General features: G+C 38.8%; 1 protein-coding gene and 1 long non-coding RNA gene across 4 annotated transcripts; both read left to right on the forward strand.

Moving 5' to 3' along the window:
- The first annotated feature begins 1,532 nt into the window (after positions 1–1,532).
- On the forward strand, positions 1,533–82,641 carry ZNF608 (zinc finger protein 608). 3 transcript variants are annotated; one of them, XM_066569419.1, is made up of 10 exons: positions 1,533–1,936; positions 2,885–3,931; positions 36,468–36,723; positions 73,206–73,293; positions 73,767–76,218; positions 77,982–78,399; positions 78,943–79,115; positions 80,024–80,177; positions 81,426–81,507; positions 82,498–82,641. In XM_066569419.1, exons 2-10 carry the CDS (start codon positions 3,047–3,049, stop codon positions 82,502–82,504), a joined length of 4,515 nt encoding a protein of 1,504 aa, XP_066425516.1. In that variant the 5' UTR covers positions 1,533–1,936; positions 2,885–3,046; the 3' UTR covers positions 82,505–82,641. The 3 variants fall into 3 exon arrangements, with proteins under 3 accessions (XP_066425516.1, XP_066425518.1, XP_066425517.1); XM_066569421.1 differs by lacking the exon at positions 82,498–82,641 and having other exon boundaries at positions 81,426–81,511; XM_066569420.1 differs by lacking the exon at positions 1,533–1,936 and having other exon boundaries at positions 2,799–3,931.
- Positions 82,642–104,325: 21,684 nt separating this feature from the next.
- LOC136569432 (uncharacterized) lies at positions 104,326–104,799 on the forward strand. The gene is made up of 2 exons (XR_010785346.1): positions 104,326–104,500; positions 104,587–104,799. It is a non-coding gene; the product is annotated as an uncharacterized lncRNA (long non-coding RNA).
- Positions 104,800–144,179: the final 39,380 nt, after the last annotated feature.

Consider the following 144,179-nt stretch of genomic DNA (forward strand, 5'->3'; position numbering starts at 1 on the left):
ATACTTGACGGTGCACTTGGGGGGCGTTAAAGCGTAGTGCCTTTTTGGGTTTTAACTAACCCAGGGTGGGGGAGGAGGGGGAATAAAAGTGACACCATTACAGCCAAGTCTGCATTGCTTCCCCGCCCCCCCGGGCCCCGAGAGCACTGCGCTCGTTAGCAGGAGCGATGGGGCACCGACAGACCGGGAGGCACCTCGCATGTCACACTGAGACACCAGAAACGCGAGGCTGGAGCCGGGGGACGGGGGTGGGATCGTCCCTCGGCGGCTGCCCGCTTCCATCGCCGTCTCGGTTCTGCCTGCCGTGAGGCGGAGGGAAGGGAAAGCCCTGAGGTAAACGGGCCCCCCCACCCGGGGAGGTGACGGGGGGCTCGGCGAGGCGTTCCTGGGGGGCACTCCGGGACTCCAGCCGAGGCGGCGGGCCGGCGGCGCGGGGCCGGGGCAGGGCGCGGCCCGCCCCGGCGGGTGTGTGAGGGGCGGCCCCGGCCCCGCTCGGCGGCGGCGGCGGCCAATGGCGCCCGGCGGCGTCACGTGACGCGGGCGGTGAGCCCGCCGCTCCTCCCCCTCCCCCGCCCTCCCGCCAACGGCAATTCATTACGGCTTTTAGCTTCCCATCGCCGGCTAATTAAAAATACTAAGCTAAAGCTCCGAGACCGTCTGACTCGGGGAGGGGGGAGGGAGGCATAGAGAAGGGGGAGGGGGTGATAACGGTAGACTGCGAGGTTTGCTGAGACAATAAGGTGGGAGCGATCTGTCCTGACAAAAAGGTCGTCTGCTTTATCTCCTCGGACTCTAATTACTGAATTACTTACCGCATGACTGACTAGCCCAAGCTCACGGGTTTTTCGTTGTTATTATTTTTTTTCCCCCCCAAGACAGCCATTCGAAACTGATACGTGCCTATGCTGGTGGTTTGCCTTTTTTTTTTTTTTTTCTTTTTCCTAATTCCTATTTTTAAAAAGCGCTGATCTAAGGCTGGTGGGGGAGGGACGGACAGACGAACGGACGGGGACAGGCACCCCCCTCCCCGAAATCTTACCCCTGGGAAAATTTAGTTCGTTTGAGAGTACGCAGTCCTTCCTCCACTCCCACAAAATGTTTTGATAACCGGTTTATCAGATCAGTGATTCCCCCCTCCCGCTCCTCCTCCTCTTCCTCGCCCCCCCTCTTCCCCCTCCCCCCGCCTCCCCCGCCCGTTTCCCCTCAAGTTACTTCAAGAAATCAGATCTGTCAGGACGGGCGAAAAAAATGCCACTTCCCAACTAACAGGCGGAATCCAGCCCAGATTTTCAGTCCTTTCTTCTTTTTTTCCTTCCTCCCTTTCACTAATTTATCCCGATGTTAGCACATTCTGTCTTGTAACACCCGGGCGCCTGTAGGTTTGTTTCGTGGGATCATTACTTACTGATCGGGATGGCTCCCAGGTCCGGGGCTGAAGACGGAGTGTGAAGTTGGGGAAACATTTTTTTTCTTTCTTTTTTTTTTCTTTCTTTTTTTCTTCTTTTTTTTTTTCTTTTTTTTTTTTTTTTTTCTTTTTAATATTACTGTGGTGTTTATTACCTCTCGGTGCTTATTCAGGAAAAGCAAACAAACAAAAATCTGGTCCTTGATGCTTCACTTCTGAATGTAAAATATTACCTCCCAGCTCGTAAAGTTGTGAGGCACAGCATTTTTTTTTTTTTGCTTTTTTTGATTCTTTTTCTTTAAGCAAGAACGAAAAAACCTAGACAAACAAACAAAAAAATGGACTTCTGATCCGTGTGCCAAAGTAGGGGGAGATATGTTATTGACCGATTTATACTGGCTGAGATGATACTTGCTTTCTACTTCTTGATCACTTGCTCTTTAAGTAAAATGAGGCACAGAGTTGTTGCTGAGACGAGTGGGAACAGCATTTTGATTTGCTGGTTTAATTAAAAATGATAAAGGATTAAAGGTAAGCATTATGCGTATATATGTATAAATATTTCGGCAGTCGACTGTAAAAGGGAGAGATCCCTTTAAAAATCGTTTTAACTAAGCTTTGTCAAACACACACTCATTTGCGGTCACTGAGGCCACCTTGGTGCAGATCACTTAAAGTGTATGTCTTAATCAGTTTCCTGTACAGTCAGTAATACTATATTTAACAGACCTAACAATTGTGTGACCTAGGAATACATTAGAGCTGCTTTTAGAACTGTTATCTTAAGGATATTTTTTAAAGGAATGAGAATTTTTATTTATTCTCACTTTTTTTTTTTTTAATTTTAACCTATGGATTTTAGTATTTTCCAGTAAACATTTGAGTTTGTAGGCTGTTGTTTTTAACAGAAGGTGTATTGTGGCCGGGAAAATGAGGTTTCCCACTTCCCTTAGCAGTCTCCTCCCCCATCCCCCCAAGAGATTAAGTGGAAGGGGGGTAAAAGATAATACAGGAGAGTCGCAAAACTTCAATGGTCTGGTTTAAAAAAAGCCACAAAATCCATGGAATGCACTGAAGAGTGAATCCGTATCCTTCCTTTTCGTGCCTAGGTGGTGGTCCAAGGGGTTAGATTACAACATGTGCTCCAACAGCTAGGCACCACTTCTCTGACTGTATTTCCTGAACTTTGTAGATTTAAATAATATAGATATTTTTTTTTCTTCCTTTTTTATTCTTCCTTTTTTCTTCTTCTTTTTTATGGACATGGCTCTTAAAGAGAGGTTGTGGATGTTGGTATACAAGTAGATTAAAAGTGCTCATTATAAAAACACTACAGCCACTGTCTCTGGCTTAACAAACTTAAGAACGTGGCAATGCTGAATGTTTTTGCTCCCCCCTACCTTGCCCCCTCTTTATTGAGTGACGTTATATTGTGGTAACACCCAGACAAGAAATACTTGACTATTTCCCTCCTCACAGGACAACGTGGATGTGGACTGCAGGTTGTGAGCCTAGACACACCTAGGGGAGGGAGACAAGAAGAGTTGAACTTAAGAGAGAGCCCAACGGAGATAAACGAATGTCCCCACATCTCCAAAGAAAAGTTCATCGGATTTTTACTCTAGAGATCTTATCTTCAGGATGTCATTGAACACTTCCACTGCAGGAAAAGGTGTGGATCCAAGCGCAGTTGACACTTATGACAGTGGCGATGATTGGGAAATCGGTGTTGGGAATTTAATAATCGATTTGGACGCCGACTTAGAGAAGGACAGACAGAAATTTGAGATGAATAATTCTAATACCACCAGCAGCAGCAACACCAGCTCCAAGGATTGCGGGGGTCTGGCTTCCAGTGGGGTTAATGCTACCTCAGCCTTAGCTGATGGCCTAAAATTCGCTTCTGTTCAGCCCTCTGCTCCCCAGGGGAATTCCTCTCACAAAGAGACTAGCAAATCAAAAGTGAAAAGGAGTAAAACTTCTAAGGATGCTAATAAATCTCTGCCTTCTGCTGCCTTGTATGGGATTCCTGAGATCAGCAGTGCTGGCAAAAGGCAGGAAGTCCAAGGGCGCCCTGGAGAGGCAACTGGCATGAATTCAGCATTGGGTCAAAGTGTGAGCAGTAACCCAAACGGCAATAATAACAACACCAGCAACACCACCACCGTTGCCTCTTGTGGGAAAAACAAAGAGGAGAAACCAGGTAAAGCCCCAGGCAGCAGGGGCTCCAAGCGGGATAAGGATGCAGGAAAATCCAGGAAGGACAAGCAGCATGACCTGCAGCAGGGCCACCCCAATGGCAGTGCGGGTGGCAATAACCAAATTCCCTCTGGGCACCTCTATGGCTTCGGGGCCAAAGGAGGCAGTGGTGGAAGCAGCAGCCCCTTCCACTGCACCTCCTCTGCTGTGGGGGAGGTGAGCAAAAGTACCCCGGATTCAGGGTTAATGGGGAACTCTGTGTTGGTAAAGAAGGAAGAGGAGGAGGAGGAGAGCCACAGGCGAATCAAGAAATTGAAAACAGAAAAGGTAGGACAAAGCTCCTCTCCACCTCTTCTGTGTTTCCCCATGTCTATAATAAGTGTCCCATGAGTGTATGTCTGGTTCCTCTGTCCTCTCTGCTGTGTATTTGTGACATGCGTATGTCCTTCCTCCTTCCCTTAAAAAAAAAAACAAACCAACAAAACCAACCCAGAGACCTCTTCCCTACATGGAAGATACCATGTTTCCAGTGTGCTGCTCTTCCTTGTGATTTCCTCTCCTGTCATCAGACCTGCAGAACCTTTCTGTTTTGTCTGTTCGTTTTAATTGCACTTGTCCAGAAGGAGAAACGCAGAGATGACCCTGACTGAGCTGCCCCCAATTTTAGCAGAGAGCAGCAGTACCAGTGGGATGGCATGTGTTCACAGGCTGGGGCTGCAGAGCTCAGGCTGCAGGCGCAGCAGGTCTTGTATGTGCTGACTCTTCCACAACTTCAGCAGGCATTCATGGCCATTCCTCTCCCAAAGTCTAAAGGAACCCCTCTCCCTTTCTCTGACCCTCTGCCTAGAGCTGGGATTGTGCTTGGGGAGGAAACAGGAGCTGTGGGCAGAGACTGGGGCTCTGCCGTTGCGCTTCATGGAGACGCGGGATGCTTATTGTGTTGGGGGCTTCCGTGGCACTGTAGCCCAGAGGCCCCAGAAGCTGGTGTAGCGACTGGGAGGAAGGAGCCAGCAGACAGGCAGTGCCTCTTGTCTTCCTGGAAGGAGGATGCTGGGAGGAGGGAAATGCACCTTGTGCTGAGAATTATGTGTGCAAAACAGCTTTTGGAACAGAGTGGAGCAGTTTGTCTCCTGTCTGGAGGAGTTTTCCTCTCTGAGCCATGCTGGCTCTTGGATTTGAAGTGCTTGTTTGTTGAGAGGTTGAAATGGTGTGAAAGAAATCAGATGAGAGTGTGTGGTTTTATTTCTTTCCATTTCGGATGCTTTCTGTATGAATAGATGGCCGCTACTCTATTATTTGGGAAAGGTGGAGTGAGACATCGTTGTCTTTGTCAACTGCTGGTTCAAGGATGTTCTGGTGTTGGTGGGAGTTCTGTCCCGTCCCTAGGGCAGAAGCCATCTTCTGGGGGGCCAGAGGGCGAATATTGGCCCAGGATTACAAGTATGGTAAATTCTACAGGTTGTTAAACAAAGGGAACCTGCTCTGCTTGAAAAATAAAGCAAACCAACACCCTCCAGATGAATAATCTCGGGGTGTTAGTACTGTGACTGTATTGTCAGCTGTTTGTCCTAAATTACCTGCTTCTACAACTTCCTCGAGTGAACATTGCAATGGGGAGATTTTCGGGAAGGTGTTAACTGTATGGTCTGCAAGTGTCTGGGAGGGCTGAAGGTCTCAGGGAGCGGGAAGTTATGTCTTCTTATGACTGGCTACCAGCTTTTTGTATTTCAGTCATGAAGTTTTTGTAATATGAAGTCGACTGGAGGATTAGATTTGGGTGTTTGTGATAGCAGATATTTGTTAGTACTGGAAGATAATTCCAAGGGATTTGTTCAAGGCAAGGAACAAATTACATTTTATATTGTATGCGTATTATTGCTTTTAAGATAGCATATCTATGGATGAATTTGAATGAGCCTTATGACCTTGTCTAAATGCAGATGAGAAAACCAGATTGCTATGTAATTCCTGTGTATATGTTTGCATTTTGATTTATGAAAAGTGCTGTTCATGGCAGAAAGGTGTCCAAAAATCTCATGGTCTCTTTATTATCTTAGTACAGTAGGCATTTACTTCTGTTGCCAATAGTCTTCAAATTGCAGTTCTCTAATCTGTTTTAACTATCTAGATAAATTGCCCTAATCCGGTCTTCACAATGGCTGTGGTTAAAGAGTCAGAGCCATTTGATTGGATTCAGTGGCTGCCTGGAATGTGGGAGGTACTGCCCTTTTGCAACCCCCTTAGCCTTTTAATCTCTCAGCCAAATGTTCACATTCAACAATTTTGTTTAGCTGGCAATCTGAACATTTCAGTATCTCAAAGGCTGCTGCCATGGCAACGGAGATTAGAGGGTGGTGTGGTTTCTCCCGTTTTTGTGTTCTTTCAACTCTCTAGTCACACAGGAAATTGTATGAAGAATCTATATACGTGCGAGTAATCTTATGTGCAATGTAAATGGGATGGCATGCAAATTCAGAGCAAACACGTATGGAGGAGTTCAGCGTCAGTGGCACACTCTGTGTGTTGTAGATGTCGCTCCAGGAGGAGGTCTGGAGCTTGCATTTCCAGCAACAGCCGCTGCTGTTGGCACACACCGACTTTAATACAGGCTCTGCACACCAGAGTCGTGCAGCCTTGGCCATTGTCTGGCACAATGGTGTGCTTGCTTGCTATCTCAAGTAAAGTCCCTTAGCGTTTTGCTTAGCCAAGAATGTTCCTAATAATAATAATAAAAATAATAATGATGTAGCTCGTTGCTGATAATGGTTGATATTCTTTAAGTCCAGCCAGTGGCAACATTAGCAACATTCGAGTGTTTTATGTTTGTTGTTCTGCTTTTTTTTTTGCTTTTTTTCCCCCCAAATGATTAATCTTCATTGGAAAGCATTCTTTAAAGGCTTAAGATGGTTGAAGTGTTATTGCTTTGACTGTTTATATGCTAGAACACATATGCCATACTTGCACGAAGCAACTTGCATCTGTAGATAAATACATAATTTGCAGCCTGCATGTTGAAATCAATGTGCAGTTGTCTTACTGTTGTGCAAGGCATGCCTCATGAATTTGGAGGTTTCCTTTTAGAATCAGATGAGTTCATGACTGCTGATTAAAAATCTACATGTTTTTATATGTGGTGTGGAATATAATACTGCATTTGTTTACTATTTGTGAAAAGCTTGGAGCAGATTCCCAGGAGTTGTAGTCACTGTTTAGCTTTCACAGCATGCTTCATTCTATTTTTAGTCTATTTATTATGTTTCCTTGCTGCAGAAAGTCATGTAAAACATGATAAATTGGATCTTACGAAGCCTAATTAAATCAATGACTGTGTTCTGCTGGCTCTTTTATGCAGAAACCACAAGTATGTTGTAAAAGTCGCCACTCCCCTAATATGTGGATAAAGTCAAAGTGTGCTGTAATTCTAAAATGTTTGAGCTATATTTGTGCAGTCCATTTTGTGGCTAAGCCAACAGTGACATGTCTGAATAAGTAGCTTTGACAGGTAGGCTAACCACTCCCAAGATTTTTGGTGTTAAAACCTGTCTCCATTTTCCATTTCTTATCCATACTGTTTTTAGCACAGTTGCTGACTGTTTGTCAGCATGAGCTCTTCATCTGTTCCAGCTAACATATTTTGGTTTTTAACAGCTGTTACATTGAAAATTGTTCAGAATAGCTACAAAATTTGCTTTGTATGCATTGTGAGGAGATTTTGGAATTAATTCAGTCATAATTTACTCTGAGATACAGGAAAACTTCATTTTGTTTGTGAAAAACAGTATGTTTACATGGAATTAATGCAGAAGATACAAAGCTGTAATCAGAAGGGTTTAGTTACAGTTCTAAATGTATCAGTCTAGTGATACTCCAGGATGGAATTTTTCCCTTTTTTTTAGCTTAGTGCTTCTCATTAAGACTGCATTTCACATTTGAAAGTTATCTTTAGCAAATTAGCCAACAATTAAATGTTGGCTAGTATTATTTATTTTATCTTCACTTTCCTTGTTGTGTTTTAGCGTTAGGATTTGATAGTGTTTTGTATGCCATCAGGAATCTCTGGGTGAATTTTACCTATTGATGTAAATAATTTAAGTACATGCTTTGATTAATGATGTTATGGAGATATGCTCTTCATGTACTTTTCTTGCTGGCCTTGTGTGTAGTTTATTCACTGTGAAATAAAAGGGCAGGGAGGTCACTTGCTGTAATTAAAGAACAAAGTCTATTGTTGTTTGACAGCAAACTGTTTTGAAAGCTACATAAGGGATTTAGCTGTTAAAAACATTGATAAGTATGGGTGTCTAACAATAAGCACAGCTCAAGGTTCTTAAAGTTCTGTAGTGCTGTCTAGTAGTGTGACGGTGCTTTTTGAGCTGGGTGAAGAGGTGTTGCCCTTTGGCCGAGGAAAGCTTTCAGTGTGAACCTGCTGACCTCTGCCAATATGTATGACCAGATCTTCTATTGAATTCCTGTGCAAAGCAAGAGTTAGTGTAGCACAATGGAGGCTGCTCTAGAGCATCTATCAAACAAAGCAAGGAAGCTGATAACCATATTCGGAACTACAGGAAAAATATTTCACTTTGGGCATTAGTAATTTTACAATTTTAATAACTTCATAAATACCCAGTAAAGAGGAAAGGATTGATTGTCCAGATGTCATGAGGTTAACCGTGTTCTCCATGTTAAAGGGCTTTCCTGCAAGACTGTTTTAATTATAGCTATATAAAGACTTGTTTTTCCAAAGTAGCATTTTATAGTCCAATAAATAAAATGTATGTTAAAAGTGCTAAGCAAAATCTCCCGTAACCATAGAGGTGTTCAATAACCAGATTCAAGTAACATGGACAGTACCATCTGTTTCTAGTTTTCAGCATAAGCCCAGGAATTGAAAAGCTGAGATTTGCTCGTATTTTTCTGACTCTCTTTTTTTAATTATTATTATCATTATTTTAAAAAGTTCACCTGGCACTTTATAGAAGCTTTCTGAAATGCAATAATACAGGAGAGACTGTGAAAACACGTGTTCGTACATACAGTTAACCAGTTCCACTTTCATTTAAAGAGGTTTCCAGAAGTTCAGTCATTGAAGAATTTATAATAGTGAATCACCTCCTGCAGGCAAACACAATAAGGGTCAGTTCTTCAAAGGTCTTGCTATTGAGGTAGAACCTGATTTACTCTGTCTTTCCTTACGAAGTAAAATGAAGGGGGGGAAAAAAAACCACAACCTCCCAACAACAACAACCAAAAAAACCCACCCCAGCCTCCCAAAGGATAACTTTAGCAAGCTCTTATCAGGCACCTAATTGCATATGATAAAACCATTGACTAAAATTTTCCATGCAGACTTTGCTGCTCTTCAGAGAAGTGTTCTAGAATGCTTGATAGGGAGAAAATCAGTCTTTAAAAGATAAGTTGTTCTAAACTGTTAGGCAATGAGATTCTTGGCTGCAGCCTATGAGCCCTGGATAAAACGCCATCCGGCCTTTGTTTGAGGTCTTTTACTGAAGCTAATGACTGGTCTTGTGCCGCCCTGAGATAAATGACATTATCTCTGAGTGGTCTGACAGGAAACAGACATGTTAATGGTGAAGCTGCGGGGAGGATCTGCTGTAGTTCTGACAAAAGAGTAAAGCTTGGACCCCTGGTTGTGATCATTAACGCAGAATGCATTCCTTCATAATTGGAAAGCTATTTTATCGACAACAACGTAAATCACAAATCTGAAATCTGAAGGGGTTTCTGCGTGCTCAAACTAGTGCCTTTTTTTCTCCACGGTATAAAAAATGGGTTATCTCCGTAGTACTGACACTAGTGCGAGGGCCTGGGGTCTGCTTTCTGTTAAATGGACACATCCTTTGCACGTTGAATGCAGGTTCCCCTTTATGTGCCCTGTGTTATTCATGCTATTTGCATTTCTAAAAGAATAAAAAAAACCCCTGTTTTTCTTCACGTCTTACACTCTTACTGATGCGTGTGATATTGAGCATGTTTCTCAAGCTTCTTCAGGAGTATCGTTGCAGAAGTACTAACATTTCAGGTATTCTTCACCTTCACTTCCATTTTGGATAAGAGCATACTTATATTTTGGATTTCTGTCACCCACCCTTGAAAAAGGTTGGATTTCTTCTGCCACAGTTCAGGCTGTTTTGTGCTACTACCACATGGTCCGTATTTCTCAAATACAGAATTCATATTGTGAGTGGCATGTTCCAGATTTGTTGCATGGTATACAGTTGGAATTGCTGAATGTAACCAGTCTACTGTGGTCTGAGCTAAGATACTTTGTACAAATGATCCAACAACCAGGTTATTGTTTTTATAGTATTCTTAACATTGTACCTTGTATGATGTTCTAATTCACATGATGATATATTGCTATCTTCCCTGAATGGCTGAGGATTGTCTGACTTCTTAAGTGTCTTTCATTTTTTACAACAGAAGTACATCTTGCCCCAGTCCTCATATAGGCACTGTGGATTTGTGGATTGGGTTCAATTGAAGGGCTGGCCATATTTTTTTGCTAAAAACTAGCATTTGTTTTAGTGTGCTTACATATCAAGGAGTTCTTTTCATTTCTTAACAATCACGGAATATATATGGATATTAAAAAAAAAAAGAAGTGGTCTGTACATAGGATTTCCTGTTGGGTGAAAGACGGCAAAGCCGTCTTTCATGAAAATTTCTGATGATGTCATAATTGCAGAAAGTAAATACCTTTCTAAAAAATCAAAAAAGTTTTATTAGATATATATAAAAATAAAATGTATTTAATTACTATATTGTATGTGTATATATATATATATATACACACATACAATATAGTAATTAAACAGAATATACATATATACATACAATACAATATAGTAATTAAACAGAATATATATATATATATATGTATATATGTATATTCTGTTTCATAAACCTCTTTCTTTTTCTCTTTTTGTAGCACTATTTCTGCCCAGTGCGGCTTTTTTCAGTGCAGCTTTTCATCAGAGTGAACAGTAACACAATCTATCATTTTTTAATTTGCTTAAAAATATGTTTGAAATGTGATAATTTTAATAAATATAATTACCATTTGTTATAACAGGATTTGAGGGATTTTCTTAAATGAGATTTTAAATCATGATTTAAAAAAATTATTATTACATTCTTGATTTAATACGATAATTTACTGAAGGCAATGAGTAGCCATTTGGACAAAGAGGAAGGTCAGAGAATGACTTTTGGTTGTGCGGTAGGATTTCAGAAAGCACCCTCTGTTGCACTTTCTCTTTTAACTCTTACAAAATGGTCTTGGCAATTGGAACAAAGCCTTTACATTTGAATGAAAGGTTGTAAAACTATTCAGAGCGACTTGACTGACAAGCAGGTTCTTTGTAATTTTTTTTTTCTTTTTTGAAAAAGCTGAGAGAAACATCAAGGAGTGGAATAGGTAGCTTGCTCTGACACCCACCCCATGTACATGCATGGTTCCATAATATATTTGCTTATATATGTGTAACACTACTTGATTAAGCAGTTCAATTGAGTGTTCAGGGCAAGTTGCATGCAATGAAATAGGAATCATGTCTGTACAGATAGGGCTACTATGGTGTTTTTCTGAAATCTGAAGCCAACACTGCAAGTGAGAAAGTTGCACTTAGTGACAGAGATTTGTAATATGTCTGCTTGTATGGTCAGTTGACAAATACTGCTAAATCTTAAGGTGAAAGGATCAACTTCTCTAGCTTCTGCCTGTAATACCTATGAGGAATTAAGTGTGAAGCTCTTTGTTTCACTAATTTTGAAGTGAAATTGTGCTACATTCAGTTGTATATCCTTTATGATAAGTCTTCGTCAGCTGATCTTCAGAAAAAAATACCAAAATTTTGGTTCCTTTATCTTCTCACAGCTTCTGATTCTTCCTAGCCTAAATCTCACTTTTGTGCACAAACGCAGTTTGAAGTGTTTGTCTCCAGAGAAACTCCACCAAATAATACTGGAAGGGAAATAACCTCATAAGGATGTTCGAAGCATATGCCAGTAGTGGCATGTGAATGCAGTTTTTGCAGTCCAAAGAGCAAACTAAAATCTATTGATTGTGGTTACTTGATGTTTTCAAAACATTAGCATTCTAGTTGTTGAGTTGTCTTGTCATGTTAACCAAGAAGCAGATGGCATAACACCACAAAAGTGTACTTTTACTTAAATAAACTTTAGAGGTTTTGATGTGTTTTTTTTTTTCCTCTTATTTCCCCAATGGCTTCTTTTTATTGAAGAGTAACATGAGGAAACCTGGTAGCAATTTTATTGCGTTCCTATAACAGTTTGAAATAATAGGTTGGTCTTTGGTTGCCAGTCAAATGTCTACCAGTCAGCTTGATTCCTTTTTTGTCATGTGGCACTGGAATATAAAAAGTATATGTTTGTAGTTTGCCCTCAGAAACTGGCTTTTTTCCATGCTTCAATTAGCAACAGAAGACTAAGCTCCAATTGGTCACACTTTGGTAAACTCTGAGTGCTTGCTTTCTTCATTCTGATAAAAGAAAGCACCAAGTTTAGGTTTTGTTTCCCAGGAAATTTTGAGGCACATCTGGCCTCTTTAACTGTGTTCACTAGACAGTTTGATTTTGCACTCATTTAGTCATTTGCATTATCCATTGAATTAATTCAGGGGTTTTGTTAAGCCCATCCCCCCTGCAACACAAGTTCATGCTATTCAAGTGCCACCTTTATTGATGAATTTCAGTGATGCTGTGCTGAACTCTGGTAGAAATAGGTCTGTGGGTACCATCGTTGCTTGTTAGGTAAGCATAGCCTTCATAGTTTTCACCAGTTCCCTCAACCAGTAAGAAGAGTGAAAAGCAAACTGTAATCTCCTTTCTCATAGTGTGCAGGGCCAAACCAAATTATTTTTGGATTTCCTGTCACCTCCTTGGCTGATTTCTGTGGATGGCTTATGTTAAAAGCAACAATAATGTTTGAATTGGAAGGGTTTGGTCTTTGGGTTTTCATTCTTCATGGAGAACTGTTTATTTGAGTGTGGTTCACCACACTACACGGATAGGACTATCAAATCTGTGCTTTATTATAGGCTTGTAGCAGTGAAATAATGGCAGTATTTGCATGTTTCAGGGTTTCACGTTCTTGCCAATCCTTTCTTTTTGAAGGAGGGAAATGAAACTAGATCTGTATCTCTTCAACAAAAGGTAATAGTTAGAAGCAAGTACAATTAGAAATGGACCTCGTTACTTCATTGAACTTTGTTTTGCTGGTAGGAGTTTTAAATCTGATTTAGTAAACTTTGAGGCATCTGTTTACCTAGCTTGTACTGACTACAAGGATCTAATATTCCAGGAGTATTTATGGATATAAGGAACATATTTGACATAAAGTTTTGATAGTTAATTTTTGCTCTGGGTTTAATGTTAGGCGCTATATGTGCTCCAGAACTCCAGTATTGCACTGGAGTTCTGGAATTTTAAAGAAAAATAGTGCTGCGTTTTGAGAACAATGAAGGTGGTTGTTCCACACCCAGTTTTACTGAAAACATAAATTGATGTTCTTATCCACTTCAGCCAATAGTAAGGTGCAATATTATATTATTAATATTAATATTAATAATATATTGATATTAATATAATACTAAACAATATTAATACTAGTGTTACTAGTTGATGTTTAAGGAGAAGGTTATGCAAACACATGCATGCGTACATATATATCAATATAAATATTCACATATATATATGCTGGAGGTGTGTGTGTATATATACATACATGTAAAGAAAAAAGAGCTGCTACTGTTTTATAAATACAGCAACTGAGTTTTGGCTAATAGTTTTATTTACATTTCATGTCCAGATCTTTTAACAGTTCTTTCCTGTGACGCTGCAACGGATGCCAAGCACTGAAGGAGAAAGCTAGCAGCTGCTTCCATTACAGCATTGGTACATTAGCCTCTGCACTTTATTTTCATTCTATGATCTCCTCCAACCTTTTCCTAATCACCCCCTAAAAAGGCTTTTCCCCTTCTGCCTCTGATTTATTTGTCTGCAGGGTTCTGTGTTTTTCTTAGCTTTAAAAATGTAAAATGCTTTGACTCTTACTCACACTGAGCAAGGGCTTACTGTCCTTTTTCAACTCAAGTAAGTAGTTCCTTGTGTTATGTCTCTGTAATCCCTTACTTGAGATGAGTCCAGGTTGCAGAACAGTACCTACTATGACCAATTATATTATTCTTGTAACAGCTTGAGCTACTGTAGGATTTATAGGTTTTTTGCATGCCACCTGGGTAGTGTTTTGTTCATTCTTGCTCTTTCCTTCACCATCTCTCTGAAAATAATTGTTTCATGGCTGTATGCTCTTATTGCTGAGATATGACTGAAAACTGCATGCAGTACAGTGAAGCACATTCATTTTCATCTAGTACCCGTTTATTGCCTTGAGCACTGTAAATCTGTCAGCTCTTCACGATGCTTTCACCTCTTTCTTCATTTGCTCCAGCTTCTAGTTTGACAATGTTCCCCTGAGGCAGAATTCTAATCTGCTTCCAATTAGTTGCAAAATGTGACTCAAATTTCCACATTATGGCTGCTGTTTTACTTGCACGCACACATCTAGAAACAAATTAATGCTCTTGAATATTTATTTTTGAGCCTTCAGATTTACTCTAGGTGGAAAATTTGCCAACTACATTCAAACTACATCCAAGATTTTTATTTTTTTCTCAAAGTGAAATATTTTTTGAAAGGTTTCAAATGCCTCTTACTGTTTCATTTTCACAAACCCTTTTCAACTGTTTGGTAATTATTGAGGGTACATTGTATTGCGATAAATTAAACAAGTTAACAATACACATAATTAACATTTAAATATGGATGTGACTGCTATGTCAGTTCAGGATAAGAGACATTTCTTTTCTGCAGGGTTAGCACAATTTTTTTTGGAACCTTTAAGTAGTTTTTCAGGATGAGCATGCATACCTGACACCTGTCTGGCTGCCACCTCTTATCTGCAACTTCAGAAGCTGTGAAGTTGTCATTTGGCTGGGGGGAGGGAGGGTGGGGACGGAGACTCATTTGATCTCTGGGGAGTGTTAATAGGTACAGCTCATTAAAATCTTTTTGTGTGTCCTTTTGTATGGACCTGTGCTTGTGTATGCATCCATATTCATGAGTGCATGGGTTTACATTTGAAATAAGATACCTTAAATTAAGAGGGTTTTCCTGTAGTGTTCATTCTCCCATGAGTAGCTACAGTAGGAATATGTTATATTCAGTGGGGAAGAAGTGAGATTTTGAGTGGAAAGTGTGGAAATCAGGACTAAAACCCTGAGGAGAGGACTGGAATCTAAGGGCAGTTGGAACTTCATTCCTTATTCAGGCAATACTAGCATTGGGTGCTCTGTGTCAATTCTGCCCCATTGCCCATCCACCTTTAATGCCATATGTCTGTAGTTGCCTATACAGGGAAACACTGAGTATTTAATTCAAATATACCAGTGGCTAAACTTGTAGGTGAAAATCTTTAGTAGAGATTAGCACTCTAAAGCCTGGCAGATTGATGTCAGCAGCCGTAATAGACTTTAAATAGGCTTGCAGAATTTCATTGGAAGTATATTGCTGAAATTGAAATGGCTTAGTACCTGTCATTTCTAAATGAGATTTACACCTGTAAATTTATATATCCACTTACAATACTTTACTTATTTAATGTATTAAGTATTGAAAACATACAGACATGTTTTTAAAAATATTTAATTGTCTTTACTGTCACGTGTTGAGGCAGTAGCCTGCTAATCCTATGTTGTATATAGAAACATCTCCATGAAGACAAACATATACACGTTGTGTTCTGGTTTTAACCTGAAAATGTATTTTCCAGAAAGAACAAAAACTTAAAAATAGAGGTAAATTAAAGTTATCTCAATGTTATTTTCTCTTGAGTCGTCAGTGACTTTTAACAGCAGCGATGAAAAAGCTAACGTGTTACTTACTTCTCTGAAGCTTTCACTTACTCTGGCAGACTCCTGTGATTCCCAACATCATTCTATAAAGAAACTATACTTGCAAACATTGTGAAATGCCACAGTAGCATGGCATTTTTTTTTTCTCATACAACATCGAAGTATTTGATGTTCAGCTTTGTAGCCATGGTGAATCACAGTTCCTGTGATTGTCAGCTGTTATAAAAAAAGTACCCAGTCAATTAAAATTCGAGTGAAATAGATGTATTTGTAGTTTACAATAACTGACCTTTTAAAGGCATGCCGAGTGAATTACCAGGCCAGTGCATAAAAAACCACCCCCACATATCATCCACATGTATGTGTACACACATATAAACATGCAACCACACATTATTAATTTTTCAGGCAAAAATCACAGTGCTTCAGAGAAGCATTAAATGCTTTTGTTGATAGCTTATAGTTTTATAAACTCTGAATGAGCTTATTGCCTTTTAACCAGCACTAAATAATAGAAGAACCTATGAGCCTCCACATTGGACAGCAGCCAAGCAGCCAAAGAAAGAGAGGGAGGAAAAAAGAAAAAAAAGCAGTGAATGGCTTAATTGTAGAGCAAATCATTTGTTTACAGATTAAGACCTATTTGGTAGCTAAATCCTATGGACAAGGAGGTGAAAGAATGAGGCACTAAGGTACAGGAAATGAGCTTTATATTTTGTGCCTAAGTCTTGCTATTTTTGCCTCCTCCTGAAGCAGAGGAGGCAAGGAAAAAAAATGAATTGTTTAACAGCAAAGACTGCTGAACAAACCACACATATTAAGTAGGAACAAAAGAGTGGGAGAAGGGAAGTGTTGGTGCACTTCCGTGCTGACAGGAACCTGACAACTGGAGCTGCTTCCAGCTAAGGGGCATCAGTCTGTGGCAAGAGAGCTGCCCTATTTTGTTTTCCTTTTGAATGGTGTGGGGGAGAAATGCTTCTGTTAATTTGAGCAAATATAATACATTTTCTTGAACCTCTCTCCCCAATATGCCATTTGGTTTGCTCACTAGAACTGCCTACCCCCCTTTTTTCTGACTTGCTTTTTCTCCTCTCTTCTTTTTAAGAGCAAGTTTTTTTAACAGGCCTTTGTTTCAGTATCATAATTAATTAGTTGACAGTTCAAATGGTTAAGAAGTGCTTGTGCTTCCTGCTTTATTGTTGTACAACATTTTTTTAAAGACCCACTTACTGGTGGCCTGTAAATTTGAAGATATCATTTTCATGAGTCATTGGTTTAAAGATCAAAGCCAAGAAAGCATTATAGCAGAAATGGAGTAACCTCTGCAGTAAATGTTGTTTAAGCTTCTTCAGTTAAAACTCACTCTTTACGTAATTTATAGCCTTTCAAAATTCTTACCTTCTGAGATGAATTTTCTATGACTTCTTCTCTTCGTCACTGCTGTGCAAATGAATTTAGAGAGTTAAAATAAGGAAATAGGTCCATAGGTCATGGAAAAAAAAACATATTATTTTACAGAATATCCCTGCTGTTGGTATCTTGGTTGGCAAAGCCTTCTGAGAAAACAAGTCATGATTATTTGTGTGGAAATAGGCTTTGATTTGATCTGATTATAAACCATCTGAAGATTATGTTTGGCCTCTGTAAAACAACTATTCCATTTTTTGTCTTCAGTGGTTGTAGTAATTTGCATGGGAAAAAGAGTAGATATAGCTAAGTTTGGTAAGTTGTGTCTGGTCATCTGTAGTAGTAAAATGCATTTTTAGTTTGACTTAACTTATAATAAAGAAAACAACTTAGAATAAAATGGACAATTTTTTTTTTCCTTTGGCTAGTGGAAAGTTTGTGTAAAGAAAAATCAAAAGATGCATAAAAAATTTTTTTTCAGTTCTTACTTGAAATCCAGTATAAGAGCAGGAGAGTTTTTAGTGTGTAATTATATTGCGTAATTTTTGTAAGGGGACAAGAAAAAAGTTAATGAGTTTCGGGTGTGACCTTTTTAAGTGCCTGGCAACGCTGTGCCTTGTTTCTTTACATGTTGCTTGATTGAAAGTCACTGATGGATATAAAACGTTGCGCTCTGCTTATGTATAAACAAATGCAGAGTGTGTTGCCAGTAATTGTGCTTATTAAGACTCTATCTCCCTCAAACTAGAATCTACTAAGTAGCAACCTCCAGGAAAGTATTCTTAATAGCGTTACTTGTTTCAGATTTAGTTTCTGTTGCATTTCCTGATCACAATAATGAGAGATAGTGCATGGAAAAGTGCTACTAGCTGCATTCCCTACTAGCAGGCCACTTCACCCATCCCATTTTTAGGCATAGAAGCCGAAGGCTTCAAAATGAGCAGCAACATGAGCATTGACATCTCTGCAAGAAGAATGCTGCTGTGGAGATTATGTAAGAATTGTGTCTTTTATATGCAATATATTAATTATAAACATATTTGTGTATGTTTACGCCCCTTTGGATACTCCCTAGGCTCTGAAATGACTGTGTCTGTGGGAACATTAAACCAGGCTGTTATCTGATATCTGTTTGGTAAAATGAGCATTGACATATTTGAAGTGATTGAAAGCAGTGTTCTTAGTGACTATTAAAGAACTTTACATTGTGTGCATGGTACTGTGATTTTGTTCACACTATACTTTAAAACCTGTATAATGTGACTGGCAGAACTATAAAACCAGTTTGTAATAAGAAATTTTCTATAGGAGAATTTAAGGCAAAATGGTAGTAATTTTTGCATCTACTTACACATATATAATTTCCTTATTATTATTGCTTCTAATAGATACACTGTTGGTAATCAGACTGCAAGTTAAAAATTATAACATTGAGATAACAAATGAAATTTCATAAATTTTCAAAATAAAAGTACTCTTTTTGTGTGTGTATGTATGCAAGGCTGAACTACCAGTAGACAAATTCACTCCAGGGTAATCAATGTAGTGAAGTAGGACCATATTTTTCTTTATCAGTAGTACCTTACCAAGTGCTTGATAGACTTAATAAAGTTGTTTGTATCCTTGGCAGAGTAAAACAAGTTTATTAATGAAGCCAATGATTAAGCAATGTTGCCCTGAATGTGAGTCTTTGTAAATTCAAAAGGAAATTTGCATTCTAAATCAACAATTAGACAAAGAAATAATTTAATCTTAGGACTTGGAGAAATCTGATAGAAATTTGTTTTAATTTTTCCATTGTTGTTCTTTTACTGGAAACCAAGGAGCTGGTAAAAAGGAACTGCTGACACTTTAGCTCATTAGGATAACAATAGCTCTGGATAATATTTATGGTGTCATAAGAGCTCATCTTTCTTATTATTATGCTTATCAACTTTTAATTCTTTCTGGAAGAGCCATGCTAATACAATTTTACTTTCAAAATTGAATCGGCAGTGAGTGGTGTAATTTGCACAATCAGATTTCAGTATTTTGTAAGGAACAAGCCTTTGCTAAGTTTAAGCGTAGAGGTCAGAGCAGAGTTTTCTCTGTCCTGTTTGGCTTGCCATTGTTGCACAATAAGTCACTGTGTTTGCTTTTGTGAATAAAAAATCTGCTCCGCGGATGAGGAGCGTGAGACTTCTGTTGGTCATTCTTGTACTTTCAGTATTTTCAGTGTTTTGACTTAGAGAAGGTCAGTTGATGTGGAAGCTTCAAGTCAGTGTACCAGGTTTGTCATGTACTTAGGCTAATTTATTTTAGTAGTTACTAAATTTATAAAGCTTTTGCTAACAGATCAGGCTATGAGCAGAGAGGAAATATTACTTAGAGGTCAAATTAATCTTTTAAATTGCAGCTTTATTTAAAATCAAGTTTGTAGTCCACTTTAGAGTTGAATTACTGCATTTGTTGGTTTGGAGTGAGAGCAAAGCATCATTACACGTCTTTAGAGTAAGAAAACATATTTCCTTTGGTTTGATCTAAGTTAGGAACCAGGATATCCAAGAGTAACTCCTCTTCAGCACTACAGAAGTTCTTCAGTCTGGCTTTTCCTCTGTGAAAGTGGGTTATAGTAAATCTTGTTTTCTTCAGTTCTGGACAAAAAAATCGTGGTTTTGCTCAGTTCTCCCACAAAAGGTTTTGCATAGTGCTCATGCAAGAGTGTCTTCACTGGTCTTGGCTGTACCTTAGTCTTTGCATCTGGCTAAGCAGAGAACCTGTATCTGTGGCATGGGTAGAAATGGAGCAGCGCCAGGACAAAACTGGAAGCTGATGATCAGAGCATGCCCCAGCCTGCAGGTATCAGTGGAACAGTTTTGTTAGGGTTCTGAAAATGAAACTTGAGCTGTAATCCCATGTGGAGTTATAACAGCATCTTCCCAGAATACTACCAATGCATATTACTTAGGGGTATTTCTACAAGGTGGAACATTCCCTAGATTGCTTCAAGAAAAGGTCCAGGTGATCCACAATAGTGTGCTTTTTCTAACCTAGTGTCCACGTGTACTGTGGTGAAAAGGGAGGGTACATAGACAATGTGAAGGGAAAGGCAGTGATCTCCAGAATAGGTGTGGTGGGGCTGGTGATGATACCTAGCTTTGATACCCTCACTTCTATTTACATCAGCTGTTAAAGGATATGTGACTGCAACTTAAGTCTGTTGAGTTTATTTGGGCATTTAGACTGAGGTTTGGGATCTCCTGGATAAACAGAAATTTACTAAAAAAGTAAGCATTACATTGCATGCTTTCTTCATGAAAGGCATCACTACTTTATGTATAGTTCTTTCTCCTCTTTCCCACAAGATGAATGATTATTTGGACTTTTTATTGAATTTGTGAGATACTTTTGTTCCTTGCACATTGTAGTGCCTTTTAATATTTTTCCTATCTTATTCTACATGCAGTGTTAGTAGAAGGGGTGGAATGTAAGGTGAAAAGTTTCCTCAAGACTCCCCTCTTCATTTGACAGGTTGTGTATGGAGTAAAGTCTCTGGTTCCATGTTGTACTCTGTCTGTCTCCCCTGTTGTTTCTGTGAACTTATCAGCTGGTTACTGAGAAAAGTATTTCCAAATTAATAGGAAAGTGTGTTGTGAAACCACAAAAATGTACCGAAGTCTCAAGGGTAAGCTGTGTATCTGGAACACTTTGTCAGGGCTTTCCTTTTTTAAAAGCTTTCATTAATCTGCAGGGACAGTGCTTGTAGAAACCTAATTGTGAAATCCCTGTCTCTGTTTGCTGTCCTGCTTTGGAACTCTCCATTTCTTTAGCATTATCTCTTTAGCAACATTTGAAATTCTTATCTGGCTGTCTGATGGCTAGGTGCTCTGGATATAACCAGGAAGAATGTCACAGATGGCGAGAAGGACAGATTTTTTGGGCATAGTTGTTGGAGCTGTAACTGAGTCACAGTTGATATAAATGAAGCTCACTTAGATGAAAATTCACACTAAGTTCTTCAGGGGAACCTTTTTTATTTTTTTTTTTGGCAGAGGGGGAGATTGGACATCTGGTCATGAAGAGTTTGGGATTTTTTGTTGTTGTTGTTGTTTGGTTGTTGTTTGTTTTGTTGTTGTTGTTTTGGTTTTTGTTGCTGTGGTTTTGTTCTGTTTTTCTTTTCTGGCCACTGTTTTCATACCACCAGATTCTGGAAAATATTTGCTATTGCTGGCTCGAGATAGGAACAGCCTCATCTTGATGTTTAACAGTCTGTTGCTCCTTCATTGGTCTGTCGATTTGTCTTGTGTAGCCAATGAAATAATTTATGATAACCTATGGAAATAGGTAAGCATACAGTTACTAGCACAAGGAACTGCAGGCTCCAACTGTGACATTCTTTTCCTCTGCATCTAATACATGTTGGGTAGCTTTCCATAAGGTATTCAGTGATGAGGAAATTAAAAATCAGCTCTTTGTAAAGGAATAGGAAGCAAGTGAGTGTAAGCCTTTGGCAAGGGAAAGACAGTCTCTCCACTGACTGTGTTGCTCATCTTGTGCAAGAGCACAAAAGTGACTCTTGCCTTATTTCTCTATGTGGCCTAGGCCAGATACTATTGATGGTGCTGTGTTAAATGCTGAAATGTAGCTTCTCTTTAACCATTATAAATCAACAAACATTTGTGAGTTCCTTCCTGTTAGATGTGTTTTCATAGTGCAGAAAAAGCTATGGCACTAATTGCTGAAGAATTAGTTTTTCCTTCAGTATGCCAGCATAGAGATGCTTATGGGTGTAATTACTTGGGTTTCAAGCTACTTTACTCAAGAGAAGCCTAAGAAACGAAAGAGATGTGTATTGACTGAGGGCTGAAATCAAAATTATCTTTCTTTCCTGGCTACAGTTAACCTCTGGTTGAACTCTTAACTAATCAAACTGGCACCAGCCCCATTTCTTCCAATGTTTCCTTATCCAAATTTGTACATACAGATATGTGGGAATTACTAGGATGATGACAGATGCCATTTACAGGGCAGTGGAGGGGTAGCTTGATTGACCTGATCTGAGAAATGCGCTTTAAAGTAGTTATAGAGACAAAGGTATTTAATGCGTGAGGCAAGCAAGCCTAGCAGACAGCAGCTTCCAGACGGTTCTCCTTTGTCTAATCTAATTTAAGATCCAGAGAGTTGTTTTATACGCCGTCTATTGTGCTGAGAGCCACAGTTACTTCCATAAAATTAAGCTTAAAGAAGTGTGCATAATTGCAGGAAAGATTTTCGTGGGATGGGTGTAGCTGCGAATCTTGAGCGTAGAGAAGGGGAGGCTGTCTCTGGTTTGCCTGCAAAATCTGTGGTTAATCTAGGGGAAAATAATAATATAGCCTTTGATTATCAGTTTCAAAGTACGGTGACGTACTGTTTGTTCCCAAACTGTTAACTTTCTGAAAAGTCACTGCATCTCAGTTAATTAATGATGTTTATAGGATCAGTATGTTGTCCAATAAGCAAATCCTTCACATTAATTAAAATGTGAGTGTTATAATCTTAAAATGCAGTTATCTGACCTTTTGAAAGAACGGCTCGTGTGCTACTCTGTGCCACTGTTATATTGAATTAGAAATCAAAATCTAATAATGAGTATGTTTTCTCTCTAGTGAAACTAAATGTGGAGCTCTTTTCCCTGTGTGTCACTGCTGTTACAGTCAAGGGTGTTGTCAGTATTAAAATTTAAATACCACCTCCTCGTCAGTGTGATGACCCACCCTTAAGGGGAAGGTGGGTCATCACATTCACTCATCACCGCTGAACAAAGCTGTTTTTAATTGTAACTTTACAGATTAGCAGTTCCTTAGTTCCCGTATTGCACTCCAAAGCACAGGGGTAGCCTAAAATGGCTGCAGATTATGATGTATGACTGCTCTTGTGAAGCTGCAGCTGTGAATCTCAAAGAGGATGTAACCATGCAGAATCGCTCTTTTAGATGGTCATTAGCGCTGCATAAGTACAAGCCTCTTTTTCAGACAGCATTTATTCTTCACGGTTCTTCCACTAGTATGTGATGGCAATGTCATTTGCCAAGCATTGAATAACAATGAATGTTTTATTGAAGTACAGTATTCTGAACCAGTGCTTTTTTTAAGCTGTTTAAGTGCTTAATTTTCGTTTGACTGCTCCTTTTCATGCAAATGTGAGTGTAGCAGAAAAATCCAATACATCCTTCTCTCGTATGCTTGTGTGATGTATTGGACTAAGCTGAAGTCTTGTGTGAGGCAAAAGGAAACACAGCATCATTTATCAGTTATCCACTGGCATCCTATCCTATCCCAGTTTTAGTTGTCTTTATTTTGTTTAGAACAAACACGTGCAAAAAACCAAGCGGAACAAAAAACAGGCGAAAATTTTCTGTGTGATACTAAGGAAAAAAACAAGTCAAGAAACAGTCTCTTCCTTGCCCCTAAAATTGCCCTCAAACAGAGGGAAAATTAAGCACAATATTCTTTTTTTTGGAATAAAAAGTGGAATTTGGTCTAAATATTTCGATGCTTGGTGATTTCACTCGTCTTCCAAGGACCAAATTGCATTTGGAAGCATTATGACTTCATTTATGAAGGACAGATTTTTAATGTGGTTAACACCTACAACTTTGGCAAGATTTTTTTGAACAGGCTAGCACCTCCTTTTGTCCTTATGAGGATCTGAGGGAAAGCTCATGTACCCAATGTGCTTTGTCCTTTGGAACATCTGGCGCCTTGTTTCGGTTTGTGAGCTATCTTGAAAATCTGGCATCAGTTCTGGGGTTTAAGTTCTAATTAAATAAAGTACACCGTCTAGCCATAAGCTTTGCAATACATTGAGGAAAGGAAGAAGGGGGGAAAAAAGCTGTCTTCATTTTATTGTCAGTGGAATTGAGATTGTGAGACCATAGAGTTATTGAAAATGGTCAATATATTTTGCTACTGAATATTTCCTTCAAAAGTGGCTTTTAGTGCCTACATACAGACCAAACCAAATGTGTCTGTGATCTCAGAATTCCTAGGTTTTAAGACCATAAAGCAAGTTCTGACATTACCCATTCATGATATGGGCATGAAAATTAGCCATGCCATGCCGTAGAGCAATACACGATTGTATCTATTCCTATATTATCATCAGACTCTTTACCATGATTTGGGAATACAAAATAATTTTCAGCTGTTTGGGGTCAGAACAACAGATACTTTGTTTGTTCTATGGAGCAGTAAACAAATACTCATCAGAATTCAAGTGCTGTGACACTAATTTTAATAAAACACATGATCGTTCTCTTCTAATTATAAGCAATACCGAAAGCAAGTGGTCAGTCTTCGGGAAATATTCAAATTAATCCAGTCTAGGGTAGCTTAAATATATATTTCTTTGCTGTGTAAGAGAGGAGAACCTTCTATATCAAGCCTATTGAAATCAGAGAAGGTTGTGTTTATCCAATTCTTTTTGCTATTTTTTCCTCTATGGAAAAGTTAGGTTGAAATATAAGAATGTGTATGAAGTTCTTTGTATTCAGAGATCCACTAATTCTACCTCTGTATCTTGGGTGTATGATTTTTCCAATGTCTGTATGTGTGTGCCTTCTTTCTCTCTCCTCAAACAAGCAATGCATCTTCAGGTATCTTTGATCCAGTCTTTTGTGGTTGGCCATTAGTCATATTGATTCTCTAGTGATAAAGGAAGCTTTGTTCTCAATGCAGTTTTAACAGTTCAGCATCAAGGTCTGTCACAGAAACACTTTTGACATCAAAGAATTCACAAAAACGTGTAATTTTGCAAAAATATAAACTCAGTTATATGTTGCCTTTTATATTTGAGATAGGGAAAGGAAAACTGAGCAGGTTGGTTTTAATGTCCAAGAGGAAGGAAATTCCAGAAGCAAATAAAATCTAAGCAGTTCCCTCAAAACTGAAAAATAAACGTTCTCAATTACAGTATCTGAAAGTATTATTTTAATTACTTTGTTCACAGGTAGGCTTTGAGCTAAAATACAGTTTACATACATACCAAGAAGTGTTGTCAACTGGTGCACTTTTTATATTCCTGCTTTAATCCATTTAATCCATCCAAGAGTCAGTCCAATGAGAAGGAAAGCAAAAGCAGCAGAGGTGTAATAAACACTGATTTAATTTTTACAGCACAGTACATTATAGAACTATAAAATTGTGTGATTAGCCAACTCATTAACACTATCTTAAAGCAAATAAGTGTTTAGAGCTTGACACAGTTAGTATTGAAAACCTTTCTAATAGTAAATTTGAAAAGTAACCAGTGTTGCTTGGAATAAAGATTGTGCTGCTGTGCATCATCCAATTATTCCATTCTAATGCATTCCCTGTTTTACAGCACTCCTGTCTATACTGTTTTGACGCTTCCTTGAGAGTGGTGCCGGGTAGAACCTGCACAGCACTTTGTACAGGACTGCCACAAAAATAACTTAATTGATTTAAGTACTGCCCTCCACTTTATAAAAGGGTTTCTTTTCACTTACTCTTTTATCCTGTGTTTATTAGTAGTGACTTAGACAGCATAGTTTGAGCCAATATAGGAGTCATTGTGGTCACCTAAAGTCTGCTTTTCTGGTAGAATCCTGTTGATCCAGATGCTATGTTAGTTGTTTATGCTCTTAACATTTTCAGTGGTGATTTAAGAGATCTAATCTGAAAATTCCTACATTTTTGTACAAAGACTGCTCATGGACTTCTTTCTGAAAATGATGTATTTTAGCTGGGAATTTAGAAGGTCTTGGCCCCTTTTGAAAGAGTCTAAAAATAGATAAACATTGTCTTTTTAATTTGCTGGATAGTGGCAGGCCACTCCGGTGAAACTAAACTCATGTCACTTGGTGCATTAACTTCAACATTTGATATTGGTTTGTATTAGTTCATTATTCAAATTTGAAAACAATGTTAGAGGACACCTGGAAAACAAATTTACTGTGTCAGGCAGCTTAACAAAAACATGACCTCTTAATAAATTTTACTTCTTTGAATCAGATTTTTTTTTTCTGGAAATTAGCAGTTATACAGTGGTTGAATTACTTTCTTGTGTTAATGCTGTCCTTACAAAGTTACTGCTTTGGAGGAGGTCTGCCTGATGAGTGTTTCCTCAGGTTAGCTTTTAAGCAATTGAATTGCAAGATCACATCATAGAATGACAGAAAGAGGGAACACACTGAAATTAAAACCTTGAGATATTTTAGGGTGAAGCTCATATCATGGTATTCTTTTTCCCGTATATTTCAGAGATAATTTTTTAAAACAAATCTGTTCCAAAAACACATCTAGGACAAGAAAAAATATTTTTCTAAAATTGTGTCAGCCATTAAGCTACAGGTGATCCATCAGGCCCTTAAAGGGCCTGTTTTGTTTGAGACGTTGCTTTTGCTACGGAAAAATAAGTATAAACCTGAGTGAACAAGGGGACTCTTACACAACATATTAAGCTATGTGATTAAGCTCACTGATGCTTTATCAAGTGAATTTAGGATGTTCTATTTCCTTAGCACAGTTGCCATCTGCATGCGCTGACAGAATGATTGTGGGAGAGAGTTCTGTGCCCTTTGGTGTAAGGCTTACATGGGAGCTGTGGTTCCACCTCTGCAGAAGCTGATTTCAGACTGAGCTGTCACTGCCACACTTTCTCATGGACTTTATGCAATGAACTGATGCGTCAAGATGAATACCACCAGAAGTATGAGATGAGTTGTGGGATTTAGGTCAGATCCTGCAAGATACAAGACTGAACCCTTAGTTAAAATTGTCATTACAGGTGTCCCTGGGGCAGTAAAACTGTGGAAGCCAGTATTGCCATGGCTGCCTGAACAGTCTGGGATTGATACCTCCTTAGTCCAGCTGTTTACTAAAGGAGGAGTTCCACAATATCAATCTGTTTATTGACATACTTGGTGCCTTTACGTGCTTCCTCGAGTAGCTAAGACCCTCTTAGCTGTGTCAATTTTGCTTAAAAATATGCCATCCTGAAGTAGGATATGAAATGTGTGGTACTCCATGTAAGAAACATGAAGGCAATGATTGTCTGGAAGACCACAGCAAAGTGGGAACTTTTAAAACTGGTTCGTGTCAGAACAGAATATATATTCTGGAGCTGTGCCTAAAGCTACTGGCTCTGGGACAGTGAAGAGTCTAAAAAGTTCCTGCTTCTTGCTCCCTCTTTGCTCAGAGGTTAATTACTGGCAGTAACTGAGATAGCTTTTATAAAGGTAGCTCCCCACAAATAAATTCTCTCTTCCCTTAAATACACAGTATTGGCGGATCAGATTCAGGTTGTTTGCAGCCATGCTGTGAAACCTCTCTATATTTAGACCCTTGAGTAGAGTCCAGAGAGGGAGGACAGTGAAGGGACTAAACCATCCACCTAAAAGTGCTATATTTAAAATGTCAGCAGCAAGTTGTTTGAGGTCCATCTTTATAGGTATGTTTACTTTTGTACAGAGGAATAACTGTTCCCTTTGGAGTTACATTCTTGGCTTATTTCCATTCATTTATATGCAAGAAGGGTAAACCTCTAGTCAACCACACTCCATAGAAGTCAATAAGAAAGGCATAATTGTGGATTTGAAGACACATAAACCTGAAAATGACTTGGTAGTATTTCTACTTCAGTTTTTCAAAATCATTAGCAATACAGAGTAATGCAGTCTGGCTAATATGTATATAATGGTAAATAGGTCTGGTTTTGAGGATGAGAAAAGTCATCAAACACTTCTGTGTACGGATGTTCATTTCCAAATATCTGAATAATAGTTGCAGGATCGATATATTCAGGAAAGCAATACACAGAACTTGTCGCCTTTGTCCACCAAATAGAGCTTTTCCAGCCTTTCACAACTTCACATATGTTAATGAAAAACATTTTCTGAGAAATTGGCAGCTTCATGCTTTTTAGCTAATGCCAGCTTTTTTCATGGACCAGTTCAAGACAGAGCAAAGGGAAAAATGCCTTGTTTTAGTGCGTGAATTACTCTGACAAGCTTTCACATTGCCCCTCCTCTTATTAATATTCTTTTTGATGTGAGCTTGTAAAACAGAGGATTGGCTGTTAATCTCTGGGATCTCAAGGGCTTTTGGCAGTGGCCCATAATTGATGTGTTCACATGGCTGTTGTCTGACTACTAATGATTAGACAGCAGTGTTATCTCCCAGCTAAATCAGTGTTGCTTATAAATCACACTTGATAAAGTGCAGTTTCATTTCTTCAAAGGTCTGTACGTGTCTATATAGTTTGATACAACTGCCAGAGCCATTTCATGATTTCATGACAGCTTAGATTAGGTTTATTTTTATGAGCAAGATATTTTAATTTCTACCAAGCATTCAAAAATGTTTCTTTCTGTTTGTCTTTGTTTTGTTATGCAGTGGGTAGAATAGAAAGGATATGCACAGTTAGGGCAGATCATCCTAGAAGGTGCAAATAACTGGAGAAAATATCACATGAAAAGCAGAATACTTGGACTGTCAATTTCTTTTGCTCTATTTGAACAGAAAGGGAGCTTTGTTTGTAGTATGTGTTGATCATGCTGGTACACTATAAAAATAGTCTATGAGAGTATAAGAAAAGACACAGGCAAACACAACGCATTTCAACAATGGTGTCTGGGATTTTCTGGATGAAATGAGGTACTTTGCATGCCTCCCTTCTTTTTCAGCAGCACAAGAATGAAAAATCCTTACTAAAAGTCTTAAAATACAAACTTTTGTCTGTGTTTGCCCTCCTAGAAAGCAAGCTAATGAGGATCTTGAGGTACTAAGGCAAAATCAACAGGTAAAACTGTTGTTGAGATAGGGACATGCAAAGAGAGATCTCAAGGTGACCTGAATTCTGAGCCACTGAAAGGACAAGATTTGTCTGTCTGTTAGGTAACCTCTAATCAGATAACTTGGGTGCTGATAGTGTAGATGCTCTCATGAAAAAGAACTAAGAGAACACTAAATCTGGGTTTCTCTTCTCTACCCAAACTGAATGACCTCAGACTTGAGGCTAGTAGGTAAGCAAATTTTGAAAGTAATAATACTGTCTTCTTTAAATAAAATTAGGACACAATATCCTACACTTGGTAGTGTTTGTAGCTCATACTGTGAATATTTAAGGTCAAATGAATACAGAAAAAAACCTAACTGATATGGCTCCTACACCATGTCAAAAAAAAAAACACAAGAAAGAGACTTCTGAGGCAATAATACAGGAATATGTTTGTCAAAGAACGATATGTCTTGTCTAAAAAGCCTAAGAGCTTTTTAAATTAAAAATTTTAAGGTCTGTGGATAGAAATAAATATGGGTCCATTAAGTCAAATGGTCGATTTTTGGAACATGCTAAAAATGCCATTCATAAGAATGTAGGCAGGCCCATTAAAGCTTTTGGTATACATAGGTCATCAAGGAACTTAAGTTCTGTTTTGTAGGATTACAGAAGGTCCTTCATAACCTTTTGGAAGGGAAATTTAGACAATTTTTCTTAACAAAAAATCATTGAATTCAGGAAGGAACTGCCTCAGTCATAATGTGTGCAGCTCCTCACTGGCAAAGTGAGTGGTCAGCAAATGGGTAAAAGGCAACAGTGGGCTACTGACATGTAGAAAGTAAAAAAAAGTACAACTAAGCCATTTCTCTTCTGAGTTCTGTTGCCACTTTATTATATATTGTACTGGAGTCCTGGAAAAACTCACAATGTTTTATTAAATGTCTTGTATTCCGGAATGGCTGAAATGGCTGCTCTTCCACCAGACTGTGGTTGCATCATCAAGTAACTGAAACCATCAGTGGAGAACTTCTGCTTTGGAGTCATAGGTCATTATTTGTTTGGACATTAGGAATGAAAATTTGCAGTGGAGCAGTTAAATGATAATGCCATCAAGTTAAACATGATCTTCCTATATACAATTGAGAATGAGAAAATTTTCCTTGGTCTCTTGTAGTCTTGATTTATCATGGACCAGCTATGCTTCCTTTCTCAGGTTGAAGTCTCTCATGTATTAGAAATAAACATGGGAAAACTGAGGGTAATATTTATTTATAATGCTATGAGACCTATTAAGCAAATACTGTATCTATTTTCAGGCTCAGAACCCTGAAAGTTTGAGCGTAGCAGAAACCTTGGAATAAAAAGAAGTGGTTGTCATTGTTAAAATGAAAAGCTTCTAAAAGCTCATATAACTTCATAAAGCAGTATGTAACCTTCACCATCAAGTGTACATGCCTTGTTTTTTACCATATTCAGTTGCATGACACTGACAGATACTGGATATCATTAGACAGTTTCTATCTATCCCCAGACAATACAGAGAAATTTCTTCCTTTACTGTTCAGAATAAATTCCTTTCTTGATTGTAGAATAGTGTACCTCTCGACACAGGACAGATATCCTGATGGAATTTTAGTACTTGTTCTTTTTTGTATTAAAGCTTAGTGTATGAAAAGCTTCGTGGCTGATTGAAGAAAAGTTTGGAAGTACAGACTGACTAGGAGAAATCAAGATTCAATGCAGTAAAGTGTTTTAGATACAATTATCTCAACGAATGTGATTTACATAGGCTGAATGAGGAGAAATGTCTCTACAAGAAATGCGCAGGTGGTGATCTGGGCATCCTCCCAGAACTCTGCCAAGCATTAGAGTTGACATACAATTTTTCACAGACTCAGTCTTGGCAAAAGGCTATCACTGGCAGCTGTCAAATGCTAATCTCTCTCACAGTAAAATGGGTGAATGGCTTGGGAAATCCCACTCATCTGAGCTAGACCTGGAGATCCAAGAAAGGATTCAAGAGAGGACAAGGAAGTTTTCTTGCCTGTTGTTCAGCACTGTTGTGCTGCATTAGACCAGACCCTGCTCAGAACTTTGACTTTTCATCATAGTCTCCATTAATACTGTTCTAAAAATAAAATACTAGCATTATCATGGCTGTGGAGGTGCTGCAAATCCATAATGTCATGTAGTCACCTAGAGTCTGAGGAGGTCTGGAGGCCACCATATAAAAAGAACATGCAACTGTCAAAAGATGAGTTTGCAGAGCTTGTGCTGGTTAATGTGGCTGATGCGAGTAACAGAGAATATCTTTGGTACAAGGGGGGCTATTCTTCCTTGTTCCCTGTATTGAAAGCTTAGTAGCAGAATAAGTTTTAAGTAGCTTTTTTTGGTTGGAGTTTTTTTGGGTTTTTTGGTGGTTTTTGGTTGTTTGTTTTTTTTTTTTTTCCTAAATAACAACTGTTCAGAATATGGAAATCATTCCAGATGTGAGTGATTTGCTACTTTACTAGGAAAAAAGTGACAGTTCTACTAATGTCTTTTTGCACTCTCCAACTACTCAGCTGATTGAAGTGGAGAAGTTAATTTTAAGAGTGGGAAATACTTAGAAATGCAAGTAGATGCTACTTGTGTTGCACAGTTCAACACAATTACACATCAGGTTTCTTGCTCACAACAAGATATGTTATATATCTTATATATGTTGTATATGGAACAATATTTGTAAAGCACAAATATTTTTTAAGAAAAATATTATTCTCAAACAAAGGTTTCAAAGTGTGATATTTGGATGAAATTTAGGCAGTTTGAATCACCTTTGTAATTCTTTTATATTTAAGGTCTTGTGATTCTCAACTAAGTTCACCAAAATAAGTAATTTTCTTCGTACCTCTGACCTTCCTGAGTTTTGAATGTAAAGTATGTAAAAGATATGTCTGTCCTATGGCAGAAATTCCTTTCTACATCCATGTCTTAACAGTATTTATTTTTCTCCTGTGCTTTCCTTTATGGGACTGACCTTTCCTCCCCCCAACAGTTTGATGCAGAATATTTGAAGAAAACAAAATATCAGTTCTGTTAAGCATGATGTCACAATGCTTCTGAGTTGGCCTCTGATGTGATTTACAGGCAAGAAATACTGAACTTAGATGCAAATGAGATCTTTGAGAAAAAATGGAGATTCTTCACGTGGTAATTCCTGTTACATAGTAGAATATGAAGGAATAGCTTTCAGTTTTGAATATGTAAATTCTCTGGGGCAAGGTCTGTAGCATGAGGAGAGTTATCTGGAAGTGCAGACATGCTTCTGAGCACACAGACATTTTTCTCATGTCACATTCTCCCATATTTGTTCTCTTCCAAAGCAGTTCGGTTAATTTCATTAAAATTGCTTCTGATTTGTGATGTTGTGCATGAGACTACAATGACGTCTTCTGGAATCATGTTGCTTTAGAAAATTAAGATAGAGGCAAGTATACTTTATGTATAAGTAAGTTTGTCTCCTTTTCACCTTAAAATCTAAAGAAAGCAATTTGTAGGATTCAAAACTTCCAGATAAGGCTGAATTCCTTTATTTCCTGTTTTCTTTTGCAGACATAGTGATTCTGTGATTTATTAATTCATAACTCTAAAGAACTTGTCAATGTAATTTTCGAGGCTGGAAGTTTCTTAGTCCTTTCTGCCTTTATGTTGCTGTCTTCTAGAGGGAGGTATTAGATTTGCAAAGGGCCAAGCTTGGTTTTTTAGTTAGATCCTATAATAGGATTCAGATCTTCCTTCCATACTCTTTCTATTAGGGCAGACATTCCCACTGGGAGTGCTTACAGTAGATTTTTCTTTTTTTCACCATTTAAAAAGTGGTGCTTTCTGGGAAGAGCTTGTACTTAGCCTGAAACCTGCTCCTCTGCCTTTCTCCTGGCTGTGTTGGTGGATGGATTAAATGGCTTTTTTGGCATGTACATTTCAAAATCACCTGGTGCATGACACTGCAATAGTGTTTGACCCACTTTGGTCTTAGATAGGTAAACTATGTTATCATTGAGATATATCTTCAAAGACACACCTTCATTAAATCAAGAAGGTGAGTTTTGATACACAGAACTTGATTCCAGCATGTAAAATGCCTGAGTAACTGAATGGCAACCTTGCTTTTTAGAAAGTCTTGCCTATTTCTTGTTGGTAAGTTATTTCCTTTTTCTTTCATGTGTGCTTCCTCCTACTGATGAATGTTATACAGTCACCAAAACACCAAAACAGACCAGTGACTACATTGCTTGGCAGGCGGCCTTCATTTTCTGTGAGCTTTCTGCTACTAAGCATCATAGCTCCCTGATACGATCTTGGCAGTGGAAAACTGCCATGAATAACACTGCAGCTTTGTAGCCTTTGTCACCAATCAGCTCTCAAAAGCTCTTGGAATTAGGTGAAGAAAATATTGCTTGAATATTTTTATCTTTTTGTACTCCTTTGATTGTGTGTCTAAAGAGAGCATCTATGTAAATAGTCTTCTTCAGATTCAGATTTTCGATCTCATATTGGAATCTCTTGTGTGATAAACAGCAAGGCTGCTGCTCAGTATGCGCCAACACCTGGGAATAATAACGAAAAAATAACAGTGAGAAACTGCAGAGCATCTGTTCTTGACATTAACTTTCCTCAGTTTGACAGACTGCCACCACCAGATGTTAATCTTATGTGCCTTTTTTTCCACTGGAGATGGCGGCCTTCCTGCCTCTCTTTGCCTCTAATAGCTTACATCAGTGCCCTTTGGAAAATTCATGAAAACAATTGTGTCACCACAATGATCTCTAAGAACCACCACTTTGCAGTGCAGTTATGATTATCAAGCAAGATGGGTTAATTTTAAAACATGGAAATCTGGAGCAATGTTTAAACTTATTGTTTTTTTTTCTTGTGGCTAAGGACATACTTGTGCAATGAACCTGTATCTCAGAGACAGTAAGTGTCCACTTATTTCTCAGCCAAAGGTTTAGTGTTTTAATTCACAGAGAAGCAATCCCATTTAGTGCAGACGCCCCTATTTGGCCTTGTCCTGAGTGAATGTTTCTAGTGGAAAACATGAACATTTATTAGCAGGTCTAAATAAACCAGAACTGAGCACAAATATTTGTAACAAAGAACTTAATAGGATACACTGTCAGATCCATGCTTTCATTAGCTCCCCCTCACTGTTTATAGTAGTCAAAAATGGAAAACACATCTGTCAATTTAGCCTACATTCATTAAAACATTGGCTAGTTTAGTATGACCACAGAAAACCCTTAGGAATTTTCTTCCTCTGGTTTTGTGATAAGTCTATTTTACGGAAGAATTATGTTGCATGTGTAGTAGGAGGTTTTGCACAGCTTTACAGAACACCATGTAAACTATCAAACAGGCTATTCATCAGCATTTTTTGGGTGTATAATGGGATGTGGTTTAGCTTTTCCTAAGTGCTAGGCTCCATTTACCTGCCAGCTACTGAGCCCGGTTCTCCTCTGGTTTGAGCTAAGGTATGTTAAGAGCTCCTAAATGATGCAGGGGTATGCGCTGACCCGGTTCCACTGACAGAGCACCAGTACACAGCCAGTGCCAGAGAGCAGGGCTCCGTGCCATCCAAACGTGTGCCTCCACTTGGCACCAGGCAGCAGGAGCTGCAGAGCACAGGATCAGTGTCTGCCCACGCACAGCATCCACAGCTGTGGTTTTGTGTGATGTGTGCTATTAGATACTGCAAGTAACAGCTGCTGCTGGGGGTCAGTTGATATTTGACTTTCCTGTGTGCATTCAAGTCTGCTCTGCAAAGCTTTCTGCCTGTGCTTTAACTCTGCAACTCTCTTGGCATAAAGAGAAGAATAAAGACATCATTGCTTGAGTACATTGTTCTATGTCAAAGGAACTCTGCTTTAATCAGTAGAATTTTGATGGTATTAGTAGGTTTTTACTCCTTAGGGACACTTTCAGTATTTATGTTTTGTTTTGGTTTTGGTGTTGTGGGTTTTTGTGGTTGTTTGTGGTTTTAAAATTTGTTTGGTTTTTTGTTGTTTCATTAATTTGTTCTGGGTTTTGTTTGGTTTATTTGGTTTATTTGTTTGTTTTTTTACTTCCCTCTAACCTGAAGGTTTCATTCTCATTAAAAAGAATCCCCTCTAATGAGGAATACTTTGGAGAAGACTGTGGTTATAGGTCCTTCCCCTCTCCTGCTTAGTTCTAATGTAGTTGAGGTCAGAATCTAGGCTGGTCACACAAAGATCATGCAAAATATTTTCACAAAGTTATTGAGAATTATTTAGCACGCATAAGACTTGCACACATGATTAAAAGCCTTGGTGCTTGGTTTGCTTCTATGAATAATGCTAAAAAACCCAGAATTGTTACAAAGGCCAATGATAACAATTGTTACAATTTTTAAAAAGTTCTTCCTAATTTGTCATTTTATGTTCTCATTACAAAAAGTGTCCATCTGATGAAGTGGGCTGATCTGTGATACATGTGTAATACCTTTTAGTCTGTCCTTTTATTTGTATCCCCGTTTTGCTTTACAAGCAGGAAAATTAACCTTGTCCTGTGTTATTATACATTTGAGCAAAACCTGGATGATGTACAGTGAGTCATTATGTCTTCTCTGTTGAGTCTTCCTATGAGGTCCAAAATTAAAAACAGCATGGTCATGGAAGACATTTGATCCTCTATTTCAATGCAGCTAAAAAGCAGCTATTTTTAAAAAATCATTGGGCTGAAGAGTGATTTCTTTGCATGGTATCTGTGATCCAATGGGCCAAATGAACGTGGCTTCCAGGGGGTTTAGCTAGTTGACTGGGCACTCTAATATCCTCATCTAGCTGTTTTTATGGGACAAGGGACCTTAGAGCCAGAGTGAAACATTGAAAACCCTCAGCCAAATCTTCATACAGAGAGTCTGCTCCTGAGTAGATTGGAAGTCATATGGGAGAGATAACTTCTTCAGTTCATATGTTGATATTGTCTCTGTGAGTTGTCTTGTGTTCCAACTGATTGTCTGGCAAGATGCATTCTTCTAAATATGCATTTTGGAAACCCTGAGAAATTAGATGGTTTGGCTTGATTCTTGTATAAGTCCTCTCTGTTACTCCAAGTAGAAAGATCTAAATGCTATCTATAATATACTAGGTGGGTCATCCTAATGTGTTTTAAATTATTGGGATGACAAGAGATTGTATTTGCTGCCATATGGATATTAGAATTGTTCCAACTACTAATTTCTCTATGATACACATGAAAGAATAGCATTTGTGTCTTTGTACCTGTCTTTATAATTTTTTTTCTGTAAATAGAAAATGAAGTTTCCAGTTCACAAAATTAATTTCCATCCAGAAATCAATCTCTGTCAGTGCCAAGAAAAAAGTAAATGTAATCCTTGTTTTAAAAATTTATTATTATTTCATACTAAAAGTCTATGAAAACAGGGAATAGTCTAGTAGAAACTTAGCAAGTTGCCTTGTTTAGCGTGTATAATAGATATTTTTGTACTTAATTTTTCATGTGCAGCATTTGGGCTAATGCCAAAAAATTTGAGCTCATAAGACTGAAATTATCTGTGATACACCAAATCCCTACATAAAGAACTGCAATCTTGGCAAACTGGACTTTCTATTACTTTTTTTTAGAAAAACATTTATGTATTTTATTTCATATTATTTTATTTTATTTTTATTTTTTTAACTCTCACAGCACCATTATAGTAAGTTTGTTTGTTGTTTTCAGGTTGATCCCCTGTTTACAGTGCCTGCACCTCCACCTCCGATTTCCAGCAGTATCACACCTCAGATTCTGCCTTCCTACTTTTCCCCATCTTCATCCAATATTGCAGCACCAGTCGAGCAGCTTTTGGTACGGACACGTTCAGTGGGTGTAAATACTTGCGAGGTTGGAGTAGTAACAGAACCCGAATGCCTTGGACCCTGTGAGCCTGGGACCAGCGTGAACTTGGAAGGAATTGTGTGGCATGAAACTGAAGAAGGTAAATTGTTTTTTCCATTAGGTTTGTCTCTGAGATGTGTTGGCAAGTGGGGGGTGTATGGTCTATCTGCCTGGGTGCTGGCTAAAGGCTTGCTAATCTGTTGGGACACCAATATATGCTATGGCAGTCACAGCTTTACAGTTCAGTTAGCGAGTTTTTATTTTAAAAACAAATGACAAGTCTTTTTATTATTTAAAGCAGCTGTGTTTTCCAAATGACCTACCATGTAACCCTAGCTAATAATAGAATTGTTTCCTCTTGCTAAATTAAGAAAAGCATATGAAGAAATTGCTAATAGAATGGCATAAATGTCCTATTTAAATGAACATCATGAGGGGGTGTTTATGTGATGGGAGTGGATATATGAATAGTTTAGATGAAAACTTAGCTGAATATTTCAGCTGATAAGAAATGCCATGATTACATAACAATAGAGGCCCCAGAGACCCTGCAAAAATTCAGTTTGATGTGATTATTTTTGCTTTTTGATTATCTAAAATATGTTTTAAGAGGAAAGCTTTCAGCTTTGCAGAAAAGTGTTCATGTGGTGAAGAAGTGCTATCAAAACCAGATTGATTTCTTTAATATCCTTTGAAGACATTTGTCCAAGTAGGAGTGCTGGAGAGCTTTGGGGAGCACTAAACATTGATTTGCTACGATTTGCTATTATTTAGAGCAAAGTAAGCAGGAAGAGGATTATGCTGTGATATGCAGATTTTTCCATTTTGGATTTCAAAAGCTCTTTATTAAAATTCCAGCTTTCTCCTGCTAAAAATACTGCATGTGTACACTAAACTTCTGCAATTTTTCATTTAGTAATAGCAGATGTTTTCATTTATAGCTGTGTGAAAATCTTTCTTTTGAGGATTATTTAATTTTTAGTGATCTACCTCCCTCAACGGTGAAAACAAGATTATTTACAAAATGATATAACGACAGAATACAGCGATGCAGTGCTTCATGATAAATCCTGACATGCTTCCGACCGTATGCACAATGGCATTCCGTCCTTTGCAGTGATATATAAGACCTCACCAAAGTGCTCTACGCTGTCCTCTCAAAAATCAATAGAGAGAGTCAGATTTACTTGCTCTTATATGCTTTCATCCATCCATCTTTCTCTCTGTGTATGTCTACAGCAGATTCATAAGGTAGATTGATCCTTTTAGATTGTTTTTAAAGCACAGTATAAATTCTAGTTTAAAATATCCCTGCAGAGATGACTGCCCTTAGCAACTCCAATCTTTCTTGGCTGGCCTGTATTAACCAGAGTTGGAATGTGTGGGTGTTAACTGTGTTGACATGAAAGAGCAGTAGCTGTTAATAGTGTTATTCTTGCTGAATAAACTAAACTTCTGACCCCCACTGAATTTAAGAGGCCTTCCTTGCGAAAGGTTTGGCACTAGAAATGAAGTATTAAAAAAAGTGCATTCTGGTCAGGGTGACATTCCATTTACCAGTATCTCAGCACTCTAATGGTTTAAAAACTCTTGTTAGTTAATGGAAATGAACTCCCTTAGCCTTTTCCTAGTTTTGTCTAAAACAATTTTCTGAAACAACTCAATTCAGTAATGGTGTGTTTGAGTGTAACTGTTATGAGTGTGCCTGTTTTCATAGCTTTACAAACACTCTGTGTACACTACAGCTATGAGTGACTACAAATATAGATAAAATGGGATTCTAAAATACACTAGAAATATAACTAGAGTGTAGATTAAGAGACTGAAGATAGTTGATATGATATCATATTGTGTGGTTTGTACCATGCTCTTTTTGAGTGTTTCAGACCCTGCTGACTGAAGAAAATAATACAAATTTGACTGTTTTATCCCAGAGTCCGCAATCAACACTGTATTAAGAAAAATGAGTTCCTAATGATGATTTGCATTTTAATTAAGTTTTTGATGTTTGGAGCACACATATAAGTATATATTTATGTGTTTTCAAGCTTTAGGACATGTTCAGGAAAGCAGCTATATAAAAGCTTGCATGGGGCCATTTCTGCCAAATTCTGGGAAACAGCATACAGATGGGTCTTCTTTTTACCTTTAATAGAAAAAAATATTATCAGATACTAATTTTCTCAAGTTCTGATTTTGACTTTAGGGCAAAACACAGCCTTTGCTGAACTGGTGTAAATCCACCTTACTTTAACCAAAGTCTTTGTAACTAGGCACATCTAAAACCATCTGGACATTCATGATGACATAATTTTTTTTTTGTGATTTTTATGTGTTTCTTTAGTTTTCACTCCCTTTACTGCTTTCCAAAAGTAAATAAAAACACCCATGCAAACTGACATTTCTCTGGCTGTCTATAATATCTTATAGCTTCTTAACATAAAACAATTTGAACAAGCTAAGGAAGGTATGAACATTTCTAATCCCGGCTTGTGTTTTGAGATATTTGAATTATTTTGTATCTAGTTTAGCCACTCTGTAAAATGAGTTATGGTGTGATAAGGAAAGGCATGTAGGCTGGTTGCATACTCATATGAACCAAGTGTGCTGCTGAGCAGCAACTAGTTGTGGGAATGCAAATACAGAAAGGATGTGGTGAATCACAGTTATTACAACAAGAATAGTAGCCTGTGTGGAGAAAGATAAAATCAAATAATTTATGCAGAACTCATTATTAGCATAAATGTAAAACATACTTCATAAAAAAGAAGGTATATACTGAGAATTCCTGCTATGAAGCCATCTGAAGTAACCAGTTTTCTTTTATGTATGTTGAGCAAGTTGTCACAATTTGTTGCATTTGTTCTTTGAGGTCAGAAAAAGGATAATGTTCAGGCTTATGAGTCATATTTTTAAGATAATCTCTTCAAGGGTACGGGGGCAAGGGAAGAAAGCAACACTTGATTTCAGACAAAATTCTGAAAGATCAAAAAGGGCATTGTTACAGCTCTTTTCATTACTTCCACACCTCTTTATTTAGTTGACTTGATTTAATAAATCAGACAGACCATTCTTCCCAGCCGTGTTTTAATCTTTAGAGGTGTAGAGGGCAGCTGGCATCTGAAGCCTGTGATATTTAATTACAGGGGGTGGTAACAAACCATAGGTGGTTACTCTTAAATGACTGAGTTATCACATGGTTTTCACATGGGCATTTCTCAGTTGCTCCACTAAGCTGTGTAGTGTTTAATTGCTAGTATGTATGCCATAGGCATTGTCATCTGCATAACAACCTTGTTTGGATATAACTTGGTAGTGTGTCCCAAGTGGTGGTAATGGCTGTGAAACAGAGCGCTGAAGGGACTGTCTGAGGCTATCCTATGGGAGAGGAAAGAGAAATTATTATGTGGGCAAGTCAACCTGAAACTGGCAGCTGATGTGGATATTTGACACCAGAAGCTATCTGCAGTAAAAGTCCTTCACAGAGAGCAGCTTGGTAGTGTTAACTGGAGTGTGCGTTTTGGTTTGTTTGATTATTCTGATGTTCTGGGAAACAGCTGCTAGAAGTCTCTATTGCTATACTGAGAAAAAAGTTTATCTTGAATCAGGTACTTGCTAAATTGTGTGATTATCTTCTGGGAAAACAATTTCTAAGTGAGCAATAATTGCTTCTTACTGCCTGGAGGAAATAAAAATGACCCAGAAAAAAAAGGAAACCACCAACCAACTTTCTAAATTGCTTAGAGCCCTCGTTTTTGTTCGGCTTCTCACACGCAGTTGCCCTGGGTCACGTCCTGGTTTTAGTTCTGCATCTAGTAGTAGAGTCTGCCTTTAGGTGGGAACCAGTTGTTCTGATGATGTCTTTTTTTCCTGAAAACTGCGTAGGAGACAGCCCTTGCTGCCTTTGTGTGCAGAACAAGCTGTCTACATGTGGTGAGATTCTTCCTCTTTGTGCAGAACAGGTGCAACCTGCTGTTGTACAGTAACAAATAATGGGGAAATGACTTTGTGTTTTTTAATCAGTGTTAGCTTGTTGGTCTTTATGACCTGAGACTGCCAAATAGAAGAGACAGGAATCTGCTGGATCTCAGAAGCCTGATGGGATAATTGATAGGGTATTCCAAATTTGCCACAGCATCAGTTCTGCCACTATTTTGCAGAATTTTTAGAGAAATTTAGTAGAAAGGAGAAGGCTTAGAAGACAAAGAGGCATGCTGGTATTTGTTGTGTGTACAGTTTTCCAGCCTGCCACTTTTGCAACTAATATGCATGGTTTGTTTTGAAAATGTTATCTGTTGCACAGAGCTGATGTGGATTCCTCTCTGCCTTACTATGTGGTCTTAGTTTTGCAAAGACTACTTTAAAACAACAGTCTGTTTTAAATATCTTTGTTTAGATACGTGAATGTACATGTGTGTGTAAGTAAGGGTGTGTATTTGTCAACAGAAATAGAATTAGAAGAATGGCTAGAATTAGTAGTCTGGCTGTCTGTTATTCCTGTTAGCAATTTTTGTGGTTTAACAACTTACTTACTTTCACAAATACAGAGGCGTGATCAAACAATGAAACTTGTAATGGTGAAAGCCATATCAAATGTATAAGGAAACAAATTATAAATTAGAGATTTTTATCAAAGAATAGTACAACAATTCGTAGAAATTTAGAGAAACATGTTAAATCACATTTTTGTCTTGAACTCAAGCAAGTTTATTGAGAGAGGCAATAGGCTTTATTAAACCAAGTGATACAGTTGTAAAGAACAGGTTTGCTTTTATACTGGGTGCATTTACATTTCTGTGTGATGTAGACCATTGACTTGCTGGGTACAGGTGTTGGGTATTGTTAACCACTATATTTAATTCAGAATTGTCTATTTTTATGATAGAAGCATAAAGATAACTATTGCTCAAAAATTAGGCTTTGTTATGTCTGTGTTACAGAGAAGTGGTCTGTGGAGACAAGTAGGGTTTTTGGCTACCTACATGAACAGAACACCTAAAATCCAGTTGTTTTCTCCTGCTGCATGGGTCGTCTGCTGACCCACTATGAATATCACCCACTATCAAAATCCCCTCTGTCAAGAAAAAGCCTTTACATGTATTTATATTTTTACACACTGTGTTTAGTTTTTGCTCTTTCTACTGTATGTGATGCCAGACCCAGTAAATCGGTGGATTTAAGGAAGCCTTAAATATGTGATTTTTTTATAGACTTCCAGCTGTCTCATTTTATTATCTCAGGCACTTGGAGTCTGACATGTATTATGTGTTACATAGAAACCTGTAGTAGAAGAGATGTGCTTTGCATCTCATAATGGAAAACCACAGTCTTGCATAAAAATGTTTGTGGTTTGTGGGAGCTCTACCTACTTTTCAGAAGGAATCTGGGATGTACACAGACTGTCTGAAACAAGTTTTAAGAGTTGTAGGATTCAGACCACAGGATGGACTTAGCTGTAGTTAAACCAAGATTTGTCATGTCTGAAGGGGCCATTTTGATCATCTCAGCTGTTTGTGTGACCTTGTCAGAGTATGCACTTGTTTAGGGACATAAATTCAGGCATTGTCATCTAACTGACTTCTACACTGTTTCTTGTGTATTTCTTTGAAACATAGAGTGCTAGCCAGTGTTAGAGCCAAGGAGTGCCTACTACTTGTAACCTGTTTTATGCCATTTTCATCTAAAATAAATGAAGAAAATAGTTATTTTAGAGTATCCACAAAAGCCTCTCAATTGGTTTTAAACCATTGGGACTGACTTTATGAACCAGGTGCACATGTTTGTGATGTGGCTTCGGTGAGTTGCCCTGAATCAGCTGGGTCACAATAACCACACCTTAGCAGTCTCTTTGTTCTCAGCAAACAGTACATAAATCATGTCAGTATAAACATCAGTGAAGCAGAAATTCAAAATAGGTTATGGATGGTCCCTGCTGGCAGAGGAAGGGAGATGGAAGATATTTTTGAGTTTTAATTTTGATTCTGTTGCAAAGAGCTCCTTTTCCCAAAAATTTAAATTAGTCATTCATATAAATTTGAGTTTGAAGCTGTTTGATGTAAAGCATCACAGATTAGTGAAGAGCTGTAAAAAAAAAAAAAAAAAAAAAAAAAAGGTGAAAACAGATCCTTTATTAATTTCCAGGCGTTCTAAGCACAGCAGAGAAGTCAAGCTAGCTCATCACCCTTTCCATTTCTTCCCAATACTATTGCTTCAGATTTTTGAAGACTGCAGAACAACACTGGAAGAAAACCACTTAGGAAATTTGTGCTGTTAAACGTTAAATTTGGTATTTAAATGTCAGCATTCCTCCTTGAACATAAACACCCCACAGGGCCTAGCCAGTGCTAGTCCTACAGATTTGTTTAGGCTGTATGCCTCTGTTGCATGGAGGAATGTGTGATTTCTGTACTGCCTAATGCTTCTCTTTTTGGTCCACTCTTAATATACTGATGTAATGCTAAGCAAAGTGTAGCCACAATGCAGTCCCAATAACCGGCCAAAAACATCAGATGTGTCTTATTTACCCTGGGTACTAACAGAGAGCTTATCTAAAGGGACCTAGCAAGTGCTACATGTTGCAACTGAGTGCAGATCTGGGTGTGATTCTCTTGGTATAACCCAAAGCAGAGAATGAAAAAACTTAACAAATTCCAGACAGTGCTTACATAAAACTCTGCATATTGCCAAACTCCTACAGAGGAAGACTCCCTGCGCTTCTTGTACATACATAGAAAATGATCCCTTTTACAAACAAGCATATGGGGGCAGGGAGGGTGCCTAGAAAAAGGAAGGAGGATAATTGAGATTGGAAACATTTGCTTGGAGCCATATGAATGTGAAACTGAGCCTGCTCAAGCGGTGAGGTTATGAACACTGAAGGAGCTGCTTCAAGAAAAGCAACAGTTTTGAGCATTTATTGCTCAAAAGCAAATTCTCAGTAGCAGCAGATTGCTTAGAAGTGAGACTGTTCCAGTACGAAATACTTGGAGCATGTGATGTTTGGATTTGTAGATAGCAGGGGGAGAGATGACTGCTAATGAAGTGTGTGTGCATCCAAGTGTTTCCTTACTGAATAAATACCATTGGAGTAGGGGATGAAAATACAACTGTAATGGCATCTTTAGCTGGTGTACTTCAGGGATTAACCCACTTATTTAAAGATGTTCTCTCAGTCAGTATTAATTTTATATGTAGTTTAAATAGTTAGAACAAGCTGTTGTATTCCAGTTTTTCTACACTCCTAATCGGCACCAATCTTGTACAGTAGTGAATGTGAGGTTCTCTCAGTTGATAAGACTGTATGTTTGTACTAATACAGATTAATATAAATTTAAAAAATAATCCTTTTTCTCCACTGTTTGAGGCTATGTCATGAAAAGCTGCTTTTGGCATTGGAATTAATTTTCCAGTATCAGATCAATGGCTGGCCTAACAAGCAGATTTTCATTTTTTTAAAAGAAAGAGTGGACAGTTAAATTTTGGTACCCTGAGGCATATTTGTAATTCTTTCTAGTTGCTACTAGTTGCTACTGATGTAGTAGTAACTAGCTACTAATCTGGAATTTTTGGTGGCAAGTAGCAATCCAAAAAGCAGAAGGAAAAACTCAATTAAAAATTTTGAACAGTGAAGAGCCCTTTGACCTTCAGGGTTAATAAAAGATTACTGCTTATGTTTTTGTTCTAGAAGAGGGAGGCAGGAAACACAGAGGTTGTAAATGTAGAGGGTGAAGGAAAAGAAAAAGTATATATATAAAAAAGAAAAGCTTAATGGAAATAGCTTTCTTGATTTAGTCTGAAAAAGTAGGTCTGGATTTACAAAAGCTGGTGTTGCAATGGAAAGCAGAATTGAAGTTCATCAATTTTGTATCCCCAAGTGCTATGAAATTTAGGGTAATAAAATCCCCTAGAAACATCTGGGATGAAAAACAAAAGACCAGTATTAGAGCATTTTGCTTTAATTTCGATTTTCAGGGTTGGGTTTTTTTTTGGTGTTTTTTTTTTTACGGAGTATCAACTAAAGCAAAACACTTACACATCCATCAAAATTAGCACTGGTTTGAGTATACTAGCTGTAAATTTAAATCTTAATAGAACCTAAAGGGGTTATAGCTAGGGAAATAAAAGACTGTACAATTAATTTTTAAGGGCAGATTTTTTTACCATCCTTGTTAAAGATTTAATCAGAATCAAGAAGAATATTTAAGAAAAGCCTTAAGAACCTTCTTTCCCCCTACGATTTTCTTTTCCCTCTGGTTTAAGATGTCAGTTAAGTTTATTTGGGATGTTTACTAGGCCTTCACTTTGGTCAATATTTCGTGTGTTTAAGTGATTTTGTTTTGTTTGAGTTTTGTTGTTTCTGTTTGAGTGTTAGAAGAAGATCAGGCTATTTGCTGTTTCTGCAGTAATTTAGCTAACAGTATGACGATCTCCCGTAATAAAATGGAACTGACATTAGTTGTTAGGCAATGGCAATTCTGTTGCCAGTCCCTAACACTGAGGATAAGTGTTGTGGAAAATCAGTTTCAAGCAGGGGCAGTTCCAAATCAATTTTCAATTAATCTAGAGGTGGTGGGTTTTTTTTTCCCATCACTTAAAACTTCTTCATTTAAGTCGGTTGAAGCAAGTAATTATGTTTTACTGCTTGTTTACTTTCCCCTGCAGTGACCGAACCTGTACTTCTTAACCTTGCATTCATATTGAGCTGGCTTTTGTGGATCTTTGAAAGCCCTGAGGCTATGTGACCCACTCTAGCTGGGATGTAGAAACAGTAAGAAGAGTCTCAGGTTTCACTAAAAGAGCTGTTTTCCTTAGGGAAGAGAGAAACTGATGTCAGCTTTTAGCAGAGTATGACTTATAGTCTGTTACAGATTTTAAAAAGAAGCTTACTTTTTAGGTTATTCTCTACAATTTTCTGAAAGTCCTAAAAGTTAAGACTATAGGTTCTGTGAAGAAAGTTTTGCAATAAATTAATATTGAGGGATTTTGTTCATATGTCACTCTCACCTTTGACAGTGAAGGCAGTACAAATTCGTCTGCATCCAGGCCAATTTCATCCAGAAGAATCACTAGCTGTTAATAGAATTCATAAAGCTTCAGACTAGGAAGAATCACTGGTTACAACACTGAGCAATTAAAAACAAGTTAAGAAAAAAAACCAAAACCAAAAAATAGCTCATGGGTTCCAGCAATTTCCAGCCAGACACCTTTATTTAGAAGTGATATAACCAGACGGAAGGCCAATAGATGCTACTAATGTTCATTCTTTTAATGAAGATCAGATTCTTTTTTGCTGAATGCTGGAGAGAATGACATCCCCACATAGTTTCACACATTTGAAAAGTCAGCATTTTTAAGCACATGTGACAGTATCGAATTTCTGAGATTTTTCAACTTCATCAACTTTTTGCAGCCCCCCTCCCCCCCCCCCCCCCCCCCCCATGGCCCCATTTCTCTCAGAGTGCAGGTTACTTAAGATGGGAGAGAAAGATCTGGGGTCTAAAACATAATATATATAAGTTTATTTTTCATTAAACTGCATAGTCAAGGTTGGTTAAAAGCAGATTTGTCTGGGAAAATGTCCAAACATACTTCAGGGGTGGGAGAAAAGGCGGCAGCAGTGTTGGTGGTGGAAGTGTTGCTGGAGATGCATACATACATACATTTCTGTTGGTGGTGGGGATTTTTTGTTTAGTTTTTGTTTGTTTGTTTGGTTTGGTTTTGTTGTTGTTTTGGGTTTTTTGTTGTTTTTTTTTGGGGGGGCGATGTATGTATCCCAAAAGCTGGACGGACTGGTTTCCTTGAACTTTCTTTGCTCCAGCGCCTGAACTTCTGTGGGCCTCAGCTGCTGTGCTGTTGTGCCAAGGTAGTGCCACTTGCTGAACAGGGAAGCTGTAGGTGCCAGCTGACTTGAGATGGGTTTTGAATGACTGCACCTCCCCTGCAATCACCTTCCTGTTGACAGTGGAGGTGAAGTTGTGTAACATTTTAGTAATTTATTTGATGCTACTCACTGAAGGTTCTTCTGCAAGAACTGACAGCCCCTTTTTCCCTCAGATAAAGATTAAAGGCAGCACAGAGGTCCAGATTTAGTAACTGATGCATTTTCATATGAAATATGAATGGATAGGCTAATGCCATTTCTTTTTACTTTGATTCTGCCCACACAAGTGCCACATGAAATTAGTGTAAATGAGGGGGAAGAGGGGCTCTTGAGGGGCAGGAGTAAATCTGTAGTTGGTTTTGCTTCAAGGTCGTAGGTGGTGATTGCATTACAAATTATTCTGTTGGTCTAGACAAGCAAGTGACAGGAAATAATTTAGAGAAAATGTTTTTGTATCCCCAAAGCATTATCTTTGAGAAGCACAGTTAGTAATGCTGTTGTGAAAAGAAACCTGCATTTGGACAGACAGCTTGATGTGGGCAAAGCTGCTAATTTGTTTTCAGCTTCAAGGAGATTTAGAGTCTTTGCATCTTTGGCAGTAACACACAGTGTAATTGTCTCCTTTCCCCTTAATCTTCAGTCTAGATGCATTGGCTTAATGTGGCTAGGAGAGTACTGGAATGTTGACTGAATTAGCTGCACCAGATAGCTTACCCTCACAGGTGAGGAGAAGTTATTTCAGCACTCTTGACTTTGTAGTCAAAGTCAGAGAGAAGAACACTGGCTGTTCTTTTCATCATTGCATCTAGTGGTAGAAACCCTTTTAAGCAGAATGGAAAATAAATTGTGGGGTATGAAAGGGAGGTGACAGAACTAATGTTCTTGCACTGGCAACATTACTCAGCTATTAGAGGCTCTCTGTAAATAACAGCTTTGCTTTCATCTATTTTCTGCCTCTTTCTTTCACAGAAGTAATTTTGTAACACTACAATTTTTAAGTACTGCAAAAAAAGCTAACTGTGCACCAGGAAATTTGTTTGCATTCCTAGTATTCAGTTTGGTATTGTTGGTGAACAGCAGCTGCTTATGCTATTCCACATAATGGAATATGTGCCATTAATATATCACTGGTTCAAAACTAGCTCAATTCACTAAAACTACAGTCTTCAGTAAAGGGATGTAGCACATCATTGAGCAATTAAATTATTTAGTCAATCCAGTGGTTAAGCTTGGGTCAGCTTTGAAGGGTAAATTTCATTGCTGGGATACATTCTTGGCTATGAATGAATGCATGAATAATCTGTCTTTGAACCTTAAGATGCACAATAGACACAATAACTCTTGAGTTGAACTCTTGAGAGTGGGCTGATTTATGGGCAGCTGTTGAAAGTGCTCCTAGTCAAATTATTTTTTAATCTGTGAAATAGAAACCTGTAGTATATTAATTACTTTATACCATTCCAGTAGTAGACAGAAAAAAACTGTGCAAGTTTTTACAACGGGTTTTTAATTTATAAATTAAAGATTAAAAGGAAAAAGTAATGATTTTGACACGGTACATTGCCATAAAATGAAAATCACTTGTCAGGGCTCCAGCAGACAAATAGCTGAAGGCGTTGTTGACCTCAGCTGCTCAGCCAGTTGATCTGTGTGAATTGCCTCCCATTTAGCAGAGACTGCAGTGGGGACTGCGCCTGCTCCCGGTGCCAGCAAGATCACAGGCCTGCCTAAGCCAGCACGAGTTTCATTTACATTAATGCTGTGATTGCAGGTGACCAAGGAGCTGACACACATTTATTTCTACCTTCCATTTCTTCTACCATTTGACACACATTTATTTCTACCCTCCCCGTTTCAAGGTCCAGAGCCTCAAGCGAGGGCAGGCGCTGATGTACAGGAGGGTGTAGCAGTCCCTATGCCAGGATTTGGTCACGTTGGTCTGCAGGAGGGCACCATTTGCTGAAAGGGTAAAAGGTTCCTTTCCTGACCAGCAGTAGTGTCTTGGCATGGCACCTTTTCAATGCTGGGGAGGATTGAACTCTCCTTGTCTCAGTATCTCTTCCTGAACTATTGTGTTTACATTACACAGTGCTTACAAGGTTTACTGGTTGTTGTAGGGCACTCTGAGTTATTAATATTGTGTCATGGAAGTTGGGTTTTTTGGGGAGTTCTGAGAATTAGTTACAGAAGGAGCAATTTGATTTTATTTTCTTTCAGCTAACAGGCCAAACAGATGGGGAAGCAGACCTGGAGTGGTTTTGCTGGCTGGCTGCCACGATTCTGTAAATTTTGATTTGTATGGATATGTAACAGTTTTATTTTTCCCTTTTTAGAAATGTATGCCTGTAAGTCTTTGGGAAATTAATCACTAGCTTCCTGTGAAACGTGCACTTGTAAAACAAATGTTGTAGCAGTGTGCCATGCAGACCCTGTGTTGTGTCAATTAGGAAATGTGACATCAGCAAACTCCATAGACTGTCAAAGGCTAAAGCACTTTTCAAAGCATCATTCATTCACAGCTCTCCAGAGAAAGAATTAAAAAAATGACAGAAATTTGAACTGCAGTTCAGTACAATTTTATTGTTTTTCTTTGCCATTCAAAAGGTACAGGGCTTGTAATTCTGCCCAAATGAGATTTTTAATACCATTTGACCTTGCGCTGCTTTGTATTTGAAATTAACAAGACATTCATATTTTCAAAATCTGTAGTAATAACCAAGTGTTAGGTGATCAAAACGTGGATATCCTAAATTTAAATTTGCAAGGGAGAAAGAAGAAAAATACAACCCATGATTCACCTTTGGTCTGTCCTTCACCACTTCATGCTGCTCTTGGCACCTCCTCACCAGAACAGCCTGCAAGAAAAAGTTACTAAAGCTTTTATTAACTGTGGTATTGATGATGATGTAGCCACTAATTACACACCAAGAGGGCTACATTTAACAGTAAAAATTGCTAGACATTTAAGCACATGACTGACAGCTTGGGTCATAGTCCTTTTTTTTTTCCTCTTTTTCCCTGGAAATTTTAAGAACTGAGCTTTTTACTGCTCACTCAGCATTTGGATCTTTGAGATCAAAAGGCCTTTCCTTCAAAGAGTTTCATGTTGTTATTTAAATGGTAATTGGATCTATCCTCAGTTCCACTGTGAGTATTTTAACTTAAGCAGACTTGGGATTTTCATTATTTTCAGTTCTGTGCTTCTAATGGAGGAGGTGATGTGGGCAATGACAAAGATTAATTGTAAATTTGGAAGCTAGTTGCTAGTGACTAGAGTTTAGGAAGTCACATAGACTATTTAAGCAATAAGTGCTCCAAAATGAAGGATTTTGCTTCTCTAATAATTTGTCCTTTCTTTACTGGTGACTTTTGCTTCTACAGTACTTCCTTACTGACAGAGTCATGTTTCTGTATAGTGTGGACTGTGAAGTATACATAAATTAGGGGATATTTTAAACTATTTGCCTGCAAACCTTTCATTTAATATAGTACACTCTCAAGAAAATGTCATGACCATCAAGTGCTGATCTTCAGAGAGACAGTGCTTGAAGACTAGAAAGCTCTGGTGTATACTTTCTACAGTAATCTTCAATACTTTCTGGTGAAGAAAAAATTATTTTTACATCATTTCTTTGGAGACAGAGCCAACATTTTGCTTTAATCCCTCTCTTCACTGAACTGGACTTCCTCTCTTGTGAAGCCTTACCACCTTCAGCTGTCAGTGCAATCAAGCAGCATGAAAATTGCTATCATTGTTATCCAGGAAAAACACTTTCCCAAGGGAACATATTGCTATATGATATCACTATCATCGTAGTAAGTAAAGTACTGCTGAAGAACATGATGAGTGAGACACAATTGTTTTTCCTGTGCTCGGTGACTTGGTTTTCATTTCTCTCTGGGGAGACCCCAAAACACCCTCAGGTATAAATACTGTTAAAGTGGCTAAACTGTATTCAGGATTAAAATGTCCTTGTGCTAAACATTACACAAGAACCTGCAGACCTGAGTCAGAGAAACAGATAGAGACAGTTTTCAAAATGCCACAGTACGACTTCCATGTGTAAAGGAAAAAGGCATCTGCAGAGTGAACAGAGGCATCTTTGTATTAACTGCTCTAGCACCACGGACTGCGTTAAAAACCTCTGGTGTTCTCTAATAATATTAGATGTACCTTCCCATTGACAAGCTCATTTTCTTTAGACCACCCAACATCACATCTAACCTGCAGCCTTTTTTCCCCTCAGTCTCCTTCCTACCCTCCCCCAAATGTATGGTGCATGTGTATTCATGTTTTTGCTTTCTGCTCACGGAGATATCCAGCTGGGAAAATATAGTGTGTACAATACTTTCTGCCTTCAACTGACATTTCTCATAAATTGCAACAGAAACACTGCTATCAGCAGCTAAATAGCAGGTATAATACAGCTCTACATAGCAAGTCTCAGCAGGACACAGAAACTATGGTTACCAAATTTCCAAAGAGAAAGGGTTGGGAGGCAGAGTTTTTATATTAGAATAACTGGGAAGGGGAATGAGAAACATTTAAAATGAGTTCATTGAAAGCTGCCTTTAAAAAAAAAAAAAGGCTTATAGGGGCTGACTCAGTGGCTTCACATTCACTTTTTGCTGAATTGTTGTTTTAGAAGACCTCACAAGAGGTTTCTATCAAAAGCAATGCAAAACAGTCTTTGCTAGTTGGTCCTTAAAAACACTCCTACCCTCCACACACATTCCTTGAAATACTTTTTGGAAAATATGTTATTCTTAACTGCTGCTGTAGTATAAAATGTTTACGACAGAATGGCTGGGTCAGCCACAGTGCATTTATGGTTTGGTGGAAATAGACTAGTAAATATCATTATGTTCCTAATCACAGGATTTAATATGTTTGATTTTGCTCTCAGCTCTATTCAAGCTCAAATCTTGACTGGAAAAGGCTAGAATAAAACCTCACAGCATAGGTTAGAAAATATATCACAGTATTTATTGGCATAGGATTTTTTAGTTTTTTTTCATGTCTTGCTTTTTTCTTGTTTTGGGAGTTTTTTTAGTGAGTTTGAAGAGGAGATGAAGCTGGATGATATCTTGTTTATCACAGGTTGGTCTGTTCTTTGTGACCATGGTAGAAAGGACAGGAAACAATGATCTTAAGTATTGACAAGAGAGATTCAAGTGAGATACATCAAGGATTACGAAGCTGTGGAATAGGTAGTCTAGCAGCTTGTGGAGTCTTCCATTAAAGAAAAAACCTACATGAACATTTTTCAGGATAGATGCTGATACTGCTTCAGAAGTAGGAGGAAGGTGGGTGGACTGGGCAACCTCTGAAGTCCTCTTTGCTCTGTAGTCCAATTCTGAGAGCAGGATACTTTTGGCTGTAGTTTTTGTTTTGGGTTTTTGTTTTATTGTTTTGGTTTGGGTATTTTTGCTTCTCACATGGAGATTTCCTAGGAAATTAGGACATAGTGTGTCACCTTCCTCCTTTTTTTTTTTCCTTAGATTAAAAATTAGTTGAACAGCATTAGTGAAATATTTTAAAAAGGCCATAATAAAGAAATTGTACTGTCTAAACAAGGACTATATATAAATTATAGCAAACAGCTATTAATCAAGGGCTCGTGGGAACCAAATATGACACAGAGAAAAACTCTCTTATGGACAGCCTAATGAAGACCAACTGTTGAATCCCCACAGCTAAAGGAAGAATAAGGAGAGAATGCAGGTACTCTTTGCTGGGAAGTTACCCTTGTGCTTGGCTTTAGCTTTAATTTTTCATACCAGTACCTAACTAGTAAATACCTCATCATTTTGAAGGATGCTTCTCCAGTAACCTTTGTGTTTTGCAACATAATCTTTGAAAGCTGTCTTAGGAGTAGTGAGGGAAGGCAGAGTTGTAAACATAGTACAGCATATTGAGATACAAGAATGCCATCAAGTCTGAGGGAGGCATGTAAATAACACTAATCTTCCATTTGTTTCAGTTGGAAGAGTATTGAGGATATACTGCTCTTCTTCAGTTTATCACACTATTTTCAATGGAATGTTTTCCAGCAGTAAAACATTCCATTCTTCATTAGCATTTTTGTTCATTTCTTCGAGTGCTATTGGTTGTATGCTGAGTTTTGCTTGGAGAGAGCTAAAAAACCCAACTCTTCAAGGTCTCAAAGACATGGCTAGGTCTATTTTATTTATGCTATCCATTAGATGGTTCGCAGACAGCCTTCAGAGACAGAGTTTAACTCTTAGTCTTCCCACTTTTCTCATTCTTCCTACCATCCAATGGTAATAGTATTTAACGTTTTCCTATTTTGTGTTGTTTTCCTTGTAGCTGATTTCCCTGTGGCAGAAAAAGAGTAATAGTGAGCTTTACCACTGTCTTCATTTGAAAAGACAGATGTCTGCTAAGGAGGGCAAGAGCCTCTCTTGAAATGGAAAATGTAAACCTCCTCCCTCTAAATTATTATAATTTTGAAATTATGGGGCTCTCAGGCAAAGATATGGGAATAGGAATAACAGTTCTTTATTAGGAAAAAATGCAGTAATGCAAAGCAACACTGACAGAGTCAGAATATGACCTGACATGCTGTGGGTCAGGGTGTTGATAGCAGTCCGATTAGATGGTGGCTGCAGCCCTCCTGCAGGGACAGGTGTGGTTCTGTTGGAGCAGTGATCCTGTAGAAGGGTGGAGATTTCCTCTGAAGGTCCAGTGGTGGTGTAGATGGGCCTGGTCTTCCTCAGGGAATACAGTGGGAAAAGGGTCCCCTGGTGTTCCAAATCTCTGATTATATCCAGGTAGGAATGCTTGGCTCCTCCCCTTGGGCAAAGCATCTCCCAATGGGATGATGTTATTTTATCAGTCATGCAGTGAGACTCAGTGGCCCATTGACAGAAGATATTTCCTGGAGAGAGGATGTGTTTGTGGAAGAGATAAAGAAAACTGCCCAAGTAACAGAAGATAACTGCCCCACCTCTAACAAATGGTAATAGAATACACAGCCCCAGCCACATCTTGCATTACAACCTAAGACAACCACTAATGTTCTCTTTGATTCATCCTTCATTAGGGTTTTTTCCACAGTGTTCCCTTACACTTCTGAAGTTTTAGGAAGTCTAAGTATCTCATTAATTTCTCAGTTGGTCAGCTATATAGTTTTGTCAAAGAGCTTTTGTTATTTTGTTATCTAACCATGAATCTCCTTGGCAGGGAGCAACTAGCTTACAAATGCTTTACCTTTCTCTCTGTCCAGTCTCTCTAAAAGAGGATGTTATCTCACAGACATCAAGAAAAAGCCTCGTACTTCACTAATCATGTAGGCAGATAATTTATTAATCTCCCCTTGCAAAGACCTTTAAGAAAAAAAATCTTTAACCAATAAACAAATAATTTTTGCTTGTGCCTGCTACATTCTCCAGCAGGACAGGTGAAATGTAGAGTCTGAAAAGTAAGTTTAAAGCTGTTTAGGATCTAGACACAATTTCATCCTTTATGTCTCAATGATCCTTATGATCATTGTGAATCTCTGAAATCCAGATAAATTTGGAAGGTTCTTTAGGAAATGCCTTTGCTTTCAAACACAAAGACCTAAATTGGATTAAATCTTACTAGAAGTGTTCTTCCTTGACTGTCATGTGATGGTTAAATGTTGGGGACAATAAATTATCTTTTTACTCTCCAAGTGTCTCTGACAGCCTTCTGTAAAGTACAGTCCCCTATCCTTGGAGGTCTATGGGCTCATTTTCAGCAATTCCCAAAGAAACAGAGAGTGGGTATATTGAACCCCTTAAGAAAGACATATCAGAGAAAAAAAATACGTCTTACTTTTCTAAAACACTGGCTGTTTACTTGGGAAATTTAAAAGTAATTGAAATAAAGTCAGTGGATGTAATTTTACATGGAATCATTTCTGAACTACCTTAGTCTAGCTACTGAAATAATCCCTTTGCAATCTTTTGGTTTAAGGATGTTTTACTTCCAGTTGCCAGTTTTTAAAGTTTACCAGATTTGCCTTTTGTCTTTTTTTGTCTAAAGTAGAGTCAAGTCTTTGGACTAGTCTATAGATGCTTAAAAATAATAAAAAAATTCAGAAAAAGTACACAAAACTTTTTAAAAGGAATAGTTGCTAAATTGATATTTATGAAATACAGATGGTTTCATGAGCATGCTTATATCTTCAGGATTGTATCAGTGTAAACAATGTTCATAAGGACTATACAACAGTATAGTTGTATAGTCCTTATGTCCAATATAGTCCAATATAGTCAAGTTTGCATTTCTAATGGAACAAATGCAGATTCTGGTGTTCCTAGAAATAGTTCTTAGTCACTTGGGAGTTTTATCAAGGGAGAAAAGGGCTTTTTCAGAGGACAGAAGCTCAAAGTAATATAACCTTGCAAATCTTACAGGAAAGTTAGCATGCATCTGTTGGGCAACGGAGAATCTTTGCCCTAGAGGTTTTTCAATGGAATTCTGCTATTTTAAAAACATCCAAATGAAGGGTAAAGGTAACAGCTTTCCACCAGCATACCAATCCTCAACTGGAAAGAGATCACAAAAACTTGATATGGATTTCTTTTGGCATAGCTCTTGTGTGTCCTCCAGCTTTCTTCCTTGGAATCTGATTCCGTTCACCAAGCAGTCTTTTTATCTGTCTATCCGCAAAAGGTTTCCTACTAAAAAGCAAATGTTTCTGATTGTGCATGGGCCTATGCAAAATGAAAAAAGGCTTCTCAAAAATAAGATGTTAACTGGATTTGTGTTAATGTGATTGATGAAGGGAAAAAGACAAACTCTCTACAAATATATTCCATGAACATATTAAAATCCTAGTTTTTTGGGGTTTTTTTAAAGTAGTTTGCTAGCCATTTTATGTAGTTTCAAATCTTTGTTAACAAGAATATATCAGTTCCTGTTATTAAATCTGCAGTCTTCAAATCTTCACTAGTGTCCCTTGTTTTAAAGGCAAGTTCCTTCTTTCCTTATAGTTTTCATAGATAATTGTAATTTTCTTTCATAAAATTACTTTTATGGAAGATTTTCAACCAGAACTGGAGAGGTGTTCCAGGAGAAAACATCCCTTTACCAGTGGACACCAGTCCTAATTTTGTTCAGCTCCCAAAAGAGGCAAAAGATGTCTATATTCTTGTGTCCCTAAAGAGTTGAAACAAATGTATGGCCTTTAGATTGATCTCTAGTTCTCTTTTCTAGGTCACAGGGGGAAGTCTGCTAGAAGAAATGCAGCCTCTAAGCAATTATTTGAATAAAACACTCAAAGTTCATTGAGAGAACCTCTGAACACACTGAAACTGTGAGGAAAAGGTGCCACAGCCTTGGCTGCTTTCTTGGTGAGGAGAGAGGCTTCTGCCAGAGATTTGAAAAAGGCAGCCAACTGTCATTCCTTTCACACCTTCCTGAAGTGTTACAAACTTCTTGTTGTGGCATCTGTTGTTACTGCATTTGGTTGTCTACTGCTCAGAGATGTGGTTCATCAACAGGGAGCTCATGGGTGGAGACATACGGAGGTCTGACTTTTTTTCCCCACTGCCATCCTTCCTTTGTCAGTGCTGTTTTTTTTTTACCTGATGAAATGCCCTGAATCTGAGAGGTTCTACTTTACCCTTTCTTTTAAGTACCCTTAATCTGATCGTGAATATTGCACAGGAAGCATAAGAGAACAAAATGCAAGTACAATATCAGTTTTTGCTGATTACTTTTGTGGTTTCAGATGGTCATCTTCATAAAATCATAGAATATGCTGAGTTGGAACGGACCCACAGGGATCATCAAGTCCAACTCCTGGCCTTATGCAAGAACCCCAAGAGACATACCAACATGCCAGAGAGCATTGTCCAAATATTTCTTGAATTCTGTCAGGGTTGGTGCTGTGACCTCCTCCCTGGACAACCTGTTCCAGTGCCCAATCACCCTCTGGGTATTTTTTCTAATACTGAACTTAAGCCTCCCCTGAAACAACTTCAGGCCATTCCATCATGTTCTGTCACTGTTACCACAGAGCAGAGGTCAGTGCCTGCCCCTCCTCTTCCCCTCACAAGGAAGCTGTAACTGCAGTGGGGTCTCCCCTCAGTCTCCTCTTCTCCAGCCTGAACAGACCAAGGGACCTCAGCCACTCCTCACACAGCTTCACCCCAAGGCCCTTCACCATCCTCATGGCCCTCCTTTGGACACTCTCTAACAGCTCAGTGTCTTTTTTGTGTTGTGACACCCAAAACTGCCCCCAGCACTCAAGGTGAGGCTGCCCCAGTGCGCAGCAGAGCAGGACAATCCCCTCCCTTTCCCAGCTGGCCATGCTGTGCCTGATGCTCCCCAGGAAAATGTTGGCCCTTCTGACTGCCAGGGCACTGTGGCCTCATGTTCAACTTGCCACTGACCAGGACCCCCAGATGCAGGACCGTTCCTGGACTCATTTCTTCTCTCAGCTCTCATTCCTGTCTGTACATCCAGGGCTGTCCTGTCCCAGATGCAGAATCCAGCACTTTTCCTTGTTAAACTTTTTATGGTGGGTGATTACCAATCTCTTCAGGCAACCTTGTCTTCTAAAATAGAAGGCTCCTCTTCATAAGGCAGGTAGGTGTTTTGAAAGGTCCTAACTCTATAAATAGCATGGAGAGCCAAGAGGAGAAGAGCAGTCTTACCATGCAGTTCCCTCCCAGCCAGTAGGAGGGTGAATATCTACCCCATTGAACACCCACAATCTTCAGGGGTATAAGAAAAAATGCATTGGTTAAATGTACTTATGAAACCACATTCAGATAGGACTGAGGGAGGTAGATTTTATAAGGATTTGACACATCACACTGGCATTTCGTGAAAGAGGAGGTCCATTTGAGATATGCAGATAATTCCATGTAGTAAATGATGGCATCATTTCCCTTGCTTCCATCCTGACAGAAACCATTAGCTGTAGTGGATTAGCTGCTGTCTGAGTGGAAGTTGTTCTGACAAGGACGATCATGTAAGAAGTGAGCTGTAGTTTTATATTAGGAGAGAGATCAGAAAACTAATGCATCAGAGGATTTGAAGAGAAAGAACAAAACACTCCCAGAAGCCTTGCTTTTGTGGCCTGTCAGAAGCAGCTTTCTTCGTGTGGCCAGAAAGAACATAAATGACAATAAAACATGGAGTGAGGAGTTGTACTTAATCTGACTAAATGCTGTACATAAAGTCTTTATCAGTCTTTTCTGCTCCTGCTGTTACAGGCATATATTTTCAGGCATTCAGTTCATTTCCCCCTCCCTCTAGCTACTAGGCAGGGGTTGCAAAAATTCAAGTTTGTTGATATTTTCAGTATCAGAAATAGAGAGTGAAGGATAATACTAGTATGACCCTAGTTCAGACATGACATTTCTTTCCTTCCCCCCCTCCCCCATCAATTTTACTGCATTACTAAGCACTCACAGTGTGGTGGTGATCGAGTTTACAAGCACTGTCATCACAAAGATGGGAAATGAAAATGTTTTTTGCCAAAATTCATGAAGAAGTAGCAGGTGAGGCGTGGAAATCAGAATTAGGCCCTTGGTGCTTTTGGTCAGTGTATGGTGTGCTCTCCAGCACAAATCTGCATAACAGAATGAAGGGGAGGATTTTTCTCATTAATTCCTGTGACAAGGAAGTGAAACAAACCATACAGCTTTTACTACAAAGTTTTTATTGCTTTATAAATTTTCCTGAGATAGAAATTAACCAGTTTTCTCTGTGTTTTAAACAGAATCAGTTTGTGTTTTTTGACACAGGGGAAGCTCATCTGTGTTCGAGAATAGATGTGTTTTCTGTTAGAAAAGGCTGCACTTCAGAGAATTCTTTAATGATATAATGTATTAACTTGACACACCATGTTTAAGAATCTGGTTTGGGATTTTTAATTTAGCAATAACAGTTTTTTCTACCTGATTGGTTTTATGATAAGCAATGAAGTATCATGAAAGAAGTACTGAATAATAAGAAAACCACTCTGAGCGGCAACAGATGTGCCAAAGTCAGAAAATATTTATTTGCATTTCCAAAAATTTTTTAGTACTGCATCCACATTAGGTCTGTTGCCATGTTTATTGAAGCATTTGAGCTATGATTTCCTGCTCATTTAGGGAGGACTGTTCAGTCATGGGCATCTTATGTTGTGGCAAACACATTCAGGATTGTCTTTCATTTAAGCTGTATTATTCATTAGCGGTTTTAAGCTGCCCTAATACATGCAGAATTTACACAGCTTTATTTGGGTGCTTCAATACAGATATGTCCATATTTGAAATGGAAGCTTAATGATCTGTGACTATCTGAAGAATGAAACCGTATAGGCAGAGCCCTTGAAACGTCACCCATCTTTTTTCTCTTATTTTTATAATAATGATTGTACAAGATGGGATTTGCATCTCTGAGCAATGAGTTAAATACTTCCAAATCTCCTTGAAATCAATCTTGTGTGTTCATGCATGCAGATTGAAAACCATGACTTTGAGATTTACGTTCTGTGAATAAAATTTACGTTCCCTGAAAAGCAAAGAAGGCTGTCATTTCATGCTTCCTAACCTTCATTGTCTATTTCACTTCAGCAGAAGCCCCATGCGCCTGCGCACAGTCTTGAGGAACAGCTTTCTGCTCTGTCGATTTTTGTTTTATAAAAGCCCTGTTTTCTTTATTGCACTTACCTATTACATCCGGAAAACTTATTAAAGGTGTGACAAATTTCTCTTTTGGGCCCAGAGTATGAACAAAGAACAACCATCAGGCTGTTGGTAAAAGATTTGTTGCCTATAATTGTTCATTAAATGGTAAGGGTCTGTAGATGAGGCTAGCTGTCTAAAGCTGCTCTGAGTAGGTGGGTTATGGGCTGTATTTAGTGAATATACATCATCAGGGAGATAAATGTGCTTCAGCAGCCTTTTGTTTTGTTCAGCTAAAATGGGTGTTGATTTTGGAAAGCTCAGCAAAATCACTGTCATTTTTCCAAATTAGATATGATTCAGAGTACCCATGAAAAACAGCATTTAGCTTAAATATAGCAGCATTACTTGTCGGCTTTGTAAGTTGACAAGAATAGCATTACATTTATTTCCCTTAAAAAAAAATGCTCGAGCCTAACACAGTGCCTGGGAGTGAGAGCTAATTGATAGCATTGTATATAGGAATCCTTGCACACTACAAGTCCTGTACAGTCCCAAGTTCAGTGCTTACCTTTTCACACTGCTTGGTTGGTTTTTTTCATTTATGTTTTACATTCCTGTAGGGACAAGAAATTTAACGTCAGTACTATTTAAAAGATAGGAAATAAAAGAACATTTGTAAAGATAAAAATTTGAGTTACTAATACTATGACTGTTTGATCCACAGTGTCTACATAAATAAATTGAAAGGCCCGCTATATTTTTACTTTTTATTGTGGTATTCCAGCACCACCAGTGCTTACTGCTCTGTTTATTCAGATGTCCACCAAAATAACTGTGAAACTTCATTTTCACCACAATCTGAAAAAACAAGCTATTTGATGGACTGTGAATTATGAGTTCTTCTCATTCTTCAGGGCATAAATATGCTTTCAGCTGAAAGCCAGGGAAGGAGTGGAATCCTTCATTTGAAACAAGCTTTTAGTCTGCACTTGATCTCCTCTGGTTTTGTATGAAAAGCCACATTGGACTGAATGACAGCTGAAAAGGCAAGCTGCTGTGTCAGAGGATTTAGCAGAAGGAAACTGTTGTTCTTTCAGCCAGCACCTTCCCAGAAAGCTCTGGCTCTTATACCAGTTCAGTGCACTTGTGAAGTCAGAGCACTAAAAATATGTGGATGAAACAGTTTAATTGAAAATACATCTCACTGCCTTAGTACTGGTGTTCAGATTTAAGAAAGTAAATAATTCTTCACTTATGGCTTCCAGTTTCTTGTCTGTAATTTAATACAAGATGATCCTTTCCTAAAAGCTGAAGTTACAATGGCAGAATATTCTAAGGCTACAGCTAAGTTAATTAAAAAATCCTACCACCACACCACCCCCCCCCCAAAAAAAAAAAAACAACAACCAAAAAGCCAACCAATAAACAACACAACAAAAAACCCCCCACAAACAGCCCAAAAAGAGAAGGAAGACTTTGCCAACTGCAAAATCTAATCATGTTACACTATTGTTGAAATTATTACAGGAAAAAGGTTTTTGTGTATGTGGCGACAGCACCTGTTGGTGGTATTAAGATTTATGCACGCAGCTGAAATCATACAGAGTTGTTTAAAATGAAGGGAAATGTTTTCAAAGACAAGTCAGTGTACTTCCACATCACACATGTAGGAGTCCTGCTTAAATGGTCTTCAGACCTCGGAACAACACTAGGAAAAATGACATCATGATTAGTTCTGAAAGTGTTTTTCCATTTTGAGCACAATGTGATATTGATCTTGAAATACTATGGGGGGACTAAAGAAGAAAATATCCATTTGTCCACAGTTAGCATGGCACAACTCCACTAGGGGTATTTTTAATCAAATCTGTTATGGTCACTGGTTTTCTAATACATAAGCTATATTATGGTACATGACAACATATGTATGACAGTTCTATGTGGCTGAAAGGTTATTCTTCTTGGTGTGCATAAAATTACCTTCCAAAATCTTTCTTATTAAGTAAAGATGACAATTCTGTGTCTTTCAGTGTTACACCTTTCTTTCACATAAGTCTAAGAACTGATCTTTGTTGCCTATGATTATTAGCAATTAGTAATATATTGCTTTCAAGAAAAAGGCTTTGGGGCCATTGTTGTACATCTCAGAGTCAATAAAATCTGAGCTGCTCATAATAGCCTTTCTTTCTCATTGAAGCCTTGGACTTGCTCTAACTTCATCAGAGCAGAGGAAGAAAAGAATAATGTGAACAATAGGAGCCCTGGAGTTTGACTTAGGCCTAACGTGAGGAGGCTGTGAAAGCTGTCAGGGAGCTTGATTGATTGGCTCTTGGGCTGCAGTCCTCAGTGCAAAGCAATAATGTTCCTGCCTCTTGTGAGAGGGCTGGATATGTCACCTGGGGTCAGAGCTTATCAGCCTCAGGGTCCAGCATTTCAGATGAGGCCAAAGTACAGTCAATAATTTATACAGAAATTTGTGTATAGATTCTGAAGTAAAGCAAGCTTTATCTTGAAACTGTTTGTCTGACCAAAGAAATAATTTAGTTATGTCTGAAAGTCCAATCTTTCCCCCCTCCCCTTAGTGACATGGGAAAAAAATCTCCCAATGTAGAAATATGTGTTTCTGTCATTGTGCTGGTTGTACGTTCAATGAGGGAGAGCATTCCTATGATAATCCTTTATGGGATGTTACTATGCCAAAAGAAACAGAGATTTTTAGCTGATTATATTAGTTTTCCTAGCGTCCTAAGTCTTTGCGTACATTTTGTGCAACACTGGGCTGTTTTCTGTGTCTAAATGGTTTTGTTTCTAAACCTATGAGGGTCAAAGGTTGATCAGCTCCAGTGCATGAAAAAACCAAGAGAAGCTGTAGTAGAGACATACATCACAGCAGGCCTGAGTAAACTATCCAGGCTGCTATTAATAACTGGAGAAACTGGGACAGCACGCACAAAGGATACTTACAGGAAAATTGTTGAACCAGTTGCTGACAAGAGAATGAAAGTCTCACAGAAAGTATACTCATCCCTAGTGGGTACTCATTTTGCTGGTAGCTTGCCTTTGCATTGCATCAGTATTGTCAAGCATCTGGAGAAAGCCAGCTGGTTAACTAGATGCTTTACTAGTATGCCCATTTGGAAGATAATTTAAAACATAGGAAAGAAAATCATGGTGAACTTCTCTGCAGAATTTTGACACCACTGAAATTGGTTAGCTGACAAGTAGTTCACTTTTGTTCTGTCCCAGCAAAATTACTACTTCACTTCAGTAGATGCTAACAAAAGCCCTTTTACCTTACTTCTGCTCAAGGAGAACACTATTAGTCACAGTTCATTAGGCTTGTTTACAAAACTGAACTGGTATCTTAAGTGTGCAACTGAAACACTCCTGACTGCTGGGGGCATCTTTTCCACCACAAAGTTGCAAGGATTTTGTAATGGCAAGGATAGCACTGCCTACTATTTTTCAAAGAAAATAACTAGTTTGTGGTATAAGAAGTGCAAAAAATTACGTAGTTTCGTGTTTTCAAACCTAGAAGGTGAAGTTTCAAGCATAGTTTGGTTTATAATCTGTTAGCTATAGTAACAAAAGACCCTAAAATTAGCTGACACCAAATCCTAAGCCATAGCAAATCCTAAACGTTCTTCTTATGTAGGAAGAAGAGCCCCAGATTTTTAAGGTTCTTTATTTGCTCTTTTTTATACAGAGGAAAAATGGGAGTGCTGGGCCTCGCCATGCCAAACTGATTCCATTTTGGTGCATCAGTGGGAAAGAGTTAGAAGAAAAAGAATTCATCATTCACACTTGCAGTTTTCATGGAACTCCTGTGTAGACCTACTGCTTGCCTATGCAGCACTTTCATCTTTTTGTATTTTGCCATGAGGTTTCTTTGTGGCATATTACTGTATTAAGATCTTAACAGAGTTTATATCTCCCAATACAAGGGATGTGTCCCTGTGAGTCCCACAAACTAAATGAAAGAAGAGTTATTTGTCTCCCATTAGCTGTTGCAAGAAAACCTGAGGGAGTTCTGCAGACGAAATCCCAGATGTTTTTATTTCCCTCCCCTTTGTCTTGGATGTGTCTGTTGTAGGTGTTTACTTACCCTTTTCCCAGGCTGAAGACATGAAGTCCTAATGAAATCAGTGAAGCTTAATACAAAGAGAGAGAGAAAGAGAGAAAGATGTAAAATGCAGTTCAGTAGATTTAAATGTTTTCAGCTACTGCTTTAAATTGCTGTTTTAAATTCTAGTGAGTGGAATAATAGAGAAGTTATCATGTCTACTAACTGCAGTTGGCCTTTGTAAAGAATGGCTTGTTAGGAGGCTTTATGATTTACTGAGGCCCACAGCTGGCTGCCAGCAGAGCTACAGGAGTGTGGTCTCTCTTGGGCCTGGAAGCTAGAGATGAAAAGGATCCAAAGCTGGCACAAAAGCAAATAAATGCTTTGACTTTAAATAAAGCATAATAATTTATAAGGGGCTCTGCTTCTCAGTCCCACTGAGGTACATGGATCAGCAGCAGCTCTTTGAGGTTGAGCAGAATTGTCTGTCTGGCTCGACTGCAATTCTGATATCTGCAGTCTACATATTTGGAAGAATTTTCATGGTTTGGGATTGGAATTGTTTCTTTATTCATGCTGATTCTTTTCCATAAATTGTCTCTCTTCTGTCTTCCATTTCTTTATGTTTCATTAGCTACTCTACTGTTTGATAAATAATTTTACCAGTGTTTGGACCTGGCAGCTCTTTATCATGACTTACAGTGCTGGGAAACAAATCACCAAAGACACCTGAAGGTTTATAGGTGCATTTTGGCATCTGTTGCTTGCTTGGGATTTACTCATCAAGTTCCTACAGTAGCAGAGTTCAGAGCTGGGAGACAAACATCTACTGAGATGCCCTAATACTTGCCTTAGGAAGAAAAAAAAAGGTCTGAGCTCCTTAGGAGGTTTTGGGGGTTTTGTCAGAATTTTTTTTTTAATAGATATACATACACATGCATACACACATAAATTTATACCAGCTTCCCCATTTCTGCAGCTGTTTCTCAACAGTCTGCTGATGAAAACAGTATTTCTGTGGTCTGGTGTCTGAGAAGAAGAATGGAAATGAGGCAGATAATTCTTAAAAGGAACTCCTGAATGCTTGTCTGGGTGAGAAAAAATTGTTTTGGTTTTCCCTTTTTTTGGCCCTACTTCTTGTACTGAAACAATAGCTCTTTCCACCATGCTCCAGACTTGTTTTGCTTTGCTATTTACTTGCTCTTAAGGGAGAAAGAGTTTGGGAGAGAAGTAAGTAGCTGAAGAGTTCCTGTAATTAATATAAAGTGCAGGAAGCAAGTGTGACAGATTAGTTGAAAAGCCCTGTATTCTGTTGCTTATCTCAAGTGACATATGGTCCTGGAGTATGAGCAAAGGCAGTGGATTGTGGGGCTTCTTTTTCTTTTGCTCCACAAGAAATCAGAAGAGTGTCCATGTGTTCAACAGGCCAGCAACATAGGAGCTGAAATAACACTCCTTGAGAAGTGAGTGGGAAGCTCAGGGGATTACAGAACAGCATTTCCTTCTTCTAAAATTGAGACTGTGACACTTTTCAATGTCAGGCTATGTGAATCACAGTTATGATTACTGAAGTAAAAAAGAAAAAAAAATCTGCTAGAAATGGAATACTTTATTTCTGAAACAGATGCAGTTTTCTTCAGAACACACAGATGTTAAATTATTTTCAAATTGCATTTTTAGTATCAGCTGAAATAAAGACTGCAGTTTTATTCTCAAGCTGCAGTGAAACAGTGAAGTTGTTCAGTTACTCTGGCCAAAGAAAAGGTAAGGGCTGCACAAAAACTAGCTCTTTAGTTGTACTCCAGAGGTCAGAAGCCTATGGTTAGTTTATAATAACATTAAGTGCACATTTTCTTGTAAACACTGCAGTCATGAGGTCTGACATTCAAGAGGTTTAACAGCATTTTATCCAAAAGTTTTCCTAATCCTGCCAAATTCTAATCACTTTGATAAAAATCTGGCCGGAGAAAATTATGCCGATTGCTGTGGCTTCATAGTTTTCAAAATCACCACTCTAAGTAGCTCATATTTTAGTAGAACTATTTAGTCATCGATAAATCAACAAGCCATTTGGGATCCAACCTGATGTAATTTCTGGGGTACTACCCAGTTTTCCTTGAGATTTTTATTGGTCTTTTAATGAGTGTGAAATTTAGCCTTATATTTGATTAGGACCATTCATATTTTTTTTGGCTTTCGATTTGTATTTAGATCTTGGTCACTGGTTATTTGTTAGACAGACCAGCTTTAGAAGAAATATATGCACTGAAAAAAAATGTAACAGTTATCATTATCACTAGTAAGGGACATGAGCTCTTAGATTAGATGCTGTCCTATCTTCCAGAACTAACCTGCCCCCAGCATTTCAGTTATGGCTTTGTCCAGAGAAACTGTCATTTCAGCTAACCTCAGCTACATGTCTTCCTAACATGATGGGTTTTTTTTATACTAAAGCCAGAAAAGGGTAATGTTGCTAGGGAGGCAGGAAAAAGAAATGAAACCAGAGCTTCTTTTAGCTGCCCGTTCAACTGAATATTGACCAGCTGTCTTCATGAGAAAGAAATAGATGGTGGTGAATAAGCTAGAGTCTAGTTTTCCAAGAAGTTCAATGATTTTCCCAAATCAATACAGCCCATGAGGCTTCAGAACAAAGGATGTGGGAGACATGACAGTGATGGAAGTAGCTTGTGTTCTTTTGTGTATTAAGCACATGGGCTCATGGGGAAACAGGATTTCTTCAGTTATTGGAGTGTATATTCTTTTATATGCACTGGGATAAACTTCTAGATTAGGAAAATCTATTACAGTAATTATTAGGTGGGATTAAAAAGTTGTCTGCTTGATGGCCCAGCTCCATGTTTCCAAGAGCTACTCCTTACTGTATAATTGCTGCTTCTTTTTTGAATGCAAATGGGAGTATGTAATGCCAGTCCAGGAAACAGGTTCTATAAAACAGCTATTTTTAAACAAAGGTGGTAGTTCCTAGTTTCAATATTACCTTTATTTTACCAATGACTTCATAATGAAAAGAAAGGGGATGACATTCAAATAAAGTGTCCATGAAATGTAGGTTGTCATTACTCAGAACTTACTGGAAATCACACAGATGTGATCTTACTCTGTTAGGCTGTTGCAGAAGATACTGTAGTTTGTAGTCCAGCTTTAGCCACCAGCAAGGCAACATTAACTAAAATAGCAGAGTTTAGCCTCTCAGCCCTCTAACCTTTAAACTTGCTATGCTGTCATAAAGTACAGAATGCAGAATTAACGCCACTGCTAAACGCCTCAGTGGTTTATGACTACACCAGCAGCATTTCATTATGCTTCCTTTCCTTGATGCTATCCAATCTTCTCGTCTTCATTGCTGTACAGTATTTGTTCAGATAAAGTCCAGTGCCCAGGATGACTAATTGCAGATCTGTGCTCCAGATGGTCTGATTACAGGATGTGGTTTAAGTGACTTTTCAAACATTCTGTGCTGCAATAGGGCTCTTGGGGAAAAAAAAAAAAAAAAAAAAGGCCCAAAAATCCCACCAGCAAACCAAAACAAAAAGAAGCAAACCCATCAGTCTTGCATTTCCAGGCCACCTGACAATCATTACATCCTCAAGCTGGCTGATGTTGATGCCAGTTACATGTGCACCTGTTGTAGATATAGTTAAGTTCTTGTGCCATGCTAGACAGACAGTGTGATTAAAGTAGTATATAAACTGTACAACTCCCAGATCAGCATTCAGTCTATAAGACATGGCTTCATACAGAGATCGTTTACTGATCATTTTAGATTACTTTCTGGATGGAAGCAATCAGGGAGGAATAAGCCATTTGCATTGAAAGTCTAATATAAAAATTGCTCTGTGTTTTTTATGCCCGGTTGAATTGCAGGTGTATATTTGGATGTGGGATTGATGATGATGTGACGGATATGATGGTTGTGAGGCAAATGAGTTGTACTGCTTTTACTAAGCCAGTGGCAACAAAAAATCTTGAGATAATACTAAGAATATAGATTTTCATCTTGCAGCTTTTTGCATTTCATATATTTTAGCTATTGTTATGGAGTGATGTCAAATAGTTCTGGGTGGGACCAAAAAAATTGCAATGCCAGATTTAGAATAAAACAAGTTTAATCGGTGGGGGTGGTGTACTCACTGATGACAGATATGCCATGGTTTGGCTATCCCAGGCATGTATGTATTATTTGTACTTGACATGGCAGGGACAAGAAGTAAATCAAATTTGACTTGCAAACATATTTGTGGATTCACTAATCATGAAGATACAAGGAATTGATTATGCTGTAGTGTTACAAGTAATACTTGTAACAGTAATCAAGTAATGATGTGATGCTTCGCTATACCAGGATTGCATCTCAACCTTGAAGAACTACTATGCCACAGAGATTTTTGCTACAAGAATTTATCATATTAACCTTTTAAAGAAGTAATCTTACTAAAATAATTGTGGAAAGTGTAGTCTACTTTAGAGATCTTCCTCTGGCATCAGGAAAAATTGTTTTAAAATGATACTCAGGATAGTAAAGGTAGTAGGCAGAACTTAATTTTGGAATTTTGACAACAGAGGCTTCCACTTATGTTTAAGGGTAAGTGACTTATGTGACTCTTAAAATATATTGACTTTTTAAATATACATGACTTCTGATGACTGAAAAGTAGACAAATCATTCCTAGTTTTGAAAGATCATATAAATATTCTTCAACAAAGAAGTGTTCAGAAAGACTTTGTGCAGATCTGGTTTCTCCAGAATTTTACAGATGCTTTCGGCCAGATTGTGTACTAAGAGCAGAGGGAGCAGCTCCTTTTGCAAAAATGAAGGCTTACCCTCTCAGATAACTGGTTTGCTGAGTTTCCTGGTGAAATAATCAGTTTGCACTAAACCAGGATTTTGTAGCATTTGCTGGGATCTGAACACAAAAGTAGCCTATGCTGTAAAAATTAAGTCAGGCTTTCCAATCTGATTAATTGAGTAGTGCCTACTTGTATTGGAATTTGAACATGTTTTCTAAAGCCAGTATTTTTAAAAGCTGGGGCCTGCATTTAAGGTAGTGATGTGATAATTTGATTCGTCATCACATGAGCTCATTTTCAAAGTTTTGGATACAAACATAAACATTCTTGGCTTATGATCATTGCAGAAAACTGAGTCAAGAAGACAAAGAAATTAGTATTTTTTTTTAGACTAGGTACTTCAGGGGTTTTTTTGTCTTTAAATGAAGGAATGTCTGCAAGAGTGTAGATGTGTCTGCTAAACGTGCAGTGCCAGAGTAATCCATATGAACAATACCCTTACTTGGTACTGAAAATGCCTTTGATTCTGATGTTTTTATGTCAAAATAGCACATCTGCATTTCTTAGCAACAGGGTTATTTACTTCATTTCCAACTTGTGATGACATATTTCATTCTACAAGATATAGTTAATAGTAAATAGCAAGTTTTGGTTCTGGCCTTTGTTAGGCAGTCACTGAAAAGCAGGCAGAAGGGATAAGGGAAGAAAAGATACATCATATCCATAGAACTCATAAAAAGTGAGGTTTTTGCTGTAGATTTCTGAAATTACATTCTTACATACTACTTTAGTGACGTGTGACTTTTCATTCCATAAGAAAATTCAAGTAGAAATTGTCACAGTTGTTTTGTACGTTATCTATCAGAAGTGCTTATATAAAATGGCTTTGTATTCCTATAGGCATGCATTAGTTTTTCCTGCCTGAAAATTTTTGCCATTAATGTTGTGGTTATGATTATGATGAGTAAAGAAAAAGAGCTCATAATGGTACACATACTGTGAAGGAAAACAGCAAAATACAGAATCTTGTCTTGTTCCTAAAAGGCTGACAACATTTGATCTTAAAGGAGGAGCTTCTATTGACGGTGGTGGGCACCAGATGACATCCTGGGTGTGCCATTGTCATACATTAATGCTTTTGTATATGATCCTGCCTTGCCTAATAATGGATTTTGGCAGAAAAACTACAGTAGGTGAACTCTAAAACTTCTGGGTAATCTTACCCCATTTTCTTACATTATAACACCATTTTGTAATTCCCACACATAAAACATTCTGTACTTACTGTGTTTACTCTTTAATGATAAAGAGTAGCATGGGTGGTAACTTTAAAACATTTAATTCTCATATTCTTTTTTTGCTTTAATGTAGGACATATGACACGGAAGGCTGCAGAAAGTATTGTTAATTTCAGATATACTGTAACTGTGAATAGTTACATAGTTTGCAAATGGAATGATCAACCAAATTAAACCAAGAAATTTATATCCGTATTTTGGGGAGATAAGTTTTTCTTTGCTACATTTAATTCTTGTGAACTATGCTCTAGTAATTGGTCAAACTCTTTAAGATGACACCCCTAGTTTCTCAAAGAAGCATTTGTGTGTAGTATATATTCACTGGTTTTTGATCCAACCTCACAGGAACAGAACTAGATATTTGCCTAAGTTTCCTCCTGAATTAGAATCTTAGAGAGTCCAAATGTCCTCAGGTACATTTCATTACAAGCACCTGATTTTTTTTTTCCTATTCTTCAGTAAGGGGTATTTTAAAAAGTTTAGCCTCTTGGGCTTTTTATAAGGTGAAAATGCATCTCTTGTTTCAGATAGTATGAAACCTGTGGGTTCCTCAGACTGTCTTTGCATTTCCTCTCTTGTTCAGTCAATGTTAAATAGGTTATTGCTACATTATATGTAGTCTGATGTAATAGGAAGTCTCATTACAGGAACTTCTTATGATTTGGCACAGCCCCCAAGAGGTTTGGTCCTGTGTGTGGTGTGTTCATTCACAAGATAAAGGGGTTACATGAGCACACAGGTGCACAGAGAGGAGCTGGAATGACCCAGAGAAGGGCTACTGCATCCCTGAGTGCATGGCCAGTGTACTCAGAGGTGATACTGGGAGTGAGCCAGGCACCGCTCTAGCCCCTGGGACAGAGCAGGCTCAGCAGAGGTTCTTGCTTTGAGCTTGAACGCTGTGCCATGACAAACAGCACAACCTGATTTAGAAGAATAATCCCTTCTCTTCAGCACTGCATTGAGTACATTGTGTGGATTACCAGCTCAGTCATCTCCATTTTCATGTTCTGGTGCTTTGGCCTAATAAGCCTCTCCCAGTTGCACATTTCCATAGATCCCTACCTCCCATGTTACTTATATTCTCCTCACCCATTTCTGTGATAATCTTAGAAGAGTAAACGAGTTACCTTCCCTGCCAGTTCTGTGGAGTCTTTTGTGTGGCTGAGCAATGTGCTGTCATTAAGGAAAGGAAATGTATTCCTTTCCACAGCTAACACAACATGGAAATTAATATTCTCTCCTACTTGCACGGGACCTTTGCTAAGCCTAACAAATTTAATGAGATGCTATATGTAGCAGATTTAAGGGAGGAGCTTACTTGTGTTTGCTTTTGAAATACTGACTTTCTTACATGGGAAGGTCATTTAAATGTCTTCGTAGAATTATTGAAATATGTATTGATTTCAGGGGCTTTTATTATTTTCACTATTCTATGCCTTCTACCTTGCCTTCTGTTCTGTCAATAGGCAACAAACTATCCCTAGGTCTGGTACATAAATAAATTAATAAAGTGCACATAGAGATAGGCAAGATTACAAATATCAAGGAAGATAGGTGAGAATAAACCTTTATTAAGACATCCCCCAAAAAAAACCCAAAACAAAACAAACCAACCACCCCCTAAAAAAAAAATCCAAACTCAAAAAATCCCCACAAAGTAACAATTACTTTTTAAAAAAAGGATAAAAATGAACTAGCTGGGGAAGAATAAATGACAAAGTTAGTTCTTCAGTAATATTCCATGGGATGTCAGAGAGCTCTCTTTGCTTGGTACTTTTAGGAGACTGGACAAATGCTGGTAGGTGGGGTTGAGGGATCAACTGTGCTGCTTGCAGATAGATGGGCTGCCTGCCATAATACAGTTTACCAGGGGAAAATACTCAAGATTCTCACTTGGACCCTTACAGAGTCACAGATGACAAGCTGTTATAGTGGAAGAAAGGCATCAAGGCTGCCAGAGAAACACCTATTCAATCTCTTTTCTCTAGGTTGTGAATGGAAGTGGGAACATAGAGCTGCTCATTGTAAGAAACCCCATTTCTACCAACAGATATTTCCTCTTGGATGTACTGGGTTGTTCTCCGCTTCCTCCTCCTCCTCCTCTCTGGACCCCAGCACTTCCTGGCTGCCTCCATGCCTATGCAAGAGGCAACATAAAGCAGCCTTGGTGTCTTTGCAGGCTGCTTAGTTTGCATAGGTCATAAAAATACAGCGTGGCCTTTTAACCCTGATAACAGAATCACAGAATCAGTTAGGCTTGGAAGGATGTCTGAGATCATCGAGTCCAACCTATGACCCAACACTGCCCTGTCAAGTAGACCATGGGACTAAGTGCCACATCAAGTCTCTCCTAAACATCTTCACCATGGTCCCTCTAGGACCTGACAGACACTGGCTGGAAGTGCAGTTTGTCTTTCATGCTTCAGACCAGTTCATTCCAGTGTGCAAAATTCTAGTTGCCTAATTGCAGTGAAAAACCATATGGGGGATAAATTTCAAATCTGTTTCAGAGAATTTTCAAGGAAATCCCTTCTTCCTTGGTACCTCTGCTAACAACATTTAAAATACTTCCCTGCTGCTAAAAGACCCCTGAGGAAATATGCTGCTGCTTGTGTGTTAACTTCGCCTCAGTGCAGCAGAGAGGGATGGTTTTATTGCAAAATTAGAAATTGCACTGGTAAGACAAAGCAAAAAGATGGGCTGGAAACATTCTGGCACAATGCCATAATCATTTCTATTACAGAGACGCTGCAGATAGAATAAGGGAAGTGCAGAGGAAAAACAAGGCTGTCAGCTGCGAGTTGGTGTCTTCACGCCTCTCATAAATTGGGAACATTTTGTACTGTGCCTTTCTTTGTTAGATAAAATGTATTTCTTATTTCACTGTGTGTTCTAATGAGAAGAGATGTCTGGCTCAATAATACTATCTTCTGTTTATCTGTGGCAGTTAATGAATTAAAGGGGTCATTATGCTGGCTAGTCCATAAACATGATGATAAATTATGTGAAGAAGCGTTTGAGGGCAACCTGAAAACATTTGAATGACATCCCCTACATTTATTTTCTTGTTACTTACAATAACCTTATCATTCAAAAATTTTACAGGGATAATTCAAATAAAACAAAATTAGAATTCTGCTTTAGGCAGGCAAATTTGCATTTAATAAAAGTCATAAGTGGAAAATCAATTAAATTACAGTAGGTTTTTTGAAGGATCCCTTTTCCTATATAAATATATATTGCAATTACTCCTACCTTAACTGTGGTATGGTTGAAGTTTCATATCTAGCTCTCACTTTCCACAGAAGCAAAAGCAAGGCAAATAATACATTTTTTGATCTATATCTGCTGAACAAAACTTGCAGTGCATAGGTGTATATGTTTGTGTGTTTGGATATGAGTAATTTCAAGTAAATAGAAGCATCATTATCATATTGTTCAAAGCAAAGCAGATTATTCTTCTCAGTCACCTTCTGATTTAAACACTGTAACTGGTGCTTAGTTTATGCTGGCTGGCTGCCAAGTGAAAGCAATTATGTGCAATAATAGCAAAATTAAGAGGTGAGTGTTGCTGTTTTACAGCAGGACATGGCAAAACCCATTTCCTTCTGTCAGCTGTATCTTGATTACACACACACCGTCACACAGGCAAGCTGTCTTGCACACAGACACATGGGTGCACTAATTCTTGTTCTTTGTCATTTGCAGTCTTTCCTGTGGGTTTTAACTTGAGGTCACTGAAACCAGAAAAGAGGAAGAATATAGACCAGAGTGTTTGAAAGCAAATGAGAATTAATGTCTTACTTTGTGAGGAAAGGACAGGAAAAAGAAAAAAAAAAGTGCAAAACAAAAAGCCTATCTCAGTTATTGTTCTTATGTGTGATAATACTTTATTTTTTGCTCACTGACAGGTGTCCTGGTGGTAAATGTTACATGGAGGAACAAGACTTACGTGGGAACACTGTTGGACTGCACAAAGCATGACTGGGCCCCTCCGAGGTAGGCAAACATTCTGAGACTATTTTTTCTTTGCTGTGTTTTAACCCCCAGTCTCAGGCAAGAGACCATACAGAGATTAATAAAGCACAACTGGTTATAATTGAAAACATGCATAAGTGAATTGACTAGTTCTGTCTTCCAGAGTGAAACGTGGGGTGGAAGCTCTTCTTTATTTTACTTTTGTATTTTTGAGAGGGAAGAGGAAATACATGGGATTCAGTCAGAGAGCAGTTAATTTCAAAATGCATTTCTTTAAGTTAGGAAAATGTTTTGCTCCATTGTTCTCACCAGGTGGATATGTCCTTACCATTTTTGTCGTTTTTTAATGACTTTGCCTTTGACACTGTAACATTCTCACTTGTCAGAAGGACATCTTTCCTTTAACATGTGTGAAGGTTCTCTTACAGGACATGGTAGTGGTTGTTATTTTTTCAGTTCATGGCTCCTGCTGATGGAATCTATTGTTTGTACAGGTTTTGTGAATCGCCAACAAGTGACCTGGAAATGCGTGGAGGACGGGGCAGGGGAAAGCGGGCAAGGTCCGCTGCAGCTGCGGCTGTACCTGGGAACGATGCGAGTTTCGCTGAGTCCCGAGGACTTCAGAATAAAAATCGAGGTGGTGCCAATGGGAAGGGGAGGAGGGGCAGCCTTAACTCAAGTGGGCGCAGAACACCCCCAAACTGTGCCATGGATGAAGTCAAAGCCAGCCCCTCGTCCACAAACAAGAGGAAAACTAAGCCTCCTATGGAGCTGGATTTGAACTCCAGTTCAGAGGACAATAAGTCTGGAAAACGCATTCGTACTAACTCTAGAAGCACTCCCACCACCCCACAGGGGAAACCTGAGACTACTTTTTTGGACCAAGGCTGCTCTTCCCCAGTGCTGATTGACTGTCCTCACCCCAACTGCAACAAGAAGTACAAGCACATTAATGGATTACGTTACCATCAGGCTCATGCACACTTAGACCCAGAAAACAAACTGGAGTTTGAGCCTGACAGTGAAGACAAAATTTCAGACTGTGAGGAAGCACTAAGTAATGTGGCACTTGAATGCAGTGAGCAAAGCACAAACTTGCCAGGCTTTGATCCACTAAAAGCACCGACATCTCCTTCCTCCATTGCTACCCCAGGGACCCCCAAGGGAAAGAGGGAACTGACCAGCAATGGCCCTGGTTCAGTTATCAGTTCCAAAACTGGCAAGAATTCTGGCAAAAAGAAGGGTCTGAACAGTGAATTGAACAGCCTTCCAGTAATTTCTAACATGGCAGCCACAATGGATAATTGCTCAGTAGCAGATGGCAATTTGCAAACCGAAATGCCGAAATTGGAGGCTGAAGGATTAATTGACAAGAAGAGTTTAGGTGATAAAGGCAAGAAATCAAACAATTGCAAAGTGGATAAAAACCTTTCCAAGCTGAAAACGGCCAGGCCCATTGCCCCAGCACCAGCACCAACTCCTCCCCAGTTAATAGCTATACCTACTACAGCCTTTACAACCACCACTACAGGGACAATACCAGGACTGCCCTCTCTAACAACTACTATTGTTCAGGCTACACCAAAGAGCCCTCCACTGAAACCCATTCAACCAAAGCCCACAATTATGGGAGAGCCAAGCACTGTAAACCCAGCTCTCACATCACTCAAAGACAAAAAGAAAAAGGAGAAGCGAAAGCTGAAGGACAAAGAAAGCAAAGAGACGGGCAGCCCTAAGATGGATTCTAAGCTGGGGAAGCTGGAGGACTCAAAAGGGTCTGGAAAAGACTTATCTGGACATTTTTTAAAGGACCATCTCAACAAGAATGAAGTGCTAGCTAATGGACTGTCAGAATCTCAAGAGAGCAGGATGGCAAGTATTAAGGCTGAAGCTGATAAAGTTTACACATTCACAGACAATGCGCCCAGCCCTTCCATAGGGAGTGCCTCCAGGATGGAATGCAGCACTTTGGTGAATGGACAATCTGCCATGGCTCCACTGCACGTGTTGACACAGAATGGCGCAGACAGCACGGCTGCTAAAACCAACAGCCCTGCTTACTCAGATATTTCTGATGCAGCTGATGATGGTGGCTCTGACAGCAGGTCAGAGGGCATGAGGTCAAAGGCCAGCTCTCCATCGGATATTATTTCTAATAAAGATGGTGTTGTAAAAGGACATTCTTCGACCACAGCACAATCAGCTCAAGCGAAAGAGTCTCATTCTCCCTATTACCATGGCTACGATCCTTACTATTCCCCAAGTTACTTGCACTCTGGACAGGTCAGTGCCCCAGCAGCCGGGAACAGCAGTACCCCACAGGGGCTGAAGATTAAAAAAGAGGCTGAGGAAGAGGCTGAAAAGAAAGAGAAGGCAGAATCGTCAGATGCCAAGAAAAGCGAAAGCACTTCCTCTAATTTGCAGCCGCAACATCAGTCAGTAATAACTCAAAGACACCCTGCACTTGCTCAGTCACTTTATTATGGACAGTATGCCTATGGGCTCTATATGGACCAAAAGTCCTTAATGGCCTCCAACCCTGCTTACAGGCAGCAGTATGAAAAATACTATGAGGACCAGAGACTAGCAGAACAGAAAATGGCACAAAGTGGGAGGGACTGTGAAAGGAAGAATGACCCCCCCTTGAAAGAGATTGGGAAGGATGACAACAAGCAGAAGAATATTCCATCTGCCACTATTTCAAAGGCCCCTTCAACTCCAGAGTCCAGCAAAAATAACACTAAAATAGGGTCATCAGTTCCTAACAAAGGTGAGGAGACAAGCAAATCACAGATCCTTTCCAATCACCAGCAGCAGCTTCAGTCTGACACTTTCAAAGCCAAACAAATGGAAAACCACCAGCTTATAAAGGAGGCTGTGGAGATGAAATCTGTTATGGACTCAATGAAGCAAACAGGAGTAGATCCAACCACAAGATTTAAACAGGTGAGATCACAGGAAATGGAACAAGAGTGTTTTGGTTTATCTTTTAAGTCGTGGTATTTACTTTCTGCTACATTCTTCTACCTCTGCAGCCAAACAAGCTCCACCATCATTTTTTCATGCTGGATTGTATTGTAGTCTGTGAACAGACCAATAAACCTTCCAGTTGAGCTGTTTGAAAATTACAAAAAAAAAAAAAAATTAAAACGTCTAGTAAGGTGGTGACAGAGCACAGGCTTACGACCTGAACAGACTATTTTAAATTATATGCATGAATAAAGTAGAATTAGATTTCTCTTTTAGATGTAAATGGTAAGCAGTTTGCTTAGTTCAGAAGTGAGAAATTTCAAGCAAAATAAGCAGCTTTCATTGTGAGAGGACTTAAAGTAGATTTGAAACATGGTTTGAAGTGTTTCTTTTTTTTGTTAAATAACAGTTGGCATTTACTAAAGATGGGTGAGCTGGTTCTTTGAAGAGTTGGCTTAAAGCACAGCTCTTTATCTTAACCCAAGGTGACCTTTCTGAAGCAGTTAAGTTCCCCTTCTTTCCTCAACCAACCTCAAGCCCCTACAGACCTACACAATGGATGAAATCCTCTCTCCATTGAAGTCGGTGATAGTTTTGCCATTGACTTCAGTGGGACCAGAATTTTATCCAGTGGCTTCATGCTGACCCTCGTAGATGTCACATTGCCTTCATTTGAGGCAATGCAACTGTCTCCGTGCTCTGAACTAGAGCCTCAATGCTTGATACTTTCATGTTCTGGCGTATGGTACATCCCAGACTTCACCCTTACAGGCTGTCTTTCAATGTACAGTGGGATCAGGGGAGTGGGAGTAGAGAGCTCTAAAGGAAGTGGGATGGTACAGTCCTAAGTAGGAGAAGATTTCTACTGATTCAAGTGAGTATTTGAACCACACTGTCCAAGCGTTTAGTTGCGTGCTTATATTTCTGTGGCACGTGCCATAAATGTATGTCATTTGGAGAAAATGTTGACAATTAGCTCTTGCATATCCTGTACCAGAAGAAGAAGTCTTCCTGTTACTTCTCCGTAGCAATTTGATGTAGTGTTGTGAAGATCTCCCCTCTCCAGTTCTGTAACATGTTTATAAACTGGTCTGTGTAATACATTATTTTTGGAAGTATTTACGGTGCCCAGTAAATGTTCTTTAAACCATGTGATCCTGATCCAATAAATACTTGCGTACCTGTAATTTTACAAACTTAAAATAAGATTGTCAGCTGAAAAAGTCTGCTTTAATGTTTGACTTCCACTGATTCCTGGATGTTTGTAATACCAGAGGTAGCATTAAAATCTTGCCAGCTAGATCAGCTTTTCATGTGCATTGTTCCAGGTATTCTAAGTATTCTGGCATATCATTAGCCAGGTCTAATTTTGTGCTTCACAGATACTTTTTGCTCTCTAGTGGGAAAAGTCTCTCTGTGGGCTTTAATTAAAATGTTTTATGAATAACATAGTCTCAGAACTTCATTACATTGCACATGTATTTCATGATTAAACTAGTTAAAGGCATGAAGAAGGATATAAGATGAAGCAATTGAATTAAATTTTGATAATAGACTCTTGCTCCTTCATGGGAATATTGGTTTGACTTTGAGCTCAAGGCACTCTGTGGCAAACAAACCTCTCCTCTATGTAATGGGGATATGGTATTAAAAATACATTAACTGAAATGTGGGGAATATCAATAACAAACTTAGTTCTACATCTAAGTTCAGGACAATTTTTTTCTCCTCTTTATTAGGACCCAGATTCACGAACATGGCATCATTATGTCTATCAGCCCAAATACCTTGATCAGCAAAAATCAGAAGAACTTGATCGTGAGAAAAAGTTAAAAGAAGACAGCCCTAGAAAAACACCTAACAAGGAAAGTTCCCTGCCTAACCTTCCTGTCTCATTAGCAAGCATTAAAGAGGAGCCCAAAGAGGTCAAGCGTTCTGATTCTCAATCAGTGGATGAGAGCAAGATAAAAAACGATGATCAAAAGACTCCTGTAAATTGGAAGGACTCTCGGGGTGCTAGAGTAGCAGTTTCCTCACCAATGAGTCAGCATCAGTCATACATCCAGTACTTGCATGCTTACCCGTATCCGCAGATGTACGATCCCAACCATCCAGCCTATCGTGCAGTCTCTCCTGTCCTAATGCACAGCTATCCTGGTATGTATTCCAAAACCTGCCTTGTGTGCTAGTTAAGATTTGCATCCTCAGGTTCAGTAAAGCCTGCATTTTAATATTTCTGTTAGTAGCTAGGCTAAATTAGAAGCTTCATGGATGACGTTGTGTTGCTTGTGCTTCCACTGGGGAATGTTCTGTAGATGAAACTGGTTTAATACAAGATGTTCCTTTTATGAACTCTCAAGTTTCTCAACACTTGACAGTCTGCTGTTGCTGTTAGACTGACAGATAGTTTATTGCCTATAAAAATATTCTAAGCACTTACTGTCAGAACCATTATAGTTACTATTCCTTTTACTTAAATAGGACCCATAAATGTCTGAAATGGTTATCAGCTCAACCCTCTTTATAACCTCCATTCATCAGGGCAAATTAGGTGATGAAATTGAAGAGCAGTCGTGCCGTTTGGTAGTCATGTGATCTACTTTTGACGTAATTGTCAGTTCTGATATTGTCTCCTCCTACCTTGATATAATCAAAATGTAAAAACAGTAACTTGATGTGGTATTTATTGTTTACCCGCAGGGGCCTATCTCTCTCCAGGATTTCATTATCCAGTTTATGGGAAGATGTCAGGGAGAGAAGAGGCAGAAAAGGTCAATACCAGCCCGAGCATCAATGCAAAATCAACCACTGAGTCCAAAGCACTGGATTTGCTCCAGCAGCATGCCAACCAGTATCGCAGCAAGTCACCTGTTGTAAGGCTTTGTCTGTTCTTACTGGAGAGTGTCCCATACAGGAAGGGATAGAGGAGGAGCATAACTGTGGGAAGCACACAAGCTGGCATCAAGCTATGAGTGCATGATTCTTCTTTATAGTACAGCTTATAATAAAAGCAGTTTATAGTCAGAATGCTTCTGTGGCATAAACTGGAAGTAACACATCTAACACAGTTCTGTGCTGAGGTTTCCTGTCTTGAATAGACTAATATAGAAATACAGATTCAGAGATACCTCCTGGTGCACAGTTTTTTGCAGTTAAACAGGAACCTCATGTTCAGAAACATAATGAAATGAGGAGTTGGGCTATAGGATTTGATAATATCCCCTCCTTGTATTTGCCAAGAATTCACATCTTCCAAGTAGCTGATTACCATCCCCAGTTTCTGAAGATTTACAAATGAGATTTACAAAGTTGGAACAAATACTGTTATTTCACTTTCAGATAAGTTGTTGCTGGTTTTAATTGTGAGCAAGTCATTGGCTCTCATTCTATTTTCTAAAAATAGTTTTTCTGTTATTCAGTCAGACTTGATCCCCAGAGAGCTTTAGAACATTGAGCATTTTCAGCAGCTCACCTAGGTTGTTCAGGCATTGGCAAGCCAGCTGAGCTTCAGGGAGCCCTAAACCAGAAGTCACCATGGTGTCTTCAAGATGCAGTGTGTTGCCTCAAAATCTTCTGCCTTGGGAAATCTTCCATTATCCAGAAAGATTAGCCTGAGATTAGAATCAAGTGCAAATACTCCGGTAGAGATACTGCTTCAGAAAAAGTGAGCTTCAGTCATTTGTATTCAAAAAGTTTTTGACAGGTAGTAGCACACGGTTTTATTGTGATTTCATCCCTTTTAAAGTTCTCATGTCAGTTTTCTTTCACTTTCTGTTACCAGCCTGTGGAAAAATCACCAGCTGAGCGTGAGCGGGAAGCAGAGAGGGAGCGAGACCGCCATTCTCCTTTCAGCCAGCGGCATCTCCATACTCACCACCATACACACGTTGGAATGGGCTACCCCCTTATACCTGGACAGTATGACCCATTTCAAGGTGAGCAGAAAATTGTCAATGGGTAGGATTAGCTTGCCTCATGGAATTGTTGCCTTGACACTGGAAATTATGCCTACATGAAGCATTTTGAATAGAGATCGCACTGTTAGAAAAGAACTGTGTTACGTTTAGGGAGGAGGCTTGAAAATTCACAGCATGTACTAGCAATAGATTAATAGCTTCATGTCTGAGAAATACCAAGTTTTGTTTCCAAAACTGGGTGTCAGAGCATTATTAAAGATGTACCAGTTAGGCTGTCATCCACATGAATGTTTTGATTCCTCCTGCAAACTGATATTAACTGGCTGAAAGGCAGTAAAATATCCAAACCAAACAACCTCCTTTTTGTATAATTAGGGTTGTGTAAGCAATGGAGGAAGTGTAGCAAAGACAAAAGCTTTTTATACTGAACATATTTTATGTACAAGGCATTCCAGTCACAAGGGTTTGTGCTTGTTATAATTTGACTGTTTGAAAGAGGACTCTTTGTATTTTGGCAAATGCCGTGCACAAAGTTGCAGTCAGGAAAAAAGCAGCACAGTGAGATACAATTTATTCTCCCTAGGTTTTATACTGGTCTTTGAATGTTTTTTTCTCTAACCATGGACTCTAGCCGAATTAAAAGGAGGTTTCCTCCCAGGCAGCAAAATATGTGCTACCACAACTGGTGGCTAAATGACATTTCTTCTTTCCATTGACTTGGTGCCTCAGCATTTATTTTTCCTGTGTAAAAGTCTTGACATTTCTCAGTGTGATTCAGTGATTCCATATGCTTTTTGGGATGCCTTATGCTTGTTCAGTAGCAAAACTGTAAAAATGGTAAGTTATTATGAAAGTATTGTATCCTGAGCAGCTGGCATGTCGTTTCTATAATTCACTGTGACTTTTGATTCTTGTTGTTTCCTGATACCTATTATTTCTACTGAGCTTCCTATTCATGAACTCTCATACAACCCACTTAGCATCATGCAGTGCAGTGTTTGGAAAGGAATGCAGTGAGTAGAAATGCTGTAATTTCTTGTAGGATATCTATCAAAGACAGTTCCGTTTATTACAGAAAGGTATATTGATCATACTGGGCAGATTGTGTTAACAATGTTGCCTGCAATATTTGTTATTTATGTAGTGATAACCCCCCTACATTTTCTGCTTGTTTGCCTTAGAGATCCTTCCTACCATTACTCTGACCACAAAAATCCATTAAAACCAGAGGTACATCAACATTCCTTTGTTTCTTCTTTCTTGCAGGATTGACCTCTGCTGCCCTTGTTGCCACTCAGCAGGTGGCTGCACAGGCATCTGCATCTGGTATGTTTCCTGCACAAAGAAGGTAAATAGCCAATAAATTATATATTGTAACATATATAATTTTTTACAAAGAGGAGAAAGTAAATCACAGATTTTTTTAGCCTGCTGGTGTGCATTTCCTTGTATGACGCAAGTTTTTAAAGTTGAGGAAAAACTTGGTAGTTTGGATTAATTGCAATTCTGTTCTCCTTAGAATGACATTTTGTCCTTGGTTGTGTTCTTTAATTGTAACATAGGTCATTAAGAAAGAACAAGTAGTCTGTCTTCTGAGATTTTCCACAGAGTGTGTTTTAAGCACTGCTATTGAGATAAAACAAGAGATTGTGAAATATAAGATCCAAATTTTTAATAAAATGAGTTTAAAATTAATGTTCAATTGGTTCCATGCATGACCAGAAGAACTTGGGATTTTATCTATTCTGCAAGGCTGCCTGGCTTGCTGCTCTTGCTTTTAGGGAGTTTTGTCTGGGAGCCCACTAGAGATGGTTTTGTATTTAAATTGTACACCCATGTCATACATTTATATGCCTAAAAGCCTCTCAGTTATTTACTAGGTTGTCAAGAGGAAAGCTACTGTATTATGATGGTTCCATATCAAGTGAAAATTCCAAAGCATCTTTTAACATTAGGGTTTCATTCACTGCCGCCATGTTATGACTAAGAATTTAATGTATCAAATAGAACCATGAAGTTCCATGTTACGGGTGTCTGTCTGAAAGCTGATCCTAAAACAGGCAACCATTAGCTATAATTATTTGAGTAAGAAACGTTTCTAGCCCTGGAAGACCTGATGGATGATAGGGAGCCAGAACACAGAAAAAAAATCCTGACACAGCTTACTTCTCAGGATGTTGTTTCTGGCAGGGGAGGGAAGAGGACAGGGCTTGCTGTCTTTTCTTCTTGGGTTTGAGAATACTTGTACAGATTTCATTTTATGGTGCATTTAATGTGCAAGAAAAAAAGTGTGAGGAAAGGATTCTGCTTACTAAAACCTTCTTTTTTCTCTTTTCAGAGAATGATGAATTTGGGGATGAACATTGTCATGTGACTGGATCACATGAGGAAGCGCTTTATTACAGACATCAGTTCCATGGTGTTAATTTGAAATGCCTTAATGGCAGGCAAAAACCAGTCATTTCATTTTTGTAAATTGCAGATTTTATCACAGAGTAACAAATGTTGCTGTAATTAGACTTCTGTTTTTTTATATATATATATGCGTATATATATATATACATATATATATAAAAATATATATATATTCTTTACTTTTTTTGTATCAGTACCAAGGCTCGCACACAGGGTCTGCTGCTAAGTTGCGAACCACACACTAAATGGAGATATGTACTTGTCATGGTTAGAAGGCGTTAACCGCAAAAGGCTGTTTGTTTCCTTTCTCTCCTTCTTCTTCTTCTTCTTCTTCCTTTCCTTTTTCTTCTCTCTTTTTTCCTTTCCAATTGTAAATAAATAATGTTATGTATCAGTGTGCCTGAACCTTGCATACCCTTCTGGTATTTCCCACAAGCTCTCAGAGAGGCTAACTGTGATGACACTTTGGTACAATGTAGATGTCTATTTGGTGGTTCCTATTAAGATGCATCAGTGTAAAATGTTACTGTACTCACTGTTTCATTGTAATTGTGTATTGTGAAAAATATACCTTTGGAAGGCATGGGGATTCTAGTACCACAAAAACTGTGTTGTATATAATGTATAGATTTTAAATGGAGATAATGAGCATCTGTGAATAATGAAATGTCTTTTTTGATAATCTTGAATGGCAGATAACCTAATAGCCTGCATATGAGAAGACATCTGTGATTGTTCTATTACTTGAATAGTCCTGCAGTCTTTTTTTTAATGTTTACAATTACCCAGATTTAGAGGAGAGACTTTAATGCCATTACCTGTTTACTTGTTTTATGCTGTAACCTAGTTTATTTTATGTAAAACCTATATCAAATGCTTTCATTTTTTTACTTGCCTTAAATAATTTGGCAATCAGAATAATGAAAAAACTTTGATTTTTTAATTTTTTTTTTTTTTTAATTTCTGGGTGTTCTTGAGCCACTTTGAAAGATGTGTCATAGCTGTAGATAGCAGAGGGTGCAGCAATAGCACAGCTCCTAGCTGTGCTCCTGCTGGGCCTGTGCCAGTGTCCTCTCCCAGCAGGCAATGCAGGGTCCAAGCCAGATGGCAGATGGACCTCTTTCTGTTGACCCTGATAGGCTCAAAAAAGGCCCATGGTAACACTTTTGATGGTATTAGTGGAACTGAAGTCTCTAATACCTGTTTTAGAGCAGCTCTGTATGCTATAAATTATAGGTAAATTTTTTCCTATTATATCTGTATTGCCCTTCCCCCAAAAAATGAATAGATTCCTAAAAGCAGAGGATCTGTCAATTAAAAAAAAATTCCTTTGCTGTGTCTAACCTGCATTACCACAAGATAAATATTTTATGTGGCTATACCACCTGTTTTGTTACAATGCAGTTAATACAGTACACAGTAACATGAAATCACTAATCATGATGTGAAAAAAATCAAATTTACTGGTCAGATTTTTGAGGCTTTAATTTTTTTCTTTTTCTGCATATCCCAGTTACATTGATTGTCAAAACTGTTTTTCAAAGTTTTACTGGTTGTTTTTGTTTTGTGTTTGTTGGGATTTTTTTTGACAGGGTGAATTACTGCAAGTTAAAGATTGTTCTTGGAGTTGGTTCCGTTTCTTCTACCTTGTGAATACTTAATACAGAAGGATGAATTAAAGATTCCCAACAGACAAGCACACTTGGACTTTTATATTACTATGATGAATCTGCCATTAATATTGCTATAATTGTTTTATTTTTATAGGCATAAAATCAGTTCCCTTAGTGAATAGTTATAAGGTTTATTGATTTTTACTACACATCATTCATCTGTGGCTTACTATTATTGTCTTGTTCTGAACACATTCAGAAGTCTCACAGTGGTGACATACTACAAGTTAGCCTCATAAAAAATGGGAAGGAAGGGGTGTTTTCTTTGAAAAAGGGGATATTGTGAATGCAGGGCTCTTGAAATAATAAATGCCTTATTACTTCTATAGTAAAGGCTCAGATGGCTTTTGTGTTGAAACATACCATTGACTTTTGTTTTTTTCCGCCTAAACCATTAATGCTACCACAGTAAAGTAGATCTTATAAATTCACACTATGGGTGATTTTTAGTGTGGTTTGAGTGTCATAAGTAACTGGAATGAATTATTCTGATTGATACAGGGTAAGCAACAGTTAAAATTACAGTTAACGTTATAGTTTTACTGTATCCTTGAAATCTGTAAGAGTGGCTAACGTCTCTTGCCATGTATTGTCTTCCTCCACTTAAGATTATTATGTCTTCCATCTACCTTCATAGCCTTCTTTTTTGGTTTAACACTTGCCATGCTGACCTCCCTAAAGGCTGTGCCACAGTGAGTGTCCCTCTCTGGTTCAGCACTCCTCAAAGGGTGCTCACCCACACATCTGAGCACTGATGTGCAGCTACCAGGGTCATTTCACCACTTTGCGAGCATCCAAAGGAAGAGCAAACTGAAGCAGTAATACAAGGAAGACAATTTATACACTGGGAACTAAGAGCTGCAGAGGCTGGTCACTGAACAGGGGCAGCAGAATCATCATGATACAGATACATTTGCACTCTGTTTTCGACAGGATGGGATTACACTTTTTGCTACCTCTAGCTGATCTCTACCACCCTGCCCTTCCAGCAGCAGCTAACAGTGAGACCTTGCTTCAATCTTTCATCCAGATGTTGCTGGATGTCTTGCAAAGGTGAAGCAGGGCTTATGCAGTACACTCATTTGAGTTTCTAAGTCTGTCCATGTAAATGCAGCTAGAGAAATGAAAAGTCCGTCAGTACAAGCCCATCACACAGACTCAAAAACCCAGCCAGGGAGGTACTGCCTGTGATGCTTGCAGGGGGAGAAAAATGGATCTGAACAGTAAAGGAGGGTGGGGTGCTTTCTGAGCGATCACATAGCTCTGGGGCTGGAACAGCTCAGGGGTCTAACCAGCTGAGCTGGCTGGCTACCAGGACTAGCCTAGAGCAGGTGAAAATGAGGGCTAAGAGAAACATAATTTCAGTTTTGTAATTTTAGAATTCCCTGTGGCCTTGGGGAACACCTGAGAAGTCACAAAGCTAATTCTGTGCCACACATCCCCTCCTTGCTTTTGGTAGGTGCACTGGTTGGGCTTAACCATTTGGTGTTGAGTTACACTTGTCACTCTGCTTTCAGGACGAGGACTTCCAAAGGACATGAATTTAGAGAATCCTTGAATTCATCCTAAAACACGCACATTGCTGATATTGGCATAAACAAAGGACACTATAGCGCCCTTCTACGACTCTCCACCCTGGCTCTTCTCAGAGAACCAGTGAGGGTCAGGCAGGGAGTCTAATTCATGTTTCATTCCTGGTATCAGAGTCTTGTCACTGTCACAACTGACAGAAGTACTGTCCTCATGTTGCTGTCTCAAAATCTCACTCTAGTGTTTGCTTACCACTCTCTCTCCTCTTTGCTCCTCTCCCCTGTCTGTGCCACTTGCCAGCTTAACAAGCCCTCTTACATCCATCTGATACCATCAAAACTCTATTTGCACATATAAAAGCTTTCTGCATACATTTGTGAGCTTGACCCTTGATTAGTTCTCTCTCTTTCCTTTTATCACAATTTGTCTGTTGACCTGCACTTTTATCTTAGACTGTGTTAATGTATCCTGCCTCTCTTTAGCCTACAGTGTTTGGGACAGAGAACATATTTCACTTCAGATTCATACCGTGCAGTTCATATTTATAGCTACCTCTTAATAACAGCAACAGCCCCTCACAGGCGATAGCACAAGATGCCATGAGTAGCTAGGACAGACCACTGGTTAACAAGGAGCCTAAGGTAACTGACAAAAAAGTTACAGTTACAGTTTTCAAAGATATTTTGAAACCATCCAATGACTCGAAATTGTGAATGATACGAAGCCCACATAGGAAGTCTGAGCCTTTATCTCCCTGAATCAGAGGGAACTGGAGACATACAGTCATTACTTAATATGCCAGCTTTGTTCTGCTTTAGAAAGAGAGCTCTAGTTTCACTTTTAGCACTTCATGTAGCTTCCCGCACTAAACACCCTATAGCATTACTGTGAACTACTCCCTCGGGAAGTCTTCTTTTTTCTAGGTCAGTATTTCCTAAGTTCTCATAGCTTTAGCCTGTTTGCCAAGGTTGGCCTTTTTTTTTTTTTCCTCTGTTTTTTCCCTCTTTTTTGTCATTCTTTCTGTTTTCTTTTCTTTTGGAGGGGGTCGGATCTTACTGTTACCAAGAAATACAAGAGGATTTTATTAAGGAGAGGAGACATCAGCAGAGGCTGTGTATGTTCCAGTGGTGGGGATACAAACACCATTAAAATTCTTACACTGGCTGTTAGTAATTTCTGTGCAACATACACTAAATACAGCTTTCAACTTCAGTTGCAACTCTGAAATTTCTCATCTGGACTGATAAATTAGCAAACTTAAAGGTTTAGCAAAGGTAATTATTACTTGCAGCCTAGAAATATTTGTCATGAAGAAAACTTAATCTTCACCTTAACATGATAGAAAAATGTTCTAGGGCTATGAAAGTGTAGATTTTGTTCCAAATGAATTCCAGCAGACCCAGCTGATCCCTGTAATTCAGTTCCAGTAGCCTCACAGATGTTTCAGCAGTATTCCATGGCCATTTTGAATGGTATAAAGATGCATGTTAATTAATTATATGATATCTATCATTTGAGTTCCCTGACGATAGGACAGTGCTTGCTTACTGCTTTGGGCGGTAATGCTACAGGATTTCCTCATGAAACAGTGAAGCAATGCCTGATAAAAAGTAGAATTAGATCAGTAGGCAAAGGCTCTCTGAAACCCTCTTTAAACCCTTAATACAGGAGACTAATTTTAAAGCATCCATCTTGACAAGGAAATGACTTCGGTTCTTTTAACTGTTTCCAAGGCCCTGAGGGTATTACCAAGCCTTGCTCTCCCTGCCCAGCCTCCCACGGAGCTCCCCGCCCCTTCTCAGTGGCCCAGGACTCCCATTTCAGTCCAGGCTGTTCATCTCTGGCTCAGGGATACGGATGCCTTGGGCTAGAGCTGTACCCTAGCAGTCTTTCCCCTTTGCTGGGGTCACTGGGGTGGTACCTGCCAGCCTCCAGGAGCCTCCAGTCCTGGCTGCATCTTTAGAATGACTAAGAATGTGCAGTTTCTGCTCTTAAGGGATTTGTGTTTAGGCTGTTTCTTACAGAATGCTATGTAGGGAAAGGTCTTCAGTAAGACCCCTGCTAATATTTTTTAAAATAGACAAATATAAGGTTAAAGAGGAATTTTGTCTTTATATGTTTCAAATGAAACAGTGGAAATGAGGTGTGGAATAAAAAGCCCCAGACTGAAGAGCCCCCTGCATAGTTAACAGCCACCATGAAAAAACAGTCCTTTTTTTTACTTCATTTTTTAATCCTTCTTTCCCCAACAGTATAAACTTTTATTTGAGAGTCTAAGTGACACTAAAAATAACTTGAGGATACAGGAGCATTTTTTCCTCTCTCCTTCCAGCGAGAGTGACTGAAAGGGACAATTAGATGTAAAAGGAGCTGGCTCTTAATACATGTACTCTAACTGGGCACCTTCTGTATACAGAACATGTTTCTCATTAATGAGCTCCCTATTCAACAGTGGTCAGCTCTGCTGCCTGCTTCAGCAAGCTGACTGCCTTCTTCCTTTGGGGCTCTGTTCCCCAGAAGAGAGTGGGAGGAACCACATCAAGGGCTACATGGACTGCAAAAGCAGTGGAAATTTCTGCTCTTCCTTTGCTTATAAAAGCCAGAGCAAGGCTTGCTTTTTATAATTTCCTTTTGTTCATACCTTTCCCCACTCCGTCACTAAGTCAGCTTAAGTATTTGCAGTGATGAGCCTCATCAAGCCACTGATTTTCAAGTAGAGCTCCAGACAGAAAAGGTCATCAAAATGTCAATGACAACATGTTCCATGCCGTGCATTGGAACATAACAATTTAATACCAAGCTTTGCCACAAGTATCTGCAGCACTAATTCATTATCTTCCTGATTGAAAAGAAGCTGATTTCCCTGAACAGAGAAATCACCAAATCCTTAGACTCCAAATGACTTGTGGTTTTCCTGAAACCAATTGACCACCTTCCTTTTGATCTGTCAGGAGTCTGTCCCCATGTTTGGATTTATTTCCCCAAAGAAAGTGTAGAAGAAACTGCTAGAGAAAGAAAACATTAAAAATAGCAAGACAGAGTCCAGTTCTTTATGCTAGAACAATTCTCATTAGGCTTAGGCAGACTCTTCTGCAACTCAGATAAGCATTTGGTCCCTTGAGGCAGAGCAAGTAATTGCTATTTGGTATAGCTCCTTCCTACTTCCTTGAGTACATGCACATGTACTCTCTCAGATGCTCATGTACTCACTCTCCCTTTATTACAGGGTCACATATATATGCCATATGCATGGTTTGATACCAGTTTGCTTAGGGGTTTCTTTTGTAGCCCATTGGCAATAAAATAGCTTTCCAATAGCAATGACTGCTCAGCTTTGGAGTTTTATATCTGCACTTCACACTAGATCACAAGTGTGATTTTAAAACCTGTCCTGCTTCTAAAAGGGTTAGTGAACATACACAAAAATCCAGTTGTATAAAAGGAGAGCAGGATATGTACATCAGTGTTTTGGCCTGGCAAGTTATTCAATGTGCACCCAGAAAGGGGAGGGTACAATTAAATCTGGCCTTGATATGTAGGGAGGACAGGAGGCATTGACATAAAACGGACCTGGGAGAAAACTTCTGAGTCTGCTCTAAAGACTTTGGTGGTGTGCTCTGTAGTGAAATACAGGGCTTTGGAGATTTGTGGGTCCAGCAAGGTCACCCAAGCAGCACAAGGAGCAGTGGTGTCACATAAGTCACTGAGCAGGTGAGTGCCCAGACACTGACACTACAAATTGCAGTGAGTCCTAGCAAAGAAAGCTCTGGCATTGGACAGGCAGACCTTCACTGTGGAGTTAACGTGGAGCAAATGCCCTTGGGGCAGATCTGACTGTTCTGAAGCTGTTGAGTTCTTGCTACATGTCAGCAGCTTATGAGCTGATGAGCTGCCCTCTCTGTGTGCTCTGCCTTCCTCAGTGGCACAGGCCTGCAGCATCAAGGGACAGGGTGTTTACTGTCTGAAGAGAGGCGAGTTACCCTAATACATCTGAGAAACTTACAGACGATAAAATGGGATAAAGCATGGGTCAGTCTTAAAGTTCAAGCATGGTCTTGACAAAAAGTTGTCTTTAGAGAGGACTACACCTGTCTCATTACTGAGGTGCCACTCGCCTGCCCCAAAGGCCATGAATTGTCCTGCTTTGGGCTGCTATACAGCAAGAATACCCCTTTTCTGTCTGCCATCTGAAGGCAGGAGTAAATGATAAAGAGAACTTTATTGCAGAGTAGAAAATTATCAGTCAAGGGACTGTATGTGGCAAGCCAGAAGTGTGTGTCTCCAGTTACACTTCCTCTCATGGCAGTAAGGTGAAACCTTTGGTGCGATTCTCTTTCATTGCTTGTTACCGGTATCAATTCTTACATTCTTTTGGGCCCCGTTAAATGACAGTATTAAATTACTAGTCACCAGTGTAAAGGGCCCATGTCTCCTCATTAATAGGCTGATGTTTGTTTAAGAAGTCAGTTTGAGTATTTTTCACTGTAAGAAGGATATTTCCATCATGGGATATGTTGCTGTCCTTGCTTTTGTACTTCCTTTTGTTTTGGCTGCTCTGGTTTTAAATATTAGCACTTCAGTGTATAGATTAGATGAGCTCAGCTGAATCTTCAGGATGCAGTATTTCATATGTTCCTAAGCTCCAAATTGGTACTATACTTTCATATTAAGTGCCCTATATATTTAATAATGTTTTACAGTCTTGTGGTTTTGTTCCTTGTTGTGGTTTTGTTTGTTTGTTTGTTTGTTTGTTTTAAACCTTGCTCAATTGAAAGAGGAAAAGAGGTTTGCAGGAATTCAGCTTTGACATTTTGGGGCCTTCCGTCCCATTTTTTCAAAAGGACAAAATTAATTCCCAAATCATTCAGGATTCGGTAGGATTTGGTAGCTGATAGGGAAAGTAAATTTCAAAATAAGTCATTGATTTAATGAAGACAACATTTATCAATAATATTATCACCACTCTGACTCATGCTAAGACTCATTTGACTAGTATTCAATGATCAGTAGGTTTTCAATGAGTTGAAAACCTTCTCAATTTTGAATCTGCAAGGCAAACAGAGGACAGATTTCAGGAGGCTTTATCAGGGTGACTAAGAGCAGTTAGGGATGCAGACCAGACCACCATCTCCCTTTCACAATCCCACACCCCTTTTAGACTATGCTTTGCCCCGGGGTTGCTGCTTAAATATGCCATCCATTAGACCCTAGTGATAGCATCAAGGTCGGATGCTCTACTCAAATCAACAGCTGAATTACCCATATCTTCTGACACCATCAAAAGCAAATTGCTAGCTAATCATTAAGGAAAGGAGACAACAAATAGTTCTGTGACCAGTGAGGCTAATAAAGACCACTTTTCAGTGGATCCCTTTTCTCTTCAGACCCTCAGATATTTAATAAATCGTGGTCTTCTTAATTTTTCCCACATGAGGCCAATAACAGGCCATCTCTGCTTTGCCTTTTTTAGCAATACGTGTCAAAGTAGAGACTGTCTTTGGAGTTTATTTGCAACTGGTCAATGGCTCAAATGTTTTGTGCTAGGGAAAGGTTGTAGGCTTGATGTGTTCACAGGAACTGTAAATGAGTGCTTTGCAAGGGTCTTCTCTGCATGGCCCTATTGTGTGTGTCTCCTGAACACTTACAAACTGAAAGGTGGCCATGTGTTTGAGAGCATCTTTTCCCCTCCCAAAGACGGGAGGTGTTCAGGGCCAGGACCCTTTCTGTGGAATAACTCCACCCACTGCCTTGCACCATGCTCTGCACCATGAATAAGGTGCAGAACATCTGCAGCCAAACAGCTGTTGTAAACAAAAGTAACTTGTTCAGAATTTACTTCATCTTAGGGTAAAGTTATGAAAAAGGGAAACTGAAAAAAGCCCAGGTCATGGCATTGAGTCTTAAATCCATCAACAATCATGAGAATATATAACTTGGAAGTAGCCCATTATATTTATCTATTACCTATAGGATTTTTGTGTCATTATAATATACACATAGGCAAAAAAGGAGCCTGGATTTATGAAAAGCTGTAGTCTCTTTTAAATGCTTTTTGGGTGCCAGCAAACAACAATGAATTTTTCTAGGTTAATAATAAGCTAGTTAAGGTACAAAAAAAGAACAAAGTTATTTCTGAAAGCTCTGGGTATTAAGCACATAATGGTTTCATTATCCAAAGTTCAGTCACAACAAGGACAAAGAAATCCCTCTTATGTATGCTGAAGAGCTTTTCAGTTTTGAAAAAAAATCAATACTATATTCACAGTAATGTTAGCTTGCATAAAATATTGACTGTAGTCACACTGGTGGTTTTACATAAAGACTTAAAAGCAATTTTGGATGTCTGAAAGATTCTAATTGTTTTTTCCTTTTCCTGAAAGAGTAATGAAAAGATGACTAAAAAGCAGAACTATATAGTTATTTTATAACTGGCACTAACAAATTTCACCAATTACAGAGTCCATTCTGTAAGCAATGAATGTGTGGCTCCCAATTAATCTAGTGGACCTCCAGGCAAGGTCTAAATCAGCTGGATACAGCTAAAGCAATTTGCACACAGCTAAAAGCAAATTGGAAAATAAGTGTTCCACACTACTGCCTATCTTTTCAAGCCAAATACACAATCAGTATTCTGGCAGCAGCACTCTGTCATGTTATTTGCAACTATCAATTTTAATTATAACAATTATTGATTAGTTGGGAAAGTGAATAATCTAATGTTCAAATGAGGTTGGTGCGGCTGCTGGGGATCATTTTTCGCTTTCATGCACTTGTACATTCAGTGTTAGGAAACACCATGCAAAGAATATACATGCAAAGAATATGTCATATCTCCACCACCGTCATGAGCTCAGACAACTACCATTGAAGGTGCAGCTGTGATTTTTTTTTCCCCCAGTTTGTTTACAAGCATCCAGTTTTAGGATTCACCATTCTGCTGTACAGAAAAGGTAATATGAATTGAATTAGGGTGTGAGAGGACTGAGTGAGGAACATAGGCAAATACTTTCAAACTTGGGCACCTAAAATCAAACTCTTATTTTCTTACTTAACAACTCAGAGTGCTCCTGTTGCCCATTGGCATGGGTTATTTTTCTAACCTATTTACTTTTAGACTCAAGCTGTTCTTTTGTAGAACAATGCTTCTCTTGGAACAGAGAAAAAAGAAATATTCAGCCCTAGCTGAACTAACAAGAACATTATGTGTTTCAGCTAAATAAATAGCTGGGGGAAGAGGGCATCCTGACTTGAGCAGTTACAGCCACAAACATGAATTCTCTGAATCCAAGTTCCTGGTACAAGTTCATCTCCACTGCTAATCAAATGCCCTGTGTAGTGTTTCTGAAGACATTCTGTTTCCATTTGAAGTGACCCAGTAAACACTCCACTAATAATTACTGTGCTCCAGAGAAGCCTTTCAAGTGCACTGCAGCCTACCTCTGCTGAGGCTGCGGGAGAACAGGGGAGTTTTCCTGTCACACGTGCTCTGCTTGCCTCGTGGCTGAACGTGCCTGCTGTGCTGGGGACACGTCCTGCAGCATGGCACAGAGCTGGCACTGCCCCTCTTGGGGCAGGCTGGGCACAGCCACACCACGTGCCTGGCTGCTGCTCACACAGACATGGCTTTTGTGTTTTAAAAAGGTAACGAGGGTAGCTGATGGTCGCAATATCCCAAAGCTCTGGGCCGCCACTGAGGTCAGATGAGAGGGATCAGATCCAGGATCACAACACTGCCCATTCACCTGCTTTTGAATTTAAAGCAGTGTACTAAGTAAACGGTTTTTGCGCAGTTTTGCAAATAATGGTCAGTGGATAACTGGCATAGTAGGTGGTGCATTGCACTGTTGCTGGGAAACTGCGGATGGATGTGAAACTGCGAAGGTCAGCTGCTGCAATTAGTTATCAAGAGAGAATAATTTCAAAGACCTGCACAAGGATATAGCTATGCAACACCCACGGTCTTGGCAAAGCCTAGTAGAACTAATCATCTGCTTTGAAAATGCGAGGAAATCCGTCCTTGGGTTGGACAAGAAGATCTCTCTGCCTATTCACCAGCCAAAAAATTTGTGCTTACAGTACCTTATACTGAAATGGAAAACAAGAAATGGAAAAAAAAAATACCAAAGGCATGTAAATGAGCCATGAGTGTGCCAAACATGGGAATGCTAATGTCTGATAAAAAGTGCTCTCTGAGAAAAACAAATAGTGAGATGCTTAGAAAAGTATGTATACATGTGAGATCATCTGGTGATCAGGTACAGCTTTGGCACACATGTACACACAGTTAGTGTAATTCTGTTCTTTGACATGCTTCCTGCTCAGTCTTTTGCCTTTCTGAACTCTTTTCTTTGGAGTTTAAATTATTTTATCCTGCCCACCAGAGCTTCCAACCTGCTCAGCTGCTCAGCTTAGTGCTGCACAAATACACTTGCACGGAGAGGCCTGTCCCCAACAGTTTCATTCTTCTTTTCTTTCTCTTTGTTTTGTTAAGGAAAAACAGCCCACATATGGAAATTTCCTGTCTTGTAGTATTACAAGTACTCTTCTAATAGAGAATCATGAAAAGTTATAGACTGCAATCCTTTAACCTGCTGTAAAACAGTGTGATTTGTATTTTGTTAAGCCATAAATTGATAATGTCTCACCTTCTCTATTATTTAAAACATAGCATTAATATTAAAATTGCTGTGCCTGTCCATAACTTTGGGATCAGGTATGTACCTCAAGGGATCCCGCTCCATCTGCAATAAGTGCTTTTCACTTCAGATTAATATATTTTCATTTGCCCTGTCAGCCTATGCAGATGGAGCAGGCCTCAAACCACACAGGGTCAAGTAGGAGCCCAATCAGACAGAGTTATTTTTAAGTTCTGGAGGGCACAGGGTCAGCACTCTGGAGAGATTTAAGCACCTAAAGATGTAGATAGGTGTCTCATGTATTTTCAGAAGTGCTATCACTCTGCAGTCAAGGGGAGCTAGGCATCTGGTAACTATCTTGAAAAGCATGTTTTGAGATTCCGGCAAAGAGCTTGAATTCTTTTGGAAATCCATCTTCTCCTGCCATTAGAAGGTTCAGAACATGTAGCAGAGGCCACCAGTAGTTCTACATTCCCAGTCTCATCATTTCAGTTGAGCTGATGTTTATCCTGATGGCCAAGGCTCCTCAGCAACCCCTGGATATGCCTAGGCTGTTCAGGAGGTGACATGTGCCTCTGTGCCTCGGCCATCCCAGGAATCCAGAGCACTGCCTGGGGAGCTCGTCAGGAAACATGGGTAAGTCAGCTGCACTCAGGCACAGCGTGGGGATCTCTGATGGACCCCTTGCCTGGCCAAAGGAAGGTCAGAGAACATAAACTCAACATTTTCCAGTTAGTCCAGCCATCAGAAATGGCCATGATTAAATGCCTGGAAAAGAGCAAGAGTAGGGAATGTTTCAATGCTAATGTTCCTCTATCTTCTGACAATTTTCAGTCAGGGAGTTTCTAATGTAGTTTCTCTATGCAATAATTAACAAACATTTTTTCTTTCTTTGCCGCCAAAGGGCTTTTTCAATCTCCTCTTGAATTTAGTATGAGCTTTTTGTATCCACAATGTTCCTCCTTTGCCAAGGATTTTCCCACGTGCATTGCCAATCACAGAAAAATTCTCTCTGTGTCCTGGAAAAAGTCCTTCTTGCTTTTTTTTGATGACCAAGGATTCTTGTACTGGAAACAACAGTGAAATAACTTCTTTCCTCATCATCCCTCTATACTTAGCATGATTTTATAGTCTCCAACATATTCCACCTTAAAGCATCTCTGTTCCACACTAAGGACTCCCAGCCTAATTTTTTTTCCCTTTTTCCTATATGGAAGTTATTAAACATCCTTGCAGTCTTGTTTGAAACTTTTCTATTTTAGTATATCCTCTGAAGATGCAGGGATTAATATCTATCTTTCTGCTGTAGAACATCCCATTTATTCCTGCCTTTAACTTCTTAATTTTAGCTGGGTAGCCTTCCCTATCTGTGTTTTATACATCTTTAAAAGGCACGGTGAAGGTGCCTGTCAAAAGCTTTGTGGAAAGCTAAATAGGAGCAGTCTGCTTTAATCATGCTTTTTCATATACAGGAGTCCCCCGACTGTCAACAGGTTTGTGAGGCAGGACTTCCCTTGCCAGAAATGGTATGCAGGAACCAAGCTTAAAATATTTCCAGCATGAAAGAGAAGTAGTCCCTTAGAGCTAGAGGCACTTTGACATGTTAATCTAATGCTGTGAATTGTCTTGGGATTTTACACACACTTGGAATACAGCAGATGACACACAGTCCTTAGGGTTCTTTTTAGGAAACAACTTAGGAAGATGAGAAACATGTACCCTCAGCCATATTTTATTAAATCTACCTCCTTATTTTGGTCTTAGAATCACAGAATCATTTCTCCTGGAAGACACCTGTGAAAGCGTGCAGTCCAGTATCTAGCTTAAAAAAGTTTTGATTAGAAGAGATTGGTCAGAGCTGAAGAAATTTATCTTAAAGGATGGAAATCCCACTCCTCTCTAGGCTTCTGTTCCAGTATTTAATGGTGAAAATTACCTAGTTGAAATTCCCCATGTTCCATCCTGTATATTTTTTCTTTTCACCCTCCTTTGTCTAGCTTTGGGAAGGGTCTGGCTCCAATTTCTCCTTTCATCCTTTCACCATGTAGCTGTAGCCAGCAGTCAAATCTCCCTTCCTCCTTCCTTTCTCAGGGCTGAACACACTCAGATATTTTTTAGCCACTATGACCTGATGTATTGGTTTTACAGCACCAGCAGCAACAGCATGTTTCAGCTCTTGTTCCTAATAATGAATGGGACAGGACCAGGATGTAAATATTACCCACACAGAGTTGGAATAAATCCTTAACAAGTTTTTTAATTAGGTTCCTCAAAAACAGGAGGTTAGATCTAAAGAATTTCACTAGAAGTCAGCAACTAATTAATTCCTGAAGCATTGGCTGAATGTAGTAATATGTACAGTATGTATGAGGGCAGAGAGCATGTGCACTACAAAGTTAAATCCTAATAGAATAATCACCCCAGAGGGGGTCATCAAAAGCTACTAGAAATTAAAGCAATGCAGAATGCTCCAGTTTAGACTAAAGTGATTTCCATCAGAGCAGATCGCAAAGACCAGATGAGGTTTTAACTGCTAGTTTGCAGTTACTTTGCATACTTGGAGTCTGACAATATCCAGCAGCTGTGTGTGTTGCTCTTGATATTCCTGTGGTTCCCAGGAGAAGGGATGGAGCTGTACAACAGGGAGGCAGAGAGAGCCTTCTCCACAGTGTTGGGAGTTTCTGTGTAAGGTACTAGCCCACTCAGTTGTCTGCCATTACATTATTTCACATCTATAACCCTACCACAGAGCGAAGTGGCAAGGTGAGTCTTTTCAGACTGCTGGTGATACAGATTCATCTCTCAGTTACTCCAGAGCACACAGAAGTACATTTCCTAGAGTCTGAGTGTAGTATGGGGTAGGTAAAGGCAAATCAACTGAAATCAATCTGGAGGGCAGCAAAAAAAAACAAAAAACCAACTCTCCAGAACAGCTGCTTCCAAAAAATTCCTGCTATTTTTATAGGAAATACAATTGGCAACTCACAACACACTGATGACAGCAAATCCAACCTTGACTGTCTCCTTAGATTGGAATCCAGGTCTGAAATTGAAAATATTCAGAGACAATAACTTTATTCCAGCTGTGTCCTCACATCTGCAGTTCTGAAATTTATTGTAAATCTTAACCATTTTCAGAAAAGTGCATTTAGTGAGTGTCAAAAGAGGAGCAATGCTGCAGATTACAAACCAAGCTCCAGTTCCAGGTTTGTTTGGCAGTCAGATGCACAACAGCAGCTAGGTGCTTGCTCCAGACTAGAAGGTCTGCCTAAATATATATTGATAGCTATGGCAGGAAATGTGGGTGAGCACTCATGTGTTTGGCATACAATTTGGTGACCTTGACACCTTTAGGTGCTATCATCCTGTTCTGGCTTCTTCTCAAATTCATTTTAGCCTTGATAGAAGTTTTGTGAGGCTCCTGGGCACACAAACCTCCTTTAAGAGAATATTAGTATGAGATGCATGTATATGTGTGTGTGTATGTGTGTGTGTATGCAGAAGAAACACTTCTGCCTAAAGGGACCAACTAGAATCTGATCCACTAAATACTTGTAGTGTTGAATATGGCATTGTTTCCAAACTGCTTACGCTTCACATTTTGCTTTGTTCATATTTATTTCAGAGATGATAAGATGAATCTTGTATAAAGGTTCTTCATCTTGGTTTTCGGAGATAAAAGTGCTAAAAATGCAAAACAATATCAGTCAAATCTAGGCAAGGTGAAAAACAAATAATAAAAAAGAGCAACCAAGGCTGACCTTGAGAACATTACTGCTGAATGTGACCCAGTCTGAATGATGCATCCATCCAAACCAAGAATTGAAGTCTCTTACAAGTGGGTTTGTAATATGATAAGAGTATTGGTAAGATCTTTTGAAAAAGAGGGGAAAATGGGCCCTGATGTGAACTTTAAATGACAAAAGGCTCATAAAAAAGTTTGTAATTCAAGAAAATTTCAGTCAAGTGTATTTATTTCTCTGTTTTTCTTATTTTAATATTGTATGTATGGATACATATTATATATAAGTCTACTTTAAAGACTTTATGTGTATAGATATTTAAGTATATATACATGCACATAAATATGTAAAACCTAAATGGATTTTCAGACATCTAAATACGTCTAAATATTATATTTTCAAAGACATAAGTGAAATAAAGTTCACTAAGTTCCCCCTAAGTGCAGAAGCTTTAGACTGTTTTTGAAATAAGTCAGTTATTTTTGAATTAAACAGAGAAAGAATGTGGATGTAAAAGATATGAGCTGCTGTTGACCACTAGTCCAGAGTACACCCCAGCCCTGTCTGATATCTGTGTCAGGTTTCCCTTCATGCTGCAGGAGCAGTGGATGCCATCACCCTCATCACTGCAGTGAGGGGGGCACTGCCTGCACCCTCCCTGGCACTCCAGGCACAGTGATCCTCTGGGAAGGGGATCAGACGGCACAGGCTTGTGGACAGCTCTGAGGTGAGTCTTTATTTGGTTGGAAGACATTTTTTAGGTTTTGGGGGCTGTGTTGAGTTCTCCTCATTCATCAGTATATTTAATTTTTCTAGAGGACTTCAATACGTGTAAAATAACATAGAGCCCTTCAGCACATGGTTAGCCAATACTCCAGAGATGTCCTGCTGCTTTTCTTACCTCAGAAGCATCACTCAGTCTGGAGGGGCATTGCCAGGAAAGGGCAGGCTTTGGGACAGCAGGAATGGCATTTTCTTGCTATGCACAACAGCCTCCTTTTACGTGCTTTATGTCCTGTTCTCCCAGGCATCTGCTCATCATTTTCTTGAGTGTTTGGATAGGGTAATGCAGTGTACCCTATTTTGAGAAGGTAAAAGCTGCCACCACCACTGAGGTTCAAAGCGATGGTGAAAATGTTATGGTGGCTAAGTTTATTTTCTTACACTCTTTTTGCTACTTCAGCTCCACTCCACACTCAGCAGGTAAATTGTAGAGATTTATATTCAATGTGCCAGAGATGCTGGCCTCCCCAGTAAATTCAAATTCATAACAGTGTCAAAGGTGTAGAGGCAACTTGGCACAGTGGATAAAATGGAGTGTAAAAAATATTCTATTCCCACAGAAATTAATGGAATTTGTTTACACTTAAAGCAGGGCTGACTGTGGTTCAATGACACTGAATTTCACAGATTTGCATTGATTTGCTAATGAGAAATTTACACCACTGTTTTCTTGCCTTAAATTTGACCCTTTCACTTCAGCTTGAATTGATGATTACTGTGGGAACAGAAGGAACTGGATTCACTTCTCTGGAGTGAACATAATTCAGTGAGCAAACTATAAAAGACTTTGACAGGAAAGTAATCCAAGGATTAAAAAAAAAGTCACCAAAGAAATAGCAGAAGAAAGACTGTCTGTCTGGCAAATGGTCACGGTGACTAGTACGTGATCCCCGGCATCCCAAATGTTGGGGTGCTGCCCCCTTGTCCAAAGCGAACGCTGTAGAAGAGGGCTGGTGTGCACAAATGTGATTTTAATAAACTCCTGAAAGGTGCTCTGAAATCCAGCCCGGGTTCCCTAGGTCCTGTGGGCCTGTCTTCAGGACTCTTGCAGGGAGTGGGGTGGCGAGTTCCCAGGCGCAGGAGGCCCGAGCGGTGCCTGCCGGGCGGGCCGAGCCGGGCCCAGAGCCCCGGAGCCGGGCCCAGAGCGCGGGGCTGGGGCCGCGGGAGCGAGCGGCTCTCGGCCCGGATCCGCACGGCTGACCTGCTCCGGGTCTAAGGAGGAAAGCCCACATTAGCATGTAAGCAGAAGAAGTCAAAGTGATCTCATTCACAGAGCTTTCTCCCATCTATGTCAGGGGAGTTGGTCCTCACAGAATAGCCTTTCTCTGGGCCACACAGGGCTGTCTGCCTAATTTTCCTCATTCTTAACCTTTGCCTCTCCATAATACTGGAGTGCAAGACAATGCCAAGATGCTGCATTCTTCCCTTATATCTTAGCTACAGCGCCGACGGGATGGCAGGGTTAAAAATGTTCGCACAGCCGTGGGACGGCTTGGATTCAGGGAGCTGTTCTTTCTGAGCTGCAAGCACTCACCAGCTCGAGTACATGCATCTCTGCCTAAGCTTAACTGTAAGCTATTGAGTTTCAACTGATGGTAAAAAATAGCTTCTAAATAATAGAAGTCCCCAAAGCAAAACTTTCATCTAATACTACTAATTGCCTTTGAATTAGTTCTTCTCTATAATGCCACGTTAGCACAGCGGCTCATTAATTATTAAGCAATATTTAAATCATTCTGAACTAAGTAATGCATTCATTTACCACCTCTATTAGCTAGGAAATATCTCTTGTAGTATGTTACATTTTTAAAACCTTTATTATTTAAAATAACATTTTTTGTTTGTCTTTCCACCTTACATAGTTGTGAATTTTTGTGAAGACAATGCTGCAATTGATCTGTAGGTTCAGAAGAAAAGTATTTCTCATATTTTTAATCTGGTAAGTAATATTTTTTAAAATTATGCCTTTTAGCAAAGTATTTTGTTTGCTGTATTGTTGGACAGCTTAGCAAATTGCTTTTTAAAGAAGTCTAATTAATTATATATGACACTAATAAACTACGTATTCATAAACTGCATCGATTGTGCCAACATAGGCCTTGAATCCATCTTACTATTGAATAGCTAATATTTACATTCCTCTGGAAAAGAATGTAGCCTTGCTGTGACTTTATGAGCTAATTGTACAGTGCAAAAGGTGAAATAGCCTTGCCTACAAGTAAAGGCAGGAATGTACCACAGTAGAAATATATTAGCCACAACTTAATTTCTTTGCTATTATATTCTACCAAATCTGTTTCTTCTTTTAGCATATATTCAAAATACGGCTTTGTTGTTTTGTAAGACCTCTTTTGTCTTGTCCTATAGAAAATGCACCCAGGTAACTGTTCTATTAAATTTATCAAACAAGCTTTCCCCCTGGGTCTTTAAGGTGCTCAGACAAGAGATTCAGCTCCTGAACAGAGATACCCTAAGGTGTAAGCCAGTACCCCCTGCCTGCATAAATAAAGCCTCCCAGGTAGCTGAACCCCCAAGAGATGTGAGTGTGTTCTCATGGAGGGCAGGCTAGTGAAAGTGCTGACTTCACAGCTATGCAGGGCCTCGCAGGGAGCAGCACAGTGTATGGAGTTCCTGGGAAAAGGGGAGAGGCATAATCACTGGTTCTTGTCCTGACACATGGGCTGAAGACATTCTTCACAGTTCAGATAAGATTTTTCTCTTCTCTTCTCTTCTCTTCTCTTCTCTTCTCTTCTCTTCTCTTCTCTTCTCTTCTCTTCTCTTCTCTTCTCTTCTCTTCTCTTCTCTTCTCTTCTCTTCTCTTCTCTTCTCTTCTCTCTATAGCTTTCCAGGTGTTTCTCAAGCTCACCTGTAGAATGCTGTAAGATCCAAATGAATGTCTAAAGGGTTTCCTAGGTGTTACAGGAGCAACTGATTTTGCTGTGCCAATTTGCATGACCTGCCGAGTGCTACACACAAACTTTGGAGGCCGTTCCTTTGTGTCCTTCCACTACATGTGGTGTTAAACTGAAAACACTTACAGGAAATCACAATTAGATGAAAGCAGGTGCAGATAGAGGATGTCACAGGCTTTGCTACTGTCCCTGAAAAGATTATGGGACAGGTCCTCTTGCAAGCTATTTTATCCAGGCATGTGGAGGGCAAAAATGTGACTGGGAAAGCCGATACAGATTTACCAATGATAAATGGTGCCTGACCTCTCTTGTCACAATGTCTGGTGAAACAACTTGCTCAGTGGTGAGCAGAGAGCTGAGGATATGACTTACCTTGATTTTAGCAGCATGCTTGATGTGATTGTGCCATTGTGTCCTGGCTGGCAACCCATTATGTTATGAGCCATGAGGAGTATGGAAAACTGCCTGACTGGCTGGTGGTAGTCAGTGGCTCAAATTGTCTGCCACTCATAAACAGAGCTCCTCAGGGGGAATGCTGGGACCAGCCATGCTCAACATCCAAATAACTGGTCCTGATGATGGCACTGAATGTGCCTGCTGCTCCAGGTTCATGTGTGACATGACAGGAAGAGTTGTACATACTCAGGAATGAATAGCCATTGTACAGAGAGATGAGATTGGGTTGTAAAGAGATGTGCAAGATTCAACAAAGGGAAACGTGAATTCCTGCTCCTGCGATGTAGTAATCCAAAGCAAAAGCACAAGCTGAGATCTGTCTGGAGGGGCCCTTTGGTTCCTGGTGGGCATCCAATCTGAGCATGAGCTAGGGTGTGCTTCAGCAGCAAGGCAAGGTAGTCCCGGGACACATCAGGACAAATTTTATGCTTGCTGTCATACCAGTTTGAAATATGTGTAGTCAGACTCATATACCATGTCTGACAGGACACTATTTCTTCATTCTCAGATTTCTCCTTTTTAATCACTTGTTCCATTCTGATGCTTCTGATGTTTATATTCCAATTCTGGACTCTTGCAGGACTTTACCGTCTTCCTCTGGATTCCTTAGTTCATGCTTTTTTGCGTCTAGTTCTATGAAAAGCTCATGTTTTTCCACTGAGATGGTATTTTCCCACATATACTTCTGACATTTAAATCTTCAGGACAATATTCCCTTTGTGAGAAAATCCTTTAACTTCATAACCTCAGCCTTCACTAATATTTGCATTCATGTTGGAACTATGCCCTTTCCCCCAAGCTGTACATTTCCCTAGGTGACTAATAACTGCAGAATGTCCAAGTGTTTGATGGATTACGAAATTGTTTAGTTGACCCCCTTGTAGGGCAGGATTGCAAGGAATACGTGGAAGGATATTTGAATCTTGTGTCTCTAGTTTGTGATCCTTCCATGAATTTATTCGTCTTATCGGAACTAATGGAAGACATCATGATGTTGCATAAACATAAAAGCCCTCAGCAGAACTTTCCAACACTAAGTGGGAGACTCTACAGAGCAATAATGTATAGTTTTGATGGATGACCTCAACACAGTTGAGAAATCATCTAAAACAGGACTTATATTTGTGAAGCATGAAATTTTTAACAATATCAAGATAGTAGCATCTAAAGAGTGTCCAAAGATGGATATGTCTTTGTAAGCACAGAGTATTACAGTACAATTTTAGAAATGTCTAAAATCTGTTTCAAGTAAATTCTAAGGCCAGTGATTTTCTAAGTATGCCCACACTCTTCAGCAACAGAAGGGTTTCTGTGTAAGTACAGCTGGAAATCTTTGCAAAGCTTTAAATCTATGCTTTCAGATGGGGAGTGTGGACAACCAGCTGTTCTGCATTTGGCACTTTCAGAACCACTGTAGCAAAATGCAGTTTGGGTTTGCTGAGATTGGTGTGAGGGGAACTCACTCCTGGAGACAACCAGAGCCTGGGTCACAGGCCCTAGCCAGGTTTTGCTTCTTTTGTTCTGTTTTGTTGTTTCCCCCACACTCAATTAGTCAGTTCAGAGCTGGTTTTTCACTTTTGCCTCATGACTATAACCAGTACTTTCTATGGGCATACTTTCTAGGTGAATTTTCAGTCTTTTGTTTCCAGGGGGTTTTGAGAATTTATGCCTGCTGGGACTTTGATTCACACCTTCCACTTTTTTCCATATCTGAACTGCCTATGATCCTCAGCTGCTACTATTTTCTGAAAGGTAGTTTGGAAGTTGGCACTATTCAGCAAGGAGAGCAAAAAGAGCAGCTGTGTCACTGGAACACTTAAGAGTTACTATTTTATTCAAACTGAAGTATTATTCTGAGGAGATCACCTTTTGGGTCAGAGAAAAATATTTTTCAGGCATGTGACATGCTATTTCCAGTGCCTGTACATCACTCATGAACTAATGTCTATACATCACTGTGCAAGAAAACATGATGTTTTGTCTGTATCTCATTTCAGGCTGTGTTTCAGATTCACTGTCCATGACACTTTCCTTCTGGATTGTTTTATCCAGCTTGTGCTATAAAAACAGATGCCTAATTATTTTTAGCCTGCATTTAAGAAGTGGAAGAAGATGTTTTATTTGCTGTCTTTGCCAAGAACAGTTAGACAGCCTAATGGAAGCCAGTTGTCTCAGTCTGTCTCTGAGAATTAGGTATGAATATTTCGACCAGGGTAACAAAGTGGTGAGTAACATGACAGGTGAGCAAAAGTCTAGCAGGAGATGTGTGTCTTCTCCAGACCTACCTGCTCTTTGTCCCTGCTTCACTGATAAGATGATCTTGGAAAACATGAGAGTAACAAAGAAGAAGAAAGAAGTACAGCTGCCTGAATTAGATATTGAGCCTGCATAGTGACTGTGGGAGGGATAAACTCTGTGAGAGACAAACACAGGTATTCTTGTTTGTGATGTGGTTCCCTTTATTGTCCAAGAATAAAGTGTTTTAAAAATTCCTTCCTTGTTCTTTTCTTTAACAATGGTTTCTAAGGAGAAACACTTTTGACAAGAGTGCCATGAAAGAGGAGCTCTTAGAAGATTATATGAACTACCAAGGAAACTTTGTGATGGAGGGCTTCTTCTCTGACTTGTTCAAGACCCCGTTCCCAAGTGAGAAGGAGGCTCCCAAAAAAGCACATGCAGCCTCATTACAAACGGGTGGCTCACAAGTAGAAAATATTCGGGATCATTTGTGGGGAAATCCCAAGATCCAGACCCTGGGTAGACTGACTGCCAGGCATGTGGTAAGACTCAGCCTGTGCTGTAGTGTAAATAAAGTAAGAGGTGAAAGGGTAAGATGGGAGAATAATATTTCTGTCAATGTAAATGTATCCTCTGAAGCACTACAGGAAAAAAGACCCCATCAGGAATGGGAGGGTAGGAGACACCATATGCTGGGTAGGAAAAAGATGTAAGATTAGGACGTAGGGAAATCCCCTGATGAGAAAGAGATAAAGGAAGGGATTCAATGGCAAGAAAAAAGAGACTTTGGGGATAAAGGATAAAGAAAAATTAATGTGGTAGGAAAAAAAAAAGAAAAGAAAAGTGGAATGCAATGAAAAGACTTGGACAAAAGAAAAAAAGAAAGATCACAGGAAAAGAAGTGTGTGAGTCAGTAAAGGGTGATAGGCATAAAAGCATTAAAGAATGAATGGAAAAGAAACACTCCTTTCAGAGACAAAAATAGTTACTGAAGAGAGGCAAGAGAACATGCAGAACAATAAAAATCTAAGATAAATAATACAGATGCGAATTAAATTAATCATAACTAATAAAAGAGAAAAGGAGGGGAAAAGACTAAGAGAATAAAAAATGACTCAATATTCAGGAAAAATAGATGATGGATTCTAATTGTATTCATTTGATTCTCTCTATCTAACAGTCTTTCTGTACGAGGCATATCTTCTGAGATTTTGATATTAAAATCATTGGCCATCTATAGAATTATGTGCTGCATTTATCACATTTTGTCATTATAATGCTCATGGAATAGCTTTTTTTTTTTTTTGGTACATTAATGTAATCTAAGTAATAAAGGGAATATGTAGAAAAGGTTATCCTAAAGGAAAAGTGACCCTCCCCCCAGATTAATTACTCTAATTATTTTTTCAGAGTAGAATTGAATTTAATTTGGCTTCTTTTAATTAAGGGGCCAAAAAAAAGCTTGTCTCCTTTTGAGTCACATTTTTTTTCTTACAAGCCCACTGTTTACAGTTCATCTGAAGTCTGAGGGTCACATGCCCTGCTCTTTTGCACACAGCAAAATCAGCAGCTTACATTTCAGATGTTTTGCTTCTTTTCTGAGCCTCTTGCTAATGTACTTAGCAGAGAATGATTAAAACCTGTGCTCTGTTAGAATTGTTGCAGTGTTTAAACAAGGAAGTCTGTGTTTGTTTAAGAGAATGGGGAAATGGTTATCTTGACAGATTAGACTGAAAAAACAGGACAGCCACAGTCTAGCACAGATGTCCAATTTTGCCACTTGGCTGGTTTTTTGAGGTCCTCTAAATAAAACTTGCTTGTGTGTTTGTGCTTTTGCTCTGTTTGACACCTGACTGAGGAATGTGATTAAGCACTACTGGCAGGGATTACATGTCCCTCTTGAGCAAGTGTTCACAGGGCTGAAGTTTCCTCATGTCTGTCTAACTGTGTCATAGCCTGCTATGGGAATACAAGAGAAACATCTCAAAATGGATTAAAGCTCTTGAAGAAAGGTTGGAGTGCAATGAAATGACTGCTTTGGACAGAAATTCGCTGCATGTTAGAAAATTCAGCTTAACTTTTTCAGCTGAAGTTTCTAACATCTCCATTCTCTTAGTGACAGAACACATAGAAGTGAAAAATATATAATTTGTGTGTGAAATACTGAAGCCATTTGCAAGACACATTGCAGCCTCCCAGACATAAAGCACATTTCGGTGGAGAAAAATGTTGCATCCTTAATCGGTGTGAGATGATAATTTTCTAATACATTTTTTCTAATACATTTTCTAATCAGTTTTCAAATACATTACTTCCATGATAGAAAAAGCACTTGCAAAGCCACTGCCACTTAATTTCTTTAAAACACGCTTATCTGTAAATGAAGGTTTGCTTGGTTCAATTAATGTTAAGCTGAAAACCAATAACAAGTACTTGATGGATAAAGGCCATCTGCCTACCCAAGGAGCTCAAGGCACTGATCAGGTTCGTGAGTGTGTTGGGGTTTGTATTTTCACAGCGCCACGTGAGAAGTGTGTGCATGTTCTGTGTATCACATACATCCTGGCCATGTAGACAAATTTGGTATACACTGTAGGTCCCCAGAAATATGTCAGAACTCTGGGCCAGATCCCAAAAAAACCCCAGCTGTGCATGGGACCTGACAGTGGAGATGTATAAATAGCATTATAGCAATTGCCATTGATTCCAGCCTTCAGAAGCACTCTGAGAAGTTCCATCTTTATATGTTTGTGTGATTACAGCAGGTTTTTTTAACTATTCATGGTGAATATACTGTTAGAATGAGAAAGCTCTTTTTTTGAGAAATTACTGGAGATATGTTGATGAGTTGTTCAAACTCCTATTAGCACAGTGATGTTGGACAGACATTTTATAAATCCCCTGTAGCAGAGCAATTCATGTAGATCTTTTGTCCTTTTTTTCAGGCTATCCTATATCTAGATTCAAGTAGTGTTTTACCAAGATTAAAGATATGTACCTAACATAAATATTAAGCACCTGATAAACACATAATGGATGATGAATGCGAAATGCATGATAAATATGAAAACAGAACTTCTTTGGGATTCAAGTTTCCATACAGCTAAAAGGACCCTGTAAGCAATTAAAATTTATGCCCTGTAGAGTTGTTCTATGGCTTTGATGAAAGATCTTGATACCTGCTTTGATAACAGTTTAACTTGCTTCAGCATCTGCTGAAGTATCATGACACTATTTAAAGCAATCATGAAATTGAAGCCACAGCCTAGTTCCACCTTGAAACTTATCAGGTGTTTTAACTTTTTGCTGTGGAGCTGTGAGAATTTTCAGCCTGACATCAGAAGAAATGTAAGAAGGCCAAGGACCTTAAGGGAGAAAGTGTTTATGCCAGGAGGTGCTTATTTAGTTTCTGATAGGCTTTTTTCTGTTTCTTTTATCACCACTTCCTGATTTTTGTTTTCTTTCCAAACCTTGAAAGTTATGATGGTTCTGAAGTTATGTGCCAAACATGCTGTGAGAGCAGAGATGAGTAAATTCCTTATGGTAGAAATCTTGGCTTGAAACCTCTGACTTGCCACAAAGTGCTTAAAAAGTCTCTGAATTTTTATTTTGTGCCTGTACAAGTGTGAAAAAAGGGATTCTTTGCCAAAGCAAAATGGGAAACTGTACTAGTTGGTTTTCTTTTCTGTACCATGGTGGAGAAATAATTTCACCACCTTTGCATGGTGAAGAAAATGGGATTCAGACTAGTGCAGCTTGTTAGCTGAGGCTAGGAGGTGAGTTCATATTTAAATTCACACAATAATGCTACAACAAATAGTAAAACACACTGTATGTAATTACTTGGAACAAGTGTTGCCTGAAATAAAAACTTTCTAAATGGTGTTAAAATAATAATAATAAATAGAAAAAAATGTATAAATAATACAATAAATAATGTTAATATAAATATGATAATATAGTGATTATTATTAGAATTATAGTGATAATATCAAAAAACAACTCCTTAATGAAAACTTTCGGAGGCCCAAATGTGTCTCTGCACACACATGATAAAGTATTTCTACAATTTTCATAAGGTTAATTAGTTAATATATCTAGCAGGTACATCCAGTAGGAGATCAGTGGCCCAAATCACCCACCCTTGGGCCAACCCCTTGGAGTTGGTCCAGGGGCTTCTTAGCCCCATTTCTTGTTATGTCTCTTAAGTTCTGTTGGAAAACAAGATGTCCTTGTTAGACGTTCTCTTCTTAAGAATAAGACTAAACGTAAGTTCAAGAATGTGATAGTAAGGGTTAGCTTATTGGGAGGAAGAGCAGGAAAAGCGCTAGAAACCATACAACTATATATTAAAAATCAACAAAGGTACAAATATTTTAAAAATATATACAGAGCTAAAAATCATTAGTCATCACAAGGAGTAGTGTAACTGTCAACAAAGAACAAATAATTTCAAAATAACTACATTTTCTTCTCTGATAGGGTGTTGGGACAATAATACGAGAGGATACCTATGAGAGACAAACTATGTCAATATATAGTTTGGCTGGGTATTACACAACACTCCCCAACACAAGTATCAGAATTGTGGTGTTGTTAAGCTGTTGTGAAGTAGGAACGAATGTGACTGGTAGTCTATATTTGGAAAATAACTATCAACACTTCTTGGTCAAACTAGTGTGTGGACTGAGAAGAGACTCCCATTCAGCTGCTATGAGACCACACTTAAATATATTAATCAATAGATTCCATATTGAAATAGGGTATATACTCTTTAAAAAGATATGGTTCCTCCCAAAATGGAATGGGATAGGACTGGACTGCTGAATAATCTTCACAAGCTAGAAAAGTACAGCACAAAAGATATGCGAAATATATCATGCATAGGTGAGGAAAATAAACTTGTATGGGTAGTGGTTAGGTAGTGACTCTGTAGGGGTTTATCATGGATCAAAGTGAACAATGTCAACAATGTCATGCTCTTGTGAACACATCAACATATCATGCTGGGATATGAAACAGCATGGAACACATTAACTAACAATCCCTCTCCACTGAGCAGTGGGGCGAAATCAGCTCTGTGCCCTGCCTGTCCTCTGGCCATTTGCACTTCAAACTGTGGTCTGAGTAGAGTGAGTCTGGAGGAGAATGGAATTGCTAGAAACAGGGGATTTCAGTTTTGAGAAAATCTGATCAGAGGCAGAAGTCTTAGAAAAAAAGTTAAAAAAACCTCCAAAATAGGAAAGCAACTTTACTTCATGGCTGTTGTAGGAAGATTAAGAAGTTAAGGCATAAGGTTCCAGCACAGGAGGTTTACATTACTCTTTAGAAAGGCTGAGTGTTAAGGACTGTCCTAGAGGGTCTTATAAAAATTCTTGTAAGCCAAAATACTGGTCATATAGGCCATCATATATAGATGATTCTTGAACTATTGTTAAAGTGTAAGGTGTAAGCTCTAAAGGCTATTTCGTGATGTGATCCAGCCAGCATCTATATCTACTGTAAATATTTATAAATATATATATATATATAATATATATAAATATAAAATATTTATATCTCTATATTAAAAATGTTATGCTGATATCTACATATTCCTATGGGGGCTTTTTAGTTTTGCATGACTTAAGCACATGAAAACACCAGGGTTGCTTTAGTACACTAAATGATGATGATGATGATGATGATGATGATGATGATGATGATGATGATTCTCTCTTAGCAGGAGAGCATTGGCAAGAATGTTGGGCATGAACTTCCTGCTTTCACAGAATCTTTTTGTTATGTCTGCAGGTTTCTGGAATTGCGTGGGATGGACAGGGCAGTTTCCCTTTAGCTTGCTATGCACCTACTGGAAAAATATTCTGTTCTTTTCCAGTTTGTTTGTTTGGGTTTTTTTTTAATTACAATCATTTGTCACAAAGATTTACACATGCTGAGTTCCATGGTTTTTTGTTTGCAGTCCATAATTGGAAATTGTTGGGGTTTTCAGCTCTCCTGAAGTAGGATGATCTTTTAGGAAAAATATTTTACTGTTGAATTGCCCAAAGGTACCTTGCGGGACTAATTAATTAAGCTTTGCTCACTTTCTGTAGCATTTAGTGCTCCTTGATTTGCCATAGATACAATCCTTTTGTTATCCTGCTCTGGACACAAACAGCTCTCCACACAATCAGGTTAGCTAGGAGTATCTGAACTGATTGGATTTTTCTCATCTCTTTTTTTCAACTTAATAACTGGATACAAGTTGCAGGAAAAGCATAAGGCTTTTGAAAGGAATATGCTAGTTGAGCTGGAAAAATGTGTAAAATATTATTTGATTTACTCAGATGTTGATATACTGACCTTCCTTGTATTGTCTGCAAGTTTTCTAGGTAAAATTAATGGAGGAGTAGATTTACTCCCCAAAAAGTTTCAGAAGCATCAGAATAATCCTCCTGCTATTTCTGTACTGCTAAATTAAGGGGACCTAGGGACCATGCTGGCACTAGGCTTACCCATCTGTACTGACACAATGCCAGAGCTCCTGCATCCCTTCAGTTTTGGCCCACACCATCTGCTGGGCAAGAGATGGGCCTATACCTAAGGTGGAGGTTTGGATTTGGTTGCTTTGTTTTGAATGATAGTATAATTTAGAGGAAAGAATGTGTGCTGTTCTGTGTAGGTTGGCTAGAGATTGGCCTTGGGCATACTGAATTTAGTACCATGTCTTAGGTTATCTGTCCTGGAAAGACAGGAAGGAATTAATGTTTTACTTTCGGCAAAGAAGTTTATACTTCATGGTAAAGGTCATTGCAAGGTCACAGTGAAAATTATTGTCCTCTAATTGTTAGCACAGTGACTACCCTTCCAGTCTGCACAAAATCCACCATCTCCCAACCAGCGCTTTTGCTGTTGAGGGCACAACTATTCACTAGTGCTAATGACAAGAAAAAAAACATGGAACTTTGTTCTTTTGCATTTGACACTTTTGACACTAAAGACAAAGGCTGAGAAATTATAGCTGATCTTATTTCTCAGTAATCACCAGTATACCAAAACATAGGAAGAATAACCTAGCCAAAGTTTTCTGGCCCAGACATCCTTATAAATTCTAAGCCTGTTGTGAGTGGTGACCCTTATACAGCCACTGTCCTTCAGCAAAAATAGCTGTCAGCATTGTGCTACTGGTAAGATTTTTTTTTTCTTGATTAGAACATTATTAGAAACATTTATACCTTACAGAGAGAAAAATACATTGCCCACAAGATCTGGGATTTAACCTTGAAAGAATACACTGTGACTGACTAGAAATCTGTCTGCATATCTTTCTAAGTAAATGCAGAGGAGAAACAAACAAACAATAAACAAACAATTTGAAAATAATAATTTGACTATTTCCCTGCTAGAATGTCAATATGGATATTCATATACTGGCTCCAATGAATGTCCAGTATGTTTGCTGGCAAAAAATTTAATTTATGGCAACAACTGTGGCATTTATATTGTTAGTAAAGTTTCAAGGAATTAAGTTAGAAAATTTCAAATGAACTACTGAGGTAACCTCAGCCAATTATGCCTTGCATATTGCTCCTAGACTGATAACAGCGAATACAATGCTGTGGCATTTATTTTATTTAGCAGCCTCCAAAAGATCCATGATAAAAAATGAGAAAAGTGTGACTCTTACAGTAGCTTTGGCCTTGCTCCTCTCTTGACCATAACCCTAAAGCTATATCATACTGAGACTCACACAGGGCTGCCAGGTCATCAGAAAAACTTTTACTTGTTTTCTTGAAAAGAAAACAGATTTCAGTTTTCTGATTGTCAGGGAGCACTTGTAGATAGCCAGAGCAGTGGTTTAGGGGTGCAGGCTGGTGCTGCTGGGTGTGTCAGTGCAGGATGCTGGGTCCCAGGAATGCTGCTACAGACCTGTTGGGACACCCAGGCTTGGAGCATCGCTGGTGATGAGGAGCTGCAGCATCTGTCCTCCAGCCACAGCCCAGGGACTGCTCCAAAACCCTGTGGCGCTGAGCCAGGGCAGTTCCAGGGTGAGCTGTGGGGCTGAGCTCTTGGGCTGTCCCAATGGATCAAGGTGCTCCAGGTGAAAGAGCTGTGGGAGGAGGTTGCACCCACTGGGGTAGAGGGCAGGATCTTCCCTGCAGGGACCCCATGCACGGTGTGCTTGCAGCTCCCAAGGTGAGGAGGGCTGAAAATCTGTGGTGGCTAGCAGCAGAAGGAAACCTTTCCCACCACCAAATGTGTTTGCAGAACATGAGCGGTGTCCTGGTGTCAAAGAGCTCTCCTGAGAGACAAGGCATCAGAGGTGGCTGAACCAATGCCAGCAGCATGAGTTGCTGGACCAGCTCCCACTTCTTCTTCCCAGGGGTGTACAAATAGTGGTGACCATGGATGGAAGAGGGCAAAAATGTCACGGAGAAGAGAGAGGAAAAGCTCGGTGGTGCTGTGAGGACTGCTCATGCAACCCACCCAGAAGGCTGCCGCATAATTCATGAAGTGTAAATCTTTATGCTTGTTTCCAAATCTACTCAAGTCTATCAGGCTCCAAAGTCCAGTTCAAAATCCATGCCATGTTTACATCTGAGCTGGTAGCTTTAACAAAGGGAGAGAGGGAAGGAGATGTCTGTTGAAGGAGAAGAGGGAAAAGAGTGGAAATGTCCTCCTAACTTGTCTCATACCAAGACAGGACTCAGTAAAAATAATGGGAAAATGAAATTTTTCTCTGCATAATTAATGCTCCATTAATTCTAAATTCTTAAATAAATATGATTCACATTGCTCATTTCTGTAACAGTTCTGCTTCACAATGCTTCAGCACATAGGCTGCTTCATAGTCCAGTAAAGAAAACCCAAACCATACGAAAATACTTAAATGACTGTACATTTTGGTATGTTATTGCCTTTTTTTGATTGACGATGTGAGATTGCACACCTCATTGCAAAGTAATGCTTTTAACTTAAATCAAATCAATTCTAAGTGAACATGTTTTATGCATTTATGCTTGTAGTTCAAAAAAAAGTGTGTCCTAAAAAACAGTACTGGCTTTTAATTATACAGTGAACAAGTCACTGGAGATACTTGCATGTCTCAACCAGTGAGCATTTACCTGTATTGTCATGCAACTGTTACAAGTTTAGGGCTCACAAAGCTGCTGTAGTCTTAATGAAGCAGTTAATGATGTGTGAATTATAGATCCTGACAGCCTCTTTTTAATAAAATCAACAGGACTGCATCCACAGTTTACCATAGCTGCTAAACAATGACAGTACTGTCTGCTTAACTGTAAGGCACTATCTTTTAGTAAAGTACCATTCTTGAATGCTTGTACTGAAAAATTCTCATCAACATAAAGAGGAACGTGAGCAATGAAGAACAAGCTGATACACATGACACTTAATTTCTTTCAGTTTGGGAAAGAAATGCACTAGCCACAGGGAATTCGCAAATGAAGCTTCATGTAAAGCAATGTGTTTCTCATTGTTATCGTAACAGCATTTCTACGAGATCCTTCACTGAAGTAAAGAACAACACAATGGATAATGTCAGTCTTTAACAGTCAAAAGTTTTCAGGGCGTTTTTTGTTTTGTTTTGAGGGTGTTTTTGAAAGCATGTGAACTTTATCTTCCCAACAGCTTTCAATGAACAATTGTCCTCACATTGTGGCTAGCTGGAATTTGATGGTTCCACACCTATATGAAAATAGGTACTATATATAAATATATATATTTCAAGGGATTATTTCCATACATTCAGCTAATAGAAAAAGAATGATTGTTGTAAGAATGAACGGGCTCTTTTTAATTTTTTTTGGTGCTGCTTTTGCTGATCACTCTTACAGCTAGTCGACAATTCAGGGAAATTTTTATGTTCTTCTTATGTATATTTTCCCTAAATAATCTTTAGTGCCTGATAGGTTGAAACTAAGCACCAAGGATTTGGAAAAAAAAAACTAAGGCTATTTAATGTATGTGTTTGCTCTTGTTTATGGCTTCCCCCCCCCCCAAAAAAAAAAAAAGATTTCAAACACTGTCTTTCACTAATTTAGAGGATACTGAAGCGAAGAAAAGGGAAAAGGTCCAAGTCACATTCACTCGCTCGTGTAATCACGTCATCTGCAGACTTGGTCCAGAGCAACAAAACAACAAGCTAGAAGGAAACAGACATGTGAAAAACCCCTCCAACACAATCCAGCTACAAAAGAAGGAATCACTTAGGCTGTTAAGAACTTGTGAATATATCCAGGATACAATAAACCTGGTCTGCTGAACTGAATTTACTCAAGTGAAATTTTTGTTGCCAGTAAAGAAGCTACAGTCTGTAAAGCCTGCTGCGATTACTATGCGCAAACAAAGCAGGATGACTTGCTTAGGGAAGCACAGCAACACATACCCCAGAAGTTCAAAGTCTGTTTTCCTATGCTGCTGCAACCATTTGTATGACAAACATTGGCCATTGCTGTACTCTTGAGCAAAAATCTTGGAAGTACTTCCTACATTTGCACCTTTCCATTCCTCTTTGCCTTCTTTCAATCCATGTGTGCAAATCTGTCTGCTCAATTCCGTGAGTAGACAGATGTGCACACATATTCTTTCAAGCAGGTGTTTTTATGTTTTTATGTGTATAAGAAAGGACATAAAAACATGTCTTCATTTCCAGCACTTCATGCCCCACCTCTCTTCTGTAGTCTTTGCTTCACCCTTCTCAGTTAACATCCTCTTTAGCCACCCCAAATAATATCCTGTATCCTCTGGTCCACTCAGCTACTGTGGGGAAAAACATTATTGCACATCCCTTATGGATTGGGAGACCACCCCTGCCACTGGATCCATTTTTCTTCCCTGATCCACTCTGAATGCATGGGGGCAAATTTGCTGCATGGAGCAGATGCTGGGGGGGGCAGATGGTGAAAAGAAAGGCGGACAAGCTGTTAAGACCATTCATCTTCTTAGAGGTTACTTTTGGATGATGACAGATCTTTCAATCATTTCTCTCTTTCAAAGCAAACCTAATTTTGTATGCAAGAAAACCAGTGGAGACAGTGGATGCACCTCTTGGGGAAAAAATTATATATCCAGTGCTCTGGATAAAGTAGAGATGGTGAAGTAGTGAAGTGTTTTGAAATCATATACATGGCAGGCTTAGCATCCTAATACCACTCACTATTTTTGGTATTGCTACAGTAATGAAAACCCCAGTAGTTGAGATTCTTTATAAGGCAAAATCTCATTCTAGTAGCTACTGTACAACTTCTTTTACTTGTCTCATTATTAGCATCAGTGGAAGCATATCCTTGAAAAGCAGCAGCAGTAAAACTGCCATTGGAGAGAGGCTGGGAATGTGCCTGTTTGGGAGCACGCACAACCAGAGCTGCAGCAGAGTAAATCTCCCTTCAGTGCAGCATGCCATCCACTTCAGGCATCCTGAGTGGTGCCATATGCTGTCAATATTCCTGGTCACAACTGCCACTTCCTTGGAGAATAAAACACCACATCTCCTGGGATGTATGGGAAGGGCACAGGTCTTGAATTGCTAGTGTCCAGCACTAGAAAATCAGTAACAAATGTGAAAAACTTAATCTGTAGACAAGATTGAAGCCAGCTTTATCTTTTTGGTGAAAAAGCAAAAATGCACTAACATTTTACTTATTTAAGAAATATTCATTTAATATTAAGATAAATATCACAAGTAATATTTTTTTTTTTTGTTTTAGACCACCTACCTAAAAAAGAATAAGGGATCCAATCATGCAATGATCATCTGCTTCATTACCACACAAAAGAGGTTTAGAAAGGCTTAGGATAAGCGGTGGGATTTCTGAGCATGTTTCTGAGTCAAACCTTAGAGATTTCTGAGGTTTGCTTACAATCCCTTGCCTTTTTCAGCAACCAGACCTTAGAGGACCTTTGAGAAAGACAGGTCATTAAATGATTCAGTTCTAATCTATAATGGCTTCTATGGATATCAGCAAAACCTGTGCTTTCTAAGCAGGGTTCTTTAATTAGAAAAATACTGGCCTATCATAATTTTCAGTGTGATTTTTTTTTCACACTGGTACTTTTCTTTTGTTTCTTGGTAGTTTATATATTCTTCTGTTGCAGCATTCAAGAGAAAATAATTGTGAAAATGTGTCTTGCACTGCAGATTGCCTTAGCAGCTTCAGAGCTGGCAGTGTGATGTATCTGATTACAAAAATGACAGTATTTTATGATCACAACAGAAAGAGCTAAAAGTGAAAATCAGTAACATTCAATAAGCTCTTAAAATGCATAGGTGCTTTCATTGCTATTAGTGTTTATCAGGGTTCGGAGGGGCCCAAGCAGGTTTCATATGATTTACTTTTTGAAGTTGTATCTCAGCAGCCTGCACTGCTGTTTTTGTTATAGCACAAATCTCATTCAGGCTGGTGCTGTAGGGAGTAGAAACTGGCATGATGCCACCAAAATAAATGCAAATCTGCTGCTTTTTTGCATTGAGAAGTTTGCCTTGAGATAAAACAAACTCAGTTCAGGTCCCATAATGACAAGATTATGCACCACATAGAACCACTTTTATATTTGCTTTGAGTAAACTCAAATGAAGAAAAGTGTGTATCAAAATATATAAAAAAAAAAGCACCATTGAAGGGTTTGGATGAGTCACTCAGTTTCACCTGAGAATACACGTAGATAAAAGAGTGAGCTTTGATGGAGGCACTAGTGAATTGGTTATGTTTTCATAATGACTTCTTTACATTATTGAATACAATGGGAACTTTAAGGCCAACTGCAATAACAGTTTCTCATGAAAAATTAACAAAGAATTTATGGAAATGTAGCAAAAGTCCCAAAGCAATTAGCTTAGATTCCTCTAGAGTCTGAGAAAAGCCTGGATAATTGCAGACAGAAACTGCATAAAGTGGCTATTTTCATTATCACAGGATACAGAAAGTCCATTTTCATCACAATGGGACATAATGATGTTAAAGCTAACATGGAGATGGGTTTAAAGAGGTTGGAACATAGTTTACAGAATGGTTTGATTTACATGGCATTCAGATCCATATTAAAGATCCTTCCCTGAGTGACGCAGTGTTTTTCACCTGGGGTCTTCAAACCCTTCTGCAAGGTAGGAAAGTAAAATAGGTTGAGCCTCAGGAAGCTAAATGTACATTACTAGTAGAATGCACAGGAATTAGTTTAATTTAACTTGAATGGAGAAAAGGGAAATTGGGATTCAAATCAGTAGTTAAATACAGATATGAAAGTACTCATTATATATATATGTTTATAAGCTAGTGCTCCACAGTTTTGAAACAGAGAATTTGTGAAGGTTAAGATCACGTAAAAATCACCCTTAAAATCATGAGAACATTGCTGAGAGCACCTGTAACACCTCCTCAGCCCTATTTCCTGTTTTGTCTGTGAGATCCGTTGATGCATTTTATTTTATTTCATTTCACTACTCTGCACATGGTGTGTTCTCACAGATCTAATTACTCCTCACATGAACTGGAAAGTCATATTCTGGTTGGATGCCCATGCTCAAATGATTTATATTACATAACACAAACAGCCTCTCACAATCACAGATGTCCTTTGCAATGTCAGACACTTCGATTTACAGAGTATTTCTGCAAAAGACCTCCATAAATGGCTGTAAGTCCAAGATTTCTGTAAAGCATAGAATAATTTCTGCACTATTACAGTACACCCCTGTGGTCGTTGTGTAGGTGAAGTTTGCATTGGTCTCTACAGAGATTTTGACTGCACATTCAGGCCTTATATGTTATCACAGCTGAGTAGCACAAATAGCATACAGTCTAGCTGTTAGGCTTGATTATAATCTTGCTCTTATCAGTGTGAATCAAGGCAGCCTTGCCAATGTTTTGCATCAGTGAAAGTCTGAAGTAGACATGGGCTAGCTTTTTTTCCCACTAGTATGCCAGTTTACCTCTCTCTGAACACTGGTATGTATTGGTATAATTGTAATTTAGGTCTGTTTTACAATAGACTAAACAGGATTAATGTACACTAATGCGTGATCCATTTTCCCTCCATGAATTTTTTGCTAATCTTTGTCTCATATGCGAGTGAGAAGGATAAACGGTTTCAGTGCTTTAATTAGCAGGGAGTTAAAATCATAAATCAGAACACATGGGTAGCTGCTTATCACCTCCATGAGTACAAATGAATTTATCTACATACCCATCTGATCAATTTTATCTGGTTTTCTGTTTTCACTGCTTTTTAAAAAATAGTAAATTTGCCTCTAAAAAGTTATTTGTTTTATCCTATTGTAGAGTTGCATTAACTGCTGTATAAGACCGATGAGTAATAGCGAGGCAATGCTTAAATATTGCAAATGATTGTGATCTTCTTTTTCCCCAAAGACTGCTTCACAAAAGGGAAATAAAAAACAAAAGAAAGAAAAAGAGAAAAACCTGCCACATTAAAAAATAAAAACTCTATACAAAAATATTCCTATAAGCCTGCAATGACCAAAACCCAATTTGGATTCACTGAACCAAAAGCTTACTTGAAACTGTGCTGAACACAAAACTGACATTAAACACCCTTGGATCTGAAACTTCTGAATGGTTTAGATACCAGTAGATCAAATGAAGTCATTGCTCAAGGGCTAGTTTAAAACTACTTGTAACATGTTTTGATTTACAGATTATCAATTCAGCTGAGCAGCAGAGGAACATATTCAGGGAATCACATAAACAAATACATTCAACTGTACTGCGGATTAACCTAAAGTGACACATTTATTTAAAAATCTGCCTACTACTTGTCCTCATTGATTAAATGCCCTTAAGAAAGTGAGTCTGATGAAATAGAAGCCATTAAGATTCAGCACACCTCCTCCACTCCTTTTGATGGTTGACACATTCCCTGGAGTGGGAGATTGGACGGCTGATAAGCTAACACTGAATTATAAGCACTTTGTGCAATGTCACTGGCAAATGAAAGATCTACTGTTTTGCTTGCAAAGCAACAGTGCACCTTAACAGCGCAAAAATATACGTGGTGCAGAATTATTGCATCTGCTGTGCTGGGAATATAAATGAATGTATGTGTGTGCATCTATATACATCATGTGTGCATTTTTACAACAGAGACCAGCTCACAGTGCAATACAGCTTGCTTGGAGGCGAGTACCATTGATCAGGAAAACAGGAGTGTCTGTTTCAGTGTTGTCAGAAAGCCAAACAAGCATAGTGTGATATCTCCATTGTGTGTGCCATGAGAAGATTTTTCCGAAACCAAGTCAGGGAACAAGGAAATGGAGAAATGTTCTTCTCCCTAAGTCTCACTGGGCTCAGGAGGAGATTATGCTTGAGTTTTAGAAGGACCAGGTGAAAACAGTCTAGAGATTACTTGGAAAATGAGCTTTGGCATTTAGTATAGGTCTGCATAAACAAAGAACTACAGTCTCCAATTTTTTCCAGAGCTTGGTGTGAGCTATGTCCTCTCTGCCACAAAAACCCCAAACCAAAACTAAACTACTGGACTGATCTCTAAATTGTTTTGCTTACTGCAGTTCCAAACATTACATAGATTTTATTTGTAGGTAGCCAATTGTGAGGTACAACACCTGCTGTCAGCCCCCGTGTGAAGAAACCTTATTGGTTTCTCTTCACATTGTTTATTCAGTTTGTTGTTCGACACATCTATGGTGCTGAGCCAGTTTTGACAGTTCACCTACTCATCTGGGTTATTTTGGGCTATAAATCAGTCAACTGTACTGAACAGTATATATATTTTGAGTCAAGACGTGGGACTTTCATGATTAATAAGAACAGTTGTCGAGGAAAACATTCCTAATAATTGTGCAGATCCTGCAGCCTGATAAGTTCTGCCCCTAAAAACATCAGTCTAAACTGGCAGGAAAAGGAAAGGCTAGAGGTGAAGGTGTTTAGACAAATAGAATAATCAAGTACCACATTATTGTTAGTTCCATGAGCTTACTGGTGATTTGCTACCGCTGTTCATAAAAAATAGTTTTCGCTGCATAGGAGAGCTAATGAAATCCATTTTTCTACAGAGCAGCATGCTTTATGCTGCACAGTGCCACCCACACAGTCAGTCGTGCCTCTCTACCCTTCTGCTGACCCCATTGCAAGGGGAGCAAGGCTGCTCTGGAGCTGCTGTGCTGGCTGCTGGGCAGGCAGCAGCTGTCAGGCAGTGCTGGCTGTGACTGGGAGCAGCTACTCTTCCCCTTCTTCTGCACGGGCTCTGGGAGTACTTCTGTCCTCTACTCAGCTGCCAATTTTCACACAAGTTCTAGGAGCTTTATTATCCTAGATTTCTACTCTGCTTTTAAATTCAATGGAATTGGTGGAATTACAGCATGTCTTTTCCGCCTTTATTACTCTACCTGCAAATTTCCCTTCTCAGTTTCCTCCTGGCAGTTTTATGCCTCAGAAATATATGAAGAAACACTCAACATACCCCCCCACATACCCTATGCTAAGTACAGCTATTTGGCACAGCTGTAAACCAGGACTCTAAATCATGACATTTTGGTGTTCATGGTAGGGAGGAAAATATAGAATGGACTAGCAGTGAAGTTTGTGCAGGTGAGGAGTGTTTAGACTGGAGGGACTGATAAAAATCACAGATAAAGGCACGTGTCTTATCAAGTGGGTGCCCAGGTATGTGCCACAGGATCACTTTTTTGAGGCCATCACCTTTACCTTGAAAAGACAAAGAAAGTTGTTAGGATATCTCCCCATATTCAGGATTTAAGTATCTCCTAGAGTGTCCTTCTACAACAGAGCACTGATGGAGAGACTCAGCTGCCTGCACAAGGATGTCAGGGGCCTGGTTTTCCAGCTGCCACTCCAGAAAGCCACAGGATTCCCAAACTCTGACTTCACCTATGCACAAAGCTAATGGATATCTCAGACACATGAAGGTCTGGGAATGGACATCTCTTAACAGCACTTGTATGTAGGCAGTGGAACTCATGCCCAGACTTGTAAGCAGTTCCATCAGTGTGGAAGGAGAAAGTGGGATTGGGGCTGCTGGGTAAGTGTTTCACTTGTGGGGTTCCACTTGTGAGACCACACCTGGAATGTGTGTGATCTTGTCTTATTATATTCTTATCTCTGTTCCTCAGAGTGTGACAGATGTGGGCCCACCAAGGTGGTCAGTGGGCTGCAGCATTCGGCATGCTGTGAGAGCTGGAGGGAACTGAGTTAAAACCAATTGGTCTTGGCCCTGAGCAGCCTGATCCAATAGGAATACATCTGACCTCCCTTTATCCCTTCCCTGCCATGCATGCATATGAGGCCCATTCCAGAAGCTCAGCACCTTCAGGCTGGGCTTGCTCCCCATCATGTGGGCCAGAAGAACATGCAGAAGGTTCTGGGTCATGAGCAGAGACATCCAGAGACACTGCTGAGTCCTCCTCAGAGCAGCCAGATGGGAGGCCTCTGGTCTCCCAGCTCATGGTGCCACTTGACCTCTACTGTGGGGAATGCTTGGCTGTCCTGAGATGACAAATATGGGGTGATTTGGGACGCAGAGCTTTAGCATCTGAAGAGCAGACTTTTCCTCACATTTTGACACTATAATATCTTGGTTTCAAATGTAATATCATGGAAAAGCTTTTAAGCATCACTATAATTCCTTAGCAGTTGCTAAACATTCACAGGGGGAGTTCTGGCACTCAGACCATTTCTTATCTAATAGCTGTCATGTGAGTGAACCTTATAATAATTTTCATTCAGCTGCTATTGCTGTTTTGAAAAGTCCAGATTTACTCTGTCTACCTCTTACAGTTTCTGAAAGGTATTGAGATACAATGACAACTCTATAATTATTTCTTTGCCATAAAGAAAATCATGCTCAGCATAAAAAATAAAAAGCAGCAAATAATAGACTGCACAACTCCAGCATGGTAAGGTTGCATCACGTACTTGATTGATCTCAGAAAACCAAAGCCATTCATGAAAAAATCCCAAACCAACCCCACCAAAAGAAGCCATTATTGTCTAATGATATGTCATGGTCCAACCCCAGCCAGCAGCCAAGCTCCAGGCAGCTGCTCACTCACCCCTCCACCAGCAGGACTAGGGAGAGGTCTGGAAGCTGGAAAATTTATGGATTGAGATAAAGACAGTTTAATAGGAAAACCAAAAACCATGTACACAAACAAATTAAAATAAAGAATGAATCCACTGCTTCCCATTGGCAGGCAGGTGTCCAACTATCTCCAAGAGAGCAGAGCCCCATTATGCATAACATTTACTTGGGAAGAAAAATGCCAATTCTTCCCCCCAGCTTTATGTCCTGACCATGATGTCACATGGTCTGGAAATCCCTTTGGTCAGTTTGGGTCACCTGTCCCAGCTGTGTCTCCTCCCAGCCTCTCATGAGCCCCCAAATTCTCACCAGTGTGGCAGGGCAAACAGCAGAACAGGCCTTGGCTCTGTGTAAGCCCTGCTCAGCAACAACAAAATCTCTGTATTATCAACCCTGTGCTCAGCACAAATCCAAAACACAGCCCCGTACCGGCCACTGTGAAGGAAAGTTAATTCTATTCCAGCCAAAATCAGCACACGACAAAAGCCAAAATATTCCAAAAATTACTGAACATGCATCTCAAAAGTCCCCTTTTATTGAGATGCACATTGCCCTGTTCATGATATTGACTTGAGGTCTTTTAGCACAATAATGAGTTTTAATCTGTTGAAGCCTTTGTAGATAGTGTCACAGAGAGAAAAGATGACCAAATATTATTTTATTTCTTCCTTCATTTGACTATATCCTTGATGTAAAATCTATAAATGCTGCTGAGAATATATATTTTCAGAGAATAGGGGGGTGTAAGCACATACTTATTTGTTCTAGAAACACAATGAAAAACAGTTTATTCATTTTTAATAAGTCAATATGGTTTTGAATACTTATCAGTATGAATTTCTGTCAGAATTCTTAGAATTCAGAAAATATGACTGTACTTTGTAAATTTTAGCTTTGATAAGGGAATGTAGGTATAAACTGCAAGAAATTTAAAAGAAAATCTTATCCACTTAACCAGTTTTATCATACAAGTTGAAACTCCTTTAAAATAAAACTCATAGTGAAGGAAAAAATTTGACCCACGTTTTTGCACCTTTAGACCAGGTAAAAATTTTCAGCATGTTCATTAAGTCTTTGGAAAAATACCCAATATTTTTCATTTGCATAAATATTTAATTACATTAATGCATGCTTCTCCTTACCTGTGTGGGTACCCTTGATTAATCAATTAAAGCTTCCTTAAAAACATGAGGTTCCGTGGTTATGTACAAACAAAAGTGATGCTCCTACACTTGTGCCAAATTTACCAATAGGCATTATTGACCCTTACTGATAATTTTAGTTACCATAGGCCAGATTATCTGGAACTCGATCCACGAAAATAAAGTCTTGATTGATACCATTTCCCTTTGCTTAGAATGCCTTAATAAGGGTTACATTAAAATTATAAACCTTTCAGAAATATTAAATACTTCAATATGGTACTGTCAAATTCTTTCTTTTCATCTAAGGACATGGGGATGGGAAGCCTGCCCAGTCCCCCAGCAGACAGTCCTAAATAGGTCAGTGCTTCTGCTCTCTAAATCTTCACCAGTATTTAGCGCTGCTCCAGGAAGGTGTTTGTCATTTCATTTATTTCAGGTACATGTGTTCACAGGGCACTGTATAAAGTAGTCCTAGTCCTACTTAATGCCAAATTTTTGCAGCTGTGATGTAATAAATCATGAAAGTAAAGTCTAGATTGTGAGCTTTCAAAATAAACCTGACCTCACATTACTCAGATTATAACATACCATAACTAGCTGGTTGTGTTCTGTTACTTACACACAAATCTGAAAATTCTGAAAGAGCTATTAGAAAAATCTAATGAAAGACACAACTGTTAAATATTTATTAGCTCAGTAGAAAGGCATTTAAGGTATATTGCTTAAGAAAGTAAAATGGGAGTGTTTTTTAGGAGCTGAATATGAAGTTCAAGGTTGATACAAATATGAATGTTAAGAGCATTTAAATGAATCAGATATTCAAAACTATCTGCATGTATTTGACTGTTGCTCTCCATGTGGGATTGTTTATTATGAATTCAAAGATACATGAAGGCCTAGTATTTGACTTTGCCTTCAGCCAGAGGCACTCATATTTTTTCCCAGCTGGACTGTGTATATACAGCAAGAAAATGCAGACAAGACCTACAGGAAGTGTGCATGCTGTTATAAAAACATGGCTCAAAACAGTGTCTCAAAACTACATTGATGGAGATTGTCTTGATATTAATGAGATTCCTTTCACCAGCATGTATTTCCATAAATGCATATTAATATTTAAAAATGCCATCTACAGCTGGAGAAATTATTTTATGTTTGCTTAAATTTCAGCTTGTTCCAACTGAAAAATACATACTTAAAATGCAGCGCTGAAGAATAGATGCTGAAGTAGGGTGCAAATGAAAGACCATGGTTTCTACCAAAAAACCCAAATAAACAAACAAACAAGCAAAATGTACTCAAAGATAGTATTTGGAAGCAGGCTCTTTTAAGAAGAAAAGAGCTAGCCATGAAAAGAGAATAATATTTGAAAAGGCATTTGAGTTGTGATATGTTACAGCTCTTTGGCATTGCACTGCCTGGGAGAAGAGAGGTGATGAAGAAAGCCCCACCCATGGGAAGACACTGAATGTCTCATACGTGCTCCACTGCAGCCTGTACTGTCTTGTAAATCAATGACAGCCTCTCTAAGTGCAACATTTTTTGGACATTACTTTTGGACATGATTTGGTAGCCTGCATTGGGGGAAAATCTGTGATATTGTGTGTTTATTCTCCCTATCACTTAATAGACCATGGTAAAGAGAAACTTATTTATCTTAGGTGGTTAAATATCCTAATGGATTTACTGCACGTGGTATGAAAGTGGGTATGTGGCAATTTTCTCCCCTTTCATCTCCTTTTATCTACCTTTTAGCTTTACCTTATTCTCTGTCTTCAGCTTTTATTATATCTGGCCCTTGGAGGATCTGATTCAAAAGGTACTGATGTCAATGGCAACCTCTCATTGACTTCAAAGGACTTTGGATCAACCCCCAAATGACTCATTTTAAACAATTGTATTACATACACTCCTTTTTTGTTTGCTGTGCAAAATTATTTTCTAAACACAAAGATGTCAGACATTTGCTGAAATGCTAAAATGAGTGATGAAGAAAAATAATTCAAAGGTATTTCCTCTAGTCCTTGTCCAAGTTTAACCAGACACATTCAGTTTTTATAAATTCAGTTACATTAATATGGATGCAAAAGCTACTCCACGTATTACACAATGAGTTTCACTGATATAAGTCCCTTAGCAGCTTTCACTAGGAAAAAAAAACCCTGTACTTTTCCCCCCTTCCCTCTGTAAGATACTTTTTTGTAGATTGTCACTGTGATAGGGGTTTAATTACATTGCAGTTGCTGTTAAAGCAGCATCATCTAATATTTTGTTCTCATACACAGTGACACCCTTCAAAGCACAAGAAAGAGGTGACCACACAGTATAGTAGATTAACCGTGGGTTAAAGTGTTTCATATGGAGGTCATGGGCTTGAATGTAGTGCATTTTGGCACAAATCAACAAGCATCTGCTCTCAGAAACAGTGGACAATGCAGCGATAAAAGTTTGGTCTGTGAGACAACACTTCTGCCATTGCTACTTGGTCAGCAGTAGGAGATCTCCCTAAAATTGGAGAGCCACTCTGCCTTAGCTCCACAGATTTTGGTGAGATATGCCAGAAGCCTAAAAGCATAACAAAGCTATTTTCACTCATGGTTTATTCAATGCATGGTTTAGTCCATGACAGGGATTTTCACAAAGCAAATCTGAGACCTGCTTAACAGCATGGAATTTCTTGGGCATTTCTCTCTGGCCCAACTCTCCTGGAAGAGAGGATGCATGAGGCTGAATTACATCTTCACATGCTACAACAGCCAACAATTCTCCACAGCTCATGGTATCTAGTTTAAAAGCAGGTGATCATGTAAATGGGTTCAGCATGTGCTAACAAGACATCATAAACAGATACTATGTCAATTTTCAAAAATTACAGTAGCTTCTCTCTAACAGCTATAAACACTGCCAAGAGGGAAACAATATACTGCATTGCATGGTTCTTAGGGTGAGCTCATACACTGTAAATAATTCAAATTAGTAACATGAAAATCTGAGCAGCTGGGCAGGAGTTAGACAATGTGTCTTTCATGTTGGAAATGATTGATAGGACTAGCAAGTGTGTATGGCAAAAATGTGAGGATGAATTCCAAATAAACCATGTCATGCAATCAGTAACAGTAGTAGTAATAACCCAGTAGTCAGTGTATGCTGGCAAACTGCATAAAAAAAAGGTGTACTGTATCTGCTGGAGGAAAACAGATCTACTTATGTAGTGTATTTCTTAGCCTGAACTGAATAATGAATATTCTATTGTATTTTTGCATTATTAATATTACCACTACTACTATTTTCTTTGCATGCTCTTGTTTTGAAAGAAATCATACTTGATTTGTAGCATTTCCTTCTGTGCTAAAATTAAGAACAAAAACTAGTGATAGTCCCCTATATTTATCTAACTTCTTGTCTTGGCTATTTGTCAGAGAGCCATCACTAAATTCAAGTTTATTTTCACCTGACTCTCTAGGGTTCTCTTTTTCATTTTTAGACTGTGTATGGTCTAAAGCATACTTTAGACCATACAGAGCAACTAACTGTATGCTTTTGGGTCAAGCAACATCAAGACTAAAAAACTCCTAAAACTAAGTCAACCAGTAGAACTAATAAGAGTTTCAAGCTAGAGAAAACAAAGGTTGCAGTGTCCCCATTTCCATGCTTTCAGGAACACTACAATTGCAAAAACCCACACTATTCTTCCTCCAAAGTACCATAGAATGTTTTGGGTTGGAAAGGTTCATTGGGTTCCAACCTCCCACCATGGGCAGGGACACATCCCACTAGCCTAGATTGGTCAAAGCCCCATCCAACCTCACTTTTTAGCTCACTTTTAGGGATGGGGCATAACCTATTGCGGTGCCTCACAAGATAATTTTTAAAATTATATTTTAAAAATATTTTTTTCACAAGTAAAAGTGGAAGTTATAGGAGAGGCAGTTAAAAAAATATCCTTCATAAAAAGAATATAGAAGAAATATATTAAAAACCAGAAAGTATTCTTAGCCCTGACAAGACAAATCTGAAGCCAAAATAAAAGCTAGAAAAGATTTTGAAAAGTAAGTTATCAAAAGCAAAACAAAAACCAAAAAAACCTTTTCTTGCCTTTTAAGTGCATCAGAAACCTGTCTAGAGAGCTTGTGGAACTAGTACATGATTGATGTGGAAAAGAAAGATAAAAACCATGACAGAGAAACAAAATGGATTATTTTCATTTTTTCACAAAGGAGAAAATACTAAAGGCTAGTGCTTAGTTCATTCTGCATGACATGATTCTACAGAACAGCTTAGGCTGAATCATCAATGAAACCTGCTTTTGGCAAATCCAGGGGGGGAAAGAGGAGCAAATTACTAAGTTGAACTGCCTTGAAACAGCCTGGATCTAGATTGGTTCTTGGTTTCTGTGCCCTATTTTCATTCCTGGCTTCTTCCACTATTTGTCACGTATTGCAGACTTACAGCCTCTTTGTGGATTTGGCTTTACTGACACTGCTATCCAGAGAGAACTCCCAGGAGCTGATACAAATGTTCCCTTAGGCATCTCCCAAGTGTTGGGAAGGTGAACATTCCACTCATGCAGTCTTTCCCTGTTGCTCTAGCCTTACTGCCAGCATTAGCTCAACACTTCCAAAACAAATCAGAACATGAACATGATGAACCACCAACTGGGCAAAAGGAATGCTTGCATATGAAGAGCTGAGAGCAAAACAAAAAATTGCATTTGCTACTGCATAAATCCTTGAATACACTTAAAAACACTAATCTTGATTCCTAAATATTTATATGGTCACCTTGTCTGAGGAGGTTTCACAGGAAGAGTCACCAGGGATTCTTAAGCAAGTGGAGCTATTTCTAAACACAGAAATTTAATTGACTTGGAAGGTTCTGTGAGATAAGAGACAAGTCTGGAGCAATGAGATGAACAGGCATCTGTAACATAATAAACAGTACTGAAAATGCAAAAAGAAAATGCTTCCTTACTTTTCTGGTAATACCAGGAACAGGAAGCATTTAATGGAAATCCTAGGCAATAACTTTAAGAGAAATAAAAATTACTTTTTTTTCTCTGTACCATTATAAGTAACATTGTCCTATTAATTGCTGCAGAGAACTGTGTAAGCCTTGAGCATAAGGGAATTCAAGAAGAGATTTGAACAAGATCACAGAACTAGGTTACTCAGTGACTATTTAAAATGTGGATCTTGATTCAACTTCCAATGAGAGTCTCCAGTCCATGAATTGCCAGAAACAAGGTCTAAGGTGCTAAAGTTTGCTGTATCCCACTCTGAAGCACCTCATGCTAACTTCGCTTGTTGGACAGATGCTTGATTTGATGAGTTGCCATCCTTATTTTTTCCTTACATGAGTAAAGACAGAAATGGAGCTAGTATTTTGGTTTGTGTGTTTTCATTCGTTTGTTCTAAACAAAATGACTTACATAGGATAAAGTATGGCATCAACTCCAACCTTACTGCATACAGTTTCTTTAATGAAGAAGCTAGCTTCATTCTAACCTAAAAAAAAAAAAAAGGGAGAGAGAAAGGAGCAGTGTACATAATAATTGTGCTATTTATAATGAATAACCTTTTTTCACATTTTATTTGGGACAAATTGGCAAGCAGCTAGTCACAGATTCATAGATATTAAACACAGAATTCAGGCATTCTAAACATTTCTGACAGCATGTTTATTATCTTTTCTTTCACCATTTTAATATTAAAAAACTCTTACAGTTAGTTATGCTGTTAGCAGCAATTCAATATACACAGAGAACTTATAGGCTATGTGGAGAAAAAACCCTGAAATATGGAGTGACTCTTGCTTTATATAAAGAAAAGATAATCAAACAGTAATAAATACATACACTCCAAAGTATACAACTTTTTTGCTAATCTAAATTCTCCATAAAACATACTTTTAGATGATGTGAACTTTAGTAGTAGTAGTAGTAATAGTATTTCAGCACATTGGAAATCACATTGTAGTTACTGCTTCTGCAGAGAAACATGTAAAACTTAAAAATCCTCCTTCAATCTGTGGATCAAGGAAGGTAAGTATCAGAAAGTCTATAAGAATATCTAAGAGAGATGATGAAGTTTGCTGTATATGCCTCCTGGATGGATATCCTGCTTTTGGAGAGGCCACCAAGAGACCACCTTCTGCTGAGACCACCTTCATTTTGAGTAGAGTCTGTGAATAACATCAACAATCCAGTTTCTACTCCTGCAAAATAGCTTAGAGACTATTACAAGTAAATAGGTCAAAATGTCCCCACGCAGAGCAGTGAGAGGGGTTGATTAAAACTAATAGAAACACTACCAAAGCTGTGTTTCCTAAGCAGACCCAAAGCACTCAGCCACCAAGGTCGCAGGGATGTTTTTTGTGGCGGTTGTTGCAATGTGTGCAGTTTAGTCTTACCCTTGTCCACAGAAGCACACACCCTTTCCCTCTCTCTGCATGTGAGTTAGTGATGGAGAGACAGATCAAGAGCTGAAAACATCCCAGTTGCAACAAGGTACTGTGCGCAGTGCTTTTCAGGGCCGTGAAGGAGCTGAGAAGCAGGAACTTTGAAGTGAATCATGGCTGCACTGCGGAAAGCAGATGTGGAGATAGCTCACAGTGGGGCTGGAATTCTTCTTCCACCAGTGTTTATCACATGTATGCATTTTAGAAAGTACATTTTTTTTTTTTAAATAGTGGGAGAAACCATATAAAGTGTAACCTTCAAATTTGAGGGGCTCACATGTCCACCCATCTCCTGGCAAAATGAGGAATAATACAGTGACAAAAAAATGAAAACTCGATGAGGTAAAAATGTAAAATGATGTGGGAATAGTAGTCCTGTCCTTCCTCAACTGAAGATCTATATACATTGCAAAGGTGTTGCCTTATGAAAAAAGATTAGAGGATTTTTTACTTCCCTCAATTTTATTATGATGTGTAATTGAATTTGTCACTTTGCCAAGAAACCAGCTAAGGAAATTTTTTAGCAGGAATGAAAGGTAGAATAATATTAAAAGCAAATCTCTAAAAGTATATGCAGCTTGTTTGGCATCATTTGTTTTCCCTGGATAACCTTTATTTTCATTATAAATTACCTCTCTCCCTTCACAAATGGTGACTTTCACTGTGTGACGGAGAATTGAGGAATTATGCACACCCAGCTGATATGTTAATTGTGTGCTGTTTGTTTAACAGCAGCATCAGGAATAAAAAATCCTCTTCACTAGTTCTCTGAAAGCCTTAACAAATAACAACACTTATGTAAAACTTAAGGTCTGAATATTCTGTGTTTATGAGTAACAGGATATTATCATATTAAAATCATTACTAAGCTGGTGCCTGAATATTTGTTCTGAATCCTGTCAATACTCTAATGGCAGTAGTCTTGGAAACTACACATCTGCTACAGAATTAATTACACACATAAAACATTATCATTACCCAACATCTCCTATGAGGTAGAGAGGCTGCTGGAATGATTAATGGCTCTGTATGACATACAAGGGAATGAATGTAAATGTTACCCAATGGATAGAAAGATCTGTTCCTTGCTTGTATTAAGCTGAAGGACATTACTAGTACAATATTATTCTTTAAGGTCAGTGGGCAATGTTAAAAAATCCTAATCCACAAATTCTACAGCGTTTGCTGTACTGTGGAGAGCATTTCTATCTGTCACAGTGTTTTGAAATATTTTGAACATAGGGTGTGTGTATGCTCACAGGTGTGTTAAACAAGTTCCACACTTGGTGAGTCAACTTTCCTGCTTATTGTAAGTAGCGGTGATTCCTCTAGGGCCAGTGTTAAACCTAGGCCATTAGAAACTTCTGAATTTTTGACTTAGAATAAGTCTCCAGGCACAACAGGGAAAAAACATTTCCTTTTATAATATGTCAGGGAGACATAGACTCAATTGTGACAGAAATGAAGGAAAAGTGGAGGAAATATTTAAAAGGCTCTCCATTGTTTACAATTAAAATTAACAGAACAGAGTTCAAAGGTGACATACCAGTATGAAATTGAGGCCATGGGCAGACCCAAGCAAGCAATTAGGTGAGAATTATAACAAATGCAAACTGGAGCTAATCTGTTGATCATGTCGCTTCTTCACGCTTCATTATTTCTTTAGACATCCTTTAATAAAGACCCCAAGTGGTCCTCCATAACTTTGTCACTGAAATCTGAAATACTAGATTACAAAGACCGAGTCCTTTGTCCATCCAAAACTATTTGGTTTTGTCCCTGCTAATTCCTACTTCTTTCCTTTAAAGATCACATCCTACGTGAGGGACTGAGAGGGACTGTGGCAAATGATTAACACTGCAAGGCTGTTTCCCTTCAGCCACCTTAAAGCACAAACAAGTTCATCAGCTAAATAAATCTCTGATGCATTTTGTAATTCGCTTGCATTGGTATAAAGTCGTACAGCCCTCTCCCCAGGTAGGCCACAACTTGTATGTACCTCAGCAAGCAGCATTCTGCAGGAGATCCATTGTAAAGTAATTTTGGAGAAGGTGAAGCCAGTTGAGAACTGACTGGTATTCTGATGACATGGCAGAACAAGGAAAGTGGATGCTGAATGATGCCATAACTTGTGTCATTACTCATCTTGTATATTAAGATGGCAGTAAACTTGCCAGTGATCGTTTGCATTGGGATACACAGGAAATACTGCCCAAGCTACCTGCCAGTGCAGATGGAAACTCCAAAAGTGAAACCGAAGGTGAGGGAGATAGTGTCCTATCTTGATATTGATGCAAAAGGGATAGGTGGAGACCTAAGTTAAGACTCTGCCCCTCAGATTTCCTGCCCCTTGGTACAGCACTGATGCTTCTATACTTTCTTACCCACAGCCATCCCTAAAGTTACCATGTACTCCTGCATTCATTTCTTTCCACAGAGGTGTGAAAATAAGAAATGTGCATTGATCTTTCACATCTGAATGTTCAAGTTCTAACTGCATGTGCTTTTGAAGCTTGAGCAAGCAATGTGGAAACTTCAGCCTGATATATAAGCTATAAAGTTCTTGGGTTCATAGCACCCAGAGTAAAGCTTTGAGACAAAATAGGATGGTGCATTCATTTTCCATGCTTTGTTACTTCATAACCAAGTGCTTAAAGCTAATATCAGACCTCACCCTCTGACATTACCCTCGTAACAGATATTGAAGTCCTGGCTTTTATTCCCTTAAATATCCCAGAGGTTTTGCTGCCATAAACACATTGCTACAAGGGTATAGCCTGCTTTTTTCCCCACTGTGCACTGTCAGGGGCAGTTTTTGAATGAGTTTCTGCTTTGCTCTTGCTGACTTTATACATGTGGTCTTTTTTCTAAGTAAGAACACTACTTTATCAGAGGAAGGTAGTACAGTATCTCACTAGTGTGAGTCATCATGTTTCTCATTTGTGAGACTGCTGTTGCTATTCCAGAAAATCTGGCTCTGTATGTCTGAAACACATGAAGATACAAAAGGCACAGGCCAGCACTACAGACTTCTGCAAACAGACCCATGTTTAGCTTTTCCTATGGACTGCATCTGGACTTTCAGCATCTCTCAATTTACTCACCTCACTGATAACTCACATGGCTCAGGTGCCTGCCTAGTTACTGGGAATCACAGCATACCAGATGTGCTGTTGCACTACATCTCTGCAGGCTAAGTCATGTCTTTAAGCATCTAAATGTCTCTCCCTATGCCCCAATTACTTCTGCTAGGCTCAAAATCATTACAATGTTGTCACAGAAGAAGAGATCAAGTCCCGCAGCCCACGAACCTTATAAGATGTCTGAGCAGTTTACCAAAAGGAAACAAACAAAACTTTTAGACAACATCCATGTCACCATTTTGGACACTTAATTTGCTCATATCTGACTTTACGTCACTTACCTCCTAAAATTTGCATGAGAAAATTATTACCTGTATTACAGAAATGTTGTTATCATTCATACAATGGTGCCTTTTTGAGGAACATGTTTTTTACCAGTGATGAGGTGTAGAGAGTATTAGTAGAGTTTGTAATTAATAACAGCAGAGATTACCAAATTCAGATAAATAAAACTTTGAGATAAGCTTCCTAAGTACTAGCAGCAAACAATATAAACAAGTCTTGTGGTAGGATATAATGACCACATTATCCTAATCAGCACAGTTGTACTCATCGTTAAAATTTAATTAAGGTTTTCCCTTTGCTTTGTGCAATTATTAGAGAACCTTCCTGTGAAGTCTAATTGCCCTATCATAAACAAACAGAAAAGAGAAAGCCCTTTTGTCCAACAAACAAGCTTTTTCTTTACAGCAAAAATATCACATAATAAAGATTTTTCAGAAAGGATTTGGTCTTTGAAAGGTATAATTAAGATGCTGGAAGGGGAGAAACATCTACTATAGGCTCAAGAGATTCTGTGCAAGTGCTACATTTTTAGAAAACACAAAGGGAAGAATATGACCATCACAAACAAGAGACACCCTAGCCTCCATGACTCAGAGAAGAAATGCACTGGCCTAGCACAAAGGAGCTCCTCCCTACTCCCTCCCCACTCCCCACCCTTGAGTAGACGACAAAGTGGAATCTCTTTTTTGTTCCCAAGTGTCAGCTATGTATCAGGGGGTGGATGCACCTCCTTTACACGCCTTCAAACAGCACACAACTCCTGTTTTAGACAAAAAAGGCACTGTTGTGAAGAGTTTACCAGGGTTAAGTTTATTATTGTTATTACCAACAGTAAAACAACAGTCAGTTGAGGATATATGCTTTTTTTTTCCTTGTCAAATATTAGAGTGAAATAAATGTAATGCACAATGGTTTTCTTTCTCTAAGAATTTCAGTGTATAAACCTGTTCTCAGTCCACAGTCACTTACTGCTAGTTTTTCATGCTTTTCCACACTACATTTTTGTCTTACAGTGGCAAAGAACATATTTTTGTTTTGCAGAGAAATAGATTAAAAATTATGTTGATGCCTTGCTGTTATTCCACAGTTGCAGGATTATGCAGTTTTCTACATTCATACTCTTGCAGAACACGTAGCATAGGATAATGAGTGTTTTGTGTACAAAAAATGCAGAGGAGGTGTCCATCAATAGCTGGAATTTTATGTGTTTCAAAAGGATTTTTGCCTTCTTGCTTCCTAAAGCAATCTAATCTCATAAGTGCAGTCTACTTCAGGAGATTTGTTATACCATACAATTATATAATTAATGTAATTTAATTGTGTTTATGGTTGAAAGTGGTAGATACAGCCAAAGTCCCCTCTCTGGATACAGTGGTGGAGACTCCAGAAAGAACAAATTCTGTAGTCTTCTGTGAAATTCTCATGGTTCCTTTTAATTAATAATCAATAAAATATAATCCTTACAAATTACATTTGCATAAAATCCTTAGACAGGCCTCCTTGATTCAAAATTTATTTAGGATTGAACCTGTGTGTTGTGGTTTCACCCCAGGCAGTTGCTTGCTCACTGCATCACCAGTGGAATCAGGGAGAAAACTGGGAGGGTAAAAACCAGAAAAATCTCAGGCTGAGATAAAGGAAATTTAATGGGGAAAACAAATCCATGCACATCAGCAAAGCAAAACAAGGAATTATTTCACTGCTTCCCATGGACAGTCAGGTCAGGTGCTCAGTCACCTCCAGGAGAGGAGGGCCCCATCATGGGCAATGGTGAGTGGGGAAGACAAGTCTACCATTCTCCCACATGTTATGTGTAGATCCCACTGATTTGCATCCCACTGACTCCACATAAGTTCATCTTAAATTGCCTGCTGAAATCCCATTAAGTCAGTGACCAAAAAAAGCAGTACTTACAGTTGGTTTCACTAATTTTTTGTTTATCTTTGGCTACATTTAAATGTTTAAATCTTTGATAGATCTTTGTTTCCCTTGACAGACAAAGTTTTCTTGCCCCCAGCTGCCTATCTGATTCATGGTGCAGCAAAACAAGCAAGGTCCTTCCAAAAATGTGCTCAAATTCAAATTCTGCAAAATCAGGTCAGGTGCACTTGGAGTCAGCAAGTTGAAGATTGAAGTTTTTCAATAAAGGTTAAAAGCATAGGATGTATTTTGTCTCAAGTAGAAGACAATGTCTAGAAAGGAAAACGACATGCATCTTCCTCCGTCTGGCAAACTCTGGTGCTTGTTTTTCTGCTGATAGCTTGATCGTGGGGAAATCATGTAGTGTGAGCTCACTGACCATCTTAACTTTTGCATGTTGACACCCTTAATGGCTTGAGAAATGCAATGATTAGATGCTTAAATATTTTTGTTTACAAAACATGAAAAATGATGATTTAAAATGACAGAGCCATAGTAAGGACGCCTATATTATTGTTTGTGAGGAGGTTATGAGACCACCCAGTGCCATACATGTGGCAAACAAACATGTGATTAGAGAGGAAAATTAAGCTTTCTGAATGAACATTTTGAAGTATATATTTTTAATTTAAGAAATACAAATGATATGCAATACCATCTTTACAAATCATCCATCTTTTAAGCAAATTACTTTATGCCAAATTTCATAAGGTATTTATAGATAAATGGATTAAAAAGTAGATTTTTTTCAGATATGAAAACATTAGTTGGTCTGCTTTATAAAAAGGGATACAGACTAATCACTATCAAACACCCACATTGCTGTTTTACACACAGTAGTATCAGCTGTGGATAACCATGAGGATATCTGTGTGGGAGAACAAACTGAAGATAATGAGATCAATTTGGCACAGAATAATGTTGCAATGCATATATTTGAACATCCACTGACTCTGGTCTGACTAGCCTTTCCCTACTATTTGGAAGACTCCTGATTAAATTAATTGTTTTTTAGAAATTTGCAACTCATTGTTTTCATAGACATAAAGCTGGGAAAAAATATTAGACATTCTAAGCCACTGCTAATTTTCAAGACATTTCTCCAAGACAGACTTAAAATATTATTTTTTTCTTCATTATTTTTCCCACTGCTGTATGTTTAGAATAATCTCTTTTTCAGGTAAGCAAATACAAGAAAGTACATGAGTTTGTAGAGCTGTAAAAATAAGTATTTCAAGCTGCCTGAAATGTGAAAATATTGAGCTACATGACTGAATACAATAATATAAAGGAGATAATCAGAGATGAGGACTTCCATATGAATACATCTTGAGTAGACTGAGAACCAGAATTTGTTATCACAAAAGAGGAATGACTGAATACAAAATGTAACAGAAGCCTCTGAAATGCTGAATGACACAGAGGCTGTAGGTATGAAGATTCACATTTAATACAAGAATTAACAACCACACAAACAAAACTATCAGGATTAAAGCTAATAAGGTGTGAAGAACAGTGGAACTTACCCATGCTAGTTATCTTAAATGACAAAAATATTAATGCTATATGAAAATTGAACAATTAGACACATTCCCCAGGAAGATGGATTTACTAGGATGCCCATGCAGAATTGAGGGTTTTGTACAGTGGTCCATGTCCCTCCATCAGTAAGCTGACAGCAAATAAAAGGAGGAAGAGCTGTGGTAGCTTTGATTCTCACACTTCTTCCCATAGCAGGTGGAACAGACCACGATCACTACCAGAACAAAGAACTCAAGAGTGCCTGATGGCATTATTGTATTGTTATAATTGAAAGACTCTGATATATTAATTTCTCAGACAACATATGAAAAGACTTTTGATAATGAAGCTAGGAATTCTGGTTCTACAAACAGGTTAAGGTCTGTAGAAACACCTACAAATATGAATGTTTTAATAGAACAAGAAACTGTTGTACATTTCTGGCTGAATATACAAGTAATAGAGTCATTGACTACCTGACTTTTCAGTTTATTTTTGCATCTCTTTCTGAACACCGGGTTTTACACCTTCCACATTCTTCTGAGATCCTGTCAGTTCTTATATGCAAGTATTTTGTCCCAGAGCAGCTATTGAAAACAAACAAAAACCCATCCACATCTCTCTTTTGCTACAGAATGTTTTTGCATTAGTTGTGCAGGCATGCAGGGAGTGATTTCTGGCTCATATGAACTGCAAATACAAAAAAACCTTTCAACTTAATTTAGGGAACATACATATTTGACCTTGAATGCAGTTTCCTAAAGTAATTCTTAGGGTGTGGTGTGGCTTATCTTTTGTTGGGCTTGCACAGTTTCTCATACAATGATAGCCCAGCCTGTTTGAAGTCTGTAGTGAAAAATGATCAAACACAGTACAATAAAGATAGTGGTCATTCATTGTGTCACGAAACACATCATAGCTTCAGAAAAGATAGATGTTAATCCTTGCTAACGTATACCAGCTAAATACACAGCTTGTTAAAAAGCATGGATATCAGTACTGAGCTTTTAAAATTACATTTTCTAATCCCAGCTACATCTGCAAGAGAAATCTAACTGTCCTGAATTCCAATGCGTGTGTAAGTTTGTATATGAAGTCATATTACTTCCTACTTGAATGTGCTGTAAATTTTACTGCCCTTCATAAAAAAGTCCTGTTGACTTGAAATGGCTGTGGACCTGCCTTGTAGACAGATTGTACAAGCCAGTTAAGAGTAACATGAGAGTGGAATGAAAAATAAACAAAGAAAAGCCTAAAACCAAAAACAACTAAAGGAGGAAAATTAAATAAAATGTCCCTTCCAAGTCCCTGCTTATATAGGCTGATCTGTGGAAAAATAAAATGACTTTATAGAAATAAAAGTTAGAAATCAATAGATGTTGATTACCATGTGTTAGAAAAGTAGAATCTCTTCAGTGAAAGAGATAGATGGTAAGTATGAAGATTTTTCAGAAATTAATAACCCTTCTCTCTAAGAGTCACCAAAGAAAGAAGAAGAAAGTATTTCACATAAGAATGAAGCCACTGGGTATGTCAGATGTGCCATTAGGCAGGTGAAAGGACCTGTAAAGATGACTGGTTAAAATATTGTGAAGCAGCTTGCAGAAAGACTGAATTTAAGAAACATTTCACAACAGGGACATGTGAGGACTGGTGCAGTACTGGCAATAGAGGTAGATTATCATGTGAAAGATTCACCTTTGGATATTGTAAGATTATTTACCCTGAAATATGAACTGCTGTATGAACTGATAGTATCCACAAGTTAGTGCAGGTGCTATAAAATGAGTAAGCAGGGATGCAATTCTGCTAGTGTGGAACAAACTTTCAATTGCTTACATTCAGTTATGGCACGTTAGACAGCAGCACAAATGAAAGATTTTTCCTTTTGTCTCTAGTATGTAGTGTGTGCACAGTAAGTATGGTATGCAAGTTGGGGCAAATTCTAGGTAAAAGAGTTGGAGCCAACTGATTTGGTGTAATGATATGATTGTGCATTTGGATTAAAACCAATTTTGTATGGAGAAAGTTGCAAAAAAAATTCTTACATGCACACAGATATTGCAGATGTGCCAATCCAGCCTTTGAATGTTCCAGCCTAAGATTAACCCTATCTAAAGGGATCCATACTCATGTAAAGTCTGACAGTTCTGGTTGAATAGTGCACTCAAAAGCTAAAGTTGTTACTGTTGTTATTCTGATTTTTAATTTCTACTTTGAAAGAATTTTGTAAGCTTGCAGTGTGACAGGTATTTGTAGGACTACAGTTAATGGAAATGAAATAAAAATGAGAAGGGCTTGGGGGGGTTGGTCAATGAGAAGTTCAGCATGTCTCAGCAATGAGCAGAAAGTCCAGCAATTGCAAAAAGCAATGTGTCACAGCCCAGAAAGCCAAATGTGTCCTGGGCTGCACAGAAGCAGCATGGCCAGAGGGGAGGGAGGGTATTCTGCCCCTCTGCTCTGCTCTGGTGAGACCCCACCTGAAGTGTGGGGTGTGTCCAGCTCTGGGGTCCCAGAGCTGTCCCAGCACAGGAAGGACATGGACCTCCTGAAATGAATCCAGAGGAGGCCATGAGGACAATAGGGAGCTGGACCACCTGTTTTACAAAGCCAGGATGAGAGAGTTGGCACTGTTCATACTGGAGAAGACAAGCCTCCAGGCAGAACTCATGGCACCTTCCAGTACCTAAATGGGGTCTACAAGAAGGCTGGTCAGGGACTTTTTACAAAGGCATGTAGTGACAGGAGAAGGGGGAATGGCTTTAACCTGAAGGAGGTAGAGTAAGATTAGATATTAGGAAGAAATTCTTTACTGTGGGGATGGTGAGACCCTGGGACAGGTTGCCCAGAGAAGCTGCAAGAGTGCATGGCGAGACTGGACAGGGCTTTGAGCAATCTGATCTAGTGAAAGATGTCCCTGCCTATGGCAGGGGGATTTGAACCATAAGTAGTCCTTTCCAACCCAAATCATCCCATAATTCTATAACCCTCTGAAATTCTATTTGCACCAGTAGAACAAAAAAAGTAAGCTCTCTCTCCATCATGGCATGAAGATTGTTCAGAGCCTCACAGTTATTGAGTTTCCCCACGTAAATAACAGAATAAAATTATGCCATGGGTTAATGTAAAATAAAGCATGGCAATTGAATGGCAAAGGATGCCTAATGTAGAATTGACTGACAGCTGAATCATTAACTTATGTCCCTGCAGACAATGGACATGTTTTAATAAATTTTTGCTCTTTATGAGTTAGATCAAAAGTGCATACTTTTAAAGGTGGCTCATTTAAATTGGATGATTTGTATAGTCTCTAAGCCCTTTTTAACTTTCTGATCAAAAGTTTATACTGTAATATTGTTAGGACAAGACACAAGGTAAGATTGTGTAGTCTTATACAGCCCTGTCTAATATAATGGTGTGTTTCTCTGTCCTTTTTGTATGTCAGGTATTGAGGTTTTTGTGCACTTGTATATAAAGGTGTGTATAGCACTTCCCTCATTTTTTGACAATAAGCTGTTGCCACAAGTACTGTAGCATAAGGGAGAGCATCTGAAGTCTTATCCAGTCCTAGCTTATCTGGTCCTCTGCAGAGAGGTACCTGGAGTGTGGAAGAAGAGTTAGTGGTAACAAAAAGCCAAAACATAAAAAAGAAAACAGAAATCTTTACTGAAAATATCAAAAAAAGACTTTTTGAAATCTTTGTTTGTGTATGTACGTCTGCATGTGTGGCTTTCCTGTGTTGACCATCAACCTAAGTGCAGGTGAGCCAAAATGACAGCAAAGTTATGTTTAAACTAATACAGCCCCTTTTTAGTTTCAGCATCCCTTTGATAGAGAGGAATTTGTTTCATCTAGCTTACATCTGAATGATTTGCTGAACTGAGAATAAACCAACATTCTCAAGCACATGGACGCATAATGGAGCTTAAGAACTGTTAGTCCATCTAATATCAGCAAGCACACGCCCCACAGCTACTTTCTTTTTTACTCACACAGTCCTCTAGCTGCCATCTGTTCAATACAGCAAGGAATAAATCCCTTTTGATGTGCATTAACACTATCCCTGGATGAGCATAAAAAAACCAACTCAGCAAAACAAAAAAGCAAAAAAAAAACCACAGCGAAAAAGATGGAATATTAAAGTGAAACTGTAACACAGTATGAATAGCAATTTAGTGATCTCACTGGTTAGGATTGTGAAATCTTTTTGACATCACTGGCTGAGCTCTGATGAATGGAATGCCTCTGAAAACAAGTGTAAATTATGATTTTGTTCTTCTCATGAATTTTAGCAGAAGAAATTCGATTTTAAAAAAACCTTTATTAAGACCTGGGGACACTTATGCTGCCACTGACAAACCTATTATTATTTACATTGTCTTGTCTATTTGCTCAGTTGAAGACTGATGAGAATGTATTTTCTCTCTTGCTTTTTTCTCAAAGGTTACATGATGGCATCCTCTTTTACTTCAATGGCAGCAACATGTCTATAGGTATAAACTTTTAGAGCAAATGTATTTTCAATAAGTAGGGATGAAGTTAGCTGCAAAATCATATTTCATGTCCTAAATGTGCAGCTGACAACCTGTTAGGACTTGGAGTAGACTACTGTGATGGTTGATACTGTGTAAGAGCTCTACACAGTCACCATGTTTATTACAAACTCAATTGATCTCTAATGCAAATTCTATTGGGACATTAAGAATGATCCATATCTATAGGAAAGGGGTCTCAGCATTTTTAATTTTCTTTTTTTTTCTTTTGGGCAAGGGGAGGAGGTTGCTGATAGAGAAACCAACAGAAGAGTCACAGTGTCCACTGTGTGCTGGGATGTGCCTTTTTGAAGATCCTTAACTCTTGATTGAGCCATTAAAAATCTTAGCTAAATGGCTCATTATAAAGTTGCACTGTTTCACAGAGCATTTTGCCATGAAGTAGGACACAGAGTAACAGAGAGTTTGTCTAAATTAGTGTTGCATTTCCCAGCCATTTTGATAAGGAAAATTGTGTGGGAGTAGGGGATAATGAGATTGATGAACTTGCTTTTGTATATTATAAAGGAAATAAATTGTACCATTGTACAGCCAGTTTGAGATGGGTGCAGCCCATGAGTCTCAATCCTTTTTGTTGGAACAGAATGTGATATCTCAAACACTCCAAAATATTGCTTCACAAAGTATGAGAATATCCAGTTTCCCAGATAAACACCCTCGATATTCTTTGATGAGCTTTCTTTGTGATATATATACCCTTTGACTAGTAACATTTAAGATGTTTCTACAAACCTCCATAAGTCTGAAATCTGCAAAAGCCCAGCATGGTGGGTCTTGGGATCACCATGATGGGCTGTTAAGAGAAAACAGAGTTAACACCTTGGGGTGAAACCCACACAATAGTTTGAGTTGTTCATGTGTGAAGGAACTGGCTATTTTGTGGGCATAGAAGCACAGAGGTCAGCTGCCTGTAAATGACAAGGTCAAAACCTGACCTTCCCATTTCTTAGGAAATTCTGAATTTGGGAGGTGACTGGCAGAGGGGAGGGAATTGCCCCACCCTGAAACACAAATGATGCATTTGAGGCTTACCTGTAGAAGAAGAAATATCATATTTAAAAATAGCCTATAGATTTTCCATCTAACCCAACCCTGGAAACTCCAGCCACAGGCTCTCCATTCTCTATTTTGGTGGATTAGTGAGAAACTCAGAGTGCAGAAACCCTACCTGTCAGGCTGAAACATTTGGCCGTGGACAGCATAAGTTTTTCCAGGATCCTAGACCCATTTCAGGATTGCTAGTGCATTCAAGACACAGCTTCATCACAGGGCACAACATATTTCATCTGGAATATTTGGAAAATACCAAGATCTTCCTCTGTGTTAGGTCACAACTATGTCAAAATCAGCATTTTAGGCATCATCTAGCATGGAATGAGTATTGTTTCACAGAAAATGTTAACTGGGAAAAATAATATACTGTGTTATTTGCAATTTTAAGTATGTTTTAAATCAGTTCAGGATAGTTTGGTTTGGCAGGCTTGGTTGGCAGATTTCAGGATCAATTTTAGGAAAATGATCAATTTAGGATCTGGTTTAGGATCAATTATAGGAAATTGATCAATTTTAGGAAACTGTCCTGTGTCTTAGAAAGAGGCTGAAGATTTTGTTTCAGCTGTGGCCACTGCTCCATGTCCACCAGTGATAAGTCTACAGTTCCATCCTTGTTTGGTTCTGGATAAGTCAGTGAGTTCTCTGTTTGGATCCCCACAGTAGTAAGTAGCTTAAGAATATTTATGTGCCCAAAGAAAGGGTTTGGATCCTGGCTTTGCATTTATCCATTAAGAGCTTTGAGCTTTGTAACAAACCTATAGCAAATGCCAGATTCTGAAAACATGATTCTGATTTTATTTTCTTTACCTTTTTTTTCTTTTTAATTGTTCAGGTAGGTTTAGGGGCATATTTTAGAGATAGTTTCAAACCATATGATTGCAATGGCTTTCAATGGTACCCTTTGTGATTTGATGACCAGTTACAGGCACAATCAACTGATTGCATCAGTGATGTTTCATTTTATTTTAGTTTTATTTTGTTTATTAATAAATTTATTTTTTCTTTGTGTTTTGGAATACCTCTTACACAGTCTATCAGTGCTTATATCCATTCACTCTACAGTTATTCTACACCTCTACAGCAAGACTGTAAAGATAACGTACACAAATCAATTTAAATAATGCCATCAGTGTGCACTGTGAGACCTTACTTCATTAGAAGACAGAAAGAAGATTGGTCAAAACCATGATACAAATACAGCTTGTGTATCATGCAATGAGGAATCATTGCAGTTGAAAATATCATGAAAAGAAGAGTCTCCAGAATTTTCAGAATATTATGCACTTCCTGTCTGGGGTGGGTGAGACACACACACAAGTGACATTCAAAGCCAAAAATCCCTTCAGTTTATTTAGGGTTGATGAGACAGACTTTTTCTTTTGTAGATTTTTAACAGAAAATTATTTTCTAAGAAGTAAGCAAATTAAATATAAATTACTATATATTCTTTTGATAGGTTGTATTCAAGTGTTTACCCAGTCAA

Source organism: Molothrus aeneus, chromosome Z (assembly GCF_037042795.1).
Source record: "Molothrus aeneus isolate 106 chromosome Z, BPBGC_Maene_1.0, whole genome shotgun sequence".
Lineage (NCBI taxonomy): Eukaryota > Metazoa > Chordata > Aves > Passeriformes > Icteridae > Molothrus > Molothrus aeneus.

Excerpts from the sequence above, each read along its gene's own strand:
- ZNF608 (XM_066569419.1), top strand. The coding sequence starts at position 3,047 with ATGTCATTGAACACTTCCACTGCAGGAAAAGGTGTGGATCCAAGCGCA. Across the intron at positions 3,932-36,467 it reads AGAAATTGAAAACAGAAAAG|GTTGATCCCCTGTTTACAGT; the intron begins GTAGGACAAAGC and ends TGTTGTTTTCAG. Across the intron at positions 73,294-73,766 it reads CATGACTGGGCCCCTCCGAG|GTTTTGTGAATCGCCAACAA; the intron begins GTAGGCAAACAT and ends TTGTTTGTACAG.